At 44.4% G+C, this 144,179-nt stretch overlaps 1 protein-coding gene across 2 annotated transcripts; it reads right to left on the reverse strand.

Annotated features, from left to right (window-relative positions):
• Nucleotides 1–5,750: 5,750 nt before the first annotated feature.
• SPATA6L (spermatogenesis associated 6 like) lies at nucleotides 5,751–112,796 on the reverse strand. 2 transcript variants are annotated; one of them, XM_069745489.1, is made up of 14 exons: nucleotides 112,703–112,796; nucleotides 79,222–79,348; nucleotides 79,005–79,142; nucleotides 76,634–76,682; nucleotides 71,154–71,195; nucleotides 53,658–53,782; nucleotides 41,863–41,940; nucleotides 40,432–40,683; nucleotides 38,881–38,956; nucleotides 37,085–37,128; nucleotides 33,187–33,308; nucleotides 32,901–32,991; nucleotides 31,804–31,895; nucleotides 5,751–5,946 (listed from the first exon to the last, which is right to left on the reverse strand). In XM_069745489.1, exons 2-13 carry the CDS (start codon nucleotides 79,258–79,260, stop codon nucleotides 31,809–31,811), a joined length of 1,143 nt encoding a protein of 380 aa, XP_069601590.1. In that variant the 5' UTR covers nucleotides 79,261–79,348; nucleotides 112,703–112,796; the 3' UTR covers nucleotides 5,751–5,946; nucleotides 31,804–31,808. The 2 variants fall into 2 exon arrangements, with proteins under 2 accessions (XP_069601590.1, XP_069601589.1); XM_069745488.1 differs by having other exon boundaries at nucleotides 5,858–5,946; nucleotides 38,860–38,956.
• Nucleotides 112,797–144,179: the final 31,383 nt, after the last annotated feature.

The following is a 144,179-nucleotide window of genomic DNA, read 5'->3' on the forward strand; positions in this document are numbered from 1 at the left end:
CATTCCGGTGTAGCGGTGGGATATGGGGTAATGAAGGGTTAATGTCACCTTGCTACTGTAAGGTGACATTAAGCCAGATAAATAATGGAGAGGCGTCAATTATGACACCTATTCATTATTAATCCAATACTAGTAAAGGGTTAAAAAAAATACACAAACACAATATTAAACATTATTTTAATGAAATAAAAACAAAGGTTGTTTTAATATCTTATTGAACGCCCAAACCAATCACTGAAGACCCTTGTTCTGTAACAAAAATACATAATAAACCAACAATATCCTTTCCTTCCGCAGATCTGTAAAGTCCAACGATGTAAATCCATCTGAAGGGGTCAAAATATTTTGCAGCCACGAGCTTTGCTAATGCAATGTTGCTCATGTCTGCAAAATCCCGGAGAATGTAGGTAAAGTAGGTCAATGACCTATATTTACCTGCATTTGCGGTGAGGCGCCCTCTGCTGGCTGTTCCTAGATCGTGGGAACCTTCCTAGAAAGCTCCCTGGCTCGAGTTCATAAGAGGCGCCCTCTGCTGGTTGTCCTATATATATATAGACAGTATATATGTTTTTTTTTTTAACACATGGATCCCTTGTATATCCGTATGTCGGTTTTGCAAGCCTGCGATAAAAACACGCAGTACGGATGCCATACGGATTACATACGGAGGATGCCATGCGCAAAAAACGCTGAAACACCCTGCCTACGGAGGAGCTACGGACCACTATTTTCGGGACTTTTCAGCGTATTACGGCCGTAATATACGGACCGTATTTTCATACGCTGAGTGTGAAGCCGGCCTAAGAGCTCATGTTAAAATCGCATTGCAGTCGGATGTAAATCGTATGCTAGGTTTGAAAAAACTGATTGTGCTCGCATGACACTTGCATTACACTCATGCGACTCGGGCCAAAAGGGATTTAATTGACTCTGAAAATATTATTAAAAGTCTTTGAGAGGGATGCAGCACTCTTGGAATTGGTAAAATATTGGTGCATGATCATAGAATGATCAAAAGTTTTGCAGCAAATAGTCAGCAGGGTCTCAAAAAAACATGTTGAGAAAAAATACACATTGTCTCCAAAAGATTTTTGTGAAGAATCAAATGTGAAGTGACCAGGAACCCATTATCCTCAAGAGCTGTCATATTGCGGAACTGCAGCCTCCCTGGAGAGCCCAGAAGTACAAGGTGTTCGGTGCCAAGAGACATGGCAAAGGTAAGAAAGGCTGAAACCCAACCACCATTGAACCAGACACAGAAGGTGAAACAACAAGACTGAGCCAAGAAATATCTGAAGACAGATTTTTCAACCGTTTTATGGACTAAAGAGATGAGAACGTCTCTTGATGGACCAGATGGATGAGTCTGTTGCTGCATCAACAATGGGCGCAAATTTCCACTTACACTCCCATGGCAGCAAGGTGGAGGTGGGTTACTGCTATGGGCTATGATTAAAGCAAACCTGTCAGCTGTTTTGCCCAAAAAAGGATGCGGCATGGCTCCCCAGCACCACGCTAATGCGCAGTCGTACTTATCTGCCCTGTTGAGGGCAGAGCAAAGTACTGCAGTGCGCAGGCGCTGGGCCTCTTTGACCTTTCCCGCGCACTGCATTTCTTTACTCTGCCCTCAACAGGGCAAATAAATATGCCTGAGTAGGAACGCAATGCTGGGGAGCGATGAAGAAGCAGGAGGGCGACATCGCAAGAAGCTTGGAGGCGCTAGACCTGCGACACCCATCGGACCGGACCGCTCCCCCAGGTGAGTATAATAAAACTTATTTTTCTTATCTTTCAGGTCGGATTGGGGGCTTATATACAGCATTATAGAATGCTGTAGATAAGCAATGAAAAGGGGGTGGCCGTATCTTATATAGGCCAAACCTGGTGACAGGTTCCCTTTAAAGACGAGCTAGTTGGACCTTTTTAGGTTGTAGATGGACTCAAAATCAACTTCCAAAACTACTGCTACAGATTGTAGAAGACACTTTCTTTAAGCAATGGTACAGGAAAAAGTCTGCATCTTTCAAACGTGTGTAGAACATGCACATTTACTGTAATAATTCCCCTTTGTGTTGTAGATGAGCGTTTTTTCTTTCAAGTTTACTGAGTGTCAACGCGAACCTCTCCCTTCCAAACCCTCCCACCACAGCATGCACTAGTCTCTTTCATTTTACAGATGAGACTAGCCGTAGAACTTGATAGTTGTTTACACACAATTACACCTACAGGACCTCACCAATCAACAGGACAGAAAATGTATCCTGAGAACTTTTTTCCCGAACATCCTGGACCAGTGAAGACACCGTTAATCTTGACTAAATCTCAAACTAAATTTACTGAAATTCAGCCACAATTTGCAAGGAACCTTGACCACGCCTCACTGTTGCCTGCTCATTATTGCACTGCTCTCTAGGCCTTAGTGAATAAACTGCCTTCTGTTACAGCTATATATTTCACATTTCAACTCCTCAGTCCAGAACACCTGGTGCCATTTTTCTGCACCCCAGTTCCTATGTTTTCATGCATAGTTCAGTCGCCTAGACTTGCTTCCATGTCAAAAGGCTTTTGGCCATGGTTCTTCCATAAAGATAACTTCTGGCCAGATCTCTTCGAAAATAAGATGGGTGTAGCTGGGTCCCACTGGTTGCTGTCAGTTCTGATCTGATGGCATCGTAGACATCTTCTGAGATCGAAGAGAAGCAAGCATGATGTGTCTTTCATCATCTGCACTAAGATCCCTTGGCCTACCACCACATCTGATCATGAGACCTTAAGTATGCAAATCGCACCCATGCGGTCACGCCACTGCCCTCCCACAGTGGGAACACAGGGAAAACCTGAAAATACTCATATCACTCACTATCATGGCTCGACAGTCTGCAGTCATCGAGTGATTGGGGACTTTATATTTCAGCCCAGACAAACCCATTTAACCCCTTTCTGACATTAGACATACTATCCCGTCGAGGTGGGGCGGGCCCGTATGACCACCGATGGGATAGTACGTCATATGCGATCGGCAGCGCTCACGGGGGGAGCGCAGCCGATCGCGGCTGGGTGTCAGCTGCCTATCGCAGCTGACATCTGGCACTATTTGCCAGGAGTGGTCACGGACCGCTCCCGGCACATTAACCCCCGGCACACCGCGATCAAACATGATCACGGTGTGCCGGCGGTATAGGGAAACATCCGCAGGGAGGGGGCTCCCTGCGGGCTTCCCTGAGCCCCCCGCAGCAATGCGATGTGATCGCGTTGCTGCGAGGGTCTCCCTACCTCCCTCCCTGCTCCAGGCCCGGATCCAAGATGGCCGCGGCATACGGGTCCTGCAGGGAGGGAGGTGGCTTCACAGAGCCTGCTCAGAGCAGGCACTGTGAAGCCTGCAGCACTGCAAGTCAGATCGGTGATCTGACAGAGTGCTGTGCAAACTGTCAGATCACCGATCTGTGATGTCCCCCCCCTGGGACAAAGTAAAAAAGTAAAAAAAAAATTTCCAAACGTGTAAAAAAAAAAAAAAATTCCTAAATAACGAAAAAAAATATATATATTATTCCCATAAATACATTTCTTTATCTAAATAAAAAAAAACAAACAATAAAAGTACACATACTTAGTATCGCTGCGTCACACCGTAACAAAAAAAAAAAAAAAAAACGAAGCAAACAACAACGCTTTATTATCATACCGCCGAACAAAAAGTGGAATAACACACGATCAAAAAGACGGATATAAATAACCATGGTACCGCTGAAAGCGACATCTTGTCCCGCAAAAAACGAGCCACCATACAGCATCATCAGCAAAAAAATAAAAAAGTTATAGTCCTGAGAATTAAGCGATGCAAAAATAATTATTTTTTCTATAAAATAGTTTTTATCGTATAAAAGCGCCAAAACATAAAAAAAATATAAATGAGGTATCGCTGTAAACGTACTGACCCGAAGAATAAAACTGCTTTATCAATTTTACCAAACGCGGAACGGTATAAACGCCTTCCCCAAAAGAAATTCATGAATAGCTGGTTTTTGGTCATTCTGCCTCACAAAAATCGGAATAAAAAACGATCAAAAAATGTCACGTGCCCAAAAATGTTACCAATAAAAACGTCAACTCGTCCCGCAAAAAACAAGACCTCACATGACTCTGTGGACCAAAATATGGAAAAATTATAGCTCTCAAAATGTGGTAACGCAAAAAATATTTTTTGCAATAAAACGTCTTTCAGTGTGTGACGGCTGCCAATCATAAAAATCCGCTAACAAACCCGCTATAAAAGTAAATCAAACCCCCCTTCATCACCCCCCTTAGTTAGGGAAAAATTAAAAAAATGTATTTATTTCCATTTTCCCGTTAGGGTTAGGGCTAGGGTTAGGGCTAGGGTTAGGGCTAGGGTTGGGGTTAGGGCTAGGGTTAAGGCTACAGTTAGGGTTGGGGCTAAAGTTAGGGTTAGGGTTGGGGCTAAAGTTACGGTTAGGGTTTAGATTACATTTACAGTTGGGAATAGGGTTGGGATTAGGGTTAGGGGTGTGTCAGGGTTAGAGGTGTGGTTAGGGTTACTGTTGGGATTAGGGTTAGGGGTGTGTTTGGATTAGGGTTTCAGTTATAATTGGGGGGTTTCTACTGTTTAGTCACATCAGGGGCTCTCCAAACCCGACATAGCGTCCGATCTCAATTCCAGCCAATTCTGCGCTGAAAAAGTAAAACAGTGCTCCTTCCCTTCCGAACTCTCCTCTGTGCCCAAACAGGGGCTTACCCCAACATATGGGGTATCAGCGTACTCAGGACAGATAGGACAACAACGTTTGGGGTCCAATTTCTCCTGTTACCCTTGGGAAAATACAAAATTGGGGGCTAAAAAATAATTTTTGTGGGAAAAAAAAGATTTTTTATTTTCACGGCTCTGCAGTATAAACTGTAGTGAAACACTTGGGGGCTCAAAGTTTTCACAACACATCTAGATAAGTTCCTTGTGGGGTCTAGTTTCCAATATTGGGTCACTTGTGGGGGGTTTCTACTGTTTAGGTACATTAGGGGCTCTGCAAACGCAATGTGACGCTTGCAGACCATTCCATCTAAGTCTCCTTCCCTTCCGAGCCCTCCCATGCGCCCAAATGGTGGTTCCCCCCCACATATGGGGTATCAGCGCACTCAGGACAAATTGGACCACAACTTTTGGTGTCCAATTTCTCCTGTTACCCTGGGAGAGCTCGGAAGAGCTCGGAAGGGAAGAGATGGGGAGAGCTCGGAAGGGAAGGAGCGCCGTTTGACTTTTCAATGCAAAATGACAGGAATTGAGATGGGACGCCATGTTGCATTTGGAGAGCCACTGATGTGCCTAAACATTGAAACCCCCCACAAGTGACACCATTTTGGAAAATAGACCCCCTAAGGAACTTATCTAGATGTGTGGTGAGCGCTTTGACCCACCAAGGGCTTCACAGAGGTTTATAATGCAGAGCCGTAAAAATAAAAAAAAAATTTTCCCACATAAATTATTTTTTAGCCCCCAGTTTTGTATTTTCCCGAGGGTAACAGGAGAAATTGGACCCCAAAAGTTGTTGTCCAATTTGTCCTGAGTGCGCTGATACCCCATATGTGGGGGGGGACCACCGTTTGGACGCATGGGAGGGCTCGGAAGGGAAGGAGTGCCATTTGGAATGCAGACTTAGATGGAATGGTGTGCAGGCGTCACATTGCGTTTGCAGAGCCCCTAATGTACCTAAACAGTACATTAGGGGTAACAGGGCCAAAAATGGTTTGAATATTTTTTATTATAATTCAGCATTGATTGCGATATATAAAACATATGTCAATTAATAAAAAAGATACAAATGTGACATCATGCAGACAATAAATATTTCTATTAATTAATGAACACAGTTTTTTTTACTTTTGCATATAGTCATGTTATGCAGTTACAGATTTCTGTCTTCGGTAATCATTTCAGTCCTGAGCAAAAGAAAAAAATGAAAAAAGTATTAGTAACCTTAACATTATTTGGGGCTATTAACACCACGTTTTCTCACCCTGTTAAAAGCTGCTCCTTTCATCAAATTCACCTTCAGAAAAGGATTCAACAGGACACAAAATGCAGCAAACCCCTAATTTGAGATTTAAAGACTCGTATTCCAAAGAGCCATGACATCCATATTCTGACCAAACTTGCACATTTTTATGTCCGTAAAGTGAATGGACAGCACACGGATCAGATACCATTCATTTGGCATCCGTTACAAACATGGATGTAGGAAAGAAATATATCTTGGTACCGTGTTAGCCAGTCTCTTGGCCTGATGAAGAGACCTGTGTAGTCTCGAAAGCTTGCAATTTGTTACCATCTTTTCAGTTAGCCATTAAAAGGTATCAACCACTGAGGACTCTCAATTCTAAACATGGATGTGAAATTTTGGAATATCTTTTTATTTTTGTGAGGTTGAAAGTGATAAGAAAGATATAGCTTTTTTTGTTGTTTTTGTTCTTCACCATATATTACTTTATTACTTTGTGGGACTTTAACTTATATTTAACTTGGATTGCGTTTTGGGAAGAAAAGAAGAAAAAAATAGCAAATCCGTTCGGCGTTTTTTTCTAGGTACTGCACAGGACAATTAATTACTAGTTTCTTTTTCTACTGGACTTTTTTCTATTGTTTTGGTTTTTTTTGTCGAGAGCTTTCTTTTTTTAACAAAGAAACTATGTGTAAATTATGTGAAGGTAATTCTGAAGTATAATACCACTAAACAATTTAATGTCCCAGGCAAGTGACAGCACTAAACAAAAAAATTGCCCAGATATATCAACTAGGTAGAAGAGTCCCTTATGCCCTAACCAGCAGCACAGGTACGAGGTAATTCCGCTCCTATGATTCAGTAAGACAGATGGAATCTTTAATTAAATAAATTAAACCATAACGAGCTACTGCCTCCTGACCCTATAAAAGGCCCTCCTACCATGGTTTTTTTTTGTCTTCCATGGTTTGCTTAGCCTTTTTTTTAGGTTTTTGTTTCAATTTACCATGTCGTATTTCTTAGATTGATCTGAGAAGTATATAAAGATGTTGTTAACGTTACCCTTATGCAAGTTTCTCTCCCTGCACTTGAGCACCTTTAGCACTCATCTAGCAGCTGGCGTTGTCAATACTCCGAATGCTTCTTGCATCAGGGAAGAGATTAGTATTTTATTTTTTAATTGTGTGCAGCTCTAGTTACTTTTTATAGTGTTTAGTATAAATTTCTAATCAATGCATTATTCAAACATGTTTTCAGCAGTTCGGGTGAAACTAGCTAACTTTCAGCTCTCTAGGACCAACCATTCTCAAGATATGTGCAAATATTATGGTAACTTACAGCCAAACGACTAGACCAATCTGACCCAAATTCACCACATAGGTGAATCAGGGATTTGGGTTGTTTTAGGGTTTCAACTCTCTAGGACTTATTGTTATCAACATATTTGCCAACAAAGTAACACAAAAGCATAAATACATTTATTGGCAAATGACAGGACCAATCTAAACTAAATTTGCCACTTAGGTGACTCAGGCACATTGAAAGGTTTTACACTGGGTTGCAGCCCTATATCACCTACAGTTATCAAAGAATTCACCAAAAAATAGAGTACAAAAGCATTTGCAAGATACTCACAAAAAAAGAAACACAGAATATGAAAGCGAATATTAACCCCTTCACCACCTTGGGTTTTTGCGTTTTCGAGTTTTTTGCTCCCCTTCTTCCTAGAGCCGTAACTTTTTTTATTTTTCCACCAATATGGCCATGTGAGGGCTTGTTTTTTGTGGAACAAGTTGTACTTTTGAACTGCACCATTCTTTTTGCCATATAGTGTACTGAAAAAGGGGAAAAAAAATCAAAGTACATTGAAATTGCAAAAAAAGTGCAATTCCACAACTGTTTTTTTTGTTTTTGTTTTTTCACCACGTTCACTAAATGCTCAAATTGACCTGTCATTATGATTCTCCAGGTCATTACAAGTTTGTAAAAAAAATTTAAAAAATCAACATTTTCCGTGTCTCGTAGCGTCTACATTAGGCCGGAGTCACACATGCGAGAAACACGTCCGTGTCTCGCATGTGAAAACCAAGCACTGGTGCCGGCACTTGGGAGTGGAGCGTGCAGCTCCATGTGTTGCTATGCGGCCGCACGCTCCGCTCTGGAGTGCCGGTGCCAGAGCTTGCTTTTCACATGCAAGACACGGACGTGTTTCTCTCATGTGTGACTCTGGCCTTATTTGTGATCTGAGGCTGGGTGAGGGCATATTTTTTACATGCCGAGCTGACATTTTTATACCATTTTGGTGTAGATACTAGTGCAATGTTGTGGCGACCAAAGAAACGTAATTCTATCTTTTTGATTTTTTTTTCTCAACACATCATTTACATCATTTACCGATCGGATTAATTATTTTTATATAGTGATAGATCAGGCGATTCTGAACAGGACAATACCAAATGTGTAATAGATAAAAAAACAACATCAGCAAAGGTAATATGTCTGTTTTATGGAGTTTGATGTGCTGATTCCAAAAAAAATGCTTAGTTTTGCTCTATCACATAAAGTTTCTGAGATAGAAGTATTTTTGTTATTACGTTATTTCTGCATTTTCAATGTATGTGGTTTTTCCTATGTTATTCCCATTTCTTTGCTTGTCTTACTTAATTGTGAATTTTCTTACAGGGATAACATCAGTAAAGGGTTTAGTGAGTTTTATGGGAAGGAGTATTGACAGTGCAGTCAACCAATGATTGCTTCTCGGAAAGTCACATATTATGGGGAGGAGCTAACTGTTATGAGGCAGTAAGATTTGTATCAGTCAGAAAATGATGTTGATTGCAGCAAAGACTGGTATGTGAGACACTGACAGGAGACAGGCCTCTACAGGGATCTGAGCCCTGCCAAAGGGAGATAGAAGGGACGGCAGCGGACAGCCGCCATTGTGAGAGGATTTTCAATGCATTTCTGGGAGGGCAAGTCACCTCAGAGGGAAGAAAACAGCTCAGCCACTGAGGTGTGACTGAGTGAGGGTCTCACAAAAAAAGAGAAACTGAAAGCAGCCAATATCACACTGAGAAACTGTCTGTCTGTAAATTGTCATCTGTAAGGAATAGGCTGACCCGTTTACTTCACAACTGTATATAGTTATCTACCAGATTACCTCCACTAAAATCAGTTCAAAATACAAGCTGCCTCTGTCATCTCTGGGGAAACATCTACATATACAGTAGTTGGTCGGCTCATCGCATTTTTTGAGTTTGTTAACACCATAGAACTGAACTTACTCTACTGTTTGATCTGATTTAAAGGAGAAAAATGCCCCGACAGTGTATCAATCATTTGTGTGTGGTTCTTTTACACCAAGAGGCCAAGTACATTCAATCACTCATGATATTAAAAAGATGTACCAGATGTACTTTAAGTGTCCACTTGGTGATCAAGACAAAAGCTGACCACAGAGTCATAGGCTCAAGTGCTCAAGTTGTTCAAATGGTCTTCGCTACTGTCACGCTCATGCCCTGACTGGTGGGCGTGAGTTCGGGGGGTTGTGGCCCCACAGCTGCCTTGGTCTTCACTGGAGCCTCTGATGGTGAGGACAGGCTTGTGCAGCAGGCAGCTGCCAGGTGCTGCTCCAGGGTGGTGTCTGGCTGTGGCTGCTGATCCGACTTGGGAATCAGGAACACCAGGATTGGTGAGGGCATCAGGCAGGACTAGCAGATGAGCATGGATGAGATTCAGACGAGTAGGCTGGCACGGCTGAGACACAGAGCTGGCAGAGACACAGGACTGGCAGGAACGACGGAGACACAGGGCTGGCAGGTACAGCAGAGACACAGGGCTGGCAGGCACGGCAGAGACACAGGGCTGGCAGGCACGGGAGAGACACAGGGCTGGCAGGCACGGCAGAGACACAGGGCTGGCAGGCACGGCAGAGACACAGGGCTGGCAGGAACGGCAGAGACACAGGGCTGGTTGGTGTGGTGTATGAAGGAACAGGTAGGGACCTGTTCACACAGGAGGTGCAGGTAAGGAGACAAGGAGAAAGGAATGAAGTATGAAGTAACAGGTTGGGACCTGTTCACACAGGAGATGCAGGTATGGAAACAAGTAGGAAGGAATGGAGTGTGAAGGAACATGTTGAGACCTGTTCACATAGGAAGAGGATAGGAATGGAAGAGCAGGAGATGGAGCAGCAACAGAAGCTAAGCAGAGCGGAACCACAAGGAATGCGGAGAGGAGCTGCAGCAAGAGGAGCTGCAGCAAGAGGTTTCTGCAGCAGCAAAGCAGAGCAGAACCGCAAGGAATGCGGAGAGGAGCTGCAGCAAGAGATTACTGCAGCAGCAGAAGCTAAGCAGAGCAGAACCACAAGGAATGCGGAGAGGAGCTGCAGCAAGAGGTTTCTGCAGCAGCAAAGCAGAGCAGAACTGCAAGGAATGCGGAGAGGAGCTGCAGCAAGAGATTACTGTAGCAGCAGACGGTAAGCAGAGCGGGACCACAAGGAATGCGGAGAGGAGCTGCAGCAAGAGGTTTCTGCAGCAGCAAAGCAGAGCAGAACCGCAAGGAATACGGAGAGGAGCTGCAGCAAGAGATTACTGCAGCAGAAGCTAAGCAGAGTAGAACGGAGCAGAACCGCAGGAGTGCGGAGCAGAGGTACAGCCATAAAGGTACAGAGCAGGCGGAGCCGCAAGAATGCGGAGCATAAGCAGACTGAGAACACAAGGAAAGACACAGCAGGGAAGGAAGCCACAGACAAGGAGACCGAGATAAGACTAAGTTCAGACAAGGTAATGGAACAAGACAAGGAACAATGAACAAAGACACAGGGACCAGGATATTCTGCCTCCTGGAGGGTGGACAACAAGATCAAGGCAAGAACACTGAGAAAAGCCTCCAGAGAGGGAGTAACACAGAGCAAGGCCTGGCAAACTCAGAAGCTAAACACAAACTGAGCTAACACATTGCACAGGCCCAGTCCACTGGGTGGAGCTGCACTAAATACTGGAGGCCTCTTGGTAATTGGTCAGAAACAGATTAGACAGATGCACCTGATTCCTATAAGAGCCAGAGAGTTCAGGCGCCGCCTCCTATGCACACAGCCAGGAAGCATGCAGAGAGCAGAGGCACAGAATATAAAGCTGGCAAGAAACAAAAACCACAATATGACCTGGAGCAGTGGGTAAGATAGTGTGAGAGATAAGAGGCCATGCCTTGATGCCAGCAGAGTTGTTACAGTGAATGGTTGAATATGAGGAAAGTGGCTATTCTATTTGCTGTTCCCATGATTTGGAGAGAACCCAAAGATCATAGTGATGACTGCTACTTTTGGTTTGTCAAACTGAAGGGTTTTTCTACAAAGAGCAAACATAAGATTAATTACCCTGAAATTGAATCTGCGATTAGACCAGTTCCACATGATGGTACCTTGCTAGTTCCTGTACCACCATTGTCTTAACTGGATGAAAATGAAGTAGAATATGAATACTATGGAGCTGAAGCTACTGGCGAAAACATAGAGACCTCAAGTCAAGATGAGTATGTACCTGATGGAGCAGCCGAGCAACCAGAACGCATTTCTCAACAAGAATTGAATGATCTCATCGGAGATGAGAATCTTCTTCATGATGATGTCAAAGTGTGTTATTACCGAAACAGAAGTAACACTTTAACACAATTTTTCATAGTTGACTAATGGTGTACTGTAACAATGTGAATTACCTCTTTGAAGAACTGAATCAAGAGTATTTTGTTGCAGATTGTGGATTGTTTATTGACTCATCCCAGAGAAGTTTGAAAGCAGTGTTGCTTCACAATGGAAATATGAAACCACCAATCCCTATTTCTCACTCATGTCATCTAAAGGAAAGTTATGAAAATCTGCCAGCTGTTTTGGATGCTATACAATATAAGCATCATCAATGGAATATCTGTGGAGATTTGAAAGTGATTTGTCTGCTAATGGGAATGCAAGGAGGTTTCACAAAATATTGTTAATTCTTGTATTTATGGGACAGTAGAAATACAGTAGAGCATTATGTGTGTCTTGATTGGTGACAGAGAAACATCTATGCTCCAAGTAGAGACAATGTTCAGCATAATCCTTTAGTTGCTCCAACAAAAAACTTTCTTTCTCCACTAAATATAAAGTTGGGATTGATTAACAGCTTTGTGAAAGCCATGGCAAAGACAAATTCACAAGGGTTCCAGTACATTTCACAGAAATTCTCCAGCATTTCACCAGCAAAACTGAAGGATAAGATATTTCTTAGTCCTCAGAACAGAGAGCTTATGAGAGATGTGTTTGAAGGAATTCTAAATGATAAGGAATTGAGATCTTGGAAAAGTTTCAAGTGGATCTGTGAAAACTTCCTAGGAAAAAAAAAATCTCCAGAATATGTTGAAGGTGTTGAGGAACTGCTAAATGCATACCAGTGTCTTGGATGTTGCATGACTCTGAAAATGCACTTTTTGCATTCACATTTAGATTTTTTAAAATCTTGGGGATGTAAGCAATGAACAAGGCGAGCGGTTTCACCAGGACATTAAAGTAATGGAACACGGCTTCCAGGGTTTTTGGAATGACTCAATGATGGGCAATTACTGTTGGATGTTATATAGGGACAACCCTGAAAACTCGTATCAACGACAGTCTAATGTCAAGCACTTTTAACCCCTTTACGACCAAGGGTGGTTTGCACGTTAATGACCGGGCCAATTTTTACAATTCTGACCACTGTCCCTTTATGAGGTTATAACTCTGGAACGCTTCAACGGATCCCAGTGATTCTGACATTGTTTTCTCGTGACATATTGTACTTCATGATAGTGGTAAAAATTATTTGATAGTACCTGCGTTTATTTGTGAAAAAAACAGAAATTTGGTGAAAATTTTGAAAATTTCGCAATTTTCCAACTTAGAATTTTTATGCAATTAAATCACAGAGATATGTCACACAAAATACTTAATAAGTAACATTTCCCATATGTCTACTTTACATCAGCACAATTTTGGAACCAAAATTTTTTTTTGTTAGGGAGTTATAAGGGTTAAAAGTTGACAAGCAATTTCTCATTTTTACACCACCATTTGTTTTAGGGACCACATCTCCTTTGAAGTCATTTTGAGGGGTCTATATGATAGAAAATACCCAAGTGTGACACCATTTTAAAAACTGCACCCCTCAAGGAGCTCAAAACCATATTCAAGAAGTTTATTAACCCTTCTGGTGCTTCACAGGAATTTTTGGAATGTTTAAATAAAAATGAACATTTAACTTTTTTTCACAAAAAATTTACTTCAGCTCCAATTTATTTTATTTTACCAAGGGCAACAGGAGAAAATGGACCCCAAAAGTTGTTTTACAATGTGTCCTGAGTACACCGATACCCCATATGTGGGGGTAAACCACTGTTTGGGCGCATGACAGAGCTCGGAAGCGAAAGAGCGCCATTTGACTTTTCAATGCAAAATTGACTGGAATCGAGATGGAACGCCATGTTGCGTTTGGAGAGCCCCTGATGTGTCTAAACATTGAAACCCCCCACAAGTGACACCATTTTGGAAAGTAGACCCCCTAAGGAACTTATCTAGAGGTGTGGTGAGCATTTTGACCCACCAACTGCTTCACAGAAGTTTATAATGCAGAACCGTAAAAATAAAAAATAATATATTTTCACAAAAATTATCTTTTCGCCCCCAATTTTTTATTTTGCCAAGGGTAAGAGAAGAAATTAGACCACAAAAGTTGTTGTACAATTTGTCCTGAGTACGCTGATACCCCATATGTGGGGGTAAACCACTGTTTGGGCGCATAGGAGAGCTCGGAAGGGAAGTAGCGCCGTTTGACTTTTCAATGCAAAATTGACAGGAATTGAGATGGGACGCCATGTTGTGTTTGGAGAGCCACTGATGTGCCTAAACATTGAAACCCCCACAAGTGACACCATTTTGGAAAGTAGACCCCCTAAGGAACTTATCTAGATGTGTTTTGAGCGCTTTGACCCACCATGGGCTTCACAGAAGTTTATAATGCAGAGCTGTAAAAATAAAACAAAAATTTTTTCCCACAAAAATTATTTTTTTAGCCCCCAGTTTTGTATTTTCCCAAGGGTAACAGGAGAAATTGGACCCCAAAATTTGTTGTCCAATTTGTCCTGAGTGCGATGATACACCATATGTGGGGGAAACAACTGTTTGGGCGCATGGGAGGGCTCGGAAGGGAAGGAGCTCCATTTGGAATGCAGACTTAGATGGAATGGTCTGCAGGTGTCACATTGCGTTTGCAGAGCCCCTAATGTACCTAAACAGTAGAAACCCCCCACAAGTGACACCATTTTGGAAAGTAGACCCCCTAAGGAACTTATCTAGATGTGTGGTGTGCGCTTTGACCCACCAAGGGCTTCACAGAAGTTTATAATGCAGAGCCGTAAAAATGAAACAAAAAATTTTTCCCATAAAAATTATTTTTTAGCCCCAGTTTTGTATTTTCCCGAGGGTAACAGGAGAAATTGGACCCCAAAAGTTGTTGTCCAATTTGTCCTGAGTGCGCTGATACCCCATATGTGGGGGGAACCACCGTTTGGACGCATGGGAGGGCTCGGAAGGGAAGGAGTGCCATTTGGAATGCAGACTTAGCTGGAATGGTGTGCAGGCGTCACATTGCGTTTGCAGAGCCCCTAATGTACCTAAACAGTAGAAACCCCCCACAAGTGACCCCATATTGGAAACTAGACCCCCCAAGGAACTTATCTAGATGTGTTGTGAGAACTTTCAACCCCCAAGTGTTTCTCTACAGTTTATAACGCAGAGCCGTGAAAATAAAAAATCCTTTTTTTTTCCCATAACAATTATTATTGTTTAGCCCCAGTTTTGTATTTTCCCAAGGGTAACAGGAGAAATTGGACCCCAAAAGTTGTTGTCCTATTTGTCCTGAGTACGCTGATACCACATATGTGGGGGTAAACCACTGTTTGAGGGCATGGGAGAGCTCGGAAAGGAAGTAGCGCCGTTTGACTTTTCAATGCAAAATTGACAGGAATTGAGATGGGACGCCATGTTGTGTTTGGAGAGCCATTGATGTGCCTAAACATTGAAACCCCCCACAAGTGACACCATTTTGGAAAGTAGACCCCCTAAGGAACTTATCTAGATGTGTTTTTTGAGCGCTTTGACCCACCATGGGCTTCACAGAAGTTTATAATGCAGAGCTGTAAAAATAAAACAAAAATTTTTTCCCACAAAAATTATTTTTTTAGCCCCAGTTTTGTATTTTCCCAAGGGTAACAGGAGAAATTGGACCCCAAAAGTTGTTGTCCTATTTGTCCTGAGTACGCTGATACCCCATATGTTGGGGTAAACCACTGTTTGGGCACACGGGAGAGCTCAGAAGGGAAGGAGTCATGTTTTACTTTTTCAACGCAGAATTGGCTGGAATTGAGATCGGACGCCATGTCGCGTTTGGAGAGCCCCTGATGTGTCTAAACAGTGGAAACCCCCCAATTATAACTGAAACCCTAATCCAAACACACCCCTAACCCTAATCCCAACAGTAACCCTAACCACACCTCTAACCCAGACACACACCTAACCCTAATCCCAACCCTATTCCCAACTGTAAATGTAATCTAAACCCTAACTGTAACTTTAGCCCCAAACCTAACTGTAGCCTTAACCCTAGACCCAACCCTAACCCTAGCCCTAACCCTAGCCCTAATGGGAAAATGGAAATAAATAAATTTTTTTAATTTTTCCCTAACTAAGAGGTTGATGAAGGGGGGTTTGATTTACTTTTATAGCGGGTTTTTTAGCGGATTTTTATGATTGGCAGCCATCACACACTGAAAGAAGCTTTATATTGCAAAAAATATTTTTTGCGTTACCACATTTTGAGAGCTATAATTTTTTTATATTTTGGTCCACAGAGTCATGTGAGGTCTTGTTTTTTGCGGGACGAGTTGACGTTTTTATTGATTTTAATGTTAATTTTCGGGCACGTGACATTTTTTGATCGCTTTTTATTCCGATTTTTGTGAGGCAGAATTACCAAAAACCAGCTATTCATGAATTTCTTTTGGGGGAGGCGTTTATACCGTTCTGCGTTTGGTAAAATTCATAAAGCAGTTTTATTCTTCGGGTCAGTACGATTACAGCGAGACCTCATTTACATCATTTTTTTTATGTTTTATATGATAAAAACTATTTTATAGAAAAAATAATTATTTTTGCATCGCTTTATTCTGAGGACTGTAACTTTTTTATTTTTTTGCTGATGATGCTGTATCGCGGCTCGTTTTTTTGCGGAATAAGATGACGTTTTCAGCGGTACCATGGTTATTTATATCTGTCTTTTTGATCGCGTGTTATCCCACTTTTTGTTTGGCGGTATGATAATAAAGCGTTGTTTTTTGCCTCGTTTTTTTTTTTCTTACGGTGTTTATTGAAGGGGTTAACTAGTGGGCCAGTTTTATAGGTCGGGCCTTTACGGATGCGGCGATACTAAATATGTGTACTTTTATTGTTTTGTTTTTTTTATTTAGATGAAGAAATGTATTTATGGGAATAATATTTTTTTTTTCATTATTTAGGTTTTTTATTTTTTTTTACACATTTGGAAAAAATTTTTTTAACTTTTTTACTTTGTCCCAGGGGGGGACATCACAGATCGTTGATCTGACAGATTGCACAGCACTCTGTCAGATCAGCGATCTGAGTTAGAACACTGCAGGCTTACCAAGCGCCTGCTCTAAGCAGGCATTTGGTAAGCCACCTCCCTCCCTGCAGGACCCGGATGCCGCGGCCATCTTGGATCCGGGCCTGCTACAGGGAGGGAGGTAAGGAGACCCTCACAGCAACGCAATCACATCGCGCTGCTGCGGGGGGCTCAGGGAAGCCCGCAGGGAGCCCCCTCCCTGCACGATGCTTCCCTATACCGCTGGCACATCGTGATCATGTTTGATCGCGGTGTGCCGAGGGTTAATGTACCGGGGGCGGTCCGTGACCACTCCTGGCACATAGTGCCGGATGTCAGCTGCGATAGGCAGCTGACACCCGGCCGCGATCGGGCGCGCTCCCCCCGTGAGTGCGGCCGATCGCGTATGACGTACTATCCCGTCGGTGGTCATACGGGCCCACCCCACCTCGACGGGATAGTACGTCTAATGTCAGAAAAGGGTTAATTTCTGCTCATATTTTGGTTTCTATTTTGCATGTGAAATTATTTTGGTTCAATAAAAACTGTTTTGTAAGGTGAAGCATTTTTTTCTGATGTAGATTACTGTTTTCTTAGTGTCGCCAGTATATTTCTTATACCGTATAATAATGATGCTGCTCCATGGAAATTATGCGTGCTACAGAAAAACTAAGTCATCACCTGCGATGGTTACAAAAAAATATTTTTTTGTAGACCTGTGTTACTGTTTTATTTTGAATGGGGCGAATGGGGGGGGCGATTTGAACTTTTAACATTTTTATATATTACTATATATATATATATATATATATTTTTTTTTTTTTTACTTTACACTTGCTTTAATAGTCTTCATGTGAGAATCAAATTTTGTCTTCTCTGTGGGAGTATGGTAGTTCTTTTTGGCTGCGATTATCTGATCGCTTGTGCTACAGAGTAGGACTTCAGCTTGTAGCAGAATTGCTCACTTACTTTGAGCACCGACTGCTGGGCGGCGCTCATAGCTATCTAGAAATTTGCCCTGCAGACCCCGGGTTGTCATGTCAACACATCGGCGATCTGCGGTCATTTAACATGGGTGTCGATAGGTGATGTTAGTGATGCGCTACCGGCACGAGAATGTCAAATGCCTCTGTCAGAGATTGACAGTGCCATTTAACATATTAACAGCGGTGGGTGGATCACGATTCCAACCGTTAGGGGCACTGCAGCTGATGAAATCAGCCAACAAGTGCAATGAAAAATTGCGAGCTCAGTGCAAACAAGGGGCACTTGAGGATGTCTGATCCTCATACTATTCTCATGGAGTCTGTTTCTGACAGTTTGCGCAGACACATGAATATTATTGGCCTGCTGGAGGTAATTTTGCAGGGCTCTGGCACTGCTCCTCCTATTCCTTCTTGCACAAAGGAAGAGGTAGCGGTCCTGCTGCTGGGTTGTTGCCCTTCTACGGCCCCCTACACATCTCCTGGTGTACTGCCTGTCTCCTGGTATCTGCTCCGTGCTCTGGACTCTGTGCTGACAGACACAGCTACTCTTCTTGCCACAGCTCACATTGATTTGTGTGTTGTAGACACTGCCTCATACTACTCCACTGTACCTCTAGGGGTAAGAGCAAAGAGAAAATGCAGAAGTACCAAAACAGCCAAAAAGGTTTACAACAGAGAAATGGTCTTTGGTCCCCCTTTGCAGAGCCACTCCTATATAGGAGTTGTCTTGTTACTTGCCTATCATTTCTACCTGTTGTCTGCTCCATTTGCACAACGGCAGGAGAAATTGATTCACAACCAGTGTTGCTTCATAACTGGACAGGTTGATTTAACAAAAGTGTGATTGACTTGGAGTTACATTGTTGTAACAACCCTGCTGGCATCACTGCATGGCCTCCCATCCCCCACCTGCCTTACACACCAACTTACTCATTATCCCGGGCCATGCTGTGAGTTCTGTCTGCTGCCGGTTCCATGCTCTGTGCCTCATGCCTCCTGCCTTTTTGCTTTCTTCCTGGTTGTGTGCTTAGGGCAGCGGCCCCACCACTTCCTGATCCTTGTAGTGTCAGTGTGCACCATCCTAAGGTGTCCCCAGCCAATTGCCAAGAGGCCTCAAGTACTTAAGGCATTGCCACCCCTAGAGAAATGCCTGAGCAACCTATTTCCCTCAGTCAGTGTCTTGCTCCTGAGGTGCCAGGTCCTGTCTTGTTTCCACCTTCTTTGGGGGCTGCATTTCCAAACCTGTTACCATGCGCTTTGTGTCCTATGTTCCGCCTCCCTGAGGACTGCACACTCAGGCCTGTGTCATTGTCCAGTATCTCTTTCCGTGTCCATACTTGTCTGTATTGTGTCCTAGTCTTGTATCCTTGATCCTGTCCCTGTACCTGACCTTGTCTGAACACAGTCCTAACCTATATCTGTTTGTATCCCTGTCAGTAGCCTTTCCTATTTCGCTGTGTGTTTCCTTGTGGTCTCTGCTCTTCATCCTGTGGCTTTGCCCTGCGGTTCTGCATGGCTCTTTGCTCCACTCCTTGTGGTTCTGCCCTGCTCTGCTCCTTGCAGTTCTGCCCTGCTCCGCTCCTTGCGGTTCTGCCCTGCTCTCGTTCCGCACCTTGCGGTTCTTTGTCCTTACTGTCTGAACAGGTCCCTACTTGTTCCCATATATCACTCATACCTGTCCGTGTTCCTGTCCTCCCTGAATCAGTCCCTCCCTGCTCATCCAGTCTGAACAGGTCCCAACCTGTTCCCATATTCCACTCACACCTGTCCATGTTCCTGTTCTTCCCGAATCTGTCACTGCTCCTCCAGTGTGTACCGGTCTCTACCTGTTCCCATATATCACTCACACTTGCCCATATTCTTGTGCCTTCTGAGTCAGTCACTGTCCATTCTGTCTCAGCTGTGCCCCCCTGCGAGAGTCTCAGTCATGCACGCCTGCTAGTGTCTCAGCCGTGCCCGCCAGCCAGTGTCTCAGTCATGCCCGCCAGCCAGTGTCTCAGCTGTGCCCATCTGCCAGTGTCTCAGCCATGCCCGCCTGCCAGCCAATGTCTCAGCCGTGCCTGCCTGCCAGTGTTCCATCTCCCAGTGGGATCAACAGCCACAGCCAGACACCACCTTGGATTGGTGCCTGGTAGCTACCTGCTGCACAAATCTGACCTCACCATCAGAGGCTCCAGTGAACACCAAGGTAGCTGCTGAGTCACGCCCCTTCCAAGGTAGTCTGGTTTGTGGCACAGTGGGGGCACTCCCCCATGCTCACGCCATCTACAGTAGTCTTGGTGAGAGTGTGGCAATTATGTTGTTTAAGTGTTCAATTTATTTTTTGAGCAGTGTATCTGTTAATATGTGCCAAGTACTATTTTCTGTAATAAATACTCATTGAGTTATTCTAAGAAGCTCTTTCTTGTAAAAGAATACATAAATCATCAAAGTCAATCAAATCTGCTGATTTTGGTTGTTGACTATGAGGAAAATTCACCTCTTTGAGACTACTTCTAACATATAAATGTAGATATGTCGAAGGACTACGTCTTGAAATCAATTCTGAAATGAAAAAGGCTCTTCAGTCAAAAAGAGCCTGATTGTTGCAAGTAGTGCCACCGTTACTGCATTACTTTGAAGATAGGAAAGATAGGAACACATTTATGTTTTAATACAATGATGGTGCGTCTTATAGTCTGACGCGCCCCTGTGCTGGTACATTGTGAAAGGGGTTATATGTGACTGCAGACTTCTAAATCCTCACAGCAAACATCCACTACTTGGACAGCTTCTTCTCATATCCCTCGCTTGGCCTCGGTAATATAATATAGCTTATACTTCCCTCCCGTGCCGGGACCTGAAGAGAGCTGGGACCACTATCTTAAACATTACCGTTAGTAACACACTACGCCTTCACAGATTAAAAACCTGTAGAGCATGCAAGATCCCCTGCCCACGCCAGCACATGTCCAGGCCCATTTGAAGTTTGACAATGACCATCTAGGTTCAGTGTTCCCCAAGTCCGGTCCTCAAGAGCCACCAACAGGTCATGTTTTCAGGATTTCCTTAGTATTGCACAGGCGATGGAATTATTGCCTGTGCAGGTGATGCAATTATCACCTTGCACTACTAAGGAAATTCTGAAAACATGATCCGTTGGTGGCTCTTGAGGATCGGACTTGGGGAACACTGATCTAGATGATCCAGAGGCATGAGAGAAGGTCATGTAGTCAGATACAACCAAAAAGTTTGATTGTGGTTGCATCAACTCCACTCGCCATGTTTAGAGGAAAAAGAAGGATGAGTCCAACCCAAGAACACCATCCCAACCATGAAGCATGGTGAGGGAAACATCATACTTTGGAGGAGATTTTCTGCAAAGGTGACAGGATAACTGCACCGTAGTGAAGGGAGGATGGATGACAGGGCCACATGGGAGGGGTTTGTAGCACGCTTCCGCCAGAGGCATGTTAAATGCCACTGTCAAGAGATTGACAGCGGCATTTAACATATTAACAGCCGTGGTGGATTACGATTCCACCCACGGTTGTTAGAGGCACATGACAGCTGATCAAATCAGCTGTCATGTGCCTGAAAAGATGGGGAGGTGACGTATGACGTACCTATACATCATAGGTTATAAAGGGGTTAAGTCTATTTTATATGTGCTTGCCTGTTTTCTCTTGTTTTCTGCTTTTGTGAGCGGAGTTTGGCTTTTTCAGATGTAGCTCCCCTACGGTGTATTTTTGAGTATGCCAGTGTTCTGACACAATTTTCGTGGCATTTTACGAAATGTGGGAATTTTGGCACCAAAAAGTCGCAAAAACAGTTAATCAAAACAGAAATAAGACAATTGTTGACTTTGTGCCAAAATCCTCAATTGTGTGAAGCATTTTGTAGAATTTGCCACTAAAAATGGCAACTAATACAACCAGAGAAAAAAGGAAAGTGACTTCTTAAAAACGCAAATGATGAATCGGTGCCTCAGTCATGATTCATCATTTTCTGTTTTTTTCACCTTTCTTTTTTGTCTTGTGGGTTCAATATGGAGTTCATATAGTAAAGAGAATCCTCCATATGGGGTTTCTGCTTGCTAAGTCTCCAATGTTGTGCTGTTGGATAGGAAATAAGGGAAGTGAGGATTATATTATTATATTAATTTGTTTTCACATAGTCCTAACAGCAGCTCAAGTACCACACCCTAATTTCTACTTTATAACAAAAAGTAGTCTAAGTGCTCTTTTAGGCTACTTTCACAATAGCATTTTTTTCAATACGTCGCAATGCGTCGTTTAGGGGAAAAAACGCATCCTGCAAAGTTGTCTGCAGGATGCGTTTTTGCCCCATAGACTAACATTAGCGACGCATTGCGACGCATTGACACATGTCGCAACCGTCGTGCGACGGTTGCGCCGTGTTGTGGCGGACCGCCGGGAGCAAAAACGTTACATGTAACGTTTTTTGCTTCCGACGGTCCGCCATTTCCGACCACGTATGCGCGGCCGGAACTCTTCCCCCTCCTCCCCGCTCATCACAATGGGGCAGCGGATGCGCTGGAAAAATGCATCCGCTGCCCCCGTTGTGCGGCACATTCACTGCTAGCGTCGGTAACCTCGGCCCGACGCACTGCGATGGTCCGAGCCCGACGCTAGTGTGAAAGTAGCCTTATAGGGTCAGAAGGTAATAGCTGAGGAGCAGAATTACCCACATTGTTGGGCTGCTGTTAGAACTAAGGGAAAAAAGATTAACATGAAAAATCCACATATAAATTGCCAAATACAGACCTGGGCAAAGTGCGACCCACAGGCCACATCTGGCCCTCTGGCTGTTTCAGTCCGGCCTGCCACCTGCGGACCGAGACAGCCGTGGGGCTGGAAACCAGAGGTCCACGGGCCACACCATGCCTGCTCACTCAGTGTCTTCATCTGCAATGATTACGATGGTGGAGGAGGGGCCTCTGGCCACTTCCTCCACCACTCAGCGTGTGAATCAGCTGACGTGATGATGTCTGTTGTGGATTCTGTTTTTGGGCTCCCTCTGGTGGTTACAGATGGTACTGGGTGACTTGTGTTCTCTGCGGTCTCTGGTGTCCACCTGTTCTATCAGGATATGGGAGTTTCCTATTTAACCTGGCTTTCTTGTCATTTCCTCGCCGGCTATCAATGTAATCAGTGTGTCTTGTTACCTCTGCTTCCCGCTTCTGTATTCTTCAGGACAAGCTAAGTTTTTGATTTTCCTGTTCCACGTTTTGCTTAATTTTTGTCTTAGTCCAGCTTGCAGATATGTGATTCCTTTTTGCTGGTTGCTCTAGTGGGCTGATATTACTCCTCATGTTCCATGAGTTGGAACATGAGTTCAAGTAATTTCAGGATGGTTTTTTGTAGGGTTTTTCGCTGACCGCGCAGTTCACTTTTGTATCCTCTGCTATCTAGCTTTAGCGGGCCTCATTTTGCTGAATCTGTTTTCATAACTACGTATGTGCTTTCCTCTCATTTCACCGTCATTACATGTGGGGGGCTGCTATTTCTGTGGGGTGTTTCTCTGGAGGCAAGAGAGGTCTGTGTTTCTTCTAATAGGGAAAGTTAGTTCTTCGGCTGGTGCGAGACGTCTAGAATCATCGTAGGCACGTTCCCCGGCTACAGCTAGTTGTGTGTTGAGGTTCAGGATCGCGGTCAGCTCAGTTTCCATCACCCTAGAGCTTGTTTTGTTTTTTGTGCTTGTCCTTTTGTGATCCCCTGCCATTGGGATCATGACAGTATAGCCGGCCAAAAAGTGGTAATCATATTGGCTGAAGTAGGAGGAAAAGTAGTCTGAGGAAGTTTTTTTTTTTTTTTTTTTTCCCCTCAGAGTTTGCTGCATAGCCTTAATTGCAGCCTGGCTGCGTCTTACCTCCTCTTAATCCTTGAATGGCTCTGACCTCAGCTGTTTATCATGGACATCCAGAGTTTGGCTTCCAGCCTGAATAATCTTGCTGCTAAGGTTCAAAATATACAAGATTTTGTTGTACATGCTCCTATGTCTGAACCTAGAATTCCTATCCCAGAGTTTTTTTCTGGAGATAGATCTAGTTTTCTGAATTTTAGGAACAATTGCAAGTTGTTTCTTTCTTTGAAATCTCGCTCTTCTGGAGACCCTGCTCAGCAAGTCAAGATTGTTATATCTTTCCTGCGGGGTGACCCTCAGAATTGGGCATTTGCATTGGCACCAGGGGATCCTGCGTTGCTCAATGTGGATGCGTTTTTTCTGGCATTGGGTTTGCTCTATGAGGAACCTAACCTAGAGATTCAGGCTGAAAAAGCTTTATTGGCTCTCTCTCAGGGGCAAGATGAAGCAGAAATATATTGTCAGAAATTTTGGAAATGGTCGGTGCTTACTCAGTGGAATGAGTGCGCCCTGGCTGCAAGATTCAGAGATGGCCTTTCTGAGGCCATTAAAGATGTCATGGTGGGGTTCCCTGCGCCTACAGGTCTGAATGAGTCTATGACTATGGCTATTCAGATTGATCGGCGTTTACGGGAGCGCAAACCTGTGCACCATTTGGCGGTGTCTTCTGAACAGGCACCTGAGACAATGCAATGTGATAGAATTCAGTCCAGAAGTGAACGGCAAAACTATAGGCGGAAAAATGGGTTGTGTTTTTATTGTGGTGATTCAGCTCATGTTATATCAGCATGCTCTAAACGCACAAAAAAGGTTGATAAGTCTGTTGCCATTAGTACTTTACAGTCTAAGTTCATTCTGTCTGTGACTCTGATTTGTTCATTATCAGCCATTTCCGTCGATGCCTATGTGGATTCAGGCGCTGCCCTGAGTCTTATGGATTGGTCATTTGCCAACCGCTGTGGGTTTAGTCTGGAGCCTCTGGAAGTCCCTATTCCTTTGAAAGGAATTGACTCTACACCTTTGGCTATGAATAAACCTCAGTACTGGACACAAGTGACCATGCGTATGACTCCCGTTCATCAGGAGGTGATTCGCTTCCTGGTACTGTATAATTTACATGATGTCTTAGTGCTTGGTCTGCCATGGTTACAAACTCATAACCCAGTCTTGGACTGGAAAACGATGTCTGTGTTAAGCTGGGGATGTCAGGGGGTTCATGATGATGCACCTCCGATTTCTATCGCTTCATCTACTCCTTCTGAGGTTCCGGTATTTTTGTCTGATTATCGGGATGTTTTTGAGGAGCCTAAGCTCAATTCGCTTCCTCCTCACAGGGATTGCGATTGTGCTATAGATTTGATTCCTGGCAGTAAATTTCCTAAAGGTCGTTTGTTCAATCTGTCAGTGCCAGAGCATACTGCTATGCGGGATTATGTTAAGGAGTCCTTGGAAAAGGGACATATCCGTCCATCTTCGTCCCCTTTGGGAGCAGGTTTTTTTTTTGTGGCCAAAAAAGATGGTTCCTTGAGGCCTTGTATAGATTACCGTCTTTTGAATAAGATTACAGTTAAATATCAGTATCCTTTGCCATTGTTGACTGATTTGTTCGCTCGCATTAAGGGGGCTAAATGGTTCACTAAGATTGATCTTCGGGGTGCGTATAATCTTGTGCGGATAAAGCAGGGTGATGAGTGGAAAACCGCATTTAATACGCCTGAGGGCCATTTTGAGTATTTGGTGATGCCTTTTGGACTTTCTAATGCTCCTTCTGTCTTCCAGTCCTTTATGCACGATATTTTCCGTGAATATCTGGATAAATTTATGATTGTGTATTTGGATGATGTTTTGGTTTTTTCGGATGACTGGGAGTCCCATGTTCAGCAGGTCAGGAAGGTGTTTCAGGTCCTGCGGGCCAATTCTTTGTTTGTAAAAGGTTCAAAGTGTCTCTTTGGAGTCCAGAAGATTTCTTTTTTGGGGTATATTTTTTCCCCTTCTACTATTGAGATGGATCCCGTCAAGGTTCAGGCTATTTGTGACTGGACGCAGCCTACATCTCTTAAGAGTCTACAGAAGTTCTTGGGCTTTGCTAATTTTTATTGTCGTTTCATAACTAATTTTTCTAGTGTTGTTAAGCCTTTGACGGATTTGACGAAGAAGGGTGCTGATGTTGCTGATTGGTCTCCTGCGGCTGTGGAGGCCTTTCAGGAACTTAAGCGCCGGTTTTCTTCTGCTCCTGTGTTGCGTCAGCCAGATGTTTCGCTTCCTTTTCAGGTTGAGGTTGATGCTTCCGAGATTGGAGCGGGGGCGGTTTTGTCACAGAGAAGCTCCGATTGCTCAGTGATGAAGCCATGTCCGTTCTCTTCTAGAAAGTTTTCGCCCACTGAGCGGAATTATGATGTTGGTAATCGGGAGCTTTTGGCCATGAAGTGGGCATTTGAGGAGTGGCGTCATTGGCTTGAGGGTGCTAGACATCGTGTGGTGGTCTTGACTGATCACAAAAATCTGATTTACCTTGAGTCTGCCAAGCGTCTGAATCCTAGACAGGCTCGTTGGTCACTGTTTTTCTCCCGTTTCGATTTTGTGGTTTCATACCTGCCAGGTTCAAAGAATGTGAAGGCGGATGCTCTTTCTAGGAGTTTTGTGCCTGACTCCCCTGGAAATTCTGAGCCCACTGGTATCCTTAGGGATGGGGTGGTATTGTCGGCTGTCTCCCCAGACTTGCGACGTGCTTTGCAGGAGTTTCAGGCGGATAAACCTGATCGTTGTCCGCCTGAAAGACTGTTTGTTCCGGATAATTGGACCAGTAGAGTCATCTCCGAGGTCCATTCTTCTGCGTTGGCAGGTCATCCTGGAATATTTCGTACTAGAGACTTGGTGGCCAGGTCTTTTTGGTGGCCTTCCTTGTCGAGGGATGTGTGTTCTTTTGTGCAGTCTTGTGAAGTTTGCGCTCGGGCTAAGCCTTGCTGTTCTCGGGCCAGTGGATTGTTGTCACCTTTGCCTATTCCGAAGAGGCCTTGGACGCACATTTCCATGGACTTTATTTCGGATCTCCCTGTCTCTCAAAAAATGTCCGTCATCTGGGTTGTGTGTGACCGCTTTTCTAAGATAGTTCATATGGTACCCTTGCCTAAGTTGCCTTCCTCCTCTGAGTTGGTCCCTCTGTTTTTTCAGAACGTGGTTCGTTTGCATGGGATTCCGGAGAACATCGTTTCTGACAGGGGATCCCAGTTTGTGTCTAGATTTTGGCGGACGTTCTGTGCTAAGACGGGCATTGATTTGTCCTTTTCGTCTGCATTCCATCCTCAGACGAATGGCCAGACGGAACGAACTAATCAGACCTTGGAAACTTATTTAAGGTGTTTTGTTTCTGCTGATCAAGATGACTGGGTTACCTTTTTGCCGCTTGCCGAATTTGCCCTTAATAATCGGGCTAGTTCTGCTACCTTGGTTTCTCCTTTCTTTTGTAATTCGGGGTTTCATCCTCGTTTTTCCTCTGGTCAGGTGGAGCCTTCTGATTGTCCTGGAGTGGACATGGTGGTGGATAGGTTGCATCAGATTTGGAGTCATGTGGTGGACAATTTGAAGTTGTCCCAGGAGAGGGCTCAGCAGTTTGCTAATCGCCGTCGCCGCGTGGGTCCTCGACTTCGTGTTGGGGACTTGGTGTGGTTGTCTTCTCGTTTTGTTCCTATGAAGGTCTCTTCTCCTAAGTTCAAGCCTCGGTTCATCGGTCCATCGGTCCCTATAGGATCTTGGAAATTCTTAACCCTGTGTCGTTTCGTTTGGATCTCCCGGCATCGTTTGCTATTCAAAATGTGTTCCATCGGTCGTTGTTGCGGAAGTATGAGATACCTGTTTTTCCTTCGCTTGAGCCTCCTGCTCCGGTGCTGGTGGAGGGAGAATTGGAGTATGTTGTGGAGAAGATCTTGGATTCTCGTGTTTCCAGACGGAAACTCCAATATTTGGTCAAGTGGAAGGGTTATGGTCAGGAGGATAATTCTTGGGTGGTTGCCTCTGATGTTCATGCTGCTGATTTGGTCCGTGCATTTCATAGGGCTCATCCTGGTCGCCCTGGTGGTTCTCGTGAGGGTTCGGTGACCCCTCCTCAAGGGGGGGGTACTGTTGTGGATTCTGTTTTTGGGCTCCCTCTGGTGGTTACAGATAGTACTGGGTGACTTGTGTTCTCTGCGGTCTCTGGTGTCCACCTGTTCTATCAGGATATGGGAGTTTCCTATTTAACCTGGCTTTCTTGTCATTTCCTCGCCGGCTATCAATGTAATCAGTGTGTCTTGTTACCTCTGCTTCCCGCTTCTGTATTCTTCAGGACAAGCTAAGTTTTTGATTTTCCTGTTCCACGTTTTGCTTAATTTTTGTCTTAGTCCAGCTTGCAGATATGTGATTCCTTTTTGCTGGTTGCTCTAGTGGGCTGATATTACTCCTCATGTTCCATGAGTTGGAACATGAGTTCAAGTAATTTCAGGATGGTTTTTTGTAGGGTTTTTCGCTGACCGCGCAGTTCACTTTTGTATCTTCTGCTATCTAGCTTTAGCGGGCCTCATTTTGCTGAATCTGTTTTCATAACTACGTATGTGCTTTCCTCTCATTTCACCGTCATTACATGTGGGGGGCTGCTATTTCTGTGGGGTGTTTCTCTGGAGGCAAGAGAGGTCTGTGTTTCTTCTAATAGGGAAAGTTAGTTCTTCGGCTGGTGCGAGACGTCTAGAATCATCGTAGGCACGTTCCCCGGCTACAGCTAGTTGTGTGTTGAGGTTCAGGATCGCGGTCAGCTCAGTTTCCATCACCCTAGAGCTTGTTTTGTTTTTTGTGCTTGTCCTTTTGTGATCCCCTGCCATTGGGATCATGACAGATGTCATTTCATTGCGTCAGCTGTGTACTGTGGAGAGTCAGCGCACCGAAGGTACGGAGAGAAGCAGCGTGCCGGGGAACGGGACCAAGGTGAGTATGTGGTGTTGTTTTTCTCATGTGTATGGGATGTTTGGGTGGACATGGGGAACCTATGGGGGTGACTTTCAGCACATGGTGAGGCTATGGGGGTGACTCTCAGCACATGGGGAGGCTATGGGGCTGACATGCTGCACATGGGGAGGCTATGGGGGTGACATGCAGCACATGGGCAGGCTGTAAGTGTTTGACATGCTGCACATGGGGAGCCTATGGGGGTTTGACATGCAGCACATGGGGAGGCTATGAGTGTGACATGCTGCACATGGGGAGGCTATGGGGTGACATGCTCCACATGGGGAGCCTATGGGGGTGTGACATGCAGCACATGGGGAGGCTATGGGGGTGACATGCTGCACATGGGGAGGCTATGGGGGTGACATGCTCCACATGGGGAAGTTATGGGAGTGACATGCAGCACATGGGGAGGCTATGGGGGCCTCATGCTGTATATGGGGAGGCCGTGTGGGACTCATGTAGTATATGGGGAGGCTGGGTGTGGCTCATGCTGTATATAGGGAGTCTGTGTGGGGCTCATGCAGTATGTGGGAAGGCTGTGTGGGGCTCATGCAGTATATGGGGAGGCTGTGTGGGCCTCATGCTGGATATAGGGAGGCTGTGTGGGGCTCATGCTGGACATAGGGAGGCTGTGTGGGGCTCATGCTGGATATAGGGAGGCTGTGTGGGGATCATGCTGGATATGGGGAGGCTGTGTGGGGCTCATGCTGTATATAAGGAGGCAGTGTGGGGCTCATGCTGGATATGGGGAGGCTGGGTGGGGCTCATGCTGGATATGGGGAGACTGGGTGGGGCTCATGCTGGATATGGGGAGGCTGGGTGGGGCTCATGCTGGATATTGGGAGGCTGGGTGGGGCTCATGCCACATATGGGGGAGGCTGTGTGGAGCTCATGCCGCATATGGAGGTAGGCTGTATGGGGCTCATGCAGTATATGGGGGAGGCTGTGTGGGGCTCATGCTAGATATGGGGAGGCTGTGTGGGGCTAATGCTGAATATGGGGAGGCTGTGTGGGGATCATGCTGGATACAAGGAGGCTGTGTGGGGCTCATGCTGGATACAAGGAGGCTGTGTGGGGCTCATGCCGGATACAAGCAGCTGTGTGGGGCTCATGCTGTATATAAGGAGGCTGTGTCGGGCTCATGCTGTATATGAGAAGGCTGGGTGGGGCTCATGCTGGATACAAGGAGGCTGTGTGGGGCTCATGCTGTATATAAGGAGGCTGGGTGGGGCTCATGCTGTATATGGGGAGGCTGGGTGGGGCTCATTCTGGATATGGGGAGGCTGGGTGGGGCTAATGCTGGATATGGAGAGGCTGTGTGGGTCTCATGCTGTATATAAGGAGGCTGCCCGTTTTTTATAGGGAGGCTGTTTGCGGCTCATGCCGCATATGGGTGAGGCTGTGTGGGGCTCATGCCGCATATGGGGGAGGCTGTGTGGAGCTCATGCCGCATATGAAGGAGGCGGTGTGGGACTCATGCCGCATATGGGAGAGTTTGCGTGGGGGTTCTTACAGTATATAGGGGCTGTGGGGGGCGCATACGATATACAGAAGGGGCTGTACTCGGGTTCAAATGATATATAGGGGGATGTTAGCATACTTAATTCTGCTCAATATTAAGTGATACAATTTAATATTAATATAATTATCAATAATATAATAATTATAATATATTAACATTGAGTAGAATTAATTTCGACCTATTGGTTCGGCCCTCCACCACAGTCACGGTCTCACATGTGGCCCCTCGGGAAAATTAATTTGCGCACCTCTGGGCAAATACAATATTTTATTGAAAGGCTAACCAAAAATCAAGAGAATGCCAAGAGTGTGCAGAGCAGTCATCAAAGCAAAAGGTGGCTACTTTGAAGAGCCTAGAATATAAGACATAATTTCAGTTATTTCACACTTTTTTGTTAAGTATATAATTCCACATGTGTTAATTCATAGTTTTGATGCCTTCAGTGTGAATGTACAATTTTCATAGTCATGAAAATACAGAAAAATCTTTAAATGAGGAGGTGTGTCCAAACTTTTGGTCTGTACTGTGTGTGTATATATATATATGTGTGTATATCTATCTATCTATCTATCTATCTATCTATCTATCTATATATATATATCATGGTATGGCCACTGCCAAGTTCACAATAACAAAGGAACTACTAGCTGTCACCACCAATTGTTTATACAGGCCGAATGGCTTCAGGGGTGCAGTTTACAGAGCAAGAGGAACAGAACTATTCAATTTTCCATATTTAATCCGGAAAGGTAGGCAGTGTTTATAAAAAATATACAACGATGATACTAAATGGGAAGAAAAGAATACAATATACACAACATTTAACAAAAGAGCATTACTAAATCTGTGTTATGGAAATGGCTCAGAGCTTAGTGGAGGGAGGTACTCCTTAGGAAAACAGACAGAAGTATAGAAAAATGTACATTCCAGGATTGACAAAATACAAAAACCCGAATTTTGCTTTTTATTAGATTAAGGTAATGCCCACATAACTCCCCTTAGTGAGCTCATATTGGGGCCATATGGGCATGTGATGGACTAGTTCTTTTAGAAGTATATGAGAGCCCCAACTTTCAGGATATCTTTGACCCTCCAGAGGTTAGAATGGCCTTAAGGTGATGTGAGTGAATGTGTTATGTATCTTCTATAAATATCGGATCAATGAAAACCCAGATATTCATCACTGACCACTGGCTCCAAAAAGTCTGGGACCAGTGCTTTGAACACAGGATGCTTTTGCCTTAGAATTGTTCTTTTCAACCTCTTAATAAACAAATCCGAGTCTTGGTGGCTGGTTCTCAGAGCTGATGTCCTATTGTAATTACCTGGTAACGGCCGAAGATCCCTACTTCAATGGAGGTTGAAATGTCAGCTCTTTCTCACTTCCCCCATTATAATTAATTCCATATGTTCAATGTGAGGGTATCATTGTTCACTCCAATTGTAACAGTTGCAGTAGGAGAGTAACTTTGTATTATAACAGTGTTCCCTGCCAAACCTTCTGCATACAGTTGACAGTACCTACAAGATCCCAGCGGTTAACGCCTTCACTGTGTGTAGATTAGCACCTGCCAGCGACAAATATGTCTGGAGCTGGTTGTTAAGTTGTTAAAGTTACCTTTGGAAAAAAGTACATGTCATCAGGAAGCAAAAACATGGTGTGAACCATGTCAAGCAAGATACATTTTCCATTGATTGCTCTCAGGCAACATATAGGCGAATACATTTTATGAATAGTCTAGTTTATTTAAGTTTTATCTTACATTCTTCAAAACAGTTTTTCTTCCAAACTGCTGTTCAGTGATCTCCTAGATGATCGTTCAAGAATGCGATCCACTTCGCCCTTTGATAGATCCTAAAATTACATGAGAAATGGAGTATGGTAAAATATACGGAGCTCAGTAGTTCAGAAAACTACATCACGAGCTCACATTTTTATCAGATATGTGTGGGCAATATTAGACCAAATATAACTAGGTAGGTGGTGTTGCTCAGTAAAAAATCTTGCAATGTCAACGACGTTGTCTGGAAAGCACCTGATTAGCAGGAATACATTCTCAGTATTTTGTGTAAGAAAAGTATATGGTTACAGGGGTTGCCCAAGATAAAAAAAAAAATTGCCTCAAATTAGGGAGTGTGGGAAAGTAACAAATATCATCCTTAAAGGGGCTTTCCCATGGGCAAAAGTTAATTTTATTCACTAGATCTTGAGGTAACATTAAGTTCTACAATTGGATGTGTTTAAATAAAATGTTCCTGTGCTTAGACAATCTTATAAATGTGTCCCTGCTGTGTACTGTATAATGGCCGTGTCTGACCATGCAGGAACATGGTCTGATGATACCACAGCTCCTGGGCATGGGAGGACACAAGAGAGACTACAGAAACAGGACAGAACGGGATCACAGCTGATTCTTTCTGTGACGTAAAACATTACTTAAAAGCATGCAGGGAAATGTTTTACCTCACAGAAAGAATCAGCTGTGATCCCCTGCTGTTCTGGCTGTATACTCTCTTGTGTCCTCCCCTGCCCAGGAGCTGTGGTATGATATGGTATCATCAGACCATGTTCCTGTACGGTCAGACACAGCCATTATACAGTACACAGCAGGGACACATTTATAAGATTATCTAAGCACAGGAACATTTTATTTAAACACATCAAATTGTGGAACTTTACCTCAAGATCTAGTGAATAAAATTAACTTTTTCTCTTGGGATAACCCCTTTAAGGATGATATTTGTCACTTTCCCACACTCCCTAATTTGAGGCCATTTTTTTTTCTTTTAACTTCACTGTCTAAATTTACACAAAGCTACTTCTTATGGCGGCACCATCGATGGATAGCTTTATACTCACCAAGGATAGTCTTTGCTTGGCACTGTGAGTGGATAACAGGTTACGCACTCGATTGTGTATTGATTCCCAGGTGTTATTCTCAGATCTCAACCTCAAATATACCAAAAAAATGGAAACATATTGAACTGTGCCACATGACGACGAACAATGACTCCATTTATGCTGAAATAGTACCATAAATTAATGAAAGATAACTGCGCCTCTCATACCACTCGACGATGGTGACCTCAGGATATCCAAATACTTTGTAACTAAAATTACAACTTTGTGCAAAGTGAATACAGACCTTTCCCTTAGAGAGCCTCTGAGAACTGGACTTGTTCTTAAATCCTCCAAGGAATGAGCACCGGAAGTGAATTGGGCATCCAGAGACGATTCGGTGTTTAGGTCATCTATATTCAGGCAGTCCTGAGTAATAAATTTAGTATTTAGATTTCAGTAAGCTACTACAAAGAAAAACATCGAAAAATGTTGACCAAGATGCTGTCCTGAGCCGGTTCCATACACACGCGCTGAGCACTATACGTGTCCGAAGCTCGTTGCCAACGGGTTAGCATATTAAACATCTCATACCAGGGAATACAACTCATTAGCGCTACTGTGAAAAAGAGGCGTTTAGATATTCAGATGTATCTTTGATTAGCTCATTTTAAAGAACGAGAGCTCACACTCCATTCAGTAATGTCAGAAGACATGCATAACATAAAATAGAACGTCAGCTGCTGAGTACAAAGTCTGGCAGATACCACGTGCTACTTTCTACTGTGTTTCGTGCCGTTCCAGAAATTTTGAGCTTCACCATATACCCTTCTCCATTATTTTGGCTATGTACACCCTATATGTATTGGGTTTTAATCCAGCCAGTGCTGCAAAATCAGTTTTCTGCCTATTTGCAGCGTCCTGGTACCGCTAGCTTTTCACTCCACTATAATGCGAACCTCCCACTCCTGACTCCCATGTCGTGTGTTGTAAATGACAGTGGAGCTGTATCATAAGCACACATACCAATTGGCTGCTGAAGGAGAGAAGAAAAAAAATCTTCTCCTAGGCTTACTGAGCAAAGTATTTTTTTTTCTCCAGCCTCAGTCCTTCCTGGGCAGATAGAAGAGGTGAAGAATTATTTCTTCTGCCACACCCTTCTTGTGGCAGCTCACTGGTATGTGTTCTGCGAAACAGCTCCTCTGGCAACTGAGACACAGGTCTCAGGAGCTGTGTTTCTTTCATTTCATTGGTCATATGAATTAATTCAGCAGAAAGGTTTAAACAATGAAGAAATAAGGGAGAATGCCAAACCTCAATTTGTAAAGGAAGTCTAGAGTCCTATATACTCTATGCAACACGTATAGATGTGATAATCTATGTGCCTCACTTAAAGATATTTTGGGAATAAGTTGTAGTGTTTCCCAACCATTGGTTAGTTTCTATAGGTCATATGTCTGCTTTTCATGTACCTTTTAGATATGAAGAGGATTACTCCATGTATCTGGTAAGTGGCTGTATATGGTAGATATTTTACACTGTGTCGAGTCTGCCTTATCCACTAGATCAGATATTGCACATATTGTAATATTCATAAGTGTGACTCAGTATGAAATACATGTCACAGTCTGAAATACTTATAAGGCCAGAGTCACATTGCGAGTGTGTTGCGAGAAACTCGCGTGAGTCTCTCGCATCAATACCCGGCACTGCCGCTGGCACTCGGGACCGGGGTGTGTGGCTGAATAGAAATACATGCAGCTGTACACTCCGGTCCCGAGAGCCGGCGGCAGTGTCGGGTATTGATGCGAGAGACTCGCGCGAATTTCTTGTATCACACTCGCAAGTGTGACCCCAGCCTAAAACTGATTTTGAGGCAGAGCATCTTCAATTTGCAACTTATCTAACGTTATGTGTGGTGTGCACTTGCGCCAAATTAAATCTCTGAACATGCAATTTAATTTGTAAAAAATGTTCTGTTTCATCATACATTTGTTTAATCAAATAAATGTATAGCAATAAGAAAGAATTTTAGTTATCCACAGTATAATGAATAAATGTATGATCACTGAGAGCTCAACCACTGGGACCTCCATATTAACTGTTTACAGAAGTGATGGTTGCAGATCAGAAAGTAGACTTTGGTACCTCCTTTCTCTGGATCAATGTGGGTCTCAGTAGCTGGATGCTCAGCAATCACATATTTCTCATTTATTCTGTGGATATGTGATAAAATGTTGTTTATGGAATAAACCCTTTAATTCCTACTTACACCCTTCCCACAGAATGCCCCAACTGTATCACCAGTTTACAAAGTAGTTTACAGCAATCGTGAGTACAATTATGTCCCATGGATGGCTCCATATGTCATCCATAGCAGGAGCCTACTCTAATACAGAGGTAAACTTCTGCTACATGTGCTAGGACCCGCCTGTGAGGAGCTTGACAGAGAGAGATCATTCTCTGTCAGTCCATAGGAAACGCCATGGCGCCATCTTACCGTGGGTTCTGAAAATGTCAATAAAAAGTTATCTGTTCAAAGGAAAAAGTTTTAAGTGCGAAAAAAAGTAACAATAAACTCCTCAAATTAATTAAAAAAATAGTTTATTTGTGATTTAAAACAATTGCAAAAAGGACACATTTCTTATTGCCGCATTCTTAACAACACTTCTATAAAACTATATTATTATATTATTATATGTCTTGCCTAGAAAATGCTGTTAAAAAAATATGACAAACTATACCTCCAAAAAGAGTGTGCGACAAAATGGCACCAATGAAAACGACATCTTGTCAAGCAAAAAATCATCCCTCACACAGCTTTGCTGACGGAAAATAGTAAATCTTATGGCTCTCAGAATAGGGGTGATAGAGAAACAAATATATTTCTCAAAACAGAGCATTTAAAGGGAACCTGTCACCTGAATTTGGCGGGACTGGTTTTGGGTCATATGGGCGGGGTTTTCGGGTGTTTGATTCACCCTTTCCTTACCCGCTGGCTGCATGCTGGCTGCAATATTGGATTGAAGTTCATTCTCTGTCCTCCGTAGTACACACCTGTGCAAGGTAAGATTGCCTTGTGCATGCATGTACTATGGAGGACAGAGAATGAACTTCAATCCAATATTGCAGCCAGCATGCAGCCAGCGGGTAAGGAAAGGGTGAATCAAACACCCAAAAACCCCGCCTCCATGGCTGAAGATTGTTCCCTCCAAATTCAGGTGACAGAGTCCCTTTAATACATAAAAATCATAAAACATATAAAACTAGGAATTTGGTAACGCCATAATCGTACTGGCCTGCAGAATAAGGGCAACATTATTCTTTATTTGTGCAGCACAACAAATAGAATAGAACTACAGCTAAAAAGAATTAAAAATGTATGGTTCCTGGAAGGCGGCAAAAAAAGAGAAAAAAAAATGATTTGTTGAAAAGGCAAAAGACTGGCTGTCATGTCAAGGGGAGGAACTATAATACTAAAGCTTTAAAGGGAACCTGTCACCCCCAAAATTGAGGGTGAGCTAAGCCCAACAGCATCAGGGGCTTATCTACAGCATACTGTAATGCTGTAGATGAGCCCCCGATGTATCATAAAAGATAAGAAAAAGAGGTTAGATTATACTCACCCAGGGGCGGTCCCGGTCCGGTCTGATGGGTGTCGCGGTCCGGTCCGGCACCTCCTATCTTCATCAGATGATACCCTCTTCTTATCTTCACGCTGCGGCTCCGGCGCAGGCGTACTTTGTCCTGTTGAGGGCAGAGCAAAGTACTGCAGTGCGCAGGTGCTGGGCCTCTCTGACCTTTCCCTGCGCCTGCGCACTGCAGTACTTTGCTCTGCCCTCAACAGGACAGACAAAGTACACCTGCGCCGGAGCGTGAAGACAAGAAGAGGACGTCATCCTAGGAAGATGGGAGGCCCCGGATCGGACAGCGACACCCACCGGATCGGACCGCCCCTGGGTGAGTATAATCTAACCTTTTTCTCATCTTTCAGGATACATCGGGGGCTTACCTACAGCATTACAGAATGCTGTAGATAAGCCCCTGATGCCGGTGGGCTTAGCTCACCCTCGATTTTGGGGGTGACAGGTTCCCTTTAAAGAGGTATTGCACTGGCAGTTCCACCCCACAGATCAGAAATTGATGACATATTCTGGTGATATACGAGCGCTCACTAAGATGGGGTAACCGTTTCATAAACCTACCTTTCCTACTGATGCATCACAGTGCAGGTCATCAAATGTTAATGCTGTAAATATATAAACAAAATACATAAATAATTTGCATTCTGTTTCTTTGTCCGCAAACATTAAATGCAAATAGATGGATTAATTAGCCCCAACTACTATATCCTCTAACAATTGTAATTAAAGGGAACCTGACAGCCGATACATGCGGCCCAATCCATGCATGGAGCATGTATCAGACGCTGGCTCCATGATTTCAGCCAGGTGTGCTTAAACTTTGAAACATTGCATCATATCAGGGAAGCATCGTTTGAAGGTCGCTGGGAACCAAGCCACACAGGAGACTAGCCAGATAGTCCCCGGCCACTTCTCCCCACCCGCTACCAGTGACCGACAGGTATATTAACGAGACCTGTCACTCCCAGCCAGAAGGCAAGAAGAAGCTGTCGAAGACCCAAAAACAATGCTTTTCTCTGAAAGGCAACCAGTGTCTATTAAATATTGCATTTGGATCAGCCAGCATTTATCCGATGTCAGGGTCCATTTAAAGGGAATCTGTGAGTAGTTTTTTTTTTATTTAATCTGAGAGCAGAAATAGTGTAGGGGCTGAAATCCTGATTCCAGTGATGTGTCATTTAGGCCAGGTGCCCACATTGAGTATATGCTGAGTTTTTTTACTTCAGTATTTGTAAGTCAAAATCAGGAGAGGAACAATTAGAGGAAAAGTATGATAGAAACACGTCACCACTTTTCTAGTTATCACCCTATCCTGGTTTTGGCTTACACACACTGAGATAAAATACTGAATACTCAGTGTGTGCACGTGGCCTTATATAGCAGCTTTTTGCAGTTTTAATCAGCTTTTTAACAGCAGGAGATTATCTTTCACAGCACTGTTCGAGGATATCCCGGGACTAGGGACTCCTTGCCTACCCCTAAAGCAAGGGGTGCCCTAGATATCCTGCACCCCGGATTACTTCTGATGGTGAAAATGTGTAGGCCACATACCTTGCTGAGCTCCTAAATCATCCCTTATCTGCTCCCTCCCCCACCCAGAGAAATGGGGAGTTGTAGTGTATTACACACATCAGACTAACAAGGAAAGATGTACAGGAATAAATGAAAATACCAATCCTACACAACACTGGGAACTAAAAAGAAGGAACAACGAAACAGGAGAGTATGAAAATACACACACACACACCAATCACCAAGCAAAATTTTTCTGAACAACATTCCAAACGCCTCCTCAAACAACCAACACCTCCAATTCCAAAACCAGGCGGTATGAAACTAACACTGACAATCTCTGATTGTCAGAGATGAGTACATACAGCAGACTTGATTGGCCAACACTGAACAGCTGAGACCATCAATGCAGGAAAGCTCCAGGAGCTCTCAACTGAACAGGTTAACCCCTGCACTGCTAGCAGAAACCTGCAACGTTTAATAAGATGGTGAAGTGCTTCTAATCAGTGCAGGACCCTCTCTGTTGCGGTAAACCCGTGACATTATCATTAGAGAACTATTGGCAGCTTGGTGACAATATACACTGTACACAGGAAGCAGCCAGTCAGGGGTGTGGGGTGGGGTTATATACATCTCAGCAATCTCACCACTGCTACATCTACAGCAGAGAAAAGAAGGATTCAAAACTGCAACGAGCAGTCTGGTAAGTGATACATCGCTGGAATCAGTCTATCTGACCCTACATTTTGCTGCTGTCAGATTCTGTAGCAAAAACCTGCTGACAGATTCCCTTTAAGTACTGTATGCATATAGCCTGTACTTACGTCTTATTAAAGAATTCTTACTATTTGAATGACGTTTGGACTTGGGAGATTGAAGCTGCGAAGATGTTTTCTCACCAACAGGCTTGGAGTGATTGATCTAAAAAATAATGGTTCATTGTTAAAATGATACCAATTTTATGCCATGACCATAAAGAGCCATTTCCAAACACGACAACTTGGCGCAGAATGTTATTGTTAATGTTATGTGGCGCTATAGAGTTCAAGTCCTCTTTTTCTCTGAAGAGGCAATTTGCATATTATGTGAAACAGACTTTTTTTCTTGGTTCAACCCTTTAAGAAATATAGACAAAATAGTAGCACCACATACAACACTTACTTGCAACCTGGAAGCAATGATATGACCATGTGACCACTGCGGACAATCATTGGCTTCAGGGGTTACGCCAACAAGTATGAAACGTGACCACAAAGGTCTATATTCAGCTGCAGCGCTTACAAATAGGGACCGCCCGAGCTCTGGTGCTGGAGTAGCCGGGGATTTAAAGAGGACCTGTTCACCAGACCAAAGGTAGCCTTTTTTTGCTCTTATTTTATTCCTGCTGAGCTTTTACTGTTTTATTTTTAAATATGCCATACGGTTCCAAAACTATTGGCTTTCATAATAGCATTATTTTTACAGTCTTTACTAAGGGGGAGTTACACCAACGGTAATAATGCAGATCAGCCTAAACATACCCTCCCCAGAGAATCCTGTGAGTACCGCCCCCTTTTGGGGTATAGTTGGCTTGGTAATGCTGACCCTAATTAGATTGAATTTATTATTTATCTTAATAGTAACCACTAAGGCTGGTTTCACATTTGCGTTCGGGTACTTTGCGGAGGGCTGCGTACTTCCTCCGTTAAACCCCCGCTTACTTCCTCATACTTCTGCATGCGTCCTGCGTACCTATACTTAACATTGGGTACGCAGGACATGCTGATGTATGCGAATGTGTTGTTTTGACGTGCCAGCCGATCGCACAGGAATGCAACAAGTTGCGTCTTGTGCTGCCTGGTTGTTCTCAGCTGCAACTGCTCATTATTTACTCCATCTATATATACTGGGTCCCTGCTGGTGAAAGATTTGTCTTCCTGTGCTCAGTGCTAAAGCTAAGTGGTTGGAGTAGAGTTGCTGTAGTGGTGATCTGTAGTTTGCTGTAGTACGTGTGTGTTTATCTCCTGGTGTCTGTTCCCGTTTAGTTTATTCCTCCCTGTCTCTATCCTCCTCCTTATTGTTGGTTAGTGCCTTTGAATGATAGAGGTTTTCTGTTATCCCTCTTTTGTCTTTGTGTTTTTTTTACCTTACATTTCTGTTCCATGTCTCATGGGGATAGATCAGGGTTTAACAGGAGCATAGCCAGATCGGAGACTCGGGCGTCTCTATCTTCAAAAGTACCCCTGGGACAGGATAGTTAGGGTCCTAGTTCCAGAGACAGTTTGAGGCCCCTCTCCTTTACCAAAGACCGTAACAACGTGACATTAAGTCAAATATAGTTGAATTAACAGAACAATATGCATGTGGATTGATGAGGTTGAGTATGTACAAGTATCTGTAACATGCTGGAAACATACATGTCTCACTATAAAAGGAGGCCTTGTCTCGGCATCAGACTTGAACTCATAGTTGCCAAGGTGTAACTGAGCGAGCCGCTGCTGATTGTCTTTGTTCAGTTCACACATTCGCCTTCGCGTATAGGGTGATGGAGAACGGGACTGTGAAGACCTAGTAGGGCTGTTGTAACTCTTCTCCGGACAGGAGTAACTTTTAGATGGACTCTTTGTTCTCCTATTATGAGAGTTCTGCAAAGATCTCCGGGATTGTGTCTTCATGGACGAGACAAACAAAGCAGAGCAGAATAAAAGGCTTGTGAAGAAAAGTAGTTAAGTGCTCAAAATACCTTTCACGTAGTACATGTAGTCCTATCTGTTATAGAGCAGAAGGTTAGTGGGGAAGATGTAGTGTTTTACTTGAATAAATGTATCCACGTTTTATGGTTTGGAGTCCAGTGGGCGGTCCTACTTAGAGACGGACAGTTATTTCTGTTTGCATGCTCCTATAAGGAGGCTGACAATCATTCATTAGGACTGACTATGGACTAAAACATGGAAACAGCAAGGATTAAAATGAAAAAAAAAAAATAATATGACATTTAGGGTATGTGCACAAGTCAGGATTTTTTCCTGACATAATCCTGAGAATTCTGCCAGAAATCCGCGTTCTTTTTTCGCGCGGATTTCTCGCGGAATTTGCGCGTTTTTTGCGCGGATTTTTTGCGGAATTTTTGCAGATTTTTTTTATAATTTTCCGGAATGTCCTTTTTGATAGGAAATCCGCAAAAAATCCGCAAAAAGATAGAGCATGTCCGGATTTTTTGCGGAATGCGTTTTTTTTTGCGGAAAAAAACGCTAACATCTGCACAAAAAATGCGGAATGCATTCTAAATGATAGGATGCATAATGTTAGCGTTTTTTTACCGGATTTATAGCGTTTTTATAGCGAAATTCCGCAAAAAAAAACCTAAAAATCCGGACGTGTGCACATACCCTTAGGGTATCTGCACACGTCAGGATTTTTTCCTGACATAATCCTGAGAATTCTGCCAGAAATCCGCGTGCTTTTTTTGCGCGGATTTCTCGCGGAATTTGCGCGTTTTTGCGCTGATTTTTTGCGGATTTTTTTTAAATTTTCCGGAATGTCCTTTTTGATAGGAAATCCGCAAAAAGATAGAGCATGTCCGGATTTTTTGCGGTATGCATTCTAAATGATAGGATGCATAATGTTAGCGTTTTTTAAGCGGATTTGTAGCGTTTTTATGGCGAAATTCCGCAAAAAAAATGCTAAAAATCCGGACGTGTGCACATACCCTTATACTACAATACTATAAATCAATCTGCTCAATGATGCGCTGCCCACAGGTCGGACTGGATGTATAATGTGATAGATCCCCTCAAAATCTACATTTTCAACGACCCACTATTCACTTCTTAGAATATGCAACATACATCACATCGTTTCCGGGAACCATTTGCCGTTTCTTTGATGGTCGTCGTAGTGGAAAACTCAATTTTCGGTGCAATTCCCTTTAACAGAAGGAAATAGAACACATGGTTCAAATGATGACTTTTCTAACACAAATTAAGTGAACTGACAGCCATGAAAACGACAACGAGATAATGAAAGGTTAGAATATAAATGTATATAGCCACAAACAAATTGCGCTTGTATATAAATATCTGGTATTAAAAAAGTGAATATATAGAATATATAATATAATATTTATAATATAAAAAATGCTTCATGGTTAAAAAGTATGCAAATTAGTTGCTTTGCCAGTTCTACCTATTGAAAGCAGCTATCATGTAAGTCAATGTTTGACCCAGTAAAGGAAATTTGTCGCCAAGTTTTTGCCACCTAATCTGAGAGAAGCATAATTTACTGTAGGGACAGAGACCCTGATTCCAGCCATAATTTACTGGGATGTTTCCTGTAGTTTTGATCAAATTACAGTTTTATCAGCAGAAGGAGCTAGAGGATTAGTAAACCTGCTATCTTGTAGCTCCATCAATGATTGGAAGATTTCTGCCTATGCGCAGTATAAACAGAAAGCTGCCAATCAGTGGTATGGGTGGGGCTATACGGAGCTCAGCATTCAGAGAACTGATAGCAAATAAAACAGTGATTTTGCCCTTACATCATACTTTTAATCCAGACCAAATTTTCTTTGGAGCAAATCGAATATAGCGGCAGATTTGAGAGAATATGCCTACATGAATTTTTAGCTTTGCGCTAGTAATAATGTTTCTGCTGCACATGATATCTTTGAAAATATTATCTGACTTCTCCATTGGTAAGCCCCAGCTGTCACTTTGCAATTAGAAAGCAATGAATCTTGCTAATTATCAAAGTACCTTGCTGTTATTATTGGTTATGATTTCTGTAAATGATTCTCATGGATAGCACTCATGCCTATGATAGTCTATGGGGCCATTCACATGTCCAATTTTTTCCTTGGACCGAGTGGTCCACAGAAAATATCAGAGACATGTCCGATTTTGATTCGTGGGTCGGATCAAAATTGGCAATGCAGGTCAATAGGTCTGTGAAAAAGTCAGACTGCACTCGGATCACAACCGAGTGCAGTCAGATTTTCACGGATTGACAGAATGCAGAAGGTTGAGAAATTGATTTTTTAGTACATGGCGAAATGTAAAGATCAAAAGCAGATGACACTTGTACCATGCTCTGATCAGCGTTATAGATCCGATTATCTCATGCTTGGGGAAAAAAAAAATCAGACGACACATCTGAATGAGCCCTAAGACTTGAGAACGAGTAGATCAGTTGTTCCCAACCTTTGCGAGCCACTTTTAAAAAATAACAAATGGTGCTGAAGCAGACGTTAGGTGCTCAACATTCAAGATGAGGATCAAGTGAAAAAAAAGAGACTTTTCTATTACAATACAAAGGATATTTTCACAAAACTAACAGGATATGAACCCCATCAGTGGATACATTTTTGGAGGTAATATGTTATCACCCTTTGCGTCTTCCCATAGTATACACTGCTTACAGTATAGAAATGGAGGGCCAGTAGGTCAATGTCAGACAGAGACCAGTAAGTACTAAGCCTATCTCTTCCGTGCTGAGATGGAAGGGTACAGTGATTTACCATCTCATTAAATACGCCACCAAACCATAATATCCTACTGAGGCAGGACTGAGGTCTAGCAAGCCAGCAGTAAATTAAGGTGTAAGCACTGCTTGGATGAGAAACAATTACCGCAATAATAATGTGACATCTGTTCAGTCAAGGACGTAAAACCTTCTGAACATTTCGGGTAAAAAGCTGACTTCAGAAATCAGCAACCAAATGATAGTCATAAAAGCAGAAAATCTGCATGGTATGCACATAGAGACATGTGTGAGATCAATAAAGTACAGAGCCGGCGCTTCCCAGACTGGTCCTATACTGTTAAAGGGAATCTGACAGCAGGATTTTGCTGTGTAAACTAAAAGAAGCATGATGTAGAGACAGAGACCCTGATTCCACTGATGTGTCACATACTAGGCTGCTTGGTGTAGCTTTTATACAAACCATTCCTTTATCAGAAGAGATTATCACTAGAGGACTAGGAAACCTGCTGCCAGGTAGTCCTCCATATTCTTGAGCTCTGTATAACCCCGCCCCCACCACTGATTGGCAAAAAGCTACCAATTGGTGTGGGTGGTATTTTTCAGAGCTCAGCATTCCTGTTGGATCTGTAGCAGAGAAAGCAAGGATTTTATCAAAATGACAGCAATCAGCAAAGAAAATGATACATCACTGGAATCAGGGTCTCTGTGTCATGCTGTTCTCAGATGGGGTAGCAAAACCTGGTAACATAAAACAGTGCTCCCCAATAAAAAGAGGCTTTGGTATAAATTAAAAGATTATTCAGAGAGTAATATCCATCTTTCAGCATCAGCTAGGGGTGACTCTGGAAACAGCCACGCGTGCTGTGCTATTTTTCTAACTCCCATAGAAGTAAATGAAGTTCCCGAAACAGCAAAGCTAAGCAACTTTCAACAAAGTCTTCCTTGAAAATGTTCTACCGTTTTGTTCCTGCAGAGTGTCTGTACCTAGCAGACTGCGGGGCAAAAATTACAAATCAGTTACAAATCTACTCCCACTCCTGGTTCAGACACTTTCTCTGATTCCCCCTCCATTCTCTGTGATCACATGGTGGAGGGGGTTGTACACAGTTGTCCAAAGAATAGAGAGGGGAGAAAGTACCTCAAAAAGAAAGCATGCTATAAAAACCAAAGAAGCTCTGCAAGTGAAGACAGCAGCACCCTTGACAAACAGAGCTCATGTCCAGCCTGTATTAGGCCGGCGTCACACTCAGCGTAAGACAATATGGTCCGTATATTACGGCCGTAATATGCTGAAAAGTCCCGAAAATAGTGGTCCATAGCTCCTCCGTAGGAGGGTGTGTCAGCGTATTTTGCGCATGGCATCCTCCGTATGTAATCCGTATGTCATCCATACTGCGTGTTTTTATCGCAGGCTTGCAAAACCGACATACGGCTATACAAGGGATCCATGTGTCAAAAAAAAACAACAAACATATATACTGTCTATATATATATATATATATATATATATATGTCAGTAGACACATATATGTATATATATTAATATTTCATCCAGCGCGATATAGCAGAAAGCCGGTAATTCAATTACCGGCTTTTGGTTTCTCCTTCCTAAACCCGACATGATATGAGACCTGGTTTACATACAGTAAACCATGTCATATCACCATTTTTTTTTGCATATTCCACACTACTAATGTTAGCAGTGTGTATGTGCAAAATTTGGCCGTTCTAGCTAGTAAATTAAGGGGTTAAATGGCGGAAAAAATTGGCGTGGGCTCCCGCGCAATTTTCTCCGCCAGAGTGGTAAAGCCAGTGACTGAGGGCAGATATTAATAGCCTGGAGAGGGTCCATGGTTATCGCCCTCCCCCCCCCCCCCCCCCCCCTCCCGGCTAAAAACACCTGCCCCCAGCCACCCCAGAAAAGGGGTGTATTTTTTTAACCCTTTACTAGTATTGGATTAATAATGGATAGGTGTCATAATTGACGCCTCTCCATTATTAATTTGGCTTAATGTCACCGTACAATAGCAAGGTGGCATTAACCCTTCATTACCCCATATCCCACCGCTACACGGGAATGGGAAGAGAGTGGCCAAGTGCCAGAATAGGCGCATCTTCCAGATGTGCCTTTTCTGGGGTGGCTGGGGGCAGGTGTTTTTAGCCAGGGGGGGGCCAATAACCGTGGACCCTCTCCAGGCTATTAATATCTGCCCTCAGTCACTGGCTTTACTACTCTGGCGGAGAAAATTGTGCGGGAGCCCACGCCAATTTTTTCCGCCATTTAACCCCTTAATTTACTAGCTAGAACGGCCAAATTTTGCATATACACACTACTAACATTAGTAGTGTGGAATATGCAAAAAAAAGGTGATATGAGATGGTTTACTGTATGTAAACCAGGTCTCATATCATGTCGGGTTTAGGAAGGAGAAAGCAAAAGCTGGAAATTGAATTACCGGCTTTAAAGCTATCTCGCGCTGGAAGAAATATTAATATATATATATATGTGTCTCACTGACATATATATATATATATACCTATTCTATGTGTACACATTTATTCTACCTATTCTACTGTAAGCTGTCAGTGTGATTTTACTGTACACCGCAATGAATTGCCGGCTTTTCTCTGTAACAGCGCTGCGTATTTCTCGCAAGTCACACTGCTTGTCCGTGTGTAATCCGTATTTTTGGGGCTTCCATAGACATTCATTGACGTTTTATTTGCGCAATACGGTGACAAATGCAGCATGCTGCGATTTTGTACGGCCGTAGAAAGCCGTATAATACTGATCAGTTTAATACGGCAGATAGGAGCAGGGGCATAGAGAATAATTGTGCCGTATGTTTTGCGAGTTTACGGACGTAGTTTCTGCGCTCTTACGTCCGTAAAACTCGCAAGTGTGAAGCCGGCCTTACTGGGAGAGACACTCACAGAAGAGAAAAATCTGAAACTACATATCAGGGAGTCTGAAAATGAATGAATGTAGATTGCAGACGGGAACTTACAGCAATTTTACTAGCTTAGTACATGTTCCCATGTAACAAAAAAAGCTGTATTTTACCATCACATTTTCTGCAGGATATCTACAGCATTTAACAGTTCAAAGTGGGAATGAATTAATGAAAACGCACTGTATGCCCATTGTGTGTTTAAAGGGGTTATCCTCTTACAGAAAAGCTTCTTATAAATATTGTAATAAAAAAATGTTGCTTTACATAGACTGCTATGAGGAGCTGTAAAAAATACAAAGCATTTTTTAGTGCAGAATCAGGCTGCCGTCACACTAGCAGTGTTTGGTCAGTATTTTACATCAGTATTTGTAAGCCAAAACCAGGAGTGGAACAATTAGAGGAAAAGTATAATAGAAACACGTCACCACTTCTGGATTTATCACCCACTCCTGGTTTTGGCTTACAAATACTGATGTAAAATACTGACCAAATACTGCTTAGTGTGATGGCAGCCTCACAGGTTTTCTGTACTATGCCTTAAAAAAGCTGTGTTAAATCTACACCCAAATCGCATAAAAGAAATCACAAAAAAAAATCCTTAGAAAATTCTTCCTGTTCTGAGAGATTCCTAGGTCGTCTTGCATTCACTGCTATTTTGAGGTCTAACCACAGATTTTCAATGATGTTTAGATCAGGGGACTGTGAGGGCCACTGTAAAACCTTCAGTTTGCGCCTTTTGAGGTAATCTATTGTGGATTTAGGTGTTTAGAATCATTATCCATTTGTAGATGCCATCATCTTTTCAACTTCAGCTTATTTACAGATGGTGTCATGTTTGCATCACCAATTTGTTGAAATTTCATTGAATCCTTTCTTCTCCCTCTACACATTAAATATTCCCCGTGCCATTGGCTGCAACACAACCCCAAAGTGTGATTGATCCACCCCAATGCTTAATGGTTGGAAATAAGTTCTTTTCTTGAAATTCTGTGTTCTTTTTTCTCCATACATACCTTTTGATCACTGTGGCCAAAGAGTTCTATTTTAACCTCATCATCCCACAGGACTTGTTTAGATGTTCTTTTGCATACTTCTGATGCAGAATTTTATGGTGAGGACACAGGAGAGGTTTTCTTCTGATGACTCTTCCATGAAGGCCATGTTTGTGCAGATGTCTCTGAACAGAAGAACAATGTACCACTCCAGAGCCTGCTAAATCTTTCTGAAGGTCTTTTGCAGTCAAGTGGGGGTTCTGATTTGCCTCTCTAGTAATACTACGAGCTCTTATTGAAATTTTGCTTGGTCTTCCAGACATTATCTTGTCCTTCACTGTTCCTGTTAACTGCCATACTGATTCTTAACTACATTTCGAACTGAGGAAAGGGCAACTTGAAAACTCTTTGCTATTTTCTTATAGCCTTCTTCTGCTTTGTGAGTCCCCTCCATTTTAATTTTCAGAGTGCAAGGCATCTGCTTAGGTTAGAGGAGGCTCGGCTTTTATAAAGCTGGGAAATTTGCATCACCTGGTCTTTCCTAACGATGATAGTGAACAAGCTATATCCATAACAGGCTACTTAAGGTCTGAAACCTTTGTCACATTTATATTAGCACACAAATCTCCAAGGCTGCCCAAACTTTTGCATCTTCCAATTTTCCTTTTTGCATAATTTTTAAAATGTAAAAGATGACAATATATATTTTTTTGCCTAAAATACAATGTTTTTTAGTAATCATTTCATCTTCAACTTGCTTAACTTCACAACAACAGTAATTTTGTCCAGGGGTGCCCAAACTTTTAGGGTATGTGCCCACGATCAGGAAATAGTAGCACTTTGAATTTTTGCTGCGTTGAAAACGCTGCGTTCTAATCACGCATGTAAATCCGTATGTGTTCACTGAACCATGCGGATTTACCGCATCCAATACATTTTTATTGTGGAAATTTCTGTTGCGGAGACGCTACTAAATTGACATGCTGCGACTTGTAAACCTGCACAACGGGAGAGTTTACGCAGTGTCAAATAGAAGCACAGTGGGCATGGGATTTCTATAAATCCCATCCACTGTGCTTGTAGCTTTGAATGCAGTGCAAGTGCGCTACATCAAAAACGCTACTACTCCTGATCGTGGGCACGTACCCTTTACATGTCCCTGTAGATGAACTAGAGCGAGTGCAGAGAACAACCAATGTTATTAAGGGAATGGGTTCACAGCAATATCACGATAGGTTATTAATCTTGGGGTTATTCAGTTTGGAAAAATGAATGTACAAATATATGAGCGGACAGTACAGAGGTCTTTCAAGGATCTTTTTACACCTGGACCTGCAATGATAATAAAGGCGCCTACATCTAGAGGAAAATAAGTATCCTCCTTCATCACAGATGGCAATTCTTTACTGTAAGAGTAGTTATACTATGGAACTATCTACCACATAATGTTGTAATGGTTCATTCACTACAAAGATTTTTCAAAAATATAATATTACAGGTCATGGGTAGTAGATTCTGGGATGGGACATGGATCCAGGGAACTAGTATGATGTGGAATTCTGTAGCCGCATGTGCAGCTCTGAAGGAATTTATCCTTTAATGTGGGGCATTTAGTATCTGCCTCATGAGGATGTTGGTTCCTCTGGATGCTCTTGCATCTTCTTTCAACCGTAAAACCATGATAGGTCTCTCTAGTCTTTAAACATGGAATGATGAACATTAAAGGGAATCTGTCACCCCATTTTTTGCCTACAAGCTAAGGCCACGGCCATCAGGGGCTTGTCTACAGCATTCTGTAATGCTGTAGATAAGCCCCCAATGTAACCTGAAAGATACGAAAATTGTAATTAGACCTACTGGTAATTGTATTTCCAGGAATCCATCCTGACAGCACCATGGAGGACGTCCTTCCTATCCACAGTGGGATAGGAAACCACGAGAGTTTAAAAGGACCCTCCCCACTAAGGGGTGCTTCACACTAAGCGAGATCGCTAGCGAGATCGCTGCTGAGTCACAAGTTTTGTGACGCAACAGCGACCTCAGTAGCGATCTCGCTATGTTTGACACGTAGCAGCAACCAGGCCCCTGCTGTGAGATCGCTGGTCGTGTCGGAATGGCCTGGACCTTTTTTTGATCGTTGAGGTCCCGCTGGGTAGCACACATCGCTGTGTTTGACACCTTACCAACGACCTCGTTGACAGGACGTCCCTCATTGAGGTCTGAATCGTTATGAAATAGCTGCCATGTGACATCGTTGTACAGGTCGCTACAGGTCGCCGCATCGCTGCTGCGTCGTTGGGGAGATCTCACTGTTTGACATCTCACCAGCGACCACATAGCGACGCAGCAACGATCCCTGACAGGTCGTATCGTTGTCGGGATCGCTTTAGCGTCGCTAAGTGTGATGGGGCCTTAACACCCTTCAGTGATTTTCCAAAGTAACATGGAATGGATGCAAGAAGAGAATTTTATTTAAACAATAATTTGTCATACAAATGTTACATCACATTAGTATGGAGTGCTTTGCAAGGAAAAAAGGGAGGGAACTAATAGTGCTGTCAGGATGGATTCCTGGAAATACAATTACTGGTAGGTCTAATTACCGTTTTCCAGGTCACCACCTGGCAGCACCATGGAGAAGTACCAAAGAATAATGGTCCTAGGGTGGGACTACTGCCTGGAGTACCTTCCTGCCAAACCCTAAGGCTGCCGTCACACTAGCAGTATTTGGTCAGTATTTTACATCAGTATTTGGAAGCCAAAACCATTTGTGGGTGATAAATACAGAAGTGGTGCATGTGTTTCTATTATACTTTTCCTCTAATTGTTCCACTCCTGGTTTTGGATTACAAATACTGATGTAAAATACTGACCAAATACTGCTAGTGTGACGGCAGCCTAATTGTGTTGACACCACATCTAGTTTATAATGCTTAGAAAAAGTACTATGCCTGGACTAAGATGCAACCCTGCAGATCTGTTCAGCTGAAGCTCCCCCTTTTTCTGCCCAAGAAGTGGCCATAGCCCTGGCTGAATGGGCTCTGAGACCCTCTGGGGGGTTCTTCCCTTGTTCCTCATAAGCTAAGCTTATTGTGGTTCTGATCCATCTAGCGATAGTGGATTTTGATGCTTTCTTTCCCTTATTCGGACCTCTGTACTGAATAAATTATTGTCCCTCCTCCAGGCCCTGGTTGCTTCTAGATATCTGAGTACTGTCTCCCTGACATCTAGGTTATGGTAGGATTTTTCTTTCTGGTTTCTAGGGAGTTGCTAAAACGAAGGAAGTACCACCTCCTGATTCATATTTGAATCCGAGACAACCTTTGGGAGAATAGGTGGATCTAGTCTCAAGACTAACCGATCGTCGAACACCTGGAGATAAGGGTTCTGAATAGATAAGGCCTGAAGCTCTCCTAGCCTCTTTGCTGATGTGATGGCCACTAACAACACTGTCTAAAGGTACCGTCACACTCAGCAACTTTGCAAAGAGAACAACAACAATCCATGACGTTGCAGCGTCCTGGATAGCGATCTCGTTGTGTTTGACACGCAGCAGCGATCTGGATCCCGCTGTGCCATCGCTGGTCGGAGCTAGAAGTCCAGAACTTTATTTCGTCGCCAGGTCGGCGTGTATCATCATGTTTGACATCAAAAGCAACGATGCCAGCAACGAGCATAGGGCCCCTAGATGTGTGTCGAATCGGTACACTCCGGCTGGTTGACATGGAGCTAACAACCAGCGAGAACGAGATGTGAGTCACCGTTACATCACTGGATCGCTCCTGCATCGTTCTGGAGTTACTGTGTTTGACGTCTCTACAGCGACCTAAATAGCGACGCTCCAGCGATCTAGTTTAGGTTGGCTCGTTGTCTATATCGCTGCAGCGTCGCTGAGTGTGACGGTACCTTTAAACAAAAGTTTACTGATCTCTAGATCTTCCCCCAGATCGTACGGGTGCCTTCATAACATACCGGTATCCACAGAAACGGCGCCGGGACACTGCCAAGGCACCATCTTGGGTCGAGAGCCCCCGTTAGAGGGAAGCGACCCATTCCTCAGGAGCAGGGCTGCACTGGGGTACGCTGAGGGACCCTGGTATCAGGTGTCAGCCGCAGAAGTCTTGAGGTGGGAAGATACAGTCAGATAGGCTCTCGTCGTTCCCTATCCGCAGTGAGACAGGAAAAAACACTGAAGGGTGTTAGTGGGGAGGGTCCTTTCAAACTCTCGTGGTTTCTTGTCCCACTGTGGATAAGAAGGACGTCCTGCATGGTGCTGTCAGGTGGTGACCTGGAAAAACAAGTTAGATTATACTCACCCAGGGGCGGTCCCAGTGCGGTCCGGTCCGATGGGCGTCGCAGTCCGGGTCCGGTGCCTCCCATCTTCATACGATGTCGTCCTCTTCTTTGCTTCCTGTCGCAGCTCCTGCGCAGGCGTACTTTGTCTGCCCTGTTGAGGGCAGAGCAAAGTACTGCAGTGCGTAGGCACCAGACCTCCCTGAACTTTCCTGGCGCCTGCGCACTGCAGTACTTTGCTCTGCCCTCAACAGGGCAGACAAAGTACACCTGCACAGGAGCGGCGGCGTGAATGCAAGAAGAGGACGTCATCGTAAGAAGATGGGAGGCGCCGGACCCGGACCGCGATGCCCATCAGACCGGACCGCACCTGGACCACTCCTGGGTAAGTATAATCTAACTTGTTTTTCTTATCTTTCAGGTTACATCGGGGGCTTATCTGCAGAATTATAGACTGCTGTAGATAAGCCCCTGATGGCCGTGGCTGCAGTTTATAAGCGAAAAATGGGGTGAAAGATTCCCTTTAACGTTACTAAAGACAAACGTGCATTTGTGGCGTGTGGCCCATTATAAATGTTGACGTGGGGCTTCTGGGCTGATGTAAAAGGACAAGGTTGCCCCCACTTGTACAAAAAGCAAATGTCCTTTGAACCCACCCATATCTTCTTCGGAAGATGCTTTGGAGTCTTCAGGTAGACCTATTAACCCCTTAATGTCCAATGACGGATATATCCGAGATTGGACGCCTCCCCGTTTGGTGCGGGCTCCGGTGATAAGCCTGCACAGTTTAGAGCACAAGACAGCTAATATGATCAGCTGTCATGTCCCCCTAACAGCCGCAGGTGGAATCGCGATCTACCCGTGGCTGTTAACATGTTAAATGCCGCTGTCAAACTGACAGCGGCATTTAACATGCACGCCCAGGAAGCGCGTCATTACCTCCTCTCATCGGCACCCATGTCACATGACCGATGGGTTGGCATAACAACCGAGGATCAGCAGGAGACCCCTGTGGTTATCATAGCCGGATAGCTATGAGCGCTGCCCAGCGGTCGGCGCTCATAGCAAGTGAGCATATCTGCTGCATAGAGAAGGGCTGCAGCCCTGCTCTATGCAGTACAAGTGATGGGATGATCGCAGCTTCTAGTCTCCTATGGAGACTATTGAAGCAAGTAAAAAAAAATGTTTTAAAAAATATTTAAAAAATATATAAAAGTTCAAATCTCCCCCCCTTTCGCCCCATTCAAAATAACAACATTGCAATTAAATGGAATAACAGGCAATCAAAAGATTGTATACATGCCAAAATGGTATAATTAAAAAAGTCAGATCAGCGGGCAAAAAATAAGCCCGCACCCCATCAGAGATCACGAAAAATGGAGACGCTACGGGTCTTGGAATATGGCAACATTTTTTTTTTATTTTTACAAACTTTGGAATTTTTTTTCACCACTTACATAAAAAAGAACATAGACATATTTGGAGTCTGTGAACTCGTAGTGACCTGGAGAATCATAATGGCCGGTCAGTTTTAGCATTTAATGAACATGGTAAAAAAAAAATCTAAAAAACAATTGTGGAATTGCACTTTTTTTGCAATTTAAACACATTTGGAATTTTTTTTCCCGTTTTCCAGTACACGATATGATAAAATCAATGGTGTCGTTCAAAAGTACAACTGTCCCACAAAAAAAACAAGCCCTCACATGGCCATATTGACGGAAACATAAAAAAGTTATGGCAATGGGAAGGGGAGCAAAAATGGAAATGCAAAAACGGAAATACCCCTGGTCCTTAAGGGGTTAAGGTAAAGTGTTATTATCACATCTAAGAAAACATGTACCGTATATTAAGCAGAAAACAGAAATCTATTTTATATTGACTCAACAAGAAGTAAACTTGTAATAAAACAATGCCACTCACCGGGAAGCCTGGAACAGTTTTCATCAGCACCTCTCGATCCACTCCTGGGTACGGAGGAGTCAGCTTTGGTTCAGGGAACAGGAAGTTTCGATGGTTCTCCTTGTATGTGGCTAAAACATCTTCACCTGTATTTATAAACCACGAGAAAGAAGTAATGCTAACGATGAGTAGAAGATCATTTCATAATTATAACAATGCCGATACAATGGAAATCAATAAATTTTTACTAGAAGAGACCAAATGTATTTTCTGTTATAAACGTGCAGCATGTGGTTGTGTGCGTCATTATGATAGTGTGGCAACTCACTCCTGAAAACAGATTAACACATTAAAAACTGCAACTGACCCTGCCGGTTCCAGTACAGACTAGAGATCCTGACCCCGCAGTCCCTATTGTTTCCTGTGTGAGCTGAGATAGCCCTAACCACAGACTATACCTCCCAACTTTTGAAGAAGGCAAAGAGGGATAAAGGTTGTGGCTCGCGCAGCGCGTTGTGGCAAATTTTAGGCCACACCTCTGACCACACCGATTTCACAACTAGTCACACCCATATCCATGCCCCAACGACACCCATTTAGCACTGCTGATCACACTGTTTCATAAATAATTATAAACGAAAAAATATGGCCACACAGTGCTCCATACTGTATAATGGCCACACATGATGTTTCATACTGTATAATGGCCACACATGATGTTCCATACTGTATAATGGCCACACAGTGCTCCATACCGTATAATGGCCACACATGATGCTGCGTACAGTATAATGGCCCCACATGATGCTGTGTACTGTATAATGGCCCTATATGATGCTGCATACTGTATAATGGCCCCACATGATGCTGCATACAGTATAATGGCCCTACATGATGCTGGGTACCGTATAATAGCACCTCATGATGCTGTGTACAGTTTAATGGTCCCACATGATGCTGCGTACTGTATAATGGCCCCACATGATGCTGCATTCAGTATAATGGCCACACATAATTACCCCACCCCCATTATTACAGTCATACCCGCATCATTTCCTTCTCCCTCTCCATCATTGCCTTCTCCATCACCACACACACCTACACACACCCCAACAGACACACACATACACACACCTGCACACACACACACCTCTCACTGCGCACCCTTGCAGCAGCTGGCAGCTTCCTCTCCCGCTGCGGTGAATGATGTCATCCAGTCGCGTCACGCCGCTGACTGCTCACGTCGCTGCAGCTCCAGTATGCCACTGATAAAGACGCCTCTCCGTGTGTCCTGTACCAGTCAGTGTTAGAGCGAGGAGCAATATCTGCTCCGATCTGACACAGCTAGAGATTGCGCTAGCAGTTTAAAGAAGTGGCGGTACATTTGGTCTGAGGCCAGGACAGTGGGACAGAGTCTCAAAATCGGGACTGTCCCACTGTATCTGGGACGGTTGGGAGTTATGCCACAGACTAAATCAGGAGTCAGAAACCCACGGCCCGCATGTGGCCCATGAGGCTGCTTCATGCGGCCCACAGGCACTGCAGACCACTTGATGATTGCGGCTTGGTCCTGGAGGCTGCCGACAGCAGCGCTTTATTTCAAATGAACGTGCATCCTTGTGTAAGGAGGAAGACCAGGCTGCAATACCTGTAATGAGCCGGGTCCGGAACTGCTGAGGCTGCGTCCTTTATTTAACCCCTTCATGACCCAGCCTATTTTGACCTTAATGACTTGGCCGTTTTTTGCAATTCTGACCAGTGTCCCTTTATGAGGTAATAACTCAGGAACGCTTCAACGGATCCTAGCGGTTCTGAGACTGTTTTTTCGTGACCTATTGGGCTTCATGTTAGTGGTAAATTTAGGTCAATAATTTTTGCGTTTATTTGTGAAAAAAATGGAAATTTGACTTTTTCAATGAAAAATTGGCTCCAATCTTTTGCGGACACCATGTCGCATTTGGAGAGCCCCTGTGTGCCTAAACATTGGGGCTCCCCCACAAGTGACCCCCATTTTGGAAACTAGACCCCCCAAGGAGCTTATCTAGATGCATAGTGAGCACTTTGAACCCTCAGATGCTTCACAAATTGATCCGTAAAAATGAAAAAGTACTTTTTTTTCACAAAAAATTTCTTTTAGCCTCAATTTTTTCATTTTCACATGGGAAACAGGACAAAATGTGTTGGGCAATTTCTCCTCAGTACACCAATACCTCATATGTGGTAAAAAACCACTGTTTGTGCACACGGCAAGGCTAGGAAGGGAAGGAGCACCATTTGACTTTTGGATGAAAAATTAGCTCCAATCGTTAGCGGACACCATGTCGCGTTTGGAGAGCCCCTGTGTACCTAAAGATTGGAGCTCCCCCACAAGTGACCCCATTTTAGAAACTAGACCCCCCAAGGAACTTATTTAGATGCATAGTGAGCACTTTGAACCCCCAGGTGCTTCACAAATTGATCTGTAAAAATGAAAAAGAACTTTTTCTTTTCACAAAAAATATCTTTTAGCCACAATTTGTTCATTTCCACATGGGCAGCAGGATAAAATGGATCCTAAAATTTATTGGGCAATTTCTCTTGAGTACACTGATACCTCACATGTGGGGGTAAACCACTGTTTGGGCACACGGCAGGGCTCGGAAGGGAAGGCAATTTCTCCTGAGTACACCGATACCTCATATGTGGTCACAAACCACTGTTTGTGCACAAGGCAAGGCTCGAAAGGGAAGGAGCACCATTTGACTTTTGGATGAAAAATTAGCTCCAATCGTTAGCGGACACCATGTTGCGTTGGGAGAGCCTCTGTGTGCCTAAACATTGGAGCTCCCCCACATGTGACGTTTTGAAATGCAGACTTTGATGGAATGGTCTGCGGGAGTCACATTGCATTTGCAGAGCCCCTGATGTGCCTAAACAGTAGAAACCCCCCACAAGTGACCCCATTTTAGAAACTAGACCCCCCAAGGAACTTATCTAGATATGTGGTGAGCACTTTGAACCCCTAAGTGCTTCACAGAAGTTTACAACGCAGAGCCGTGAGAATAAAAAATCATTTTTCTTTCCTCAAAAATTATGTTTTAGTAAGCAATTTTTTATTTTCACAAGGGTAACAGGAGAATGAACCCCAATATTTGTTATATACTACATGGCTGTGCTATATACTACGTGGCTGTGCTATATACTACGTGGGCTGTGTTATATGTTATATACTACGTTGGCTGTGTTATATGCTACTTGGCTGTGCAATATTTCTCTGCTGTATCTGTGCTCCACAAGTGACACCATTTTGGAAACTAGACCCCTTAAGGAACTTATCTAGATGTGTGGTGAGCACTTTGAACCCCCAAGTGCTTCACAGAAGTTTATAACGCAGAGCCGTGAAAATAAAAAATCATTTTTCTTTCCTCAAAAATTATGCTTTAGCAAGCAATTTTTTTTATTTTTGCAAGGGTAACAGGAGAAATTGGACCCCAATAGTTGTTGCCCAGTTTGTCCTGAGTACGCTGGTACCCCATATGTGGGGGTAAACCACTGTTTGGGTGCGCGTCAGGGCTCGGAAGGGAGGTAGCACCATTTGACTTTTTGAACGCAAGATTGGCTGGAATCAATGGTGGCGCCATGTTGCGTTTGGAGACCCCTGATGTGCCTAAACAGTGGAAACCCCTCAATTCTAACTCCAACACTAACCCAAACACACCCCTAACCCTAATCCCAACTGTAGCTATAACCCTAATCATAACCCTAACCCCAACACACCCCTAACCACAGCCCTAACCCCAACACACCCCTAACCCTAATCCCAACCCTAACCCTAATCCTAGGGCAGCGAGCCAGTGGTTGATGGTGCTTGTCTTGGCGGGAACAGGCAGCGCGCAGCATAAAGAGAAAAGTGCAGCACGCTAAGTAGCTGGCAGAGATCGAGGTGCAGTGTACTTCATGACCATGAGTATAGCATGCGTGCCGCAAAGAGAGAACCAAGTACTGGATAGATTTTGTAACTCACCTTACCAGCATATACTTTCCCGCCCACCGGAGACCCTGATTGTGCTGCGGCCTTGTTTGCTCTGTTCATGGACTAGGGGCACAGTGGAAGGTATCGGACACTGACCACTGCCGCCAGACCGTTGTTTGCAGGACCCCATTGGAACAGCACCGCACCAGCCGTAGTTGGCATCATCGCCTGCTCCGTAATTGCAACGGCATAGAAGACGACTGACAGGCTAAGTTGATCTAACACGATCTGCCACTATCTTTTCCCTTGTTCAACCTCTCATTTCCAAATGGTGTCTGCCCCTCATCCTTCAAACATGTCTCGATCACACCCATCCTCAAAAAGCCCTCCCTTGACCCATCCTCTGTGTCTAGCTATCACCCGATATCTCTTCTCCTTTATGTCTCAAAACTACTGGAACAGCATGTCCTGTTATGATCTGGTGGTTTAGGAACAACATGAGACAAGCTCTGAAGGAGGTGGTATCTGTACTGACCGCAAACCCTGAACCTAGCAGCGCAACTAAAAATAGCCGTGGGGGGTACCTGACGCTCCCTAGACCCCTCGGCACAGCCTAAGATCTAACTTCCCCTAAAGATGGAGACAGGAAACCTATCTTGCCTCAGAGAAAATCCCCAAAGGAAAGATAGCCCCCCACAAATATTGACGGTGAGAGGAGGGGAAAATAACATACGCAGAAATGAAATCAGACTTTAGCATAGGAGGCCAGTCTAGCTTGATAGATAGGACAGGAAAGGATACTGTGCGGTCAGTATAAAAACTACAAAACAATCCACACAGAGTTTACAAAATCTCCACACCTGACTAAAGGTGTGGAGGGTAAATCTGCTTCCCAGAGCTTCCAGCTAACAGAAAAATTCCATACTAACAAGCTGGACAAATATAGAATGCACAGAAAAATAAGTCCACAACATGTGGACTGAAAAGAGCAAAGCCAGAACTTATCTTTGCAGAACTGGTCAGGAAACCAGGAGAATCCAAGCAGAGATGTGAATCCAGCCAGGAAACATTGGCAAGTGGCACAGGCTGAAGATAGAGCCAGACTTAAATAGCGAACGATAAGTGGAGGCAGCTGAGACAGCTAACTCCAAGAAGCAGCCATACCACTAGAAACCACAAGAGGGAGCCCAAGAGCAGAACACACAAAAGTGCCACTTACAACCACCGGAGGGAGCCCAAGAGTGGAATTCACAGCAATGTCCATCTTGAACTGTCCTCCCACCTCTCCTTCTGCTCCCTCTTTGACCGGTTACAATCTGGCTTCCGACCGCATCACTCAACTGAAACTACCCTAACTAAAGTCACCAATGACCTACTAACCGCCATGAGCAAGAGAAACTACTCTGTCCTTATTCTCCTGGACCTGTCTTCTGCCTTTGACACTGTGGACCATTTCCTCCTGCTACAGATTCTCTCATCTCTTGGCATCACAGACTTGGCCCTATGGATCTCGTCATATCTAACAGACCGAACATTTAGTGTCTCCCTCTCCCACACCACCTCCTCACCTCACCCCCTGTCTGTCGGTGTTCCCCAAGGCTCAGTTCTAGAACCTTTACTCTTCTCCATCTACACCTTCAGCCTGGGACAGCTCATAGAATCCCACGGTTTGCAGTATCATCTCTACGCCGATGACACACAGATCTACCTATCTGGACCTGACCTCACCTCCTTACTGACCAAAATCCCACAATGTCTGTCTGCTATTTCAGCTTTCTTTTCAGCTCACTTTCTAAAACTGAACATGGACAAAACAGAATTTACCATCTTTCCCCCATCTCACTCTACCCCTCCACCAGACCTATCTATCTATCAATGTCAATGGCTGCTCACTCTCCCCAGTCCCGCAAGCTCGGTGCCTTGGGGTGATCCTAGACTCTGCCCTCTCTTTCAAGTCACATATTCAAGCCCTTGCCTCCTCCAGCCAACTCAAACTCAAAAATATCTCCCGGATCCATACATTCCTTGACCACGAAACCACAAAAACACTAGTGCACGCCCTCCTCATCTCCCGCCTCGACTACTGCAACCTCCTACTCTCTGGCCTCCCCTCTAGCACTCTGGCACCACTCCAATCCATCCAACACTCTGCTGCCTGACTAATCCACCTGTCTCCCCGTTATTCCCCAGTCTCTCCTCTCTGCCAAGCCCTTCACTGGCTTCCTATTGTCCAGAGGCTCTAGTTCAAAACCCTAACTATGACATACAAAGCCATCCACAACCTGTCTCCTCCATACATCTGTGACATGGTCTCCCAGGACTTACCTACACGCAATCTTCGATCCTCTAAAGATCTCCTTCTCTACTCTCTTCTTATCTCTTCTTCCCACAGCCGCATACAAGACTTCTCCCGTGCCTCCCCCATACTCTGGAATGCTCTACCCCAACACATCAGACTCTCGCCTACCACGGAAACCTTTAAAAAAAACCTGAAGACCTACCTCTTCCAACAAGCCTACAACCTGCAGTGATCCTCAATATACTGAACCGCCGCACGACCAACTCTATCCTCTCCTAGTGTATCCTCACCCATCCACTGTAGACTGTGAGCCCTCACGGGCAGGATCCTCTCTCTTTTTGTACTTGCATGTGCCTTGTTTTTGCTGATGTTTATTGTACTTGTCTATATTTGCCCCTTTCGCATGTAAAGCGCCATGGAATAAATGGCGCTATAAAAATGTATAATAATAAAATAATAATAATGAGGAACAGTATAGGGCGATTACAACAAGATAAAGACATTACTACAAGATGATGACCAGGATAGAGACATTACCACAAGAAAGGGACCAGGAAGGAAACATTGCATCAAGATGAAGCTTTACTACAAGATGGGAGACATTACTATAATATGGGGACCAGGATGGGACATTACTACAAGATGGAGACCAGGATGGGGGAACTTTGCCAGAATTACTATATGGTGCTAATTGTAAGACAATATTGCTGTATGTGACCAACTGGGGGACACTAAATTGTAAAAATGTAAAAACAAAATTCCAAATAAAGCACAAAAAGTTTTTACTACTAAAAATGCTGTTTTATATATAAACCCAAGCTATAAATCTACCATAACACAACAATGAATGTCATACAAAAAACACAAAATAAACAAGGCAAAAATGTTAAAAAAAATAATCAAAAGGTGTATAGAAAAAAAATGGTATCACTAAAAATGCCACTTTGTCCTACAAAAAATGAGGCCCCCCACCAAATGAATTTTTTTTTCTATGTGCGGCCCATATACTCAGCCGAGCTTGAGACCCCTGGACTAAACTATGGCAACTCGGACCTATGCGGCCTGAAAGGCCATCAAAGGCTTCACGTTTCTCATAAAGAACCAGAAAGGGCAGAACAGAATGCAAATGACCTACAAAAGGGAAATTGTGCTGAAATAGAAAGAGATCCCAGAGTGAGTAGAATAAACCACAAAATACAAAATAAAGGAATATGGTAAGTACGTACTGTACTGTTAGACAATATGCTGCCTACTTCCTAAAAAGAAACAGAAGATAGGTGCAGGGTAAAAAGGGTAAACAGTAGAGAGATAAACCCTAGCTGGTCTTTCATTGACTGGCTTAAACTACAGCAGTATGGCTGGACATCTATATTAGACTATCACCAGCAGGAAATACCATCAATGGGAAGATATATAAAAACGCACCTGAATGGTGATAGGGCAGACAAATGAGTAAATCTAAACATCTGTTACCCTAAAAAGACTGAAGCAGGGATATCAGAAACTAAACACCTGGAGAAAAGGTGTATCTGCTGTAGCTTGGTAGACATAGAAGCCAACCACAAAGCACAGAATCAGGGGTTCGACCCCAGACGCATAACAGATGCATTTCTTGTGCAGGTTCTTGGCAACTACTGCTTACATATTTTTCATGCCTCGCACAATAAGGGGGCTTGGCTTAGAAGTAAGGGGGCATGCATTAAGATGTGCCAAATTTTGCCAAAGATTTAGTGCAGAAAATTGGTCTCAAGTAATCCAACCCACAGGTGGAATACAGTTGGACAAAAACATCTAACGTTTGGCGCATGAGGTATAATTCTAAACTTCTTACTACACTATTAGTAAATCGGCCTCTCTGACTTGCATGCAACTTACTGCATTTCCCTGGACTGCAATTGTCATGTAAAATCCTTATTAACAGACACAGGGTGCAGAATAAAATAAAGGAAAATGCAATAATTACGTCCTGGAATGGAGCTGTTCCTCCGATTTCAGCACTGCGTCCACTGCGTTATGCCATGATTGTTGCAGCCAACAAGCAGCCACTGATTGATAGCAGCCTTCAAAGTCTCGTCCGAGCAGGAGAAACAAAATATGAAAACTGTGCAGGTTGCAGAGATCATTTGATATTTTCTTTAAGTGAAGTGACCAGAGGAAGACGCAGCACTGAGATTCGAAGATTGGCGCTGCTTCAGGAGGTAAGTATAGAGTTTTACAAACCATTGTAAGGGCAGAAGCAGACAACCGTACTTTCGGGACAAGTGAAATATAGGATTGCATTCGGACCAATTTTAGTCTATGGGGCTGTGCAGATGTTCAACTTTTTCATTGGACTGATCTAGTCCTGGGGAAGAAAAATCATTGCATGTCCTAGTTTGATCTGATATTTGGGTTGCACTCGGCCATGCAAGTCAATGAGTCCATGGAAACCATTGGACTACACATGGATGACATCAGAGTGCAGTCCGATTTCCATGGACTGACAGAATGGAGAAGATGGAAGACATTTTACTCTCATCTGAGAGAATCGGATCACACTATGAGCACGCTCTGATCAAAACTTTGGTTGCAAACAGTCTGTGTATTGCCCTATTCTTATACTGCACAAGGCCTCATTAAGGGTATTATAATTTTACTGTCTCAAACACAAGAGCAGGTATTTCCTTTTCCCAAAGAGAAAATGAATATAAAAGGCAATTAAGAAAAGAATGAAATTTACATTTACAGAATGAAACTTTCACATGGGAAATGAACCATTAGCTATCTTTTTTCTGCACAACCTATTATATTTTCTTTGAGAACAGTGGGTTCTCACATTGTCCTTTAAGCCGTAGAATGCTATGTAATACAGATTCTGTATGTAGAGATGATATTTGCAATGTGAGGCAAAAGTACAAGTGAGACTTTCGGTTTTTCCAAATAATAGAAATGATTAAGCTTAAAGGATCATTCTGAAGTTGTGCCATGAGCAACACACAGCTCTGCAGTCTCTTCACTTCCTCGTAGCATTAGGGGCGGGCACTTTCCCTTGAGTGACAGTTCTGGTTCAGTAGCTTCATTCTACTGCTGAGTTTATTCTATTGTAACACAGTAACCTTCTGTCAGTGAAAAAAATCAATGAACTGGAAAAAGCCAACCACTTTCTCAGGAGTTTACTCCTTAACCTGCAATGTAGTTAATGTACAAACCCAGCAAGGTGGTAGTCGATCTCCATGCCAACAATCTGTACACTATGTAAGATAAAAGATGCATCAAGAGATCCACAGCAAATAAAAAAAGGCAAGTCAACTGCAAAGTTACCTCTTTCATGCTAATTACACCAATTTCATGACATCAGAACACCCTTTTAAGCTGGTAAAAGTGGCATAACTTGAAGATTATAGGCCCCGATGCAGAATCTCTGAGTCCCTACTATCACAGGTCTTTTATAGTATTGGTCTTCTAACATGGGCCAAAGGGATCTTTTGGGTCCTATTGGGCTCCATGGCTTGATTATGTGAATGCAACCCCTATACTCACTAAAGTTACTCTCCATGCTGGTAGAAACACTTTTGGAGATCTGTTAGGCTACGTTCACATTTGTGGTGCGTCGGGCGCAACCGCGGCGACGCATGCGTCATGCACCCCTATATTTAACATGGGGGCACATGGACATGTGTTGTCTTGCGTTTTGTGACGCATGCGTCTTTTTTGGCGCAAGCGTCAGGGCGCAGAGGACGCAGCAAGTTGCATTTTTTTGCGTCCAAAATTAGCCAAAAATGGACGCATGCGTCACAAAACAATGCGTTTTTGCATGCGTTGTGCGTTGCGTCGCCGTTGCGTCGCCGACGCAACACGCAACAACGCAAATGTGAACGTAGCCTTAGTATTAATTGGCACACCTCTACACATCACAGGGGTATCCCTGGTCACAGAAAGCACATCATTTTATAGGCGTCAGTCATCCATGGTCCCTCTCGCCCTTATGTTTGCACATTATATAAGTAATAGAATGTAATGTAATTGCTGTACATATTCTGTGACCACATACCCAGCACAGGTATCTACCGATATGTTGTGGTTCTATTCACATTTACTGTGTGTATAGTTTATAGTATTGAGATAGTATAATGTTTATATGTCTGTTATTAATGGCCATCATTAATACTGTCATTATATTTACAGGTGTCCTACTTCTTCTACCTAAAACACTTATTGGATTGTTTTTTTGCTCAAAGTTGAGCATCATCTCAAGGGTTGTTATCCCAGAAGTCGCTAACAATATTCCAACAAATTGTGCTGGCCATTAAATATTCAGTTGCCCAATATGTCCCTTTCTTAGCTGCTACAGAAACCTGTTGGAGTATTTAAAGGGGTCTTTCACTCTTGTGACATTAATGAGCTATCCTTAGGATAGGTCATCTATATACAATTTGTGGCTGTCATCCCCAGATGGATCTGTGGCACATTTGGTACTGGTAGGTCCACTATTAACATCTGGGTAGCAGCTAATCGGTGGGGCTGCCAGGTTTCGTTACCAGACCAATCTGATATTGATGGCCGATCCTGATGATCTGAGAATATGTCATCAATATAGAACATCAATGTCATTGTACTGGAGAACCACTTTACTTAAAAGCACATTTTAAGGTTGAGGCCAGAAGTGGCTGTTATTTTGAGAAACGATGAAAATCTCAGGAAAAATTAGAATTATGTCCAAAAATTTGTACAGACCTTTTTTTTAACTATATGGATGATGTTTTAACTGTAATCTCTACATATGTTCCACAGACTAGCCCCTTTATAGGAGCCATGTGAGCTTGGCCTACAGCTTGCTTTTTCCTTACCATTTGTTACAGCTTGTAACTACTAAACCAAATCACTGAGGGTGTTAAAAATATAACTTCTGACGTTTCTAGCATTCTTACAATTCCAAAATATTCAGGAACCATGTACATGTTAACAGAAATGATTTTAATATGTTACTAGCTTCTCAACTAGACAAGGAAAGCACTGGATAGAATTCTGTTACCGCAAACTTGCATTGAAATGAATAAGACTATAGCGCCACCTGGTGTCTGGATGAGACATGGTCGGTTCTTAGCCCATTAGAGAGTTGTATGGTGTACATAAAAGAAGTCCTCCTGTGACTTTTATTATTCCCCGTAGATCCCGGTATATGTGTACGTAGTGTACTATCAGCGTGTTAAAGGACCCGGTATTAAGCTGCAGACGTTGCTCCTCTTGTCAATGACGTCACTTCTTTCTGGCTCACTGCATGCTTTATGTGTGAGCTACAAGTCTCTTTAGGCCTCCTTCACAAGGGGCTGTGTTCCATGGACACAGCACATACCCATTATAATCTATGGAGCTATTCGCGCCTTTTATTCATGGACCGTGATAAGCACACAGAGACACGGATGAAAAGGGCCAATACAAGTCTATAGGGTCCATGAAAAACACGTACAGCACATGCATGGCGTCAGTGTGTCACTCATGTGCCATCCGTGTGCTGTACGTGTTTAACATTGCAAAGAAAATGAGAAGCTTTGTAATTATTTCTTTATCCATCTGTGAAAAACACTAATGATGGTAAAAACGGACACACGGACCATACACTGCTGGTAAAAACGGACATACGGACCGTACACGGCTGGTAAAAACGGACACACGGACCATACACTGATGGTAAAAACGGACACACGAACCATACACTGATGGAAAAAACGGACACGGACCGTACACTGATGGAAAAAACGAACACACGGACCATACACTGATGGTAAAAACAGACATACACGGACCGTACACTGATGGTAAAAACGGATATACGGACCGTACACTGATGGTAAAAACGGACATACACGGACCGTACACTGATGGTAAAAACAGACATACGGACCGTACACTGATGGTAAAAACGGACATACACGGACCGTACACTGATGGTAAAAACGGACATACACGGACCGTACACTGATGGTAAAAACAGACATACGGACCGTACACTGATGGTAAAAACAGACATACGGACCGTACACTGATGGTAAAAACGGACATACGGACCATACACTGATGGTAAAAACGGACATACACGGACCGTACACTGATGGTAAAAACAGACATACACGGACCGTACACTGATGGTAAAAACCGACACACGGACCGTACACTGATGGTAAAAACGGACACGGACCATACACTGATGGTAAAAACAGACTCACACGGACCATACACTGATGGTAAAAACGGACACATGGACCATACACTGATGGTAAAAACACACGCGCGGACCATACACTGATGGTTAAAGTGGACACACGTATCATACACTGATGGTAAAAACGGACACACGGACCGTACACTGATGGTAAAAACAGACATACGGACCGTACACTGATGGTAAAAACGGACATACGGACCATACACTGATGGTAAAAACGGACATACACGGACCGTACACTGATGGTAAAAACAGACATACACGGACCGTACACTGATGGTAAAAACCGACACACGGACCGTACACTGATGGTAAAAACGGACACACGGACTGTACACTGATGGTAAAAACAGACATACACGGACCGTACACTGATGGTAAAAACAGACATACACGGACCGTACACTGATGGTAAAAACCGACACACGGACCGTACACTGATGGTAAAAACGGACACGGACCATACACTGATGGTAAAAACAGACTCACACGGACCATACACTGATGGTAAAAACGGACACATGGATCGTACACTGATGGTAAAAACGGACATACGGATCGTACACTGATGGTAAAAACGGACACACGAACCGTACACTGATGGTAAAAACAGACATACACGGACCGTACACTGATGGTAAAAACGGACACACGGACCGTACACTGATGGTAAAAATGGACACACGGACCGTACACTGATGGTAAAAATGGACACTCGAACCATACACTTATGGTAAAAACGGACACATGGACCATACACTGATGGTAAAAACACACGCGCGGACCATACACTGATGGTTAAAGTGGACACACGTATCATACACTGATGGTAAAAACGGACACACGGACCGTACACTGATGGTAAAAACGTACACAAGGACCATACACTGATGGTAAAAATGTACACGCGGACCATACACTAATCGTAAAAACGGACACATGAACCGTACACTGATGGTAAAAACGGACACACGGACCATACACTGATGATAAGCACGGAAACATGGACCATACACTGATGGTAAAAACGGACACAAGGACCATACACTGATGGTAAAAAAGGGACACACGGACCATACACTGATGGTAAACACGGAAACCATTTGCTACATTTCTGTAGCAAAAAAATACAACTCTTTTGAAGTTTTTATTCTCTAGTGAATCTAGAGATTTTCATCAGTATTAAGGCTATGTGCACGCGTTGCGGAATGGGGTGCAGAATTTTCTGCACAAAATCCGCATCTCCTGGCAGAATCCGCAGGTGCAGATTTGCCGCGGATTTTATGCGGATTTTGTGCAGTTTTTATGCGGAATTGATGCGGATTTTCTGCGGTTTTTCCCACTGCGGATTTCTATAATGGAAGGGTGCAGAAACGCTGCAGATCCGCACAAAAGAAGTGACATGCACTTCTTTTAAATCCGCAGCATTTCCGCGCGGATTTTTCCGCACCATGTGCACAGTTTTTTTTCACATTGATTTACATTGTACTGTAAATCACAGTGCGGATCTGCAGCGTTTCTGCGCGGAAAAATCCACTGCGGATCCGCACTAAATCCGCATCATGTGCACATAGCCTAAGGGTCAATTAACAGTGCAGAATTACTGAGAATGAGCCTTCAGGCTGCTGTCACACTATCAGTATTTGATCAGTATTTTACATCAGTATTTCTCAGCCAAAACCAGGAGTGGGTGATAAATGCAGAAGTGGTGCATATGTTTCTATTATACTTTTCCTCTAATTGTTCCACTCCTGGTTTAGACTTACAAATACTGAGGTAAAATACTGACCAAATACTGCTAGTGTGACGGCAGCCTCATAGTGCGTTGGGTTATATTTTCTTATGTGCTGCTCAAACCATCATCGATCTCGGAATCGCTTCATCCTGGGTCAACAAAAGTCGCACTTCCGATCTATTACAGATTGCCCAGTGGGCATTATCTATTTATACAATTGCCTTGTACTGTTTTCATTTCCTGTTCTGTCCAGCTGTTACCGTATCCCAGAATTCCAAGTGGAGGAAGTTCACCGACCGCCATATTGAGACACCCAAGTGATGGGTGTCTCAATATGGAAACTGCTGCTAGTACCAACCTATTGCACGCTACCACCAGCGGAACACCGTTGCAACACACACACACACTCTATACGCCGTATGCACCACACACACACTCTCACACACACTCACACACTCATTCACCCTCACATACTCATTCTCACACACACATTCACACTCACACTCTTACACTCCCACTCTCACATTCACACTCACACACACACACACACTCATTCATACACTCAGTCTCACACTCACATTCACACTCACATTCTCACACACACTCACACACATACTCACACAGCCTCTTGCGTGGTACCACCAGTGGAACACCGTCGCGAACACGCTGCCGTCGGGATCAGATGAATGATTCACTGACTGCTGTCATCTTTGTACAGGAGGAGTGCATGCGCAGTTTTAGGCTGCCGTCACACTAGCAGTATTTGGTCAGTATTTTACATCAGTATTTGGTAGCCAAAACCAGGAGTGGGTGATAAATACAGAAGTGGTGCATATGTTTCTATTATACTTCTCCTCTAATTGTTCCTCTCCTGGTTTTGGCTTACAAATACTGATGTAAAATACTTACCAAATGCTGCTAGTGTGACGGCTGCCTTAATGTGACCGTCGCTATCTGTCTGTACAAAGATGGCGGCTGTCTGATTTACTGCGCCTGCGCGAATTGCGCGCAGCTGCAGTGATTCATTCGGCTGATCCCGGCGGCAGATGAGCGATGTGTCTACAGGCAGAGGAAGCCGGTCACATTAAAGGGGTTTTCCCACGAATGAAAGTTCATTTTAAAAATTGTCTGTGTCTGACCATGTACAGAGCACACCACATCTCCTGGGCAGGGGAGGAAGCAAAAGACAATACTGACATTACAGCAGGGGATCACAGTGGATTCATTTTGTGAGGTAAAATATTTCACTGACTGTTTTTTAAAAATATTTTACCTCACAAAATGTATCCTCTGCGATCTCCTGCTGTAGTGTCAGTATTGTCTTTGAGGGGAGAACACAGCACAGGAAGGAGAGAGACGGGGGGGATAGAACATGGGATAGACAGGTCAAAGAAGAGATTCTCAATGCTGCAAACCCTGCCCCTATCGTGACATTACCACCCTCCCGATGCGATAGCATCGGGCCTCCATCTAGTTAAGTACATATTTACCAATGAATGGTCTTTAATGCCGAAAGTCAGGTGGTGTAAACCCACTGTAAGGCTAAGAGAGGCAACTTTGGCCACATTGCAATATTGAATCTAGTTGTACGTGTGGTTGTTTTGCAGAATGCCCAGTTACTTGTCACAACGTACGTTGTGGTTCCTACCCATTATCAGTATCTCCTGGATTTTTGGTTTCAAATCGCATGGAACGTTCCCACGGTAGACCACAAGACAAGTGACAGAAGACCGTAACTGCTGCCATGTAGTCCCGGTCTAATATTGAGCAAACTAACATGAAAAAGAATAGTGGACTGAAAATATGAATTCATACAAATAATTAACACCGCTATAACAGAATACATATGGTTTGGGATCAGGAAATCATGCATTATGGACCCCTGGCAAGCTCATGAATGTGTAAATGTGTGAATGATTCCCAGATGCACATGAAGAAGCATTATGTTCTTAATCTGTGTCTCTGGCGTGCGTACATATGAAATAAATTAAAGAAGTGGTCCTTTCAACATTGCTTTGAAGTAGGTCTGCATAAGCCTCAAGCAATAGATGAACTCGTATTTTATACAAAATGGCTTCCTTTAATCCACATAATCCCTTTGATGAAGCACACTTCCATTAGTCAGAAGATATGTTGTAAAGATACCTACACGTAATCTATTGTGATTGATCACGAAAAGCAAATTCAAATGGAAAAGAGCAGAAAGACCCACATATTATGTACAGATATAGTAGGATGCATCATGATCAGCTATAAAAGAAGCCACAAAATGTACAATGAACATTCTGTTTTGGTAAGAAATATTAGACTATTAATGCCATAGAGTCACCAACTTGTGGAGGATTCAGTGTGATCCATTTGTTCCTACATATGCAGCTTCCATTTTGGCAGTAAAGGTACCATCCTCAGTAGGACAATCCCTTTAAAAGAAGCTCTTAAGTTGACACAAAAGTGATTATTATAACAGTAGGTAAATAAGACGGGATCTCGGTAATAGCACATCTCTGCGCACAGCTGCATAGAGATACGCCTCTAGACAATGAATAAACACAAAGGGGCCTGGGAGCTAAGGTGGTCCACCTCTACCTCCAAAGCAGATAGAATTGTGCACTTTGATGAGCTATTGAACTGTAAAGGGCCCACTATTGTTCTTTTCGGTCTGTGTCCGCCATTGCGGCAGTGCTCTACTATACTCTACTATTGCTGTATTCAACAATGTGACCCTTTCCCAGTCAGTGGTGGTCCAAGTGATGGGACATCCAGTAATCAGCAGGTATCCCATCATAACTTGCAGTCGTGGCACAAACCCTTTAAAGAAGCACTTCCATCAAAGTGTTTGGAATATATTAAGAGGATAAACATGATATTATATAGCACTGTGTACTTACAATTGCTCATTTTGCCTTTCTACCCACTTAATTCTTCTCTTTTCCATTAGCTGTATGATATCACATGATTATGGCTAGATTAATCCTTCTAAGCTAAATGTAGAAAAAGATCAATTTTCCCTGTATGAGTCATTAGTCACTGCAAAACTCAAAGCCAGTGGGAGAAGCACAGCAGCTGGGTCAGGAGTTGAAGAAGGGAATGATTTTTGCAGGGACAAGAGACTTTCTGTATCTAAACAGAGCACAGAAAAGAGAAGAATTTACTGGGCAGAAAGGTAAAATGAGCAATTGTAAATACATAGTGCAATATAATATGATGATTGCGATATATTAAGAGGATAAAAACTTTTTTGATGGGAGGAGGAGTGCTTCTTTAATTTCAATTGCCATGTGTGAATCTTTACATAATACATCTAGAGAATTTCTAGGCTAAAATCTTACCTAATGAATTAAGTTGCACCAATTCAAAACCCGCAGTGCGCTCTAGAAAAGACAAAAGAAAACATGCGTAAGTGTTAGTGGTAAAATACTGCGGGGAAGGTAAAATATATAGAAAAGACAATTATTAAGTATCATAAATATAAAAAACAACATATACCTAAGTTGCTTATAAAACATAAGCTTTAAATAAGGTTGTCCATCAGTAGCAACATTTTTTTTTACTTAAAGGGAACCTGTCACCTGAATTTGGCGGGACTGATTTTGGGTCATATGGGCGGAGTTTTCGGGTGTTTGATTCACCCTTTCCTTACCCGCTGGCTGCATGCTGGCCTAAATATTGGATTGAAGTTCATTCTCTGTCCTCCGTATTACACGCCTGCACAAGGCAAGATTGCCTTGCGCAGGCGTGTACTACGGAGGACAAATTCAGGCGACAGGTTCCCTTTAAATACCTGTATTCTGGGCTAAATTTATTAACATGAGTCGGGTTTGATTAAAAATGTTGTACTGTTTGCCTTCTATAATCTTTGTGACATCTTTATCACTGTCAGTTTTCCGTCGTTTTTCTGTCCTCCACTGAACAATGATGGAACCACTAACTTTGCTTTCAAAGGGAACCTGACAGCTGATACTTGGTGCCCAATCTGACCAATCCATGGGCAGCAAGTACAAACACCGACTGCATGATCTCAGCCATGTTTTTTAACCCTGAAATGCTGAGGTGTTTCAGAGAGAAATGTTTTAAAAGCTGCCTGAGACCAAGCTTCAGCAGAGACTAGTTGGACAGGTGGGCCCCCGAGGGCTTGTCCCTGATGGTTTCTGCATGGCCGCTGCCCTGGCGTGACAGGCCTGTCTCTGTGTGTGTATATAGTGTAAGATAGCGCTCCCTGAGTGTGTTGGAGGACACTCGCTTGGCAACGGGATTAAAGCACTCAGGCACGGTTTCTCACAAAAAACAGTCTACTGTATATACTCGAGTATAAACCGAGATTTTCAGCCCAAATTTTTGGGCTGAAAGTGCCCCTCTCGGCTTATACTCGAGTCATGGTCAGCGGCAGGGTCGGCGGGTGAGGGGGAGAGAGGACTGTCGCATACTCACCTGCTCCTGGCACTGTCCCTGCCTGTCCCATGGTCTTCGGGTGCCGCAGCTCTTCCTCTGCTCAGCGGTCACGTGGTACCGCTCATTAAAGTAATGAAAATGGACTCCACTCCCATGGGGGTGGAGCCGCATATTCATTCCTGTAATGAGCGGTACCAGTGACCGCTGACAGAGGAAAAAGCTGCAGTGCCTGGAGACCATCTGTCCGGGAGAAGGAGCCAGGGACTTTGCCGGAGCAGGTGAGTATTTCATATTTACCTGTCCGCGTTCCACCCGCCGGGCGCCGCTCCATCTTCCCGTCCTCTTGCTGTGACTGTTCAGGTCAGAGGGCGCGATGACATATTAGTGTGCACGCCGCCCACTGCCTGAACAGTCACTGCGGAGGAATTGGACGGGACGCTGAGGAGCAGCGGGTAGTGACGAGAGGTGAGTATGTCATTTTTTTTTTATTATTGCAGCAGCAGCATTATATGTGGCACAGCTTTATATGGACCATCTATGGGGCAATAATGAACGGTATGGAGCATTATATGTGGCACAGTTTTATATGGAGCATCTATGGGGCAATAATGAAAGGTATGGAACATTATCAGTGGCACAGTTTTATATGGAGCACCTATGGGGCAATAATGAACGGTATGGAGCATTATATGTGGCACAGTTTTATATGGAGCATCTATGGGGCAATAATGAACGGTATGGAGCATTATATGGGGCATCTATGGGACCATAAAGAACTGCATGGAGCATTATATGGAGCATCTATGGGGCCATAATGAACTGCATGGAGCATTATATGGGGCATCTATGGGGCCATAATGAACTGCATGGAGCATTATATGGGGCATGTATGGGGCCATAAAGAACTGCATGGAGCATTATATGGGGCATTTATGGGGCCATAAAGAACTGCATGGAGCATTATATGGGGCATATTTGTATATGGAGCATCTTATGGGGCCATCATGAACTGTATGGAGCATTATATGGGGCTCCTGAGTCAATATGGATATTCAAAAACACTTAACCTACTGATGTCTCAATTAATTTTTCTTTTATTGGTATCTATTTTTATTTTTGGCATTTACCGGTAGCTGCTGCATTTTCCACCCTAGACTTATACTCGAGTCAATAAGTTTTCCCAGTTTTTTGTTGCAAAATTAAGGGGGTCGGCTTATACTCGGGTCGGCTTATACTCGATTATATATACGGTAATTGGTTTATTTAGTCAGCATAAACCAAATCACGAATAGGTCGTTAATGTCCACGGAACACCACAAGCACCAACAGTCTGTTCCACTGGCAGGTACTTCGCTTTGTATGGAGTTACCTTACAGGAGCTCCTGCGCCACACGCTGACTCCTCTTAGTCCTCTCTCCTGGGGAAAGCTGCCTTACTGGGATCACAGTCCTTGTGAACAGGGCACTGATGACAGTCCAGACCCGCAGAAGAACTGTAGCCCCCCAATGCAGCGCCGTCACAGACTCTGCACATACATCCTCTCCATGTGCTTTCCAGGAAGTCCACTTCTTGGACCTTCCAACACATAGGCCTTCAGTCCATGGCCCTACCATGTGCTTCCAGGAATCCAGTCCACTCTAGCACATTCCAACATACAGGCCATCCAGGACCTTACACACTGACCATTCCGGTCCATACACTGAACATGTGACCCAAACCCTGGTCACATTATGTAGCTGTAACCAACCCCATAGGTGGGAGGTGTGTGTGGTTAGTCAGTCCCGCCCAGCTCTCCAACTAACCCTGCAAGCCCCCCTTATAACTAAACAAGCAATTGTGGAATAACAAGTCAAAGAACAACAAGATTTCGGGCTTACAGCGCAGAGTACAACCTCTGTCTCTGCGACACATACCATTCACAATGCCGCCAGTCAATGTATCAGAATAGGGAGAGTTTTTTCACTCCAGAGGTTGAAGAGAAGCCGCCAGGGATCCACCTGTCTGACTGGTCTATCGTGCAGCTTAGTCCCGGTCCGCTCTCAAACTATGTTTTTTATCTGAAACGCCACACCAAATTCAGAGTTACAGGTGCTTCTCACAAAATTAGAATATCATCAAAAAGTTAATTTATTTCAGTTCTTCAATACAAAAAGTGAAACTCATATATTATAAAGAGTCATTACAAACAGAGTGATCTATTTCAAGTGTTTATTTCTGTTAATGTTGATGATTATGGCTTACAGCCAATGAAAACCCAAAAGTCATTATCTCAGTAAATTAGAATACTTTACAACATCAGCTTCAAAAATTATTTTAAAATCCAAAATGTTGGCCTAATGAAATGTACAGTATGTTCTGTAAATGCACTCAATACTTGGTCGGGGCTCCTTTTGTATCAATTACTGCGTCAATGTGGCGTGGCATGGAGGTGATCAGCCTGTGGCACTGCTGAGTTGTTATGGAATTATGGAAGCCCAGGTTGCTTTGATAGCAGCCTTCTGCTCGTCTGTATTGTTGGGTCTGGTGTCTCTCATCTTCCTCTTGACAATACCCCATAGATTCTCTATGGGGTTAAGGTCAGGCGGGTTTGCTGGCCAATCAAGCACAGTGATACTCTTGTTTTTAAACCAGGTATTGGTACTTTTGGCAGAGTGGACAGGTGCCAAGTCCTCCTGGAGAATGAAATATCCATCTCTAAAAAGCTTGTCGGCAGAGGGAAGCATGAAGTGCTCTAAAATTTCCTGGTAAACGGCTATGTTGACTTTGGTCTTGATAAAACACAATGGACCTACACCAGCGGATGACATGACTCCCCTAACTGATTGTGGAAACTTCAGACTAGACCTAAAGCAGCTTGGATTGTGCCTCTCCACTCTTCCTCCAGACCCTGGGACCTTGATTTCCAAATGAAATGCAAAATTTACTTTAATCTGAAAACAACACCTTGGACCACTGAGCAACAGTCCAGGTCTTTTTCTGTTTGGCCCAGGTAAGGCGCTTCTGGCGTTGTCTATTGGTCATGAGTGGCTTGACACAGTGATGGACATGTAAATTTCATTCTCCAGCAGGACTTGACACCTGTCCACACTGCCAAATGTACCAATACCTGCTTTAAAAACAACAGTATCACTGTGCTTGATTGGCCAGCAAACCCGCCTGACCTTAACCCCATAGAGAATCTATGGGGTATTGTCAAGAGGAAGATGAGAGACATCAGACCCAACAATGCAGATGAGCTGAAGGCTGCTATTAAAGCAACTTGAGCTTCCATAACACCTCAGCAGTGCCACAGGCTGATCGCCTCCATGCCACACTGCAATGATGCAGCAATTGATGCAAAAGGAGCCCCGACCAAGTATTGAGTGCATTTACTGAACATACAGTGCCTTGCGAAAGTATTCGGCTCCCTGGAACCTTTCAACCTTTTCCCACATATGCTTCAAACATAAAGATAAACATAAACCTCACTGAGTTCCAGCTGTTTGCCAAGGAAGAATGGGCAATCATTTAAGTCTCTCGATGTACAAAACTGATAGAGACATACCCCAAGCAACTTGCAGCTGTAATCGCAGCAAAAGGTGGCACAACTAAGTATTAGGTTAAAGGGGCCGAATAATATTGCACGCCGCACTTTTCAGTTTTTGAATTTCCACAAAAATTTAAAATAACCAATAAATTTTGTTCAACTTCACAATTCTGTCCCACCTGTTGATTCTTCACCAACAATTTACATTTGATATCTTTATGTTTGAAGCATTATATGTAGGAACAGGTTGAAAAGCTCCAGGGAGCCGAATACTTTCGCAAGGCACTGTACATTTCAGTAGGCCAACATTTTGAATTTAAAAATCATTTTTCCAGCTGGTGTTATAAAGTATTCTAATTTACTGAGATAATGAATTTTGGGTTTTCAATGGCTGTAAGCCATAATCATCAACATTAACAGAAATAAACATTTAAAATAGATCACTAGGTTTGCAATGACTATATGAGTTTCACTTTTTGATGATATTCTAAATTTGTGAGAAGCACCTGTATAATGCTGAGATCATACAGCCAAGGCCTGTTATATACCGCCCATGGATCAGGTGTAAGTTTCCGTTTAAGCAAAAACTTTTACAAAATGCTCTAATGCTTCTGGCAATTTTTTGAACTTTCCCACTGACTTCCATGCAGAAAACGCAAGAAGAATGGACAGGTCACTTCTTTTACAAGAGCTTAAAAGACGTTCGAAAGCCCGGACTTACGTACAGAAAATCGTTCTTAGAACACATTGTGGCAACTACTGGAGCAATTAGATTCCGTTTACTAAGACACAGAAAGTGAATGAAGATGAACGAAGGAGAGAAATAACAGGAAAGGGGTTGGAAATAATTGAGGAACCTTCCTAATCCCAGCTCTTTCACACGTTCCCACTCACTTTCTAGTAATTCCACCACCGTTGCTGGGTCTACTGCCTTCTGAAAAATCTGAAAAGGAGAAGGAAGTAACCAAGTTATTTGTACTGATGAAATGGCACCAGAAGGTAAAGAACGAGGAAGATAAATGACGTTTTAACAAACTATTAAAAAAAGAAGGTAAAAATTCTTGATAGCAGTCCTATCTGCTGGGGATCTTCATCTCAGATTTTACCCACTTCCTTGTTTCTGTGAGAAAATGTCCAGTTTTGTTGTGGCTTTTGAGGGTAGCTACACTAGGTATATTTTACGCGGTATCTAAGGGATGTTTGAAAATTTGGGACTCAAAGATTATCAGTACTGGCACTTTTTACTTTTAAAGAACACATTACAGATCTACTAGCCTACACAATGCTGTAAAAAATAGTCCCGAAGTCATATTAATCCAATAGTATTACCATGCATATAGTAGCATGTGTATGCTAAGTAGCATATTAACAAAGGGCAAAAACGACTCAAAGCATATCTAATATAACAGGAGAAAAATGAGTCAAAGAGCATGCCAATATTTAACAAACGTTAAAAAACTTTATTAAATATGAAGTAAGATAAAAACAGAACTGTTATAGTGCGTGTTTACAGTTCAACAGAGCAATCAATATATAAAATAACGGCATGATAATAAGAGGTGTAGGACAAAATTCCAATGTAAGTAAGGAACGGTGCACTATGCCTACACAATGGGTTCACATAGTGTAATACGCTGGGTCAAATATCCCAAATAACTGCGGTACAGTATATGCAAATAACTGCGGTACAGTATATGCAAATATACTGTACCGCAGTTATTTGGGATATTTGACCCAGCGTATTACACTATGTGAACCCATTGTGTAGGTATAATGCACCGTTCCTTAAACACGCACTATAACAGTTCTGTTTTTATCTTACTTCATATTTAATAAAGTTTTTTCACGTTTGTTAAATATTGGCATGCTCTTTGACTCATTTATCTCCTGTTATATCAGCCTACACAATGCTGTACACTTAAACCAGGCGTCCCCCGAAGAAGTGTGGATGAAACACGCGTCGGAGTTGAGGGACGCGGCACGGATCTGCATCTTATCTAGTAAGTTATCCTCTTAGGGCTTTTTGCCCATGCCTATTTGTATCCATAGTCAGTGTTGATGGTATTAATCCAATCTCTACTACTTAGCTCATCCAATGCTAGGTACTAGCACGAGGCTTGGCTCTCCCACCTGTTTATTCTAATCAGAGCACTATAATTCACAAGGGAGATTTTGCATTGAGCCCCTGAACTTCATGTATCACTTTGTCTGCCTATATTCGTTGAATATACCCTTCTCTGCACATGCACTTTATAATTTATGAATTGGTCTGTTCATGAATATATGCATTCTATACATTATCAGATTAACTTTTATTTATTTTTTTTAAATTCATCATCATTGTCTTAGCTATAGACGTATAACAGGGTCCCTAGCTGGATGCGTCCCTTGTATTTGAGGCATCTTTTTATTTAAACTTTTGAATGTAATAATTGTAACAATAATGATTGTCAATTAATTTTTCCACACTATTGTTTTTTTGTGCTTTTCCTGATCACCTTACATTCCTCCCCACATGGAGTGACCTGGTGTCTCGAACTGGTTTATATGTATTGATAGCACAATTTCATTTGGATCATTTCCTATTGATTCTACAATGCTGTACACCGCAGCGCAGTAACATGGGCTCTAAGCCAAAATCTGCAGTATACCCAACAACTATCACATTTTTATTTTTCTTCTCATATGGGCCAAAGGGACCTTTTAGGCTCCTGGATCCGGGTGCACATGCAAGCACTATAATTATGACCCTAGTACACAGTCCCTCCTACCACAACAGGCTCTTTGTGGCCCAGTACGCAAGGTCAGAATCAGGTGCCTATGTGTGGAGGCACCTACAGGGTCCTGATGCCAAAAAGCATCAATATATTGTCTGTTCTGTTACATATATCCTGTATGCAGGATCCCGACTGATCTAGGGTCAAGACCCTCACTTTAGGGTTTCACTGATGGGATTGGTGTCTGAGTTAGAGTACAGATTCATTTAGGGGTCTTGAGATGTCTGATGTATGTGGTCTATTTCCATTTGGGGGTCTGACACCTGGGGTTTTTATTCAGTTTGCGATATGGCGCCTGAACGAATTCCACGCCTGATTTACTTATTTTTTGCCTTTTTTCTCTTTTTCGAAAAAAGAAAACATTTAGTAGGGGGTTTCATAAGAGAAACATTTTTCCAGTTTCCTTATGCTAAAAAGGTTGGAAACTAGGAACTAAACTAGTTGGTGATAGCTGATACCATGAAAAATAAAAATGACATCCTTCTCACCTTCTCAAACCTCATTTTTTCATGAAACAGAAGTGGGAACACGGCAGGAAGGCATCTCGTCTCCTTAAATTGGCCCAATATACCAACATTGAGAAATACGTTGTCTTTATCGGGCAAGAAGACTCCGGGGCATGTGACCTACAAAGGAAATCGATGAGATGTACATTTGTCATACTTATAACATGATCTTACAGTGCATAATTGTACAATCACTTACTGCATGGACCTGCAGCTCCACCACAACCTTCAACGGCATGTTCCTAGAAAAGAGGAGCAACAACGCTCTACACTATTAGATGGGATGACAGGTCGCTGACATCAATGAGACATTAAACTCCAGGGATCTGGAAAAAAAAACCAAACACAACAAACACATTTATTATAATATAATACATAATATACAGTAACATAGTAACATAGTAACATAGTTAGTAAGGCCGAAAAAAAGACATTTGTCCATCCAGTTCAGCCTATATTCCATCATAATAAATCCCCAGATCTACGTCCTTCTACAGAACCTAATTGTATGATACAATATTGTTCTGCTCCAGGAAGACATCCAGGCCTCTCTTGAACCCCTCGACTGAGTTCGCCATCACCACCTCCTCAGGCAAGCAATTCCAGATTCTCACTGCCCTAACAGTAAAGAATCCTCTTCTATGTTGGTGGAAAAACCTTCTCTCCTCCAGACGCAAAGAATGCCCCCTTGTGCCCGTCACCTTCCTTGGTATAAACAGATCCTCAGCGAGATATTTGTATTGTCCCCTTATATACTTATACATGGTTATTAGATCGCCCCTCAGTCGTCTTTTTTCTAGACTAAATAATCCTAATTTCGCTAATCTATCTGGGTATTGTAGTTCTCCCATCCCCTTTATTAATTTTGTTGCCCTCCTTTGTACTCTCTCTAGTTCCATTATATCCTTCCTGAGCACCGATGCCCAAAACTGGACACAGTACTCCATGTGCGGTCTAACTAGGGATTTGTACAGAGGCAGTATAATGCTCTCATCATGTGTATCCAGACCTCTTTTAATGCACCCCATGATCCTGTTTGCCTTGGCAGCTGCTGCCTGGCACTGGCTGCTCCAGGTAAGTTTATCATTAACTAGGATCCCCAAGTCCTTCTCCCTGTCAGATTTACCCAGTGGTTTCCCATTCAGTGTGTAATGGTGACATTGATTCCTTCTTCCCATGTGTATAACCTTACATTTATCATTGTTAAACCTCATCTGCCACCTTTCAGCCCAAGTTTCCAACTTATCCAGATCCATCTGTAGCAGAATACTATCTTCTCTTGTATTAACTGCTTTACATAGTTTTGTATCATCTGCAAATATCGATATTTTACTGTGTAAACCTTCTACCAGATCATTAATGAATATGTTGAAGAGAACAGGTCCCAATACTGACCCCTGCGGTACCCCACTGGTCACAGCGACCCAGTTAGAGACTATACCATTTATAACCACCCTCTATACAGTATATCTTAAATAACTACTTTTACATCTACAGTATATACAGTTGTGCTCAAAAGTTTACAAACCCTGGCAGAATGTTTGCTTTATTTGACTTTTTTCAGAGAATATGAATGATAACACCAAAACTCTTTCTCTAATTATGGATAGTGGTTGGGTGAAGCCATTTATTGTCAAACTACTGTGCTTTCTCTTTTTAACCCCTTAACCCCCAAGGGTGGTTTGCACGTTAATGACCGGGCCAATTTTTACAATTCTGACCACTGTCCCTTTATGAGGTTATAACTCTGGAATGCTTCAATGGATCCTGATGTCACTATGTCACGATCATGATAGTGGTAAAATTTATTTGATATTACCTGCGTTTATTTATGAAAAAAATGGAAATTTGGCAAAAATTTCGCAATTTTCCAACTTTGAATTTTTATGCCCTTAAATCACAGAGATATGTCACACAAAATACTTAATAAGTAACATTTCCCACATGTCTACTTTACATTAGCACAATTTTGGAACCAAAATTTTTTTTTCTTAGAGAGTTATAAAGGTTAAAAGTTGACCAGCAATTTCTCATTTTTACAACACTATTTTTTTGTAGGGACCACATCACATTTCAAATCATTTTGAGGGGTCTATATGATAGAAAAAAGTGTGACACCATACTAAAAACTGCAGAGCCGTAAAAATAAAAAAATCATATTTTTTTTTTTTTTTCACAAAAATGATCTTTTGCCCCCAATTTTTTATTTTCCCATGGGTAAGAGATGAAATTGGACCCCAAAGATTGTTGTGCAATTTGTCCTGAGTACGCTGATACCCGATATGTGGGGGTAAACCACTGTTTGGGCGCACGGGAGAGCTCGGAAGGGAAGGAGCGCCATTTGACTTTTCAATGCAAAATTGACTGGAATTGAGATGGGACGCCATGTTGCGTTTCGAGAGCCCCTGATGTGCCTAAACATTGAAACCCCCCACAAGTGACACCATTTTGGAAAGTAGACCCCCTAAGGAACTTCTCATTTTGACAACACTATTTTTTTAGGGACCACATAACATTTGAAGTCATTTTCAGCGGTCTATCTGATAGAAAAAAAACTAATTTGACACAATTCTAAAAACTGCACCCCTCAAAGTGCTCAAAACCACATTCAAGAAGTTTATTAACCCTTCAGGTGTTTCACAGGAATTTTTGAAATGTTTAAAAAAAAAAAAACATTTAACTTTTTTTTACAAAAAATTTACTTCAGCTCCAATTTGTTTTATTTTATCAAGGGTAACAGGGAAAAATGTACCCCAAAAGTTGTTGTACAAATTGTCCTGAGTATGCTTATACCCCATATGTTGGGATAAACCACTGTTTGGGCGCATGGCGGAGCTCGGAAGGGAAGAAGCGGCGTTTGACTTTTCAATGCAAAATTGACTGGAATTGAGATGGGAGGACGCCATGTTGCGTTTGGAGAGTCCCTGATGTGCCTAAACATTGAAACCCCCCACAAGTGACATCATTTTGGAAAGTAGACCCCCTAAGGAACTTATCTAGATGTGTGGTGCGCACTTTGACCCAGTAAGTGCTTCACAGAAGTTTATAATGTAGAGCCGTAAAAATAAAAAATCATATTTTTTCACAAAAATCTTTTCGCCCCCAATTTTTTTATTTTCCCAAGGGTAAGAGAAGAAATTGTACCCCAAAAGTTGTTGTGCAATTTGTTTTGAGTACATTGATACCCGATATGTGGGGGTAAACCACTGTTTGGGCGCACCACAGAGCTTGTAAGAGAAGGAGTGCCGTTTTACTTTTTCAATGTAGAATTGGCTGGAATTGAGATCGGATGCCATGTCGCGTTTGCAGAGCCCCTGATGTACCTAAACAGTAGAAACCCCCCACAAGTGACCACATTTTGGAAACTAGACCCCCCAAGGAACTTATCTAGATGTATGGTGAGAACTTTGAATGCCCAAGTGCTTCACAGAAGTTTATAATGCAGAAAACCTATACAATGGGCGAAAAACATATATGCTCCGCCATACCAAAATACTAAACAACCAAAAAAATAATGGACACTAGAGCTACGAAAATATAACAAGTTTATTGAGAACCAAGTATATAAAATATAACACGTAAATATAAAAAAAAGCAAGTAAAAGATGCAATAATGAAGAGGAGGGTAAACCTAGAAACCACACACGGTTAACAGCAGGTGAAAGAATGGAGCAGATCAATAATATCAATCAATAGACCAAGCATATACATATATCCATGGATGATCCTCCAGTTATACAAATTACAGAATAGAGGTCTGAGGAGGGCCTAACACAAACTATTTACACACAATTGTGATAATATAGTATAGGCCGTTGTACCATGGGGAGAGAGGAAAAAGCTCCAAATCACATAAGTAAATAGAGGGACGTATAAGCAGGCGAAAAAGTGGTACAAGAGAGGAATACAGCGAGTAAATCAAAATGCTCAAATCCGGATGGTATAAGGTGCGATCTCACCATATCCTTACATACTAACAGATATATTCAAAAGATAAATGATACTAAATGCTCCCCTATCTATACGGCAAGGAGGGACAATGCCACAGTCTATGCCAGCAAAATAGCTAAAAGGGAAACAAGGATCTGGTGTATAATAGAACATGTACCAACCTGCGCTGCTGCTGCTACTGTGTGTGGACAGAAGGCCCCGACGCGCGTTTCGCAGTGTGGCTTCTTCGGGGGGCGCGCCCCCCGAAGAAGCCACACTGCGAAACGCGCGTCGGGGCCTTCTGTCCACACACAGTAGCAGCCCCCCGAAGAAGCCACACTGCGAAACGCGCGTCGGGGCCTTCTGTCCACACACAGTAGCAGCAGCAGCGCAGGTTGGTACATGTTCTATTATACACCAGATCCTTGTTTCCCTTTTAGCTATTTTGCTGGCATAGACTGTGGCATTGTCCCTCCTTGCCGTATAGATAGGGGAGCATTTAGTATCATTTATCTTTTGAATATATCTGTTAGTATGTAAGGATATGGTGAGATCGCACCTTATACCATCCGGATTTGAGCATTTTGATTTACTCGCTGTATTCCTCTCTTGTACCACTTTTTCGCCTGCTTATACGTCCCTCTATTTACTTATGTGATTTGGAGCTTTTTCCTCTCTCCCCATGGTACAACGGCCTATACTATATTATCACAATTGTGTGTAAATAGTTTGTGTTAGGCCCTCCTCAGACCTCTATTCTGTAATTTGTATAACTGGAGGATCATCCATGGATATATGTATATGCTTGGTCTATTGATTTGATATTATTGATCTGCTCCATTCTTTCACCTGCTGTTAACCGTGTGTGGTTTCTAGGTTTACCCTCCTCTTCATTATTGCATCTTTTACTTGCTTTTTTTTATATTTACGTGTTATATTTTATATACTTGGTTCTCAATAAACTTGTTATATTTTCGTAGCTCTAGTGTCCATTATTTTTTTGGTTGTTTATAATGCAGAGTTGTGAAAATAAAAAATATTTTTTTTTCCACAAAAAAGATATTGTAGCCCCCAAGTTTTTATTTTCACAAGGGTAACAGGAGAAATTGGACCCCAAAAGTTGTTGACCAATTTGTCCTGAGTACGCTGAGTACCCAATATGTTAGGGTAAACCCCTGTTTGGGTGCACGGGAGAGCTCAGAAGGGAAGGAGCACTGTTTTACTTTTTCAACACAGAATCTGCTGGAATTGAGATCGGATGCCATGTCGCATTTGGGAAGTCCTTGATGTGCCTAAACAGTGGAAGCCCCCAATTCTAACTGAAACCCTAACCCTAACATGCCCTTAACCCTAACCCCAACCACACCTCTAAAACCCCAACACACCCCTAACCCCAACAGACCCATAACCCTAATTCCAACCCTAACCACACCCCTAACTCCAACACACCCATAACCCTAATCCCAACCAAAACCCTAACCACCCCCCTACCCCTGATACACCCTTAACCCTAATCCCAACTGTAAATGTAATCCAAACCCTAACCCTAACTTTAGCCCCAACCCTAACTTTAGCCCCAACCCTTACCCTAACTTTAACCCCAACCCTAACTTTAACTTTAGCCCCAACCCTAACCTTAACTATAGCCCCAACCCTAACTGTAGCCCTAACCCCAACCCTAGCCCCAACCATAACCCTAGCCCCAACCCTAACCCTACTCCCAACCCTAACCCTAGCCCCAACCCTATCCCCAACCCTAGCCCTAACCCTAGCCCCAACCCTAACCCTAATAGGAAAATGGAAAGAAATACATTTTTTTAATTCTATTATTTTTCACTAAGGGGGTGATGTAGGGGGGTTAGATTTACTTTTATAGCAGGTTTTTTAGCGGATTTTTGTGATTGGCAGCCGTCACACACTAAAAGACACTTTTAATTGCAAAAAAATATTTTTTGCGTCTCCACATTTTGAGAGCTATAATTTTTCAATATTTTGGTCCACAGAGTCATGTGAGGTTTTGTTTTTTGCGGGACGAGTTGACATTTTTATTGGTACCATTTTCGGGCATGTGACATTTTTTTGATCGCTTTTTATTCCGATTTTTGTGAGGCAGAATGACCAAAAACCAGCTATTCATGAATTTCTTTTTGGGGGGTGCGTTTATACCGTTCCACGTTTGGTAAAATTGATACAGCAGATTTATTCTTCGGGTCAGTACGATTACAGCGATACCTCATTTATATCACTTTTTTATGTTTTGACGCTTTTATACGATAAAAACTATTTTATAGAAAAAATAATTACTTTTGCATCACTTTATTCTGAGGACTATAACTTTTTTATTTTTTTGCTGCTGATGCTGTATGGTGGGTCGTTTTTTGCGGGACAAGATGACATTTTCAGTGGTACCATGGTCATTTATATCCGTCTTTTTGATCGCGTTTTATTCCACTTTTTGTTCGGCGGTATGATAATAACGCGTTGTTTTTTGCATCGTTTTTTTTTTTTTACGGTGATCACTGAAGGGGTTAACTAGTGGAACAGTTTTATAGGTCGGGTCGTTACGGACGCGGCGATACTAAATACTGTATGTGTACTTTTATTGTTTTTTTGTTTTTCTAGATAAAGAAATGTATTTAAGGAACAATATTTTTTTTATCTATTTAGGAATTATTTTTTTTATTTTTATTTTTTTACAAGTGAATATTTTTTTTTTACCAATGAATTCTTTTTATAGCTTGATAGATTGGGCGATTCTGAACGTGGTGATACTAAATATGTTTTTTTTATGTTTTTTTTTTAATGGGAGGTGATTTGAATGATCAGATGCCTGTGTGTAGCAGAAATGCTCAATTGCTATGAGCGCCAACCGCTGGGTGGCGCTCATTGCAATCCGGCACTGACAACCACATGGGTCTCTTGCAGACCCCGGGTTGTCATGTCAACCCACTGGCTACCCGTGGTCAAGTGACACGAGTGCCAATGGGCGGGATTAGTGATGCACTTCCGACGCGATCACATTAAATGCCACTGTCAAGAGATTGACAGAGGCATTTAACGTGTTAACAGCTGTGGGTGGATCGCAATTCCACCCACGGCTGTTAGGGGCACATGTCAGCTGTTCAAAACAGAGATGTGGGCTCAGCGCCAGAGCCCACATCAAAGGGAGGGATACGACATGCGCAGTACATGTACGGCGCATGTCGTGAAGTTAATTTTTTAAACAAAACAAGTTTAAATCACCTTCCTTTTGCCCTATTAAGAATAAGACAATATAAAAAAATTTAAATACACATATTTGGTATCGCTGCATTCAGAAATGTTTGATCTATCAAAATATAAAGTAAATTAATCCGATCAGTAAACGGCGTAATGAGAAAAAAAACGCAAAACTTTAAAGTTACTTTGTTTGATCATCAAATCACTGCAATAAATTGCAATAAGAGGTGATCAAAACCTCGCATTTACCCCAAAATGGCATCAGTAGATATGCCCTCACCCAACCCCAGATCACGAAAAATGTACAGGTCTTGGAAAATCATGACAAATGTAAAAAAATTTCAAACAAATTTTGGATTTTTTTTTCACCACTTAAATAAAAAAGAACCTATACATGTTTGGCGTCTTCATACTTGTACTGACCGGGAAATCATAACACTGGGGAACACAATTTTTTAAGAGTTACGTCAGACAACTGTTCTTAATTAATTTTTGGATGCTGAATCCAGAAATGATCTCAGTTTTTCTCTATCGCGTCAAGTTTTTGAACTATAGGATTTTTGTCTTCTCAAAACTATGTAAACTACTGTACCTAAAAAGTGTTGTTTTTTTTTAAATAGTACAAATATGAACAAAAAATGAAATATATAAGAAATAGGCATGACAAAGTTGTGACTACTCTTACAAGTTGCCACGTAGCTCTATATGAGTCGAATTGTAATCAGATAACAAGTCTTATTACAGATATCAGTGCAATTGTGCTTCTCTGGCAGGTAAGTTGTGTAGGAAAAACTTGACGTGCTAGAAAAAAACTGACTACATTTTTGGAATCAGCATGCCAATTTTAGTATAAATCAGCTCAAAAACCTAACTCAACAGAATTTTTTTTTCAAATTGTTCCCCTGTGTAATGTCAGGTCAGTTTTACCATATAAAAAAAAAAATTTAAAAAAATTGCGCATTCGCTTTTTTGCAATTTCACCGCAATTGGAATTTTTTTCCCATTTTCCAGTACACTATATGATAAAATCAATGGTGTTATTCAAAAGTACAACTCATCCTGCAAAAAAACAAGCCCTCATAAGGCTACATTGCAAATTTAAAAAAGTTATGACTCTGGGAAGAAGGGGAGAAAGAAACAAAAACGGAAAATTACCCAGGGGTGAAGGGGTTAAAGGACTGAATTCTGAAACCTTTACTCCAATTAGGATATGAATAACTCTCATTAAAGCTGGGAGTCTGCACTGTAAGCCCATATTGATTATATCCCTGTATCTTGAATATATTTTGGTAACAGCTAAAATGCCAAAACTTGTGTCACTGTCATTATATTTCTGGACCTATTTAAATGTGTGTGCGAGATATCTATTTACCGTATGTATGTATGTATATATGTGAGTGTGTGTAGGCTTGGACTGGCCCACAGGACAACAGGAAAATCACCTGGTGGGCCCTGCTGCAAGAGAGGGCCACAACCCTCTTATATGAGCAGTGCTTGACATAATATACTGGAATCACTATGTACAGACCAAGCATCTTATTCACTTAATAATCTACCCAGTTCATTGTTATAGAAATACTGTATATGTTCGTGTATATGGATGTGAATATGTGTGATTATATATATGTGTGTGTGTGTGTGTATATATTTACATATGTGGGTGCATATAATCATTCATAGATACAAATGAATGAATGAGATAGACATTGATGAATGAATACAGTATCTATTCATTAGATAGATAGATAGATAGATAGATAGATAGATAGATAGATAGATAGATAGATAGATAGATACAGCTCTGGCAAAAGATTTTTCTCTTTATAGGTATATTTTTGAGTTAAGTGTAAATTGTTCTTTTATGCTATAAACTACTGACAACATGTCTCCGAAGTTCCAAGCAATACATTTTGTATTTATTTTCTGAAAATTAGAAATGGTCAAAATAACAAAAAACGCATTGCTTGCAGACCTCAAATAATGCAAAAAAAAGACAAGTTCATAATCATTTAGAAACAGTAACACTAATGTTTTAACTCAAGAAGAGTTCAGAAATCAATATTTTGTGGAATAACCATGAATTTTATTCACAGCTTTCATGCATCCTGGCATGCTTTCCACCAGTCTTTCACACTGCTTTTGGGTGACCTTATGCCACTCCTGGTACAAAAATGTAAGCAGTTCTTCTTTGATGGTTTGTGACTATCCATCATCCTCTTGATTACATTCCAGAGGTTTTCACTGGGGTTCAGGTCTGGAGATTGGGCTGCCCATGACAGAGATTTGATGTGGTGGTCCTTCATCCACATCTTGATAGACCTAGCTGTGTGGCATGGTGCATTGTCCTGCTGGAAAAAACAGTCATCAGAGTTGGGGAACATTGCCTGAGCAGAAGGAATCAACTGTTTTTCCAGGATAATCTTGTATGCGGCTTGATTCATACGTCCTTCGCAAAAAACAACCTGCCCAGTGCCAGCCTTGCTGAAGCATCCCCAGATCATCACCAATCCTCCACCAAATTTCACAGCGGGTGCAAGACACTATGGCTTGTACGCCTCTCCAGGTCTTCGTCTAACCATTAGACGACCAGATGTTGGGCAAATCTGAAAACTAGACTCATCAGAGAAGATTGCCTTACTCCAGTGCTCTATGGTCCAATCCTTATGGTCTTTGGCAAACTTCAGCCTGGCTCTGCTTTGCTTCTCATTGATGAAAGGCTTTTTTCTAGCTTTACATGACTTGAGTTCTGCCTCTAGGAGCCTGTTACAAACTGTTCTTGCCGTGCACTTCACCCCAGCTGCCATTTGCCATTCCTTTTGTAGGTCACTTGATGTCATCCTGCGGTTTCTGAGTGACATTCAAATAAGATGACGGTCATTTCGGTCAGTGGAGAGTCATTTTCGCCCTCTGCCAGTCTGTAGCTTTGTTGTCCCCAATATCTGCTGCTTGACCTTGTTGTAATGGATTGACGTCTTAGAAATTTTAAGGATGGAGACAACATGATGCTCAGTGTCCCTCTGCTAGTGAAGCCAGAATTGAACCCTTCTTTTCCTCACTCAAGACTTTTCTTTTCAACTCCTTTGGCATAGTTAAAAGTTATTTTTTCATTCCTATTACTTTTTTTTTTTTTTTTTAAATTCGTTTATTAACCATAATGTTGAAAGAACAACAACATAATACACAAATTTATACTCCTTAGTATTACATACAATATTGAGTACGTACAATGTATACATAACTGAATATCATAGTGTGTGTCCAACATATCTTTTACTCCACTGAAACCGTACATATCTGACGTGGAGTCATGAAAAATTTACAGTTATTAAATCTTAACTATAACTGTATCTTACTAACTACTTTCTGCCGCCTAACAATAAACCTACGTCCCTTTCTGCATGATACCTAGAAAGAATTGACACTTTACACTAGTATAAATAACCATGAGTTATAAAGTGAGGTGAGAGGAGTTCCAGCCGCTCCAGATCTTCTCAAATTTACCCGGGCATCCTCTATTTTGATACAGTGTACGTTCGTATGGGATAATCGAATTTACTAACTCAATCCAGGCTCTGAGTGAGGGACACGAACCCCCCATCCACCGCATTGCCACCACCTTCCTTGCCATGAAAAGTGACTCTCGTAAGAAAATTGCAACGTGATGACCCCAAGTCTCCTCGTCCCACACCCCAAACAAACAATTTAGTGGCTCAAGAGGAACAGGGGCCAATACTATAGAGGAGAGTAATGAGGTCACCTCCTTCCAATATTGAAGAATGACCGGGCAGCTCCACATCATGTGAACAAAGTCCGCATCTGACAGGTGACAGCGCAGACATTCCGCAGAGTGAAGTCGACCCATTTTAAAAAGCCGCACGGGAGTTAGATATGATTGGTATATTATGTATAATTGTGTCATTCTGTTATTAACCGATGGGGATACCTTCATCGGGGACTCTAAAATTTCCTCCCATTCTTCTTCCTGTGTGTCAGGGATGAGTCTCTCCCATTTCTCCTTAATGAGTCTTATAACTGATTCCGCACCTACTGATAGCATGTAAGTATATAAAGAGGAAATGAGGCCCTGGGGTCCCTGGGATTTGAGGATTCCTATTAGAGGCAGAGACGAGATTGTGCGGCCCGTAACCACCCCCCTCATATATGACTGGAAAGCTGATCTTAATTGTAAAAAACGAAAAAATTGGGATCTCGGAATATCATGTTTAGTCTGCAGCTGTTCAAAGGACACAAAGGTCCCCCGGTCATGTAGATCCCCCACCGAGGTAACACCATGCATCACCCAGAAGGCGGTGGACGGGTGATTCAACAGCGTTGGAAAATAGCTATTTTCCCAAAGGGGCATTTCAGCTATAATATCTGTATATCCAACAATTTTTTTAATTTGTCTCCAAATTAATCTTGCCAGTCGAAGCATGGGCAGCGGATGAGGGGTGATCATTCTCTCCGATTCTAGAAAACCCAATGGACACTCCACCCGAGCAGAATGAAGCAAATTATGTTCAGAGTTAGGGAGATAACCACCAGGCATCCACGTGACCAATGCCTTAGCCTGCCCCGCCAGATAATATAGAAAGAAGTCCGGTAACGCCGCTCCACCCCCCTGCTTAGGTCTCTGTAAAACAGAAAGTTTAAGTTTGGGCCTAGATTTTCCCCATATAAAGGAAGTTATTAGGGAGTTTAAATTAGTAAAGAGGAACTTAGGTACTGGTACTGCGCTATGTTGCAAACAATAATTAAATTTAGGGAGCAGAATCATTTTGATTAGGTTGATACGGCCCGCAACAGACAGTGGGAGTTTGCTCCATGATGCAAATTTGGATTTGACTAGTTCTAGTAAAGGATAAATATTAAGTTGTAAATCGGAATTGCTACTTTGGGACATATAAATACCCAGATACTTAAAATTTGATACGACCGGCAGTGAGGACAGAGTTTCAAGATTTAACATGGGAGTATGAGAGAGAGGTAGTAGAGCAGATTTGTCCCAGTTTATATACAGGCCAGAATATTTACTAAAGACGTCTATGATAGCAATTACTTTGGGCAGTGTTTCCTTTGCCTTATCCATGAATATTACCATATCATCGGCATATAGGCCGATGGTATCCACCCGACCCGCTATATCTATGCCTCTGATAGCCGGGGAGGATCTCATACGTATTGCCAATGCCTCTATTGCGAGAGCAAAGAGAGCCGGTGAGAGGGGGCATCCTTGACGAGTTCCCCTAAACAATGAGAGGGACTTAGAGATGGAATTATTTATGACTATGCGCGCCTTAGGTTTCATATATAATGCCCTGATCCACCCTAGAAATTTATCTCCAAAGCCATATCTCTGTAGGCATGCTGATAGGAAGGGCCATTCAAGAGAATCGAAGGCCTTGGCCGCATCCAAGGATGCTATTGCCCAATTGTTATCTGACATCAAAGAACTATATTGGATTATGGATTGAACTCGCCTAATGTTAATAGAAGTATTTTTGCCAGGCATAAAGCCAGTTTGATCTGGATGGATAAGGTCCAATATGATGGAATTCAGTCTAATGGCCAAAATTTTAGTGAAAATTTTATAATCTACATTAACTAACGATATGGGCCGATAGGAGCCACAATCCAGAAGGTCCTTCCCCTCTTTTTTAAGTATAACAATATTTGCCTCATAAAAGGTATCAGGCATGCATCCTCCCTCCCATATGCCCTGGAACACCTTCAGTAGGAGTGGTGCTAGTATACCCCGGTATCTCTTATATAACTCAACAGGAAACCCGTCCGGCCCAGGAGCCTTCCCAGAGGACATGTCCATTATGGCATATTCTACCTCTTCCAAAGTGAATGCAGCATCCATAAGTTCTCGCTGAGTGGGATTCAGTGTGGGGAATATTATATCTGATAAATAATCTAGACATTGTGAAACGCCGAGGCTACTTTTGGAACTATATAATGATTCATAGTAGTCATAAAAACATTGAAGTATTTCTTCAGTCGTGGACACTAATGAGCCGTCTGGCGCACGAATCTGTAATACTGTATTAGATGTATTATGTTGACGTACCAGATAGGCTAGGAATTTACCGGTTTGATTTCCCAATTCAAAGTATGACTGACGCGTGAAGAACAGCTTACGTTTAGATTTGGTGTCCATGTGCTGAGTGTATAATCTCTGTGAGGTCAACCATTCAATTCTATTGCCATTGGTTTGGCTAGCTATATATGCGGCCTCCGCATCTTTCAGTCTCTGTTCCACCCCGTCGTCCTCCCTCAAGGTCACCCTTTTTATGTATGTAATTGTGGAGGACAGGCATCCCCTCAAGTATGCTTTGAGGGTGTCCCAGAATAAATTGGTGTTCTGGGGCTCTGGGTGAGACGATATGAAACAATTTAACTGATCCTCTGTTCTGTCGTTATTATCCATTAGTTTAAGCCAAAAGGGGTTCAGCTTCCAGACCATGCCACTCCTTGATTGTCCAAATTTGAGTTGAAGTATAATCGGGCTATGGTCCGATATCCCCCTATTACCGTGTTCCACGTTATCCACCCATGTTACCAGCCCACTAGAACCAAATATGTAATCTATGCGGGATAGGGATTGTCTAGTAGATGAGTGACAGGTGTATCCCCGCACTCCAGGGTGACGTATCCGCCACAGGTCAAGCCATCCACTACTCTCTATAAATGATGCCAATTGGGTCGGGGCCGAAGAGGGGGGCTCCCCAGATCCCCCGTCGTCTAGTCTCAATTTATCAAGGCTATTATCCATGACTAAGTTAAAGTCTCCCATACAAATGACTTGTGCGTCCGGATAATTTAGAGCAAAGCTCATTGCCATCCGGAGAACTGACATACTAGCAGGGGGAGGGTTATAGACACATAAAATCACATATTCGCTAGAATTGATTAATGCATGCACAAATACAAATCGGCCATCAGGGTCTCTTCGAGCCTCCTTAGCTTCCCACCTAACATCTCTATGTATTAACAATGAAACTCCTCTCGAGTAGCTGGTGTGGAAAGCATGTATGTACCATTGTACCCACGGCTTCTGTATATATCGGGCCGTATCCCTGGTCAGATGAGTCTCCACAAGGGCTATTATGTGAGGGTGGTAGTGTCTGATTTGCGAGAAAACCTTAATTTTCTTTCGGGGGGATTTGATGCCTCGTATATTCCACGTCATGCACACTATTTCAGACCCCATGTCTATTCATCCAAATATGATACATGCTATTATTCAGGCAAAGATCAAAGGTGGTACATAGGAAGCAAGAGCATTGTCGACGGCAGTTTCTACTTAAATAACAGAGAAAACCAGTAAAAGAAGAAAAATTGAACAAAAACCAAACAGTGTAGGAGCAACGTCCTGTGCTCCCATTGTTAAAGAAATAAGGGGATACCCCTGCTGGATTCAGCGTCCGGTATAGTTGGTAATCTGGACTTCTCCAGAGAGAGCTCCTTATTTAGTAATCCAAAGAGTTCTACTTGACTAAACATATTCAGGATTCCTTTACTCAAGACTCCCCATGAGATCGTAGCCATTCGGTCACCTCCGCCGGATCCGTGAAAAACACCGAAGAACCCTTGTAGACAACACGGAGCCGGGCCGGGAAGACCATTGAATAGATGATATTTTTGTCTCTGAGTTGCTTCTTGATCTCCATAAATCTGGCCCTTTGTTTTTGAAGTTCCACGGAGAAATCCGGGAAGATCGAGATTACAGCATTATCGAATTTAATAGGGCTTTTCTGCCGTGCCAACCGTAAAATAGTATCTCTATCCTTGCAATTGAGGATCCGTGCCAGAAAAGGTCTAGGAGGGGTCCCGGGAGGAAGAGATTTTGTGGGTACTCGATGGGCTCTTTCCACAGCAAATGTCGATGAGAATTCATCTCCCAGAGAAGATTTGAGCCACCCCTCCAGGAATGCCTCAGGTTGTTGACCCTCTGAACGCTCCGGCAGACCAATGATACGGATATTATTCCGGCGTAGTCTGTTCTCTAGGTCATCTGCCTTTTGTTTCCAGGCATTTATAGAGCCGGATACTTTTGTCAACTTGGCCTCCATGGGTGTGATGGTATCTTCCACATGTGATACCCTCTCCTCTACTTCTGTAATGCGTCCCTTCATAGTCTGCATATCTTGACGGAGACGTCCCACCTCAGTGTGTACATCCTCTATCTTCTCAGTGAGAGATGTTCTGGTTAGGGAAATAGCTTGCATTAACTGGTCCGACGCTTGTTTAAGCGTCAGTTCCTCCTGTTCACTTCCCTCAGTACCATCAGAGGGACGATTTTTGCGTTGCATTTGAGAGGGGTTATTTCTCAGGTTACGTGTGTTATCAGAGGGATCAATTCTGGCAAATTCCTTCAGTTTGTCAGCTGCCCCTGAGCCCTTAGTGCGCTGCATGATTAGCAAGGTCAGAGTCACAGTATATATATATAAGCCCAGCAAAGTTATCACAGGATGGTGATTGCAGCAAACTGAAGTTTAAGTTATAAGTGGGGCAATCTCAAAGTTCCACTGGGGTGCCACGCACCAGGGAAGGTTCACTGTGCCTGCAGTGTCAGCAGCCAAAAGAGGGATCCAAAGCCCTCAGGGGTAATGGCACCGAGAAGTGGAGTGTCTTATATATGAGGAGCGCAGGGCCCAATCTTCCAGGGCACACACCGCGCGTCCTCCCAATGTGTCCCGGATATGTGCTCGCACCCCCACTCCTACAGTGCTGCAGAGATATTAAGATGGCGCCGCGTCTTCAACTGCCGAAGCGCGCGCTCTGAGGGTGACAGCCGCCCCACACAGGCACCACCTTCGCCCCAGCCTCTCACTCACCCGGTGCACCGCTAGCTCTCAGCGCTCACCGCTGGTGTCGGTAATCGCCTGGTGATCAGAGCGCGGCCCTGTCCTGATTCAGAGTGGCACCGCGCTTCTCCTTGCAAAGCACGCTCTGCCCAAGATGGCCGCTTCCCAGCCGCGGGTCCCGAGATCTTTAGTCCCCGCAGCTCCCCGGCCACATCGATCTCTCGGCAGGGTCCCGGAAAGTCGCCTGGAGTCTAGGGGGTTCGACGGTGGTGAATATATCACCGTATGCAGGGGTCTTGGTGCAGGATATTCAGAAGGATTGGGGAGCTCTCTCGCAGTGCGTCCTCTCTCCTTCACTACATAGCCACGCCCCCCATTCCTATTACTTTTGGGATATTACTAGCACTTGTTTTGCCATCCAGCTTGTCCTATTGCAAGAGGATTGTGAACACCACCGCAGTGTTTTTATACTTTCCTTTGTTAAATAAGATTTGGTTCAGGTGATCACCTAATCAGAAGCACTAAGCATTAAGTAGAATGAGGTGTACTCTGGTTGGAATTCAACTGACACTGGAATGGAATGGCTGTCAGACATGTAGAGAAGCTGATTTTTATAAAACTGTGCAGTGGTCTGTTAATTTTTGCCAGAGCTGTATATAGATAATAGATACATAGATAGATGGATACAGTTATATGAAGTTTGGGCGCCCCTACTAATCTTAAGCTTAATGTTTTATAAAAATAGTTTTTTGCAACAGCTATTTCAGTTTCATATATCTAATAACTGTTGGACACAGTAATTTTCTGCCTTGAAATGAGGTTTATTGTACTAACAGAAAATGTGCAATCTGCATTCAAACAAAATTTGACAGGTGCATAAGTATGGGCACCCTTATCATTTTCTTGTTTTAAATACTCCTACCTACTTTTTACTGACTTACTAAAACACTTTTTTTGGTTTTCTAACCTCATTGAGCTTTGAACTTCATAGCCAGGTGTATGCAATCATGAGAAAAGCGACTTAAAGTGGCCACTTGCAAGTTGTTCTCCTGTTTGAATCTCCTCTGAAGAGTGGCATCATGGGCTCCTCAAAACAACTGTCTAATGATCTGAAAACAAAGATTATTCAACATAGTTGTTCAGGGGAAGGATACAAAAAGCTGTCTCAGAGATTTAACCTGTCAATTTCCACTGTGAGGAACATAGTAAGGAAATGGAAGAACACAGGTACAGTTCTTGTTAAGGCCAGAAGTGGCAGGCCAAGAAAAACATCAGAAAGGCAGAGAAGAAGAATGGTGAGATCAGTCAAGGACAATCCTCAGACCACCTCCAGAGAGCTGCAGCATCAACTTGCTGCAGATGGTGTCACTGTGCATCGGTCAACTATACAACGCATTTTGCACAAGGAGAAGCTGTATGGGAGAGTGATGCGAAAGAAGCCGTTTCTGCAAGCACGCCACAAACAGAGTAGGCTGAGGTATGCAAAAGCACATTTGGAGAAGCCAATTTCTTTTTGGAAGAAGGTCCTGTGGACTGATGAAACCAAGATTGAGTTGTTTGGTCATACAAAAAGGCGTTATGCATGGCAGCCAAAAAACACAGCATTCCAAGAAAAACACTTGCTACCCACAGTAAAATTTGGTGGAGGTTCCATCTTGCTTTGGGGTTGTGTGGCCAATGCCGGCAGCGGGAATCTTGTTAAAGTTGAGGGACGCACAAATTTTGTTTGAATGCAGATTGCACATTTTCTGTTAGTACAATAAACATAATTTCAAGGCAGAAACATTACTGTGTCCAACAGTTACTAGATATATGAAACTGAAATAGCTGTTGCAAAAAAAAACAATTTTTATAAAACATTAAGCTTAAGATTAATAGGGGTGCCCAAACTTTTTCATATAACTGTAGATAGATAGATAGATAGATAGATAGGCATTAGATAGATAATAGATAGATGATAGATAGAAAGATAATAGATATATATTAGATAGATGATAGATCGATAAACAGAGATAGATAGATATCCGATAGATAGATAGATACTAGACAGATATTAGATAGATAGATAGATATAAGATAGATGATAGATATTAGATAGATAGATAGGCATTAAATAGATAATAGATAGATGATAGATAGAAAGATAATTGATAGATATTAGATAGATAGATCGATAAACAGAGATAGATAGATATTAGAAAGATAGATACTACATAGATATTAGACAGATGATAGATAGATCGATAAACAGAGATAGATAGATATTAGATAGATCAATAAACAGAGATAGATAGATATTAGATAGATACTAGATAAATATTAGATAGATAGATAGAGATTAGATAGCTAGATAGGCATTAGATAGATAATAGATAGAAAGATAATAGATAGATATTAGATAGATATATAGATTATAGATAGATTGATAAACAGAGATAGATAGATATTAGATAGATTCCAGATAGATAGATGATAGATAGATAGATTGATAAGATAAACAGAGATAGAAAGATAGATAGATCATAGATGATAGATAATAGATAGATATTAGATGCATAGATAGACAGATAGATGATAGATAAACAGAGAAAGATAGATAGATATTAGATAGATAATTTATAGATAGATGATAGATCGATAAACAGAGATAGATAGATCATAGATAGATCATAGATAATAGATACATAGATAGACAGATAGATGATAGATCGATAGATAAACAGAGATAGATAGATATTAGATAGATAGATAGATAGATAGATAATAGATAAATCTTAGATAGATAGGTATTGGATCGATCATAGATAGATGATAGATAGATATTAGATACATACATAGATAGATAGACAGATAGATGATAGATCGATAGAGAAACAGAGAAAGACAGATAGATATTAGATAGATAGCTAGATAGATAAATATTAGATAGATCGATAGATATTAGATAGATATTAGATAGATGATAGATAAACAGAGAAAGATAGATAGATATTAGATAGGTAGATGATAGATAGATAGATATTAGATAGATATAGATAGATCATAGATATTAGATAGATAGATAGATAATATTAGATAGATAGATAGATAGATATTGGATAGATAGATGATAGATAAACAGAGAAAGATAGATAGATATTAGATACAGTGGGGCAAAAAAGTATTTAGTCAGTCAGCAATAGTGCAAGTTCCACCACTTAAAAAGATGAGAGGCGTCTGTAATTTACATCATAGGTAGACCTCAACTATGGGAGACAAACTGAGAAAAAAAAATCCAGAAAATCACATTGTCTGTTTTTTTATCATTTTATTTGCATATTATGGTGGAAAATAAGTATTTGGTCAGAAACAAACAATGAAGATTTCTGGCTCTCACAGACCTGTAACTTCTTCTTTAAGAGTCTCCTCTTTCCTCCACTCAATACCTGTAGTAATGGCACCTGTTTAAACTTGTTATCAGTATAAAAAGACACCTGTGCACACCCTCAAACAGTCTGACTCCAAACTCCACTATGGTGAAGACCAAAGAGCTGTCAAAGGACACAAGAAACAAAATTGTAGCCCTGCACCAGGCTGGGAAGACTGAATCTGCAATAGCCAACCAGCTTGGAGTGAAGAAATCAACAGTGGGAGCAATAATTAGAAAATGGAAAACATACAAAACCACTGATAATCTCCCTCGATCTGGGGCTCCACGCAAAATCCCACCCCGTGGGGTCAGAATGATCACAAGAACGGTGAGCAAAAATCCCAGAACCACGCGGGGGGACCTAGTGAATGAACTGCAGAGAGCTGGGACCAATGTAACAAGGCCTACCATAAGTAACACACTACGCCACCATGGTCTCAGATCCTGCAGTGCCAGACGTGTCCCACTGCTTAAGCCAGTACATGTCCGGGCCCGTCTGAAGTTTGCTAGAGAGCATTTGGATGATCCAGAGGAGTTTTGGGAGAATGTCCTATGGTCTGATGAAACCAAACTGGAACTGTTTGGTAGAAACACAACTTGTCGTGTTTGGAGGAAAAAGAATACTGAGTTGCATCCATCAAACACCATACCTATTGTAAAGCATGGTGGTGGAAACATCATGCTTTGGGGCTGTTTCTCTGTAAAGGGGCCAGGACGACTGATCCGGGTACATGAAAGAATGAATGGGGCCATGTATCGTGAGATTTTGAGTGCAAACGTCCTTCCATCAGCAAGGGCATTGAAGATGAAACGTGGCTGGGTCTTTCAACATGACAATGATCCAAAGCACACCGCCGGGGCAACGAAGGAGTGGCTTCGTAAGAAGCATTTCAAGGTCCTGGAGTGGCCTAGCCAGTCTCCAGATCTCAACCCTATAGAAAACCTTTGGAGGGAGTTGAAAGTCCGTGTTGCCAAGCGAAAAGCCAAAAACATCACTGCTCTAGAGGAGATCTGCATGGAGGAATGGGCCAACATACCAACAACAGTGTGTGGCAACCTTGTGAAGACTTACAGAAAACGTTTGACCTCTGTCATTGCCAACAAAGGATATATTACAAAGTATTGAGATGAAATTTTGTTTCTGACCAAATACTTATTTTCCACCATAATATGCAAATAAAATGTTAAAAAAACAGACAATGTGATTTTCTGGATTTTTTTTTCTCAGTTTGTCTCCCATAGTTGAGGTCTACCTATGATGTAAATTACAGACGCCTCTCATCTTTTTAAGTGGTGGAACTTGCACTATTGCTGACTGACTAAATACTTTTTTGCCCCACTGTAGATAGATAGATGATAGCTAGATATTAGATAGATAATAGATAGATGATAGATATTAGATAGATAGATAGATAGATGATAGATAGAAAGATAATAGATAGATATTAGATAGATAGCTAGATGATAGATCGATAAACAGAGATAGATAGATAGATAGATATTAGATACATCGATAGATAGACAGATGATAGACAGATCGATAGATAGATAAACAGAGAAAGATAGATAGATATTAGGTAGATAGATAATAGATAAATCTTAGATAATAGATATTAGATAGATAGATAATAGATACCGTATTATCCGGCGTATAAGACGACTTTTTAACCCCTGAAAATCTTGTTAAAAGTCGGGGGTCGTCTTATATGCCGGGTGTCGTCTTGTACGCCGGGTATAGACAGCAATGTGTATATGGTGGGTGGGGGGAGTGGTCCCGATGACGAAGAGGGGGCGTCTCACAGGAAAGTGTGAGTGGAGTATCCTCATTACCTCATTGTAGCTGCAGTGTGGGGTCTCTGTGCTGGGGAGCGGCGGCGGCTGCTCCTCTTTGTGCCGCGTGGGTGCTGTGCTGTGGGGCGGCGGCTCCTCTTCGTGCAGCGTCAGGGCTCTGTGCTGTGGGGCGGCGTATCTTCGTGCAGAGTCGGGGCTCCTCCGGCATTTCCCAATTCCTCAAAGCCCGGAGGCCCCGGCAGCTCCATTGCTGCGATGCGGTGGCCTCCGGGAAAATGGCCACTGGGGGCGGCGCATGCTCAGATTCAGATCTCGTCCTGAGATCTCGGGAGACGAGATCTGAATCTGAGCATGCGCCGCCCCCAGCGGCCATTTTCCCGGAGGCCACCGCATCGCAGCAATGGAGCTGCCAGGGACTCAGGGCTTTGAGGAAATGCCGGAGGAGCCCCGACTCTGCACGAAGATACGTGCATATCCCAACAAGACACTCTTGTTGGGATATGCACGTACCATGGCCTGAACTCCCATGGCAGGTCCAAGGCTCAAATGGTTGCTGAACTGGTGCAATTTGAAGCAGACCAAGCCAGGCCACAGAGCCCAGAGGCCTCAGAAGCCAGCATGAGCAGAGGTGGTGCTGCCGCAGAGGTTCTACCACTGAATGTCGGCCCTACTTGCAACCAGGGGAGCGCAGACCTCCGCCTGCAGCTGGCTCTGCAACAATGCTTCACAGATGACACAGAGAGATGTCTGCAGCTGGTCCTGCAATTCGAAGAGGCCGAGAGAGCCGAGTGAGAGGCCCAGGCTCAATGAGCCGAGCGACAAGCCCAGCGAGAACATGAACTGGAGATGCTCCAGCAGGGGGGGATGCCCTCCATCGCCCGGAGCCGTGAGCCCAACAGCGCTCAGATACTGAAGCCCCGGCCCGATCACTTTCCTGTGATGGAAAAGGACGGGGACTTGGACACTTTTCTGCGGGCCTTTGAGAAAACCTGCACACAGCCCCAGCTGCCTACAGAAGAATGGGTACGATACCTGACCTCAGGGCTGAGAGGCAAAGCTCTGGAGGCGTTTGCTGCCCTCCCTCAAGAACAAGATGGTGACTATGAGGCCATCAAGCAGGCCCTGATAACAAAGTACCAGCTTACACCTGAGGTTTACCGTAGAAAGTTCCGGAACCCCCAACGTGGCCCACATGACAGTTACAGTGATGTGGCACATGGACTGGGGACCCACTTTGACCAGTGGACCCAAGGACTGTCAGTGACCACCTCTGCACAGCTGTGAGACCTGATGATCAAAGACCAGTTCTTACATCTTTGCCCAGCTGAGGTGCGACAGTTCGTGATGGACAGAGAACCCAAAGGCGTGACGAAAACAGCGCAGATTGACGATGCCTATGAGGCCAACCGTAGATCGGAAGTGCGGAAGCCAGTCACCAACAGCTGGAGAGGGGGTAAGCCTGCAACCAACGCCAGTACCCCTGCCAGCCAACACACCAGAGGTCCTGTCCCCGTGGCCAACAGCACCAGACCTACCACCGAACCTCGCTAGTGTTTCTTCTGCAAGCGGACTGGTCATATTAGTCCCCACTGTCCAGACAAGCAGAAGAACCCCCCAGCCAAGGCCCCAGGGCTTAACGCAGCAGTTCCTTTGGTGGGTGGGTGGGGTGGCTGGGAGGGTGTGTGACAACGTACAGCACGTCACTGTGGGAGGCCATGTTGCTACAGGTCTCAAGGACACCGGGGCTGAACGAACCCTCATCCGACCCGAACTGGCGGCCCCTGAAGAGATCATTCCAGGGAAAACCCTGATGAGGATGATGATGATGGGAAATCGCATGTGTTACCTGACCATGCCTTATCTTGTAATGATGCATCTGATAACCATTTTTTCCCTAAGATTGATGGTGAAAATGTTGTACCCGTGCCAACTGAACCTGATAATGATTTTTCTGTGAAAGTTGATGTGTCCATAGGTACAGGAATGCTCAGCCCCTTCGCTCCGCGGAGTGAGACGGCTGAGGAACCCCTAGCAGGGGCAAGTGTCGGTGCTACAGGAAATGGGGAGATGCATGGAAACCGTGAGAAAGGTGATGCCATGAAATTGACCAGGGCCACAGAGGAAGGTAACTGGCCCATAAGTAGCACTGCCCTTGAAGTGTTGGGGGTGGATGGGGAGGTAGAGCCCATAGCAGCGCCGGCTGATGGGTCTGTGGAAATCCCCGGGGAGACAGCCTATGTAGCTGCTGTCACCTGCAGTCAGAGTGCCCGGAACGCAGATAACTGTCTGCCTCCCGGACCCTCCTCAATCATCGTTGTGACTGAACCAGAGATGGACCCAGAGCAGGTCCCAGAGGGGTCCCGTGGGGAAGGGACCCTGACATCGCTTCTGGCTTCTCCTAGCCAGGAGTTTCAGGCACGGTACCCAGAGGCAGAAGCTCTGTCGTCAACTAGGGCAGATAAGGTGGCGGATGTCCTGTTAGCTATTTTTTCACGTGTAGGATTTCCCAGGGAGATGCTTACCGATCAAGGGACCCAATTCATGTCTCACCTAGTGGAGGCTGTCTGTAAGAGAATGCAGGTGAAGCACCTGGTATTGAGTGCGTATCACCCACAGACCAATGGCTTGTGTGAACGCTTCAATGGTACCCTCAAACAGATGCTACGCATGCTGGTTGAGACTCAAGGGCGCGACTGGGAGCGGTACCTCCCACACCTGCTGTTCGCTTACCGAGAGGTTCCGCAGGCCTCGACGGGGTTCTCCCCCTTCGAGCTCCTGTACGGCAGGTGAGTCCGGGGACCCCTTGGGTTGGTAAGAGAATCCTGGGAAGAGGAGCCGAACCCTTCTGAAGTGTCCATAGTGGAGTATGTCATGCACTTCCGTGACAAGATGCAGACCTTGATCCAGTTGGTGCATGACAACATGACGCAGGCTCAGGCTGACCAGAAGCACTGGTACGACCAGAACGCCCGGGAGCGGACCTACTACGTGGGTCAAAAGGTGTTGGTGCTGGTCCCCGTGCCAAAGGATAAGCTTCAGGCAGCCTGGGAGGGCCCATACGTCGTCCACCAACAGCTCAACCCGGTCACCTACATGGTCACACTTGACCACGCTCGGGGTAGGCGAAAGGCCTTTCACGTCAATATGATGAAGGCTCATCACAAACGTGAACCTTTCATCCTACCGGTCTGCAGCTTGCCTGAAGACGGGGAGGAAGACACCCTCCTGGACATGCTGGCCCAAGCCAAGGCCGGTGGGTCCATCGAGGACGTGGAGGTAAGTGCCTCACTAACCGAACCCCAGCAGTCGCAGTTGTGGACCAAGCTGGAACCCTTCCGGTCCGTGTTCTCCAACCGACCTGGAAGGACTGAGGGAATCATGCCCCACTACGGTAAACACCCTATCGATTTTCCGACCTGGTGCAGCAGGTTATGCGCCAGGAGATCGATGAGATTTTTACAGCTGGGGGAGATTCGACGGTCAAAGAGTGCGTGGGCCTCACCTGTAATTCTCTTGCCCAAGAAGGATCGGACTACCCGGTTCTGCGTGGACTACAGGGGGCTCAACACCATCACAGCCTCTGATGCGCACCCAATGCCATGCATCAAGGAGCTCTTTGAAAGGTTAGCTGGCGCAAACTACCTGACCATAATGGATTTGAGTCGAGGATACTGCCCCGAGGCGCAGGAGAAGTCCGCCTTTATCACACCCTTCAGACTGTACGAGTCCACAGTCATGCCCTTCGGCATGAAGAATGCCCCTGCCACTTTCCAGCGGATAGTCAACCTCCTGCTTCAGGGACTGGAGAAGTACGCGATGGCGTACTTGGATGACATTCCCATCTTCAGTTCCACCTGCAGCATCTCAAGGAGGTGCTCAGGCGAATTCACCGAGCCGGACTGACTATCCAGCCCGGAAAGTGCCAGATGGGCATGAGTGAGGTCCACTATCTGGGGCACCGGATAGGCGGGGGCACCATGAAGCCAGAGCACGGCAATGTTGATGGGTTGGCCGACCAGGGTGAACCTGCTGAGGTGCGCATGGAGGCGCACCGAGAGGTCCTGCCTCCGTAGCGCAGTCCAAAAGGGGGAGGTGTCACAATAATACAAAAACCATAGCTGAGGGATTTTTGCACATCTGACCATGGTCCTGAAAGCACATGGCAGCTGTGATCCCTCCTTCCCTCTCTCCCCCCCCCTTGAATACAACAAACCAGCCCTATGGCAGATACTGGGTAACTCGAAGCTGGTGTGTGAGCAGGGTGTGGCTTTAAACTGCAGGTGACCAATCCTGCAAAGCCACCTGTTGTCCCTCCCTTCTCAGTCAGGAATTTCTTTTGTCTCCAGAGTCTAAGAACGTAAATATCTCTGACCTCAGTACATATCATTAACCAGCCCTTGAGTGATGTCACGAGGCTGCAGTTTATAAGACTCTACACTTAACCCAGCCTTCAGTTTTGCCTGAGGAGCTGTACTATGCACTGGGACATCTGGGCTCTGCCTGCCAGCATGGTTTTGCCTGAAATGACCTGAGAACATGTGAGTTTTACCTTTTCTCATTTAATCCCGTTATTTTATAATTGCTTGTACATATTTTCAATTGTCTCTTATTGTAACATCCTTGTAATTTTTTTTTTATAAACACTGCCTTAATCTTTACGGAGTAAAATATTTAAATTACTAGTTTTCGTTCTTCCTGCTCTAAAACGTACCCTAAGTCTTCTGAAGGGAATTACGCTACTGTTTTGGGTTAGCTTCGGTGGCAGCATACCTTGTTCTGGGTATTTGGGAGTTGTTGTAGCGACTGCGGCGTTGATAACTATTGTTCCTGCCTGAGTGGGAGTAGTTATATCGCCTCGCTGCAGGGTGCCCAATAGCCAGTACATAGCAGGCAGCCTTTCTGGTGACTAATTACCCTAGGTGCAGTACCTAATCTGACCTGAGGGTAAGGGGGGTGCCAGAGAGATGCAAGTTTTCAAGCGGAACTGTAAAGCGGGATATACATAAATCCCTGCAGTTAGTGTTATATTGAGGAGCAGTGGGATAACTAAAATAAGCCCCTGCGGTAAACTAAGAGGTCAATAACCTTGTGTGAGTTTTCATCACAGTGTAGCAGTGGATAGATAACTAAGATAAGCCCCCCTGCACATGTGATAGCCGTCTGTTGGCCTAAGGTCACCCCGATCCGTGACGTAGGGGTGACAGTCACGGTGTGAATCGTGACAATGATAGATAGATATTAGTTAGATAACAGATAGATGATAGATTGATAGATAGATTGTAGATAGATAGAAAGATAATAGATAGATATTAGATAGATAGATGATAGATCGATAGATAAACAGAGATAGATAGACAGATAGATAGATAAATAGATAAATCTTAGATAGATAGCTAGATAGATATTAGATGATAGATAATAGATAGATAGATAGATAGATAGATAGATAGCTATTAGCTGGATAGATAATAGATGATAGATAATAGATAGATAGATAGATGATAGATAAATAGAGATAGATAGCTATTAGATAGATAATAGATAGATATTAGATAGATTGATATTAGATAGATATTAGATAGATATTAGATAGATATATAGATGATAGATAAATAGATCGATAAACAGAGATAGATATTAGATAGACTAAATGGTGGCCCGATTCTAACGCATCGGGTATTCTAGAATATGTATAGTAGTATATACTGTAGCACAGCCCACGTAGTATATAGCACAGCCCACGTAGTATATAAGACAGCCCACGTAGTATATAACACAGCCGACGTAGTATAAAACACAGCCCACATAGTATATAACACAGCCCACTACTATATAACACAGCCACGTAGTATATAACACAGCCCACATAGTATATAACACAGCCACGTAGTATATAGTACAGCCACGTAGTATATTGCCAGCCACGCAGTATATTGCACAGCCACGTACTATATAGCACAGCCCACGTAGTATATAGCAGAGACGTAGTATATAACGCATGCCACGCAGTATATAACACAGCCCACACAGTATATAACACAGCCTACGTAGTATATAGCAATGTGGGCACCATATCCCTGTTAAAAAAAGACTTAAAATAAAAAATAGTTATATACTCACCTTCCGGCGGCCCCCAGCTCCAGGCCAGGCGTTTAGCGATGCTCCTCGTGACGCTCCGGTCCCAAGAATGCATTGCGGCAATAGCACGTGATGATGCAGCAGTCTCGCGAGACTGCTACGTCATCTACAGTCATTGCCGAAATGCATTCTTGGGACCGAAATGTCGCGAGGATTGGGAAAGGCGCCGGAAGGTAAGAATATAATGATTTTTTCTTTTTTTTTTGATTATTTTTAACATTAAAAAGATTTTACTATTGATGCTGCATAGGCATTAATAGTAAAACGTTGGTCACACAGGGTTAATAGCAGCGTTAACGGACTTTGTTACACCGCGCTATGCCGCGGTGTTTAGCAGTCCATTGAACGGACTGCTAAAACCCTATGTGGCCACCAGGGCCGGAATGGCCATCGGGCACTTCTGGCAAATATCAGAGGGGCCGGTGCCAGGAGTGGGCCGCTTCCACTATCAGCGGTGCCAGGGCCAACTCCTCCCGCCAGCGCCGACTCACCCCCCACCCCCGATCGCTCCCTCTCCCATCATTCCCCGATCTGCCTCGCGATGACACTGCAGGTGCGCGATGACGCCATATCATAGCGCACCTGCTGCGTGGCCGGGCAGACTGCAGCCGCTGAGACTAGAGCCAGGAGCAGCACGGGGCACGAGGAGAGGTGAGGAGAGTGGTTTTTTTTAAATATATCAGTGAGTGATAACTGGATTGTTGGGCAATTGGGGGGGCTGTATTACATTCTATGGGGGCTGTGCTGCATTACATTCTATGGGGGCTATGCTGTATTACATTCTATGGGGGGCTTTATTACATTCTATGGAGGCTGGCTGCATTACATTCTATGGGGGCTGGCTGCATTACATTCTATGGGGCTGGCTGCATTACATTCTATGGGGGATGGCTGCATTACATTCTATGGGGCTGGCTGCATTACATTATATGGGGGCTGGCTGCATTACATTGCTGTATTACATTCTATGGGGGCTGGCTGCATTACATTCTATGGGGGCTGGCTGCATTACAATCTATGGAGCTGGCTGCATTACATTCTATGGGTCTGACTGCATTACATTCTATGGGGCTGGATGCATTACATTCTCTGTGGGCTGGCTGCATTGCATTGCTGTATTACATTCTATTGGGGGGCTTTATTACATTCTATGGGGGCTGGCTGCATTACATTCTATGGGGGCTGGCTGCATTACATTCTATGGGGAGGCTGTATTACATTCTATGGGGGCTGTGCTGTATTACATTCTATGGGGAAGGGCCAGGAGTAGCACGGGGCACAAGGAGAGGTGAGGAGAGTATTTTTTTTTAAATATATTAGTGAGTGATAACTGGATTGTGGGGCAATTGGGGGGCTGTATTACATTCTATGGGGGCTGTGCTGCATTACATTATCTGGGGGCTGTGCTGTATTACATTCTATGGGGGGCTTTATTACATTCTATGGGGGCTGGCTGCATTACATTCTATGGGGGCTGGCTGCATTACATTCTATGGGGCTGGCTGCATTACATTCTATGGGGGATGGCTGCATTACATTCTATGAGGCTGGCTGCATTACATTATATGGGGGCTGGCTGCATTACATTGCTGTATTACATTCTATGGGGGCTGGCTGCATTACATTCTATGGGGGCTGGCTGCATTACATTCTATGGAGCTGGCTGCATTACATTCTATGGGTCTGACTGCGGAGCTGGCTGCATTACATTCTATGGGTCTGACTGCATTACATTCTATGGGGCTGGCTGCATTACATTCTCTGTGGGCTGGCTGCATTGCATTGCTGTATTACATTCTATTGGGGGGCTTTATTACATTCTATGGGGGTTGGCTGCATTACATTCTATGGGGGCTGGTTGCATTACATTCTATGGGGAGGCTGTATTACATTCTATGGGGACTGGCTGCATTACATTATATGGGGCTGGCTGCATTACATTCTATGGGGGCTGGCTGCATTACATTCTATGGGGGCTGGCTGCATTACATTCTATGGGGGCTGGCTGAATTACATTGCTGTATTACATTCTATGGGGGGGCTTTATTACATTCTATGGTGGCTGGCTGCATTACATTCTATGGGGGCTGGCTGTATTATATTCTATGGGGCTGACTGCATTACATTCTATGGGGCTGGCTGCATTACATTCTCTGGGGACTGGCTGCATTACATTGCTGTATTACATTCTATTGGGGGCTTTATTACATTCTATGGGGTCTGGCTGCATTACATTCTATGGGGGCTGGCTGCATTACATTCTATGGGGGGGCTGTATTACATTCTATGGGGGCTGTGCTGTATTACATTCTATGGGGAAGGGCTGTATTGCATTCTAAGGGGGCTGTGCTGTATTACATTCTATTGAGGGGGCTTTATTACATTCTATGGGGGCTGGCTGCATTACATTCTATGGGGGCTGTGCTGTGTTACATTATATGGGGGCTGGCCTGTATTACATTCTATGGGGGCTGTGCTGTATTACATTCTATGGGGGGGGCTGTATTACATTCTATGGGGGGCTGTATTACATTCTATGGGCGCTACATTATATTCCATGGGGGGTTGTATTATATTCTGTGGGGAGGTGGGCTGTATTGCATTCTATGGGGTGCTGTATTATACTCTATGGGGGGGGCTGTATTACATTATATGGGGGGCTGTATTACATTCTCTGGGGGCTACATTATATTCTATGGGGGGCTGTATTATATTCTATGAGGTGTGATTGCATCATACTCTGTGAGGGGGCTACATTATATTCTATGGGGAGCTGCATTATACTATATGAGAAGGGCTGCATTGTATTCTATGGAGGGGCTACATTATATTCTATGGGGGCAGCATTATGCTCTATGAGGGGGCTCCAATATATATGCAGGGGCTACATTATACTATATGAGGGGGCTGCATTATATTGTCTGGGGGTTACATTATACTCAGGGGGCTAGAATATATTCTGTGGGGTGGCTGCATTATACTCTGGAGTGGCATCATTATACTATATGTTGGCTGCATTATACTGTATCGAGGACTATGGGAAATACATTATACTATACGAAGAACTATGGAGTGCATTATACTATGGGAAGTGAATTGTACTACATGGATGACAATGGCGGTGCATTATACTATATGGAGCACTATTAGGAGTATATTATACTATTTGGAGGACTGTGGCAGTACATTACACTATATGGAGGACTAAAGAGTGTATTATACTATATGGAAGACTGAGCAGTGTATTTTAATATATGGAGGAACAGGAGGAGCGTATTATACTATATGGAGGACTGAGGAGTGTATTATACTATATGGAGGACTGAGGAGTGTATTACACTATATGGAGGACTGAGGAGTGTATTATACTATATGGAAAACTGAGGAGTGTATTATACTATATGGAGGACTGAGGAGTGTATTATACTACATGGAGGACTATGGGGAGTGTATTCTACTATATGGAGGACTATGGGGTGTATTATACTAAACAAGCAAAATGCTGCCTATTCATCGAGGGATTGGATTGTATATGTGGGAACAGAAATCCTTGTTCTCAGCAGCACATGATACTGTGTGGGGACAGATTGATCTAATTGTGATTGTTCTGTTCCCTTCATTCTTTCTCAGTTGATGTAAAGAGGCCGGAAAACAAGCGAACGACTTCACTATTGTCGATCACACTCGTTTAGCGGCCTGAGATCAGCACATGTAAATAGAGCAGAAATGCTTCGCAGGGAGACCAGGCAAGGATGATGACAGTTGTAGTTAGCACCCGGCACCTAGGAATAGCGCTAACTCTACTGCTTTTCCCAGCCGCCAGAGCATTTAATTTTGGTATGTGTAATGATTTTTAGGGTTGATGTCAGCTGTGTAATGTCAGCTGCTATCAATCCCTGGTGTAAGTAATGGAGAGATGTCCATCAGACACCCCCAGTACTAGCCCAGACCTGGCGAGACCCAGCGACTCTGAAGACTGGTGACGGTAGTAACAATACCGCTCTTCAGTCGCCGAGCTCAGCGCAAGACCCGGAATATCACCGCTCTTCAGAGTCACCGGGTCTCGTGCTGCGCAGTGGAACCAAAAGTGGCTGAAGGCAAAGTTTATGGAGCATCAGGATGATGGTCGTTTCATCCCTTCATTATCTACGAGATCCAGTTATGTAGGTAAAGTAGCAGCTTTTCTTGGTACTGCAACTAAAAGCAATAAATAGGACAGAGCTGTAATGCTGGATACAGCTGTAATTATATGTTATATAGTCGTGTTACACTCCCCTCACTTCTTGTAACCTACAAGTGTACAAAGATATTATACTGTCACCATGTGACAAGTGGGCCTGTGTAACTTCAAATTCCAGGGCTGAATTTTAGTGGCCGCTGACTGGAGGGGAGTAGGGAGGGGCCAATTTGCGGCCGTACTGTGCCTGTCGGCCGTGAACAATCAGCGACCCGGGATTTCTGCGACAGACGGAAGTACCCCTCAGACAATTATATATATAGATAGACATTAGATAGGTAATAGATAAATATAAGATAGATAGATATGAGATAGATAGATATGAGATAGATAGATAGATAGATAATAGATAGATAATAGATATATATTAGATAGATAGATAGATAGATAGATAGATAGATAGATAGATAGATAGATAGATAGATAGATAAACAGAGATAGATAGATAGATAGATAGATAGATAGATAGATAGATAGATAGATAAATCTTACATTGATAGATACATAGATAGGTATTAACTAGATCATAGATAGGTAATAGATATTATATACATAGATGTTAGATAGATAGATAGATAGATATTAGATAGATAATAGATAGATATTAGATAAATAGATAGATAGATAATAGATAGATGATAGATAATAGATGACAGATATTAGATAGATAATAGATAGATGATAAATAGATAAGATAGATAGTAGATAGATAGATAGATAGATAGATTATAGATATATATTAGATAGATAGATATTAGATAGATAGATATTAGATAGATAATAGATAGATAGATAATAGATAGATATTAGATAGATAATAGATAGATAACAGAGAGATAGATAGATAGATAGATAAATCTTAGATAGATACATAGATAGGTATTAAATAGATCATAGATAGGTAATAGATAGATATTATATACATAGATATTAGATAAATAGATAGATGATAAATCGATAGATAAACAGAGATAGATAGATAGATAGATAGATAGATAGATAGATAGACAGACAGATAGATAGATAGATAGATAGATAGATAGATAGATAGATAGATAGATAATAGATAGATGACAGATATTAGATAGATAAGAGATAAATGATAAATAGATATTAGATAGATGATATATATTAGATAGATAGATAGATAGATAGATAGATAGATATTAGATAGAAATAGATAGATAGAGATAATAGATAGATGGATAGATAATAGATAGATATTAGATAGATAATAGAGAGATGATAGATAGATAGATAGATAGATATGGGATAGACAGATCGATCGATAGATAGATAGATATTAGATAGATAATAGATAGATAGATAATACAGAGATGATAGATAGATAGATAGATAGATTGTAGATAGATAGATATTAGATAGATATATAGATGATAGATAAATAGATCGATAAACAGAGATAGAAAGATAGAAAGATAGATAGATAGATAGATAGATAGATATTAGATAAATAGATAGATAGATATTAGATAGACGATAGATAGATAATAGACATTAGATAGATAATAGATAGATAATAGATAGACATTAGATAGATAGATAGATAGATAGATAGATAGAAGATAGATAGATGATAGATAGATAAACAGAGATAGATAGATAGATAAATCTTAGATAGATACATAGATAGGTATTAAATAGATTATAGATAATATATAGATATTACATACATAGATAGATAGATATTAGATAGATAGATAGATATTAGATAGATGATAGATAGATAGAGATAGATAGATATTAGATAGATACATAGATCATAGATAGATAATAGATAGATGATAAATAGATAATAGATAGAGATAATAGATAACAGAGTGATAATAGATAGATAGATAGATATTAGATAGATAGATAGATAGATATTAGATAGATAGATAGATAGATAGATAATAGAGATAAGAGAAATAGATAGATAAATAGATGATAGATAGATATTAGATAATAGATAGATAATAGATATTAGATAGGTGATAGATAGATATTAGATAGAAAAATAGATATTAGATAGATATAGATTATAGATAGATAGATAATAGAGAGATAACAGATAGATAGATAGATAGATAGATAGATAGATAGATAGATAGATAGATAGATAGATAGATAATATACGAACATAATACAATACACGCTGGATTAGTGGATCTTCCCTGTAGCTTCCCACTCGCATAGAAGCGTCGCGTCTCCATGGAAACCCAAACACTGTAATTCATAGGCAACTGCTCTGTCGTCATCATTCAGCACAGCCGCACGTGCTCCCGTCGCACTTGCAGTGACGTACCCTATGAGGACGCCATCTTGGTTGAGGCAGAGGTAACGAGGATGACTGCGTCTAGATCGGAGTTGATTTTTTGTCATCCTCATTGTAGCCGCTCCGATGTGGACGGCTGACTAGTGAAGTGACTAGATGGGAGTTGATTTCTTGAGGATCTCACCATAGCCACTCCGATGTACACGCTTCAGTGTTGAGCTGACTGGATCAGAGGTGATTTTTTGTGATCCTCATTTTACCGCCTCCGCTCCAGACGGTTCAGTGCTGAGGTGAATACACCGGAGTTGCTGGAGCGAGGACCTCGGCTACTCCCCTCCGCTGTGTGTGCACTGTGCACAGCTCCGCACTGAGGCGTCTACATCGGAGTTGTTCCCTTCAGCTCCTCCAGACTCCATTCTAGTAGCCTCTTCTGGCTTTTAGTGCTTTTTTATGGAATTTCTTAAGGTTTTAATGGCGCAGACATCACTAGTCAGACAGGAAGGTTCATTACACTATATATTTTATGTATTTGTAGAAAATTCTATTTTTTCCACGATTTTTAAATCTTACATAGTTGTCGCTTTTTTAATATAAAGTAGAGCGCAACTGACAGTCATAATAGAGCGCAACCGACAGTCATAATAGAGCGCAACCGACAGTCATCATAATAGAGCGCAACCGACAGTCATAATAGAGCGCAACCGACAGTCATCATAATAGAGCGCAACCGACAGTCATAATAGAGCGCAACCGACAGTCATCATAATAGAGCGCAACCGACAGTCATAATAGAGCGCAACCGACAGTCATCATAATAGAGCGCAACCGACAGTCATAATAGAGCGCAACCGACAGTCATCATAATAGAGCGCAACCGACAGTCATAATAGAGCGCAACCGACAGTCATCATAATAGAGCGCAACCGACAGTCATAATAGAGCGCAACTGACAGTCATCATAATAGAGCGCAACCGACAGTCATAATAGAGCGCAACCGACAGTCATCATAATAGAGCGCAACCGACAGTCATAATAGAGCGCAACCGACAGTCATCATAATAGAGCGCAACCGACAGTCATAATAGAGCGCAACCGACAGTCATCATAATAGAGCGCAACCGACAGTCATAATAGAGCGCAACCGACAGTCATCATAATAGAGCGCAACCGACAGTCATAATAGAGCGCAACCGACAGTCATCATAATAGAGCGCAACCGACAGTCATAATAGAGCGCAACCGACAGTCATCATAATAGAGCGCAACCGACAGTCATAATAGAGCGCAACTGACAGTCATCATAATAGAGCGCAACCGACAGTCATAATAGAGCGCAACCGACAGTCATCATAATAGAGCGCAACCGACAGTCATAATAGAGCGCAACCGACAGTCATCATAATAGAGCGCAACCGACAGTCATAATAGAGCGCAACCGACAGTCATCATAATAGAGCGCAACCGACAGTCATAATAGAGCGCAACCGACAGTCATCATAATAGAGCGCAACCGACAGTCATAATAGAGCGCAACCGACAGTCATAATAGAGCGCAACCGACAGTCATCATAATAGAGCGCAACCGACAGTCATCATAATAGAGCGCAACCGACAGTCATCATAATAGAGAGCAACCGACAGTCATCATAATAGAGCGCAACCGACAGTCATCATAATAGAGCGCAACCGACAGTCATCATAATAGAGCGCAACCGACAGTCATCATAATAGAGCGCAACCGACAGTCATCATAATAGAGCGCAACCGACAGTCATCATAATAGAGAGCAACCGACAGTCATCATAATAGAGCACAACCGACAGTCATCATAATAGAGCGCAACCGACAGTCATAATAGAGCGCAACCGACAGTCATAATAGAGTGCAACCGACAGTCATCATAATAGAGCGCAACTGACAGTCATCATAATAGAGCGCAACCGACAGTCATAATAGAGCGCAACCGACAGTCATAATAGAGCGCAACCGACAGTCATCATAAGACTGCGGAGACCTGGTTGTCGTAACCAGTGCCTTCCCCCCTCCCATCAGTCCCGTAATGAAACACACACAGTCCTAGTTGGGTTGAACAGGTCGGTCACAGTTTATTAATTAAATAATCGGAGAAAGGGCAATTACATATCGTAACGAGCGGCTCGCGCCGAGCTCCTGTCCGTGATCGACAGGGGAATTGGCCCAACGAGCGGTTACGACCTTTGCCCTCCTCCGCTTTTTCCGCTGTGACTTAATAAAGGTTACCAGGGGTTAGTTCTATCAACATGCGTAATAATTTTTTTTTTTTTTTTTTTATAAATCTTACAACATAATTCACACATTTACATTATCCTGTGGGTTAGTTTAATCATTAGCCTTTAAAAGGGAGGGTGGGTGGGACAAAAGCTTCCAGGTGTCCTGCCGAGAGTGAAAGAGAAAGTTCTCGACCGGACACCTGGATTTAACCCCTGTAGGAGTGGCCGTAGGACCCCTCCCCTCTAGTGCCCACTGGCCGGCTGGGGGTCTTCCAATCAGTGCATCACTAAGGGGGAGTGATGCTAGGGGGGATCTGGCACTTACAACCTTTACGTGCAGCTCTCTCTATGTGCTCCCCAGTCAGAGACGCGTTCCTTAATCAGTACCGCGTCTGCCAGACTGCGGAGACCTGGTTGTCGTAACCAGTGCCTTCCCCCCTCCCATCAGTCCCGTAATGAAACACACACAGTCCTAGTTGGGTTGAACAGGTCGGTCACAGTTTATTAATTAAATAATCGGAGAAAGGGCAATTACATATCGTAACGAGCGGCTCGCGCCGAGCTCCTGTCCGTGATCGACAGGGGAATTGGCCCAACGAGCGGTTACGACCTTTGCCCTCCTCCGCTTTTTCCGCCACGGAGGATCCCGTGTACTTACTACGCGGGACTCCGACCCCACCCCTCGATGTTAGGGCCTGTTCAACCCCATCCTGTAAACCAGACAGAAAAATATCGATGCCAATGTCCGTTAGGTGAACTCCGTCCGGCCTTAATTGTGGCGTGTTATCCCCTTGTAGCTGGTGGTGACGAATCACGATACGATACCGCCTCTTCCTCTCACATATTTTCCAATCCGCGCGTTGAATTTCCTTCTTGTCCGCTCTATGGTTTTTTTATCTCTTACACCTCGCCACACGGCCCGTGGTGTTATATTCGATCACACCAGTATTATGTTCCTGAATAGGCAGTTGAACCTTTCCATATCCGTTGTCACCCATTTGTACAATTCGGCCACCTTTTGTTTGCCGAGGTCATTGCCACACGCATGTACCACCATTCTCACCAGGTGTTCCGCCATCCTTGCTATGCCAACCATCTCTTTGAACACCTGTCTCCACTGGAGGCCTCTGACACCCCTCCAGTTAACTTTTTTTTTTTTTTTTTTCCGGGAGGTAAAGATTTGTCCCTCCTGGCCGCCGTTCGGCCCTCTTTTCGGCCCAGTAAACGTAGGAATCTCCTACAACCCAAACTTCAACCCCTGTAAGAGACAACACATGTTAATTAAGCAAGTCGGGTCTTATGTATCTGGCGAAGCATGCGGACTTCCAACGACACATTCTCTGCAACTCGGCCTCTGACACTCCTGCCCTGGCCGCTTCTGTGGCTGCACCTATGCGAAACGAATGTGTTCCGTACTCCTTTGGATTTGCGCCGGCTTTTTCCAAGCATAGCTTGAACATCGCCTGAAATTGGTACTTGGTCAGAGGGGACCCGTCTGTATGAGTGAAGAAAAATCTACCAGCGTGTCTTATCCCGGCGTATCTTCTAACTATTTTTAGCGGGCAAGCTGGGCCATCTGTGGAGTTAACCAGTACCCATGTGCCCCTACCGGTGGGGTCGCATTTGGATTTTCTAACCCTGATGCGCAGGGCGTCACTGCATATAACTATGTCCTCATTAATTAGGCCTCCTTCCGACGCGTTTTTTTTTTTTTTTTTTTTTTTTTTTTTTTTGACCGCGGTAGCAATTCGCTGATACGCAGTGCTCCGAAAAAAAGACGGTCGCAAAAGCTGCTGATATGAGGGCCGCCTCATATTGCGATGAGCAGACCGACGGGGATATCGCAATCAGTTCCTGCAATAATCTCAGTGAAATGGGGCGGCGACATTCTTGACTTGGCTGAAGCCTCTTCCAACCTTTTATGGCTTGTCTTATGCAGAAGGACTTAGTTACGTCTACCCAATCCAATAATTGAAAGAAAAATGCTAGCCCCGATAATTTCCGTTGTGCCGAGGTGCCCGACGCCCCACCTTCTCTCATCCGTAATAGGAAATCGGTTGTCACCGCACTTCGTGCTCGGTTGCATTTATCGACTGGCCTACCCTGAATTAGTGAGCACCACTCCTCCCAAGCCATACATCTGCCAGGTAGCTGGCGAAACGGAGGCCCGGATTAAGGGCATCAATGATTGGCTACTGTGTCCCACAGGGACTGTGGACACAGAATACCCCGGTGTTGCGCGTTGGGCTGCTGGATTCTGAAAGCTTGCCAATTGGAAAATAACAATGGGTTAAAGATATTATCGTCAACTTCCGCCACCACGGTGGCTCTACACCAAATATTGTTTTCTAGGCATATCAGTGCGAGCCGTCGCCAGAGAGCGAGTATGGGCAGGGATGAAGAGGACATGTGATTTAGACTCTTCGCTGTTTTCACATTTTTAGTTTGGAAACAAATGTTCATGTTCCTCAACTGATCGGCCCATAACTCCATCGCTGCTACTACCGCAAACAATTCCCATAGGGCTGGGTCTTGCCCCCACTTTGTTGTCGTCCATTTCTCTGGCCAACCAGATTTGCACCATTGGTTTTTATAGATTGCTGCGAAACCCTCTTTTTTGTTCCACCCTATTGTCAGCCCTAAATCCTCGCTTGTGATCTCTCTAGGCATGACGCACGTGTGACCGTTGTACGATTGTAGGAACGTCTGCCATACCAGCAGATCTGCTTTTAGCGAACGAGTGAGCCTAATTCTTTGGCCGGGCTGAGAAGCGCCTTTTGTTGCCAGCGATAGTCTGCACGAGAATGCTCTGCCGACCGGCATTACGCGGCAGGCGAACGTCAGTAGACCTAATAACGCCTGCATTTGCAGTAGGGTTACCTTGTTAACTTCGCGGAAGCCTTTCAACATTTGCTGGGTTTTTTGTATTTTATCCTCTGGTAAGCGGAACACCATCATGTTGGTATCTATTTCAATGCCCAGGAAGGGCAATACATTACATGGACCCTCCGTATTCTCCGGTGACAATGGCACGCCGAATTTGAGTGATATAGATTTGAATTTTTCTAGTAGATTGGAGCAGAGTTTAGAATTTCTGGGGCCGACGAACAGGAAATCGTCGAGGTAGTGGATTAGGGATTTACTGCCCGTCTCGTACCGAACTACCCAATCTAGGAAGGTGCTGAATAGCTTGAAGTAGTGACATGAGATGGAACATCCCGTCGGGAGGCACATGTCGAAGTAATAGTATTGGTCCACTTTACAGCCCAGAAGGTGGAAACATTCGGGGTGCACGGGTAGTAACCGGAATGCCGATTCTATGTCGGATTTGGCTAGCAGAGCGCCGGGTCCGGCTGCCCGGACTAATTCAACCGCTTTATCAAACGAAGCTTCTTCTGTGGAAATTGCGTCATTAACCGAATCGCCCTTTGGGTGAGATAAATGGTGGATTAGGCGGTATTTACCGGATTCTTTTCTACCCATTTCTACTTCCTTTTCGATTTTTAGTCTGAGAATTTGGGGGAAATTCGCGGGCCGATTTTAGGTTATCAGATAGGGTTGGCGTTCTTGTTAGCCTAAAGGGGATAAAGAAACCGTCGGAGAATCCTGCCTGCAGCTGCTGAGCCGCTTTCTTATTAGGGTAGAGCTTTAGCTTTAGGGGGGGTGGGGGGGTGCCCATTGCGGTTACGCTCACTGGGGTTCTGCCTTGTAGTCCCTTTGTATGCCTGACGAGTGTACCTTGATGCTGGGTGTCCCCCCCCCGCAAGCGGAGCAATCATGTCTGAATTTGCATAATGTGTGGAAACGGCAGTTTCCCTCGTTATATAGCCAGCAGGCCACGGGTTTTCGCACGACCACCGAGTTCTGACCTGGAGCCAATTATTCATCGTTAAACCGATTTTCGATCTCCCCCTATCGAAACCCCTATCGTTAGCTCTATCCCCCGTTTGCTGGTCCGCTGATTACACCGACCAAATATCAATATAATCGTTGTTCCAGATTTTCTGTCTAGTGTCCAGATCTATATGAGCGCCTAGCGGGCTGATCCCGCAGAAGAAGGCGTCTTTGTGTAGATTAGCTGTTGAATTGTTCACCACTTTACCGCTCGAATGTGAAAGTTGTAGGATTATCTCCTTTAACGCTGAAGTTAGCTCCATTTCCTTTACATTAACCCCGTAGCGTAACGTTTCCTCGCTATCCTTGGAACACTCACCGCTGTGTGACTCTGGACGAGTGTACACCGATCCTGGAGGAACCCCCGCAGATGTTGACGGGGGGATGTCGCAGGACGGGGAAACTCTGGCTCCCGCTACAGCGAGGGATTGATGCTGAGTATCTTGCGATGAAGCCCGATTACAACCACGTAGTGGCGGATTGTTGGCTCTGTCTTCAGCGACTGCGCGGTGGTTGTTGTGGCTGGAAGCCGCGGGAGCCCGATTACTACCACATAGTGGCGGATTGTTGGCTCTGTCTTCAGCGACTGCGCGGTGGTTGTTGTGGCTGGAAGCCGCGGGAGCCCGATTACTACCACATAGTGGCGGATTGTTGGCTGTCTTCAGCGACTGCGCGGTGGTTGTTGTGGCTGGAAGCCGCGGGGGATTGTTCTCCCTGGCTGAAAGCCCTAGAGGGTGCCCGCGATTTATATGATTTGCCACGTGCGCGACTTCTGTCCGGGCTCTGCGGTAAATCGGACCCCTTGGCTGTTGTCTGAGATCTGCGGCGGCTCCTATGGGAGCTGCGTCTGCGACGGTGACGGGAGGGGCGTTTAGAGGGGTAGCGGGAATGGTGATGGGAGTTATCTGATGAGGATTGGGAGGACGTGCGGCGTCTACGCCTTCGTCCGCCGTTGCTCAGCGGTGTAATGGGGGGGTTCTAGCGGTATTATGGGGGGTGAATATTGGAGGTATCCGGTCCTGTTGTGCTACTTAGAAGGGGGGGGAGTCAGGCGGTAACTGTATTCATCCTCGTTGCTGGGATTTAATGGGGCGGCGGTTGACGGATAATTTTTATTAGGAAATTGGGCAATGGGGGGAGGTGTAAATATGTCCATGCTTGGTGCGTTTATTGATATTACGCAGTGATTCCCGTTGTGCAGCTGTTGAGCGCCCTGCTCGGTCCTATGGGACCGAACAATGCGCTCTTCAGCCGCGCTGTAACCGCTTCGTCCTGACCCCTGATACCCCCGAGCAGGCATCAGTGCGGCGTCTGCCGGGGGTGAGCAGGAGGTCAGACCTGGAGAGAAATCAGCGCGCTGATCGGTCTGGTTTGACCGATCAGCGCGCTCTGGGGACCGTGGGGCGCTATTGGAAGCCTCCAGGTTACCCCCTGCGGGCGGCATATATGTGCCCGCAGGGAAGGTAACGGAGGACTGTCCGGCGCTGTAACCAGCGCTGTTGAAATGAGGCGACCGGAAGTGGGCGGGCGGAGGCAGGAAGTCGGTGGGCGGAGCTTCCACCGAGCGCCGGACCGATGCAGCAAGCGGTGCCCGAGGACGCCGGCCGCTGCGAGGCGGCGAGGCCGCCCCTTCACCGACCTGGAGCCGCTCCGGGGCACGGGGTAGGCGGGCAGACCGCCTTCCCCCCCGCACACCCGCGGTACCCGCCGGAACGGCCAGGGAAGGAGGCGAAGCCTCACGCCGCCTGGCGCCGCTAGCCAGCTCACCACCGGCCACCAGAGGCACAGGGGGAGGAGGCGACCCTGTCAGCTGCACGGCGCGGCCCGCGACGCCCGGGGGGACTACCCTTCGTTTGCGCTGTGTGCGGCACCCGGCCCTCCCCCGCCGCTTCCTGGAGGCCCTCCCAACGTCTGCGGCTGTGATACCCTCAGCCCGTAGGGGGGAATAGAGGGGCAGCACCGAATCAAAACCTGGACCGCATGAACGCTGCACGGGACGGCCCCCAGCTGGCGTGAAAGGTGAGCTTGCCATAAGGGGCCCCGGGGGCGCAGGCGTGAGGGAGGACGAGGCCGGACCAGATAAGGGGGGTGTGAGCAGGGGGTCGGGAGAGGGCACAGAAAGCTGAGCCCTGATGTCGGAAAAAACGGACCGAAGCCAGTTCTCACCTCTCTGTGCCGCTCTCTTCTGTAAGGCCTCAATCAGGGGGTCCGACATCACGACTGCAGGGACAAAAGCTTCCAGGTGTCCTGCCGAGAGTGAAAGAGAAAGTTCTCGACCGGACACCTGGATTTAACCCCCTGTAGGAGTGGCCGTAGGACCCCTCCCCTCTAGTGCCCACTGGCCGGCTGGGGGTCTTCCAATCAGTGCATCACTAAGGGGGAGTGATGCTAGGGGGGATCTGGCACTTACAACCTTTACATGCAGCTCTCTCTATGTGCTCCCCAGTCAGAGACGCGTTCCTTAATCAGTACCGCGTCTGCCATAGAGCGCAACCGACAGTCATCATAATAGAGCGCAACCGACAGTCATCATAATAGAGCGCAACCGACAGTCATCATAATAGAGCGCAACCGACAGTCATCATAATAGAGCGCAACTGACAGTCATCATAATAGAGCGCAACCGACAGTCATCATAATAGAGCGCAACCGACAGTCATCATAATAGAGCGCAACCGACAGTCATAATAGAGCGCAACCGACAGTCATAATAGAGCGCAACCGACAGTCATCATAATAGAGCGCAACTGACAGTCATCATAATAGAGCGCAACCGACAGTCATAATAGAGCGCAACCGACAGTCATAATAGAGCGCAACCGACAGTCATCATAATAGAGCGCAACCGACAGTCATCATAATAGAGCGCAACCGACAGTCATCATAATAGAGCGCAACCGACAGTCATCATAATAGAGCGCAACCGACAGTCATCATAATAGAGCGCAACCGACAGTCATCATAATAGAGCGCAACTGACAGTCATCATAATAGAGCGCAACCGACAGTCATCATAATAGAGCGCAACCGACAGTCATCATAATAGAGCGCAACCGACAGTCATCATAATAGAGCGCAACCGACAGTCATCATAATAGAGCGCAACCGACAGTCATCATAATAGAGCGCAACCGACAGTCATCATAATAGAGCGCAACCGACAGTCATCATAATAGAGCGCAACCGACAGTCATCATAATAGAGCGCAACTGACAGTCATCATAATAGAGCGCAACCGACAGTCATCATAATAGAGCGCAACCGACAGTCATCATAATAGAGCGCAACCGACAGTCATCATAATAGAGCGCAACTGACAGTCATAATAGAGCGCAACCGACAGTCATCATAATAGAGCGCAACCGACAGTCATAATAGACCGCAACCGACAGTCATCATAATAGAGCGCAACCGACAGTCATCATAATAGAGCGCAACCGACAGTCATAATAGAGCGCAACCGACAGTCATAATAGAGCGCAACCGACAGTCATCATAATAGAGCGCAACCGACAGTCATCATAATAGAGCGCAACCGACAGTCATCATAATAGAGCGCAACCGACAGTCATCATAATAGAGCGCAACCGACAGTCATCATAATAGAGCGCAGCCGACAGTCATCATAATAGAGCGCAACCGACAGTCATCATAATAGAGCGCAACCGACAGTCATCATAATAGAGCGCAACCGACAGTCATCATAATAGAGCGCAACCGACAGTCATCATAATAGAGCGCAACCGACAGTCATAATAGAGCGCAACCGACAGTCATCATAATAGAGCGCAACCGACAGTCATCATAATAGAGCGCAACCGACAGTCATAATAGAGCGCAACCGACAGTCATCATAATAGAGCGCAACCGACAGTCATAATAGAGCGCAGCCGACAGTCATAATAGAGCGCAACCGACAGTCATCATAATAGAGCGCAACCGACAGTCATAATAGAGCGCAACCGACAGTCATCATAATAGAGCGCAACCGACAGTCATAATAGAGCGCAACCGACAGTCATCATAATAGAGCGCAACCGACAGTCATCATAATAGAGCGCAACCGACAGTCATAATAGAGCGCAGCCGACAGTCATAATAGAGCGCAACCGACAGTCATCATAATAGAGCGCAACCGACAGTCATAATAGAGCGCAACCGACAGTCATAATAGAGCGCAACCGACAGTCATCATAATAGAGCGCAACCGACAGTCATCATAATAGAGCGCAACCAACAGTCATCATAATAGAGCGCAACCGACAGTCCTCATAATAGAGCGCAACCGACAGTCCTCATAATAGAGCGCAACCTACAGTCCTCATAATAGAGCGCAACCTACAGTCCTCATAATAGAGCGCAGCCGACAGTCATCATAATAGAGCGCAACCGACAGTCATCATAATAGAGCGCAACTGACAGTCATCATAATAGAGCGCAACCGACAGTCATAATAGAGCGCAACCGACAGTCATAATAGAGCGCAACCGACAGTCATCATAATAGAGCGCAACCGACAGTCATCATAATAGAGCGCAACCGACAGTCATCATAATAGAGCGCAACCGACAGTCATCATAATAGAGCGCAACCGACAGTCATAATAGAGCGCAGCCGACAGTCATAATAGAGCGCAACCGACAGTCATCATAATAGAGCGCAACCGACAGTCATAATAGAGCGCAACCGACAGTCATAATAGAGCGCAACCGACAGTCATCATAATAGAGCGCAACCGACAGTCATCATAATAGAGCGCAACCGACAGTCATCATAATAGAGCGCAACCGACAGTCCTCATAATAGAGCGCAACCGACAGTCCTCATAATAGAGCGCAACCTACAGTCCTCATAATAGAGCGCAACCTACAGTCCTCATAATAGAGCGCAGCCGACAGTCATCATAATAGAGCGCAACCGACAGTCATCATAATAGAGCGCAACCGACAGTCATCATAATAGAGCGCAACCGACAGTCATCATAATAGAGCGCAACCGACAGTCATCATAATAGAGCGCAACCGACAGTCATCATAATATGATGACTGTCGGTTGCGCTCTATTATGATGACTGTCGGTTGCGCTCTATTATGACTGTCGGTTGCGCTCTATTATGACTGTCGGTTGCGCTCTATTATGATGACTGTCAGTTGCGCTCTATTATGATGACTGTCGGTTGCGCTCTATTATGACTGTCGGTTGCGCTCTATTATGACTGTCGGTTGCGCTCTACAGTCCTCATAATAGAGCGCAACCTACAGTCCTCATAATAGAGCGCAGCCGACAGTCATCATAATAGAGCGCAACCGACAGTCATCATAATAGAGCGCAACCGACAGTCATCATAATAGAGCGCAACCGACAGTCATCATAATAGAGCGCAACCGACAGTCATCATAATAGAGCGCAACCGACAGTCATCATAATAGAGCGCAACCGACAGTCATCATAATAGAGCGCAACCGACAGTCATCATAATAGAGCGCAACCGACAGTCATCATAATAGAGCGCAACCGACAGTCATCATAATAGAGCGCAACCGACAGTCATCATAATAGAGCGCAACCGACAGTCATCATAATAGAGCGCAGCCGACAGTCATCATAATAGAGCGCAACCGACAGTCATCATAATAGAGCGCAACCGACAGTCATCATAATAGAGCGCAACCGACAGTCATCATAATAGAGCGCAACCGACAGTCATCATAATAGAGCGCAACCGACAGTCATAATAGAGCGCAACCGACAGTCATCATAATAGAGCGCAACTGACAGTCATAATAGAGCGCAACCGACAGTCATCATAATAGAGCGCAACCGACAGTCATCATAATAGAGCGCAACCGACAGTCATCATAATAGAGCGCAACCGACAGTCATCATAACAGAGCGCAAACGACAGTCATCATAACAGAGCGCAACCGACAGTCATCATAATAGAGCGCAACCGACAGTCATCATAACAGAGCGCAACCGACAGTCATCATAACAGAGTGCAACCGACAGTCATCATAACAGAGCGCAACCGACAGTCATCATAATAGAGCGCAACCGACAGTCATCATAGCAGAGCGCAACCGACAGTCATCATAATAGAGCGCAACCAACAGTCATCATAACAATGCAAGCAACAGTCATAACAGCGCAACCGACAGTCATAACAGCGCAACCAACAGTCATCATAATAGAGCGCAACCGACAGTCATCATAATAGAGCGCAACCAACTGTCATCATAATAGAGCGCAACCAACAGTCATCATAATAGAGTGCAACCAACAGCCATCATAACAATGCAAGCAACAGTCATAACAGCGCAACCGACAGTCATAACAGCGCAACCAACAGTCATCATAATAGAGCGCAACCGACAGTCATCATAATAGAGCGCAACCGACAGTAATCATCATAGAGCGCAACCGACAGTTGTCATAGCAGAGCGCAACCGACAGTTATCGTAATAGAGCTCAACCGAGTCATCATAGCAGAACGCAACTGACAGTCATCATAACAGAGCACAACTGAGTCATCATAAAAGAGCGCAACCGACAGTCATCATAATAGAGCGCAACCGACAGTCATCATAATAGAGCGCAACCGACAGTCATCATAATAGAGCGCAACCGACAGTCATCATAATAGAGCGCAACCGACAGTCATCATAATAGAGCGCAACCGACAGTCATCATAATAGAGCGCAACTGACAGTCATCATAATAGAGCGCAACCGACAGTCATCATAATAGAGCGCAACCGACAGTCATCATAATAGAGCGCAACCGACAGTCATCATAATAGAGCGCAACCGACAGTCATCATAATAGAGCGCAACCGACAGTCATCATAATAGAGCGCAACCGACAGTCATCATAATAGAGCGCAACCGACAGTCATCATAATAGAGCGCAACCAACTGTCATCATAATAGAGCGCAACCAACAGTCATCATAATAGAGTGCAACCAACAGCCATCATAACAATGCAAGCAACAGTCATAACAGCGCAACCGACAGTCATAACAGCGCAACCAACAGTCATCATAATAGAGCGCAACCGACAGTCATCATAATAGAGCGCAACCGACAGTAATCATCATAGAGCGCAACCGACAGTTGTCATAGCAGAGCGCAACCGACAGTTATCGTAATAGAGCTCAACCGAGTCATCATAGCAGAACGCAACTGACAGTCATCATAACAGAGCACAACTGAGTCATCATAAAAGAGCGCAACCGACAGTCATCATAACAGTGTGCAACCAACAGTTGACAGTCACAAAGGAGCTCAGCATGCAGTCATCATAAAAGAGTGCACCCGACAGTCATCATACAGTAACAGAGCACAACTGACAGTCACCATAAAAGAGTGCACCTGACACTCATCATAACAGCACAACCAACAGTCGCCATAAAAGAGCGCCACGTACAGTCATCATAACAGAGTGCACCCGGCAATCATGAGAAAAGAGCACCACCGACAGTCATCATAAAAGAGCGCAACTGACAGTCATCATAAGAGAGTGCACCTGACACTCATCATAACAGCACAACCAACAGTCGCCATAAAAGAGCGCCACGTACAGTCATCATAACAGAGTGCACCCGACAATCATGAGAAAAGAGCGCCACTGACAGTCATCATAACAGAGTGCCACTGACAGTTATCATAAAAGAACGCAACCGACAGTCATCATAACAAGGCGCAACCGACAGTTATCATAACAGAGCGCAGCCGACAGTCACAAAAGAGCGCAACCGACAGTCATTACTAGGGTTGAGCGACTTTTACTTTTTTAGGGTCGAGTTGGGTTTCGCGAAACCCGACTATCTCAAAAGTCGAGTCGAGTGAAATCGGACGATTATGGCGAAAAGTCGGGGATCGACCGAAACACGAAACCCAATGCAAAGTCAATGGGAATTTTTTTTATTTATTTATTTATTTTTTTCTCTCTCTCTCTCTCCTCCGTCCCTGAACAGAAAAGCTGGTGTTACACATTGCAAATCACTACAGCGCACAAGCGACAAGATGGCGATAGGCGTCCACGCCCCTAAGACCTATGTCATCACTCTGCCCACGCTCCTTCATTGGCTGAAAAAATGGCGCCAACCGCGTCATACGAAACGCAACTTTGGCGCGAAAGTCGCGTACCGCATGGCCGACCCCACACAAGGATCGGGTCGGGTTTCATGAAACCCGACTTTGCCAAAAGTCGGCGACTTTTGAAAATGAACGATCCGTTTCACTCAACCCTAGTCATTACAGCGCACCGACAGTCATCATAACAGAGCACAACCGACAGTCACAAAAGAGCACAACCGACAGTCATTACAGCTCAACCGACAATTATCATAACAGAGCGCAACCGACAGTCATCATAACAGAGCGCAACCGACAGTTATCAAAACTGAGCGCAACCGATACTCACAAAAGAGAGCAACCGACAGTCATTACAGCGCAACCGACAGTTGACATAAAAATGCACAACCGACAGTTGTCATAACAGAGCGCAAACGAGTCATCATAAAAGAGCGCAACCGACAGTCATCATAACAGTGCGCAACCAACAGTCATTATAAGGGCAGTCTCACATGTCCAAATAATTTCGGTACCGGAATTATCCTTGTCCGTATGCCCGTGCGTTTCTGTGGTACATCAGTGTGGCACATGTGCGGCACACGTGTGCCGCCCGTGTGCCCACTGGGTACCACGCGCACCGTGCAGGAGACCTCCCTATGGGAGGTGGAGCTGCATATTCATTAATGTAAATGAGGGGCCCCACGTGACCGCTCATACAGTAGAAGGTGCGGCCAGGACAGAAAGCAGCGCCAGCGAGGGAGCGAGCCGGGTGAGTATTTTAAGAACAGCGGGCGGGCGCACAGGGGGTGGGAGGGGGTGGGGACATGGAGCTTTATTTTAAACACGAGAAACAAAAAAAAAAAGGATTATTCATATCTTCTCTACAGCAAACGTTGCTGCAGGGAAGATATGAATGGGGCTTCAGCACCAGTAGGGGGGACAGCGCTTACTGTAGCGCTGTCTCCTGCATGGCACACGGACACAGCTCCCCCAATGCAGTGCCATCACGGACTCTGCACACACGGCCTCTCTGTGCGCTATTCAGGATGTCAGTCCCCACTTAGGACCATCCAACACACAGGCCCCCAGGTCCAAGGCCTTCCCATGTGCTATTCAGGGATCCAGTACTACTCCCACGACCTCCCAACACAGAGGCCTTCCAACACCTTGGCCTCACCAGGTGTTATTCAGGGATCCTGTCCCCACTCTGGACCTCCCAACACCCAGGCCTTTCCTTTCACAGGACCTTCCAGCCAAGATCCATTCAGGTCCATACACAAGAACCAACACAGGAGCCATACACAGGAACCTATACAGACTCCATTGCAGGAACCATCACAGGAACCATGTGACCCACACCCTGGCCATATTATCAGGCTGTAACTACTCCCTTAGATGGATGGTGTGTGTCTAGTTCGACCCAGCTTTCAGAACTAGCCCTGCCAGCCTCCCTCGAAAATAACACAATTACTTGTGGGACTACAGGTCCCAGAACATTCTTACTTCAGGCTGACAGTGCAGAGTATCTTCCTCTGCGACACACATACTGGCCATTCACAATAATACTGGACTTTGACTCATCACAACAGTTATGCCTGCAATTGCCATGCATTCCTATGGCCTCAATACGCCTCCATGAGTATTCTGGGGAGACCATGCAGCGCCCCCTACCTGTAACAGGGGTCACTGCATCACATATCCTTCCTCTGTTCTATCCTGTGGGGTTGAACATTTGTCACATACCAGGGGTCTCGAGACCGGGTAACCAAGTCACCTTGCCTTACCGGTGAGAGGGCCCGCTCAGTTGGGTTTGAGCATCCCTCATCATCATACCTTTGTTAGGTTTTCGCCGCCCCCAGCGATCAAGATGTAGGCCTTGAGCTTTGGCCCCTAAGTCACAGTTTGTCTGTGTCACTAGACTTTTAGGCAACACATGTTTCCAGTACGCCCCTTTACCTAACCTTTCTCTCCATGGCTGCCACCCACAGTTGGTGCAGTCATGAGACCCACTTACAGTCAAGCCTGCTGTCTGGTCTGGGTCTGAGTCTGGCCCATCCAACACTTGTCCAGGTCTCTCAGCCTCGTACTGGGAAAAGAACTGCCACTTGCAGATTCTCGGCCTCCTACTCTTGCTGAGCGTCTTTGGCTGTCAGCCATTCCATTATTTTGAGGGCCCCTTCCTGTCCCTGTAACTTGGGATGAAGAAGGCCGCCATCTTCCATCAATTGGGTGCAGCAGTCTTGTAAGGCGCCGTCTTTCAAGCCTTAACTGCTCCATCTCTCTTAGATATGCCACACGATATTCCAGTAGAGTCCGTATTTCGCTAAGACTCTCCACTGTTCCCACAACGAAGAAGGGAACCATACCCTTTTCCCGGGGGTAACTAGTCTTCATGGACACCTGGAATTCTCAGCCTCACCACTCCAGACTTATCAACAATCTCTTGCATGGCTTGACCATTCCTGCCAATGACTTTCTTCACCATAGAGACGGGCACCTGTATTACACCTTCCTGAAGATTCCGCGCTTTTCTTACACGCTCCAGCCACCTAGCAGCGTCTTCATACCTCAATTGGACCATGCACTTTGTACGTACATCTCTCAAGTGCATGTCACTCAGGGTAGCTACTCTCTTCGCTGTGACATAAGTTGTGGACAGTATCATTAACTGACTAGTTTCTGGGGTTCAGTTCACCTTACAGGCCCCCACAGCCTTCTTGAACTCTTCATGCATAGAATCCTTGGCACATGCCTCTCTCAGGTCTTCAGGTACATCTATCATGCATTTGAACAGAGAAGTCTCTTTCTCTCCTGTTGTCATTAGACACCCATCTTGTTCAGCTTTCAGAGCCATCTGCTTCGGCATGTCATCTGCTTCCACCTGTCTGGCCAGAATAGACACCTGCCGTTCCATCGTCCCCCCAGGCTGCTTTATTCATTGACTGGCTTTCTGCCAGGCGACCTCTGAGTTCTGCCACCTCTTTCTCTAAGGCACCCACACGGCACTCAGCAGCCTGTCTCCGAAGCTCCTCTTGCTCCTTGCTCCTTATGCCTGCGATTGCCATACATTCCTATGGCCTCAATACGCCTCCATGCGTATTCTGGGGAGACCATGCAGCGCCCCCTACCTGTAACAGGGTCACTGCATTACATCACGTACAGGAAAATTTTAATTCTATTAAAACTGAACAATCAGAAATCTGTGTAATGTTTTATATTACAAATATTGATTATCAAAAACAAAAAAAAATGCACTGCTGCTTGCTCTCACTAACCCTTTTGTTAGGCATCTTTCAGAGGTCAGTGTGTCAGGTACGTCTGGTGACAGTTTTCACATGTACTTGAGACCCTTATACACGTAGAACCATTCAAACGAATGGGTCTGTGCACGTGTCAGTGTTTCCACGGACCGTGGGGCAAAATACACTGACATGCTGTTATTTAACAGAAGCACAGGCCACAAAACATCGTGCACATTGATGACACATGGATGACATCCGTGTGTCATCAGGGTGACACGTACCGGCGCCTGGGAAGCAGCGCTACAGTTAGCTCTGTTCCCCGGCGCCGGGTGCTGAAGACAGGTCACATCATTCTCCCCTGCTCTACCAGCAATCAGCAAGAGCAGGGAAGATTGTTGAGAGTTATATTTCACTGATAACAGCTAGAGTAGGTGGCAGCTGGTGGTACTACTACCATCATCCTACACCTGCTGCTGCCACTAATAACAGTGAGAGCAGGCAGCGGCTGATGGGAGTATTCATGAGCCACCGCTATAAATATATTTAACCCCTTCATGACCCAGCCTATTTTGACCTTAATGACCTGGCCGTTTTTTGCAATTCTGACCAATGTCCCTTTATGAGGTAATAACTCAGGAATGCTTCAACAGATCCTAGCGGTTCTGAGACTGTTTTTTCGTGACATATTGGGCTTCATGTTAGTGGTAAATTTAGGTCAATAAATTCTGCATTTATTTGTGATAAAAACGGAAATTTGGCGAAAATTTTGAAAATTTCGCAATTTTCACATTTCGAATTTTTATTCTGTTAAACCAGAGAGTTATGTGACACAAAATAGTTAATAGATAATATTTCCCACATGTATACTTTACATCAGCATGATTTTGGAAACAATTTTTTTTTTTGCTAGGAAGTTATAAGGGTTAAAATTTGACCAGCGATTTCTCATTTTTACAACGAAATTTACAAAACCATTTTTTTTAGGGACCACCTCACATTTGAAGTCAGTTTGAAGGGTCCATATGGCTGAAAATACCCAAAAGTGACACCATTCTAAAAACTGCACCCCTCAAGGTACACAAAACCACATTCAAGAAGTTTATTAACCCTTCAGGTGCTTCACAGCAGCAGAAGCAACATGGAAGGAAAAAATGAACATTTAACTTTTTAGTCACAAAAATGATCTTTTAGCAACAATTTTTTTATTTTCCCAATGGTAAAAGGAGAAACTGAACCACGAAAGTTGTTGTCCAATGTGTCCTGAGTACGCTGATACCTCATATGTTGGGGTAAACCACTGTTTGGGCATATGCCGGGGCTCAGAAGTGAAGTAGTGACGTTTTGAAATGCAGACTTTGATGGAATGCTCTGCGGGCATCACGTTGCGTTTGCAGAGCCCCTGATGTGGCTAAACAGTAGAAACCCCCACAAGTGACCCCATTTTGGAAACTAGACCCCGAAAGGAACTTATCTAGATATGTGGTGAGCACTTTGAACCCCCAAGTGCTTCACAGAAGTTTATAACGCAGAGCCGTGAAAATAATAAATACGTTTTCTTTCCTCAAAAATAATTATTTAGCCCAGAATTTTTTAATTTTCCCAAGGGTAACAGGAGAAATTTGACCCCAGTATTTGTTGTCCAGTTTCTCCTGAGTACGGTGATACCCCATATGTGGGGGTAAACTACTGTTTGGGCACATGCCGGGGCACGGAAGTGAAGTAGTGACGTTTTGAAATGCAGACTTTAATGGAATGCTCTGCGGGCATCATGTTGCGTTTGCAGAGCCCCTGATGTGGCTAAACAGTAGAAACCCCCCACAAGTGACCCCATTTTGGAAACTAGACCCCGAAAGGAACTTATCTAGATATGTGGTGAGCACTTTGAACCCCCAAGTGCTTCACAGAAGTTTATAACGCAGAGCCGTGAAAATAATAAGTACGTTTTCTTTCCTCAAAAATAATTTTTTAGCCCAGAATTTTTTATTTTCCCAAGGGTTACAGGAGAAATTGGACCCCAAAAGTTGTTGTCCAGTTTCTCCTGAGTACGCTGATACCCTATGTGTGGGGGTAAACCACTGTTTGGGCACACGTCAGGGCTCAGAAGGGAAGTAGTGACTTTTGAAATGCAGACTTTGATGGAATGGTCTGCGGGCGTCACGTTGCGTTTGCAGAGCCCCTGGCAGGGCTGCCACTAGAAATTTCGGGGCCCCATACTGGCAACATTTTCGGGGCCCCCTTGAGACTCCGCCCAGGCTCCACCCCAGCCCCGCCTCCACGCTCCACCCCTCGAACTGTCCATAGTCCCACCGCTCTCTCTTGGAAAAACTCCACTTCTCACCTATCACACATTAAGAGTTCCCATCACCAGATCACACATATAGCTGCAGCTTTTGTTTTGGCCAAAAGATTTTTTAAGCCACCACCATAACACGGTAGACACTTTTGGCCGGGCCCTACTCTACTGTAACCTATTAAATATTTGTTAAAATATGCAATACAATTTAGGTATATTTTTATTTATTTTTCAATTTTTAAAATGACCAATAATATCACATACAAGGAACAAATACCGCTACACCATGACCAGATGACATATTACCACCACAGTGATCGAATAATATCACATACAAGGAACAAATACCGCTACACCATGACCAGACCGCATATTACCACCACATAGTGACTGAATACTACAATTCTGATCAGTAATTAAAAAAAAAGCACCATACTATCACCATAAGTGCCATTATACACAGGAGATCTGTACTTAGTATGCAGTGTCTGTGTACAGATAATACAGTGATCACTAGTGACATTATACACAGGAGCTCTGTATATAGTATACAGTGTATAGTGTCAGTGTATAGGTAACACACTGACTCACCAGTGACGTCTCTAGGTGAAGTCCTTCATCTTTCATCCAGCACAGACTGCCATCATTTCATCCAGCCAGGGCTCGTCTCTGCAGGAAATAACACAGTTGTCTCGAGCTCCGATTGTAGAATACATTACTTACTTTTTTACAACTTCTACATTACACCACATGAAGAAAGAGGCAACATAGTATCACTCTATACAGTAACAGGACCGCCCCCTCATTTAAAACAGTATACTCAAAAATAAAATAAATACATCACTGCATTAATAATATCCCTAAATTAGCCCCTATGGTAATAATATTCCCCATCCTGGCCACCGTGTGTCTCATTCCTGGCGTCAGCCATATGTTCTCCCATCCTGCCCTCATGAGTATCCATTCTGCCCCATATGATCTCCCCATCCTCCCCCATATGATCGGCCCATGTGATCTCTCCATCCGGCCCCATCTGTCTCCATCATATCCATCCTGCCCCATGATCCTGCACGATCTGTCTCCAATTCTGCCCCCAGTGTCTCCAATCATGCCCCATGTCTCCATTCTGCCCCCTATGTCTCCAACCATGCCCCGTGTCTGCAATCCTGCCACTTGTCTCCAATTATGCCCCCTGTGTCTCCATTCTGCCCCATCTGTCTCCAATCCTCCCCCATCTGTCTCCAGTCATGCCCCCATGTCTTTCATCCTGCCCCGTGTCTCCAATCATGCCCCGTATCTCCATTCTGCCCCAATGTCCAGCATTCTGCCCCATTGTCCAGCATTCTGCCCCAATGTCCAGCATTCTGCCCCCGGGTCTCACAGTCTGCCCCTGTGTCCAGCATTCTGCCCCTGTCACTGTGTCCAGCATACTGCCCCTGTCACTGTGTCCAGCATTCTGCCCCTGTCACTGTGTCCAGCATTCTGCCCCTGTCACTGTGTCCAGCATTCTGCCCCTGTCACTGTGTCCAGCATTCTGCCCCTGTCACTGTGTCCAGCATTCTGCCCCACTGTGTCCAGCATTCTGCCCCACTGTGTCCAGCATTCTGCCCCACTGTGTGTCCAGCACTCTGCCCCACTGTGTCCAGCATTCTGCCCCTCTGTGTGTCCAGCATTCTGCCCCACTGTGTGTCCAGCATTCTGCCCCACTGTGTGTCCAGCATTCTGCCCCACTGTGTGTCCAGCATTCTGCCCCACTGTGTGTCCAGCATTCTGCCCCACTGTGTGTCCAGCATTCTGCCCCACTGTGTGTCCTGCATTCTGCCCCACTGTGTGTCCAGCATTCTGCCCCACTGTGTGTCCAGCATTCTGCCCCTCTGTGTGTCCAGCATTCTGCCCCTCTGTGTGTCCAGCATTCTGCCCCTCTGTGTGTCCAGCATTCTGCCCCTCTGTGTGTCCAGCATTGTGCCCCACTGTGTGTCCAGCATACTGCCCCTCTGTGTGTCCAGCTTTCTGCCCCACTGTGTGTCCAGCATTCTGCCCCACTGTGTGTCCAGCATTCTGCCCCACTGTGTGTCCAGCATTCTGCCCCACTGTGTCCAGCATTCTGCCCCACTGTGTGTCCATCATTCTGCCCCACTGTGTGTCCAGCATTCTGCCCCTCTGTGTCCAGCATTCTGCCCCACTGTGTGTCCAGCATTCTGCCCCTCTGTGTGTCCAGCATTCTGCCCCACTGTGTGTCCAGCATTCTGCCCCACTGTGTGTCCAGCATTCTGCCCCACTGTGTCCAGCATTCTGCCCCACTGTGTGTCCAGCATTCTGCCCCACTGTGTGTCCAGCATTCTGCCCCACTGTGTGTCCAGCATTCTGCCCCACTGTGTGTCCAGCATTCTTCCCCTCTGTGTCCAGCATTCTGCCCCACTGTGTCCAGCTTTCTGCCCCACTGTGTGTCCAGCATTCTGCCCCTCTGTGTGTCCAGCATTCTGCCCCACTGTGTCCAGCATTCTGCCCCTCTGTGTGTCCAGCATTCTGCCCCACTGTGTCCAGCATTCTGCCCCTGTGTGTCCAGCATTCTGCCCCACTGTGTCCAGCATTCTGCCCCTGTGTGTCCAGCATTCTGCCCCACTGTGTCCAGCATTCTGCCCCTCTGTGTGTCCAGCATTCTGCCCCACTGTGTCCAGCATTCTGCCCCACTGTGTGCCCAGCATTCTGCCCCACTGTGTCCAGCATTCTGCCCCTGTGTGTCCAGCATTCTGCCCCACTGTGTCCAGCATTCTGCCCCACTGTGTGTCCAGCATTCTGCCCCACTGTGTGTCCAGCATTCTGCCCCACTGTGTCCAGCATTCTGCCCCACTGTGTGTCCAGCATTCTGCCCCACTGTGTGTCCAGCATTCTGCCCCACTGTGTCCAGCATTCTGCCCCACTGTGTCCAGCATTCTGCCCCACTGTGTGTCCAGCATTCTGCCCCACTGTGTCCAGCATTCTGCCCCACTGTGTCCAGCATTCTGCCCCACTGTGTCCAGCATTCTGCCCCACTGTGTGTCCAGCATTCTGTGTTATGATCAGGTGGCCTTGGAGCAGCATGAAAACTTTCTCTGGAGTAGGTGATAACTATACGGACCGCAAACCCTGATCTTAACACCACAAATAGAAGTAGCCGTGGGGTGTGCCTAACAAAACCTAGACACCTCGACACAGCCGGAGAACTAAATACCCCTAAAGATGGAAATAGGAAAACTATCTTGCCTCAGAGTAGACCCCCAAAGGATAGGCAGCCCCCCACAAATAATGACTGTGAGTTGGAGAGGAAAAGACACACGCAGGCAGAAAACAGGCTTAGCAAAGGAGGCTACTTCTAGCTAAATAGAAAAGGACAGGACAGGATACTAAGCGGTCAGCATAAAAATACTACAAAAATATCCACAGCAGAAAATACAAAACTCCACCACCTAACTAAAGATGTGGAGAGTATAACTGCAACTCCAGAGAATCCAACCAGACTGAGAAAAACAACTGACACAGTCTAAGCTGGAGCAAATAGAAACAAAAGATCAGCACTGAAAATAAGCACACAGCAAGTGTGCTTCAGAAAAAGAAACAGACACTTATCTTTGCTGAACTGGCAGCTAAGCAGGTGAGGCCAGGCAGAGATCCAATACTTCCAAAGAAACATTGACAACTGGCAAGGGCTAATGAATCCTGCACACTTAAATATCTCAGTCAGAACAGCAATTAGCAGATACACCTGGCCAAGACTGTGACTCAGAGACAACTGTATTCCCACCTACCACCACTGGAGGGAACCCAAGAGCAGAATTCACAACAATTTTGCCCATATGTGTCCAGCATCCTGCCCCCCGGGCCCCATAGATTGCCGCTCTCAAATAAAAAAAAAAAACACGAGTTCTTACCTGGCCATGCTCCTGCGCCGGGCGAAGATCCCTCTAGGCTCCACACAGACGCACTCGCCGGGCCCGGCGGCTGACAATGACGTCAGACGCCGGCGAGTGCGCACTGCGGCCCTATTCAGCTGCCAGCGCCTGCAGGGGGGGCCTGGTGAGCAGATGAGACGGGGCCCGATGCGGGCCCCCTCTGCTCACCGGGCCCCATACGCCAGTCACAGCTGTAATGCCCTGATGGCGGCCCTGGCCCCTGGTGTGCCTAAACAGTAGAAACCCCCCACAAGTGACCCCATTTTAGAAACTAGACCCCCCAAGGAACTTATCTAGATATGTGTTGAGCACTTTGAACCCCCAAGTGCTTCACAGACATTTATAACGCAGAGCCGTGAAAATAATAAATATTTTTTCTTTCCTCAAAAATAATTATTTAGCCCAAAAAATTTTAATTTTCCCAAGGGTAACAGGAGAAATTTGACCCCAATATTTGTTGTCCAGTTTCTCCTGAGTACGCTGATACCATATGTGTGGGGGTAAACCACTGTTTGGGCACATGCCGGGGCTCGGAAGTGAAGTAGTGACGTTTTGAAATGCAGACTTTGATGGAATGCTCTGCGGGCATCATGTTGCTTTTGCAGAGCCCCTGGTGTGCCTAAACAGTAGAAACCCCCACAAGTGACCCCATTTTAGAAACTAGACCCCCCAAGGAACTTATCTTGATATGTGTTGAGCACTTTGAACCCCCAAGTGCTTCACAGACGTTTACAACGCAGAGCCGTGAAAATAAAAAATAATTTTTCTTTCCTCAAAAATGATGTTTTAGCAAGCAATTTTTTATTTTCACAAGGGTAACAGGAGAAATTGGACCCCAGTAATTGTTGCGCAGTTTGTCCTGAGTATGCTGGTACCCCATATGTGGGGGTAAACCACTGTTTGGGCGCACGTCGGGGCTCGGAAGTGAGGGAGCACCATTTGACTTTTTGAATACAAGATTGGCTGGAATCAATGGTGGCGCCATGTTGCGTTTGGAGACCCCTGATGTGCCTAAACAGTGGAAACCCCTCAATTCTACCTCCAACACTAACCCCAACACACCCCTAACCCTAATCCCAAATGTAGCCATAACCCTAATCACAACCCTAACCACAACCCTAATTCCAACCCTAACTCTAAGGCTATGTGCCCACGTTGCGGATTCCTGTGAGATTTTTCAGCACCTTTTTTGAAAAATCCGCGGGTAAAAGGTACTGCGTTTTACCTGCGGATTTACCATGGATTTCCAGTGTTTTTTGTGCGGATTTCACCTGCGGATTCCTATTGAGGAACAGGTGTAAAACGCTGCGGAAGCCGCACAAAGAATTGACATGCTGCGGAGAATACAACGCAGCGTTTCTGTGTGGTATTTTCCGCACCATGGGCACAGCGGATTTGGTTTTCCATAGGTTTACATAGAACTGTAAACCTGATGGAACACTGCTGCGAATCCGCAGCGGCCAATCCGCTGCGGATCCGCAGCCAAATCCACACCGTGTGCAGATATCCTAATTCTAAAGGTATGTGCACACGCTGTGGAAAACGCTGCGGATCTGCAGCAGTTTCCCATGAGTTTACATTTCAATGTAAACCTATGGGAAGCAAAAATCGCTGTACACATGCTGCAGAAAAACTGCACGTAAACGCAGCGGTTTACATTCCGCAGCATGTCACTTCTTTCTGCGGATTCCGCAGTGGTTTTACAACTGCTCCAATAGAAAATTGCAGTTGTAGAACCGCAGTGAAATGCGCAGAAAAACCGCGGTAAATCCGCCATAAATCCGCAGCGGTTTAGCACTCCGGATTTATCAAATCTGCAGCGGAAAAATCCGCAGAGGACCAGAATACGTGTGCACATACCAAAACCCTAACCCTAACTCTAACCTTAGTGGAAAAAAAAAATTATTTGTCCCTACCTATGGGGGTGACAAAGGGGGGGTCATTTACTATTTTTTTTATTTTGATCACTGTGATAGGTTTTATCACAGTGATCAAAATGCACATTGGAACGAATCTGCCGGTCGGCAGATTCGGCGGGCGCACTGCGCATGCGCCCGCCATTTTGGAAGATGGCGGCGCCCATGGAGAAGACGGACGGACCCCGGGAGGCTCGGTAAGACGGATGTGGTGGGGGGGAGCATGGGGGGGTGGATCAGAGCATGGGGGGTGGATCGGAGCGCGGGGGGTGGATTGGAGCATGGGGGGTATCGAAGGACGGGGGGGTGGATTGGAGCATGGGGGGGTGGATCGGAGCACGGGGGGTGGATCAGAGTGCAGGGGGGTTGGATCGGAGCACAAGGGTGGGATTGGAGCACAAGGGGAGCGGACAAGAGCACAGGGGGAGCGGACAGGAGGACAGAGGGGAGCGGAGCAGTGTACAGGACAGATCGGTGGCTTGGGGGGGCGATCGGTGGGGTGGGGGGGGCAGACCAGTGTTTCCAGCCATGGCCGATGATATTGCAGCATCGGCCATGGCTGGATTGTAATATTTCACCAGTTTTAATAGGTGAAATATTACAAATCGCTCTGATTGGCAGTTTCACTTTCAACAGCCAATCAGAGCGATCGTAGCCACGGGGGGGTGAAGCCACCCCCCCCCCCTGGGCTGAAGTACCACTCCCCCTGTCCCTGCAGATCGGGTGAAATTGGAGTTAACCCTTTCACCCGATCTGCAGGGACGCAATCTTTCCATGACGCCACATAGGCGTCATGGGTCGGATTGGCACCGACTTTCATGACGCCTACGTGGCGTCAAAGGTCGGGAAGGGGTTAAAAAAGGCGTGGTTGTCCCTATACTTTTGATAACCAGCCAGGTAAAACAGTTGCGGGCTGCAATTTTCAGTTGTCAGCTTCAGAAAAGCTTGTTATCCAGAATAGAGGGGTCCCCACGCTGCATTTTTTTTATTATTTAAATAATTTAAAAAAACAGCATTGGGTCCATCCCATTTTTGATAACTAGCCAAGCTAAAGCAGACAACTAGGGGCTGGTATTCTCAGGCTGGTAAGGGGCCATGGATATTGCCCCCCCAGCATAAAAATAGCAGCCCGTAGCCACCCAAAAAAGGCACATCTATTACATGCGCCAATTCTGGCGCTTTGCCCAGCTCTTCCCACTTGCCCTGTAGCGATAGCAAGTGGGGTAGTATTTGTGGGTTTGATGTCACGTTTGTATTGTCTGGTGACATCAAGCCTACGGGTTAGTAATGGAGAGGCATCAATAAGACACCTATCCTTTACTAATCCTATAGTTATATCTATATATATAAACCTGAGTGTATGTGTGTGTTTGTGTATATATCAAGCCCCGCCCCCTCCACATAACCACACTTACTCCAGACGCACATTCACCTCGAAAGCCACCCTGTAAAGCTCACCGGCTGCGATGTCCCAGCCGCTGCGAGCTATAATCAGGGCCACCGCCTTCAGAGTATTAGTTCATGGCACGCACAGGCCACATCTAGCTCCATCATGTCTAGAATGGTGTTGCTCCTGTGAGGGATGACGTCAAGGGAAAGGGAGGAGCCTCATGGATTACACCACTGTGCTCATAATAGGAAGTTGCTGTGCACATGTGAGGGGAAGAGAGGAGTGAGGTGAAAATGAGAGGAGTGAGGGGAAAATGAGAGGAGTGAGGGGAAAATAGTGGAGTGAGGGGGAAAATGAGAGAAGTGAGGGGAAAATAATGGAGTTAGGGGAAAATAGTGGAGTGAGGGGAAATTGAGAGGTGTGAGGTGAAAATGAAGAGGTGTGAGTGGAAAATGAGTGAGGGGAAAATAGTGGAGTGATAGGATAATCACAGGTGTGAGGTCAAAGTGACAGGTATGAGGGGGAAAATGAGAGGAGTGAGGGGAAAATGAGAAATGTGAGGGGGAAAATGAGATGTGAGGGGGGAAATGAGAGGCGTGATGGGAAAATGAGAGAAGTGAGGTGCTACTGCAGTATGAGGCTGTGTATAGAGAAGAGTGAGGCGCTGCTAGTGGAGGCTATGTATAAGGCCACATTCACACGTTCAGTATTTGGTCAGTATTTTACCTCAGTATTTATAAGCCAAAACCACGAGTGGGAGAAAAATACAGAAGTGGTGACATGTTTCTAATACACTTTTCCTCTGATTGTTTTACTCTAAGTTTTATCTTACTGTAGTGAAATATGTATAGGTATGAATGTATGACTAGCAGTAATTTAACATCTGTCCTGAGACTGCAGGTCTCACAGGAGTCACAGCATATGTTATCCTGAGAAGGCAGTCTCCAATCTCACCAGGGGCCTTGCTAAGAACCAGGAAGGGGAAACATTTCACACCTTCTGGCTCTTTTGAAGAGAGATGTCAATTACAGCCTGACACTGTCTATCTATGAGAAACGTCAGAGTTTCAGAGAAAATAATATATTCATTGGTGGAGTGGCCATGGTCCAGTCACAAACCAGCAATTATAATATTAACCTGAGAGGCTGGTCTAGAAATTTGACCTCCAGGTTGACTCTATAAATTAGGCCTACACACAAAGAAAGATGTTCGCATGTGGGGGCAGCCTGAAAAGCTGATGTGATCCATTCCATATTTCTCTCTCCCGCAGGGACAGAAAATCAGAATGCAAAGTTCGATATTTCTGTAAGTTTATCCCTTTATTTTATCACTGTTTTTGCATAATTGTATGTCACTTTTTATTCCCATATTTATGTATCTTTTATTGTAAGCATTGTACTTTTTCTAATTAAAGCTTAAAACTTTACTAAGTTTGAACATTTTATGCTCTAAAGAATCCATAGCCTTAAAGTGTGTAATCCTTATGATTGGCTGACAGTAGCAGTAATATTTCCAGGGCTCATCGCCCAAGTGTTCGGTGAGTGGTGGCAGCGTGTATGAGCGGGGTGTGTGGACTGTGTCGGGGTGTGATTTATGCCCCCATTACAGCATAGGACAGAGGTTGTGTTAGGGCTAGCGGAACGCACCAAATATTAAGACAGATAGAGTATGGTGCGTTCGCAGCCCGGGGTCCACCGTGCAGAGATGGAACCTGCTGCCAAGTAACGACGGACTATATGGCGGTACTCATAAGTATACACACGTGGGTTAAACTTCACCCAACGTGAAGGAAGCGATCCTGTTGCGTCACAGGACCGCGGTACCGCACATAGAGCGCGAGCAAGTAGTCAGCGAACTCAACCCCAACTAGGATTGAAGTCCGATTAGACCCTTGCTGGCATAACACCGCAACTGGGTGTGTAAGGAAACTAGATAACGATTTTAAGGCACAAGAGTGCATGCGGTGCCGCACTGACGAACGCCAATAACCACCCAGGCTTGGGTAAGGAAAGCACAGAGGAAGTGCACGGCGCCGTACTGGCGGTCACAGCAACTGGACGCTGTAATGTGTGATTCGTGCTGTAGGCTAAGTCGGGCGCTAGATAGCAACCATACACCTTCCGCGAACAGACATTCAATAGGGTAGGGGTATCCAAGGACGACTTGCACTCACAACATACACACATTAACAATTGTACACTAGCGCATGGCCGTGCGGTCATGCGCAGTTTATATAGTTGCAGCACAGGAAGTGGCCACAGAAACTTTGCCCTTCCAAGACCTGCCAAGAGCACCAATGGAATGTGCTGCAGAGCCTGAGCACATGACCCTCGATCTCCAACGGGAGATCTTGCCCTGGGCATGCTCAGTGTGTGCAGACAAGGACTTAGTCCCAGAGAAGTCCGCTCGCTGCTGACCAGCACTGACTTTAATGGCAGAAGCTGAAGAAGCAGCAGTAACTCTCTGTACAGCGTGAGACTGAGCAAGACGCTGGGACCGACGTCCCTGCTGAGCAGACTCCACTGCGGCTGGATAAGAATGGGAGACCGCAGCGGAGATGGCCCGAGATTCCCCCTGTGCAGAAGCGGGAACTCGAGACCTAACATTACCCCCCTCCTAGGGCCCCCCCCCCTCCTTGGGCCTCGCTACGCTCGAAGGCAGCAATGAGCTGTGGGGCCCGAATGTTTTCAGCAGGCTCCCATGACCTGTCCTCTGGGCCATAACCCTTCCAATCCACCAGATAGAACTTTTTGCCGCGTACCACCTTGCACCCCAAAATAGCGTTCACCTCGTAATCGTCCGTAGACGAACCCGATGTCCCGGCAGATGACTCGGAAAACCGGGACATGTATACGGGTTTCAAGAGGGACACATGAAAGGTGTCGGTGATACCCAAGCGTGGAGGAAGAGCCAAACGGTAGACCACAGGATTAACCTGTTCGAGAACCTTGAAGGGACCCAAGTAGCGAGGAGCAAACTTAGTGGACTCAACTCGCAGCCTGATGTTACGGGCGGAGAGCCACACCAAGTCGCCAGGAGCAAAGGTCGGAGCGGGACGCCGATGAACATCGGCGGAGGACCTCATTCTCTCCTTGGAGGCCCGAATGGCATCCTGCGTGCGGTCCCAAATGTCCCGTGCCTCCACAGCCCAGTCTGCCACCCTGGAGTCAGCAGAAGACACATGCATGGGCACAGGAACACGCGGATGCTGGCCGTAATTTAGGAGGAATGGAGTCTGACCGGTAGAGTCGGCTACGGCATTGTTAAGTGCAAACTCTGCCCACAGTAGCAAGGATGCCCAGTCATCCTGCCTGGCAGAAACAAAATGTCGTAAATATGTGACCAAGGTCTGGTTGGCCCTCTCTACCAACCCATTCGTCTCGGGATGATATGCCGAAGAGAGATTCAACTCAATACTGAGTAGACGACAAAGCTCTCTCCAGAATCGAGACGCAAACTGGGGACCCCGGTCACTAACAATTTTGTCTGGCATACCGTGTAGGCGAAAGATATGCTTGACGAACAAGACAGCCAACGCCCGTGCAGAAGGTAGCCGTGGAAGAGGCACCAAGTGCACCATTTTGGAAAAATGGTCGGTGATCACCCAGATAATGGTGCAGTTACGAGACTTGGGTAAGCCCACCACAAAGTCCATCCCGACCATCTCCCAGGGCCTGTCCGCCACCGGCAGAGGATAAAGCAAACCAACTGGCCGTTGCCGAGGAGTCTTGTTCTTGGCGCAAGAGACACACGCCCGAACATACTCTGCGACATCACGAGCCATATGCGGCCACCAATATGTCCTCGCCAGTAACTCAGATGTCCTTTTGGTACCAAAATGTCCACCCACCCTGGACGAGTGTGCCCAAGAGAGAACCTCCGGTCGCAAATTGGATGGAACAAAAGTCTTGCCCGGGGGCACAGACTCTAGCGAAACCGGGGCCACAGTTCTCAAGCTCTCGGTGGGGACAATAAGCCGAGGCTCCTCCTCCTCCTCCGCAGATGACACAACGGAGCGAGAGAGAGCGTCGGTCCCGAATGTTCTTCTCCCCAGAAAGAAAATGGAGGGTGAAATGAAACCGGGAGAAGAATAAGGACCATCTGGCCTGGCGAGAATTCAACCGCTGGGCTGTCTGCAGGTACACCAAATTTTTATGGTCTGTGAAGACTTAGAAGGGAAAACGTGCACCCTCCAAGAGATGTCTCCACTCCGAGAAAGCCAACTTCATGGCTAGCAACTCCCTGTCCCCGATGGAATAATTCCTCTCTGCTGGTGAGAAGGTCTTGGAGAAAAAGAAGCAAGGATGCTTCCGACCTTGAGCATCCTTTTGGAAGAGGACTGCTCCAGCACC

The sequence above is a fragment of the Ranitomeya imitator genome, chromosome 1 (genome assembly GCF_032444005.1).
Source record: "Ranitomeya imitator isolate aRanImi1 chromosome 1, aRanImi1.pri, whole genome shotgun sequence".
In the NCBI taxonomy this organism is placed as follows: Eukaryota; Metazoa; Chordata; class Amphibia; order Anura; family Dendrobatidae; genus Ranitomeya; species Ranitomeya imitator.

Excerpts from the sequence above, each read along its gene's own strand:
- SPATA6L (XM_069745488.1), bottom strand. The coding sequence starts at position 79,260 with ATGCCGTTGAAGGTTGTGGTGGAGCTGCAGGTCCATGCA. Across the intron at positions 79,143-79,221 it reads TGGAGCTGCAGGTCCATGCA|GTCACATGCCCCGGAGTCTT; the intron begins GTAAGTGATTGT and ends TTTCCTTTGTAG. Across the intron at positions 38,957-40,431 it reads CTCCTTTTATAGTGAGACAT|ATCAATCACTCCAAGCCTGT; the intron begins GTATGTTTCCAG and ends ATTATTTTTTAG.